The sequence below is a fragment of the Chrysoperla carnea genome, chromosome 1 (genome assembly GCF_905475395.1).
Source record: "Chrysoperla carnea chromosome 1, inChrCarn1.1, whole genome shotgun sequence".
In the NCBI taxonomy this organism is placed as follows: Eukaryota; Metazoa; Arthropoda; class Insecta; order Neuroptera; family Chrysopidae; genus Chrysoperla; species Chrysoperla carnea.
In genome coordinates, this window is record NC_058337.1 from 95,782,849 (window position 1) to 95,927,027 (window position 144,179).

Consider the following 144,179-nt stretch of genomic DNA (forward strand, 5'->3'; position numbering starts at 1 on the left):
AAAATTTATCTGTTTGGTTTCGGAAAATAATTTTCTAAAAACAAGAAAAATTGATTCAAGCCATTGTTTTCCTTGTGAAAATAAATTCAAGAATAAACTTTGAATCGAGACTGGCCATTTATTTGTCAACTTAATTTAATTAGTATTTATAGACTTAAATTTACATATCAAGTAATTGTTTTTAACCTGCTTTTATAACAGCTTATTATAATCTATGTAAAATCTTTGAATATCATTTTCACCCACTTCAAAACGTCGAACTGAATTGAAACTTCATACACTTATAAAGGACTAATGATACTGATCAATAAATTAATAAGTTTATCCGATTATTCTATTCAGAATATTCAGGATTAACGGTTAATTATAAAGTCTGTGATGGTGGAAGCGCAAATAACATTCCATAACTTTTTAGTTTAGAGTTACAAAAGCGTGCTTTTGTAGTTTTTTAAGCTATTATGAAAATAAATTGAAGTATAAATTTCGAATCGGGACTGACCATTTATTTTTCAACTTAATTTAATTATTTATAGACTGAAATCTACATATTACATATTGACTGATTATATTATGTTATCTATACAAATGTTATTATAATTTTCAAGAAGTTCATGAATCAATAATTATACATTTAAATATAATAAAATAATATATATATTTTGTATATATGAACGTAATATATACAAAATGTATATAATAATTATTATGATATACATATACAATATTACCTAACGCCCTTCTCCATCTGAAGAAGGCTGGACTTACTAGTATATAATACTATGGAATAGCTCCACCTTAAATAGTATACTTTCTTATACAATTTTTATAACACTACACACAACCACAAAAGTATGGGTATATGTTATCATTATTATCATCAGGAGTGTATAGCGTTGAGTTATAGAATTTTCTTTATTGTTATCTCTCTTGTTTTTCCCCTTAACAATTTTAACTGCTTATATATGTTCTTTTTTTCTCCACTTTTTACATATGGTGTGTGTATTTTATGTATATACACTTACACTTAAACGATTTACCCCTTGTATATGAAAATGTTTACACACGACTAAAAAACATTCGAAATTTCATTGTACAAATATAATTTGTTGATTTGTGAATTGTATAGAGTTTTTTTTCTTAGATATGTGTTTCAGTTTTCCATACTAAAATAAAGATACCTATTAGAATTGTAGAATTGGATTTGAAATTCTATTTTTTATATAGGATACCGTGACAATTTCATTCCAGTAATTATTCTTTGGCTCAATTCTTGTTCTTCGAATGACTACAGTGTAGTTGAAATACCACTTTATAATACAAAAATTGATTTTGGCATTGGAGCAGATTTGAAATAAGTAAAGAAGAGAAAAGAGAAGATACTCTAGTAAATAAATGCTTGGTATAATCTGCGAGACAGCACCCTTTCTCTTAAATAATTATTACAAATATGAACTTTCTTTAGTGGCTTAATTTAAGCGAATCTAATAAATTTTCCTTCTACGACTTTTATTGAATGTGTTGCGTTTTCAAATGAGCATGATAACGTCATATTTAAGCTTTCGGTCTGCAAAAAAGCAGAAGACAAATGGTCGGACACATATGTATAACCACTTGATAATATTACCTAATAGCCACAAAATAATTTGTCCGACAAAAATACTGCACAGATGAGCTTATTAATGTTATCATACTGACATATTCCCTGATACGTATTTCAGACTTTCGGAAAATGTGGTAGAAAGAGAGTTTGGTAGACTCAACAAAAGGAAGTCTATCACGAAGTTTCAAGTATTGATCATTTAACAAAAAGGGTGCTGTCTCGCGGACTGTTATCAGAAACATTCTTTCTTTCTAGCAGATTTTTGTGATGAGGTTAATAATGTTTTTTTGCAGTTAATTTCTAGCCTTTATTCATAATAACTAACCCCAAGCTTGTGGATAAAACATTAAAGCCTTATTAACATTTTGTTTTGATAGATTATTATTATTATTATTTTATACTAATTTTTATATTAATCTAAATTGATGAGGTATAATTCTCAAGGATTAGTTACCTACGATATATGAAAACACAACCGAAGCATATAAATATTTCATATAGTGTTAATACTAATTAAATTTATGAAAAGCTCACAGAAAATTAGAGCTCCACAAATCTGGCAAGTCTTATATCTTCTTATTAACTTAAAACGACACTTTAATATGAATTAATTATTCAGTCCGGGCTTTTTGTAATGAATTTAAATAGATTTTATAAATTATATTCAATTTTGTATGATACGTGTATAGTTTGCAACCAGCAAAAATGATATTTGCTACCTTTTTCACCGCAATCTCTATCGCTTTTAAATGCCAAAGTTTTGTTAGACTATTCTTACAGATTTTCATGCACAACGTATATGTGTAAATACTTTTTTGAGTATTTCAAATGAATCTCTCTAACTCGAGAAGTAGGATAAAAAATTTCTTATTTGCAATAAGATAGTTTTTTTTGAAAGAAGCTCCTACTTTTTTTTTTTTTTTTTTGAAAATAACAGTTTATTTATATTAAAATAATTCTATAAAGAGTATGAAAACATAAGAAGGACACAACTATAATTTCCATATTAATTTTGTTGTAAGCCCAAACACGAGAAAATTTTTTCTGTTTAGATGTGGGTTAATCAAATATAAATCAACCATTCTTTAAAATGCTGTGAAAAATTGATATAATTTATTTCTAATGCAAAATACCTTAAATGATATTTTCTTTCTATGGCTACTTTCTATGGCTACTTTCTATGGCACGGGAACTATGTAGGGATTAAAATTTTACCATTCAAACCCAATAACTAATCCGAGTACTTGTCTTTTACCTTGGTGTATGTACGTATTGGGAGATACAGGTGAGGAGATGCGAAAATATGTCTATAATTTATAAATAAAGTTTAATGATAAAATCTCACGATAACTCTTTTTAATGGACATCAAGCACCCTACGTACAATTTGATATGGAATTTAAAACAAAAGTTAAAATATTTTTTAACTTTTAAATCAAGGATCAATGACAATAGAATAATATAATAAGTTTGTCCTGATGAGAATCTTCTGGATTAACGATTAACTTAAAAATCATTGGTGGTGGAAGCGCAAATAACATTCCACAATATTAATAAATAATAGTTTAAATAATTGTAAAACAAGATAATTGAAGAAATTGTATTCTACTTTTGAGTTATGCTACTTACAAAAGCGCTTTTCCATATTTCTTCAAAACTATTTCTTATTAGTGTCATTATGATAAAAGTATGGAGTTTTTAGTTATTTTAAACTATAAGGTATTAAGTCAATACTATATAAATAGTCATGTTCTTGAAAAGCACAATTTATGTTTGTTGAAAATTATAGGTACTCTATATTTGGCAATAGAACATATTTGAAGTCACCTAGAAATATAAAAATGATAAAAATCCATAACACCCTGACATTTAATACTATAGTCTACTTTATAATACATATCATAGATAACAAGTACCTTTCAATGCCCCGTTGTTGTCTGTCAGTCTATCGTCCACCACTGTTTGTAGTATTATTGTATGAATATGTATAATAAGGTTGTGTGCGCATTAAAGCAACAAATATGAATCGTGAAAGCGCTTAAGTCACGCCCAGGTACACCGCACAATCAAGATCAAATAATAATAATAATACCCCTCTTTTTCATAACAACAATTTTAACCTCTATCTATAATATTATTCTATTTTATTACAACTATCTTCGTTTATAATATACAATTGTATATAAATCTATTTCATTTCATTTGTTGGTTATAGAGACAAATATCTCAGGTACAATATTTTATAATACGAACTAAAGGCTCGTTGAAAATTTAACGTGAAATAACGCGCAGAACAAATAACTTACTGAAAGTAATTGGCCTCTCTACTGAACATCTCCATTTGATAATTTACGTCAAGGATATGTAAGGTCATATGTGTACGCCGAGAGCCAATTGAGCACTTGAAAGTGCATTAGGTCGATGCATTATTGCAGAAATACAACCAAACTTACTGCAAAGTGCAAACTTCTTCACTTTCGTTACTGGTGCGAAAAAGAAGACAACTTAAAATTAGGTTTGAATTTCAAAAATCTATCTAGACATCAAAATGTTTCAATAATCAACCATAGAGAATCAACCAGACCTGTGGAAGTTGTTTATAGCTATATAGTAAATGGTATTTATGAAATGAAAATACTAATATTTGAATATTAATTTGATCGAGAGTTTTCGCTATGTTTTAAGAAAATCTGCGCAGCTATTTTATGATCATCACAGCGGCGTATTTATATGTGTACCCCGGTTTCAAATGTGTCAATTTAAGAACTCAAAACCCAGCAATTCCTGTGTATAATAAATTTACAAGTTATAGATGAAATAACTCTATAATGGAGAGAAATGGATCCATTTTTGTGACTACAGTAAAAATTACGTATTAAAAATTTATCAATTAGAAATTTGTAGATAAGCACGTTTTGTTATTAGGTAGCTTACAAATTGCTTCGCAAATTTTGTATTATAGTTAGATTCATGTTAATTTACTTTATAAGTACTTTATTGGTAAGGATTTTTAGCCCTTAAATATTTGACTTCTCAGTTGAATTGATAATAAGTAATACATTGAAATTTAAATTATATTGGTTTCATATTTAAAAATGAATTTTTTTAATTTTATTTTATCACATATGTGTTGAACTGAGTAAATTGTTTAATTTAATTTATATAATTTACAGTCAAAAGTTCTATGTATTTCATCAAAGTACTATTCGCAATCTACATCCTTAACCAAATTACTCTGCAACTGATACCCAGGAAGCATTTGATCTGCAGTATTAGGTGCCGTCTATCCTGCTTATGGTTTCCAATGGTTTGTCTTTAGGTTTACACAAAGGTAATACCGGAATAGTTCTCACAAAGCCAGCCGTACCTTCATATCTCCTCTTTCTTTTCATTTCCTAATCGCTGTTTTATGTTTTATGTTTTTCTTTAGGAACGTTAAAATTGAATTGAATTGAACAGATATGTTATAAAATTTACATGCCTGTGTGTCGGTGGCATGGTAACTTCTAAACGGATGAGGCTGTTTTGATTTGTTTTTAAAGTGCGAGTTGAGGGCTCCGTAACGATTGTGTGTCGAGGATTTCGAAGTTTCAAATTTACAGTGTACTTGCCAAATGCTTCGGACAGTGAACAATGAAGAAAGTTTTCAATACTGATGGTTCCTACAGTGAGGTTTAAACTCATATGTGTGTATGATAGATACTTAATGTAACCGGAATGTGTATAACTTTGTGTCATATCATGTATTTGTAGATATCCTTCTTTAGTTTGTGCAGTTCATGTTTGTTCTATCTTTTTTCAAATGAATAAAGTTGAATCATCATTTGTTAAAGTAACTTCTATAAAACTGATATAATCTATATTGGTGGTAATCTTGGATTTTATAGTTCATTCAAATATAATACAAAGTGTGTGTATATATAATTTACGTGTTATTATTTATACCTACAGTTTTATAGTTATGAAATGAATGTACCTGGTTTTGAGTTAGTTTAAAGCTAATCGTGAGCGATCGTTATTAAATTTCTACAAAACGAATTACGAGCAAAATGGACAATTGCTATCGACATCTCAACGAAGTCAATATAATCTTTTGTGCGACCGATATCGACGACGCACATATATACTTCTTCTCCAAATTTATGTTAATGTCCTGTCCTAACCATGAAACGTAAAGACATTTTGAAAATCGGACCCATTACAATAACTTTCTATACTGGGAAATTAAAAAAATCAAAATCGGTTCATACGTTTATTACTTACGATGCCACAAACGAATCGATCAGACCTGGTTTTATATCTCGGAATACTTCACATTTTTAATTTAATATTATTCTCTCATTTGCAGGTACACCACCTACACATGCTACTGCATATATTGTATTTTATCATTATTTTCTTTAATTTATAAATTTAAAGTATTTATTTATTTAAGATGCATCGATTATTAGAAGCGATTAGCATCATAATCCTCAAAAATGACAGATTTTGTTTATAAGAATTTGCATTGCTTTAAATTTTTTCATAAGTTTATAGCAATGTTAAATGAGATTAATTGGTGGAGGCGACGGGAAGTATGAATACTTTAGGATTGATAACAATGACAGAGCTCCAAAATCTAATGACCATTGAATTTTGGCCATTTGACCATTCAATGTTTATTAAATTTAATGTTTTTCCTAAACGAAATATGTGACTCTCAAATTTGAATTGACTAATTTGTTCTTATATATGGAGAGATATAGGTGATCCAAGTTATAACATCAGGGGTTAATACAATGACAGATAACATTAAAATAATGACAATTTTTCAATACAGTTTCAATATAGTGTCCCTTTCTTGAAAGGGAGTGTAATTTTTGGAAACGTCAGCCTAGAAAAATTGAAAACTTGACAGTATGAGGTAAGGTTCCTTCATAATTTAAGACTTATGGTGATAAATTAATAACACCAACGGTAGATATATATAGATGTGAAATGTGTCAGTCCGTTTCGAGAAATAAATCTCTGAATTGATTTCAAGTTCAATAATGCCCTATACAATTTTCTATGCTAGAGGTATTTTGACAACAAATTCCAATTTAACCAAGCAGCCGTTTTGGTAATATTGACAATAATATCAAATTTTTTACATGTATTCAGAAAGAAAAAATTATTTTAACAATCTATCATTTAATGAAGTTATTCTGGTATAGGAAAAGCGTTTTTATCATTACAACAAAGGTACTACCAATAGTTAGTAAAGTTTACCTTGGAGTGATAAAATGATAGAACTTATAACTTTAATTAATGTTGTTCTTTCTCTAAGAGTGTTATCAGGAAATTTTAAATTTTTTTAAATACTTATTAAGGATATTATAATACAATAATTATCATAAAATTTGATGCTGATTGACCGTCTATAACTCGAGATTAAACCGTGGGATAGAAACGGTGCTTTGTTAAATGATTAATACTTCAAACTTCGTGAGAGGCTTCTTTTTCGCGAGTATACCAAACTGCTGCAAATGAGCAAGATAATGTAATATTTAAGGTATCGGTCTTAAAAAAACACAACAGAAATCGGTCGGACACTATGAACAGGAAATTTTAAATTTTTTTAAATACTTATTAAGGATATTATAATACAATAATTATCATAAAAATTTGATACTGATTGACCGTCTCTAACTCTAGATTAAACCGTGGGATAGAAACGGTGCTTTGTTAAATGATTAATACTTCAAACTTCGTGAGAGGCTTCTTTTTCGCGAGTATACCAAACTGCTGCAAATGAGCAAGATAATGTAATATTTAAGGTATCGGTCTTAAAGAAACACAACAGAAATTGGTCGGACCCTATGAACACTTGTAACATTAATAGTTACTAAACAATAAAATATTTTGAGAAAAATACTGCACCGATGAACTTGTCTACCATCTCGAACATGCCATATTTTCGTACTTTTGTTTTTGAATATATACGTGGTTCACTTTGGCTGAATTGTTAATTATTATTCATGTTTTCCAAGTGGTCAAAGTGGCTGATAAATTCCATGCCTTTATGAAAAAATCGTAAAGACTTGCCAAAAAGAAATCACTCATGAAGTTTCAAGTATGTATTAATCATTTAAAAAAGTACCTTTTCTGTCCCACGGTTTCCGAATCATCCTTGATATTTTAAATTGATGCAGCATAAAAATAAAAAAAATTATTATTTTCTTTTTAATACAATAAAAGTTTTTCTGTAAATTTTTTTATACTTTTTGTATTAAATGTTTCTCATGGCAACAAATTCATGCGTTTGATCGGTGTGCATTAAGACCCATGATCATGATAATGGGGTCTCACATATATTGAGCATGAAATCTATACGAACTCTTCTACACCGAGTGTTTTACGAATTATTTCTCAGCTAACTAACATAAATTAATTATTTCACTTTCATTCAATTTTGCAACCACGAACCTATTGTAACCCATGCAAAAATACTCCATTAGGAAGAAGTTACCCGGGAAGCATTATTTCATGCTCAAAGAATAAAAATGAAAAAATAATTCAACTTAGTTTGGTAAATTCCCATTGCCTCCACCATATTCACCACCTAAACTCTAAAGTATCTTGTTGTGCGATACCTAAGCTGTAGACAAACATTATTTCAGAATACGATGGTATAGAATCAGCTTTCTATACATACAGCGGCATATGATAGAGTAAATCAGAAGTACCAAAGTATACGAATAAACAAAGACGACAATATTAACAATTATGTATTTGTCATCTTATTTTATTTCATGCACTACATTCCACAATAAAACCGTATTGCTGAGCTGTCAACAAAAGCTTGACTTGAGAGAGTTGATATAAGCGTATATATAAGCGATGGAAGATACCTACCCCCTTCAATCCTTCCCACCAGAAAAACACATACATAGAAACAAATATTAACGGATGCGCGGCGATATATACATATATAGTCGAAGCGATTATTCGTTTCTTTTCGTCTCCGAACCATACTATTCTATAGGAAAAGATAGTATATTATATATATATTAAAATGAGATAGATTCGTTGAATTTAAAGGATAAAAAATCATTTTCTTGTTTGTGGCTCGACCGACGCTGATGATAATAATGCCTGCTGCCTGTTGTTGTTGTTGTTGTTGTTATATTGCTTACCTTCTTTCGCCAAAAGAGATGTTCTATTTGGACATTGTATTTTGACTGAACTGTCAGATAATCGTGTGTCGTTTTGTCGAACAACAAATTGGTTTGTAGAAGAATCGACAATGCACATATTACTACTATCACGGTGACATCAGTTCTGTTATTATAGAAAGAATACGTGAATTTCGTTGTAGTCGTTTCGTTGAACATTTTATAGACAGTATCTATTACACTTACTTACAAGTCTCGATTTCTACATTATTAACTAACATTTTTCGAACAATATTAACATCACGTTCCGAAATAATGTTCCAATGTTTTAACACTGTTAGTATATTTTTAAAATATTATATTCCATTTTCTTTTAACAATGGTCAATGTTTTTTACATTTTAAAAGTGATTTTTATTCAAGCGTATTTTCATTTGGATTTTAAGCATTTTAGTTGAATCACGTTACTATCCATATATGTGAATTATTTTTTATTTAACTTCAAAAGAATGCGAAAGAGTTGATGTTCCAATTTGTTGAAAAGTCACGGAAAATAATTTTGTGTTTCTTTTCTCTAAGACAACATTATATAGTAGTTTGGGGCACAATCGAAGTATCGTAGAAGAGTTGATGTTCCAATTTGTTGAAGAATCACGGAAAATAATTTTGTGTTTCTTAACTCTAAGACAACGTTATAAAGTATCATAACATTATAAAGTAAAAATCGAAGTATCGTAGATTTTGATAGCGTCACTTAAATTTAGTTTTTGAGAAAAATTAATTATATTTTATTAAAAAGCGTAAATAGTTTTTAGTCAAGATTTTAAAAAGAAACGTGATTACCAATATATTGATAAATAAATAAGTGCAATTGTCAACACGTGTAAAATGTTTGAGTTAAAATTTCACATTTCGAAGCTTTTTCTTTAGTACAATAGTAAAAGAAATGTTGCCAATTATTTAATTTTTGATATATCTAAAATCAATCACGCTTTAAAATATTTTCTATATGGTAATTGTCGCATTTCCGTCATAAAGACATTAAAACTAAGTGATATTCATATGATTCATAATTTTAAAAAATAAATTATTTATATATAAACGTGAATTTTCGACGAATCTACAAATCTTTTTTCTAAACTAAACGTCAGAATACTTTATCAGGCTGTAATTTACGAAAGTTAGTCAATGAATCTGTAAGTTTTTTTAAATTATTCATCTAAAGCCCTTTTTTTAAGAAGTGCTTTCTTAGTTTCTTATTAAATTTAGTTGAATTAAAAAAGTGTGCTTAAATATTAAATTAACAAGTGAAAACAAACAATTGACTGAGTTAATTGTTGAATACCCTGTATAGAAAGTGTTGAATATCAGTGCCTGGATTATTTTTTTTATAAATTAGAAGTTTTTCGAAAGTATTTAGTAGAATGTTCTTCAAGAATGTTTTACAAATCCACTTGTTGAAGCTACCTGCAAATTTTCAACTCTCTATTCTTTATAGTTTTTGAGAAAACGGACACCAAAGTTTTGTCTTTATTTCCCCCCTAACGGGTTAATAGTGATGTTTACGAAAAAATGTTTCGAACAAAAGTTGTTTATTTCATAAAGAACATTTTTTATATTTAAACTTTTGTTCTATCTCTAACGATTTACAAGATCCAATTGACCTATCTTGCTCATTTAAGAACTTAGCCTCACTTGTTACATTCCGAGCACGCTATAAGAATTTCCGTTTTTGTTTTTGAGTTATCCTGTCCACAGACAGACTGACAGACGGACAGATGGACAACCGAAAACGAACTAATAAGATGATTTTATGAACACCTATGCCAAAGTTTTGTTCGTAGCATCAATATTTTTAAGCGTAACAAACTTGGGATTAAACTTTGTATACCTTGTAGCATATCTCATGTTAATTTTCAGTCTTGTTAAATGAAAAACTAACGTTAGGTGTTACTCATAAATGTTATTTGTAATTAAGATCGATTAATTACATATTAAAAATGCAATTCATTATCTTGACTTAATGAGCGAATAACCTTATAATTTATAAATTGATTTTTCTTAATGAGTTATAATGTTTAACTATGCATTTCTATAAGTGATATTTGTCAAAGGCGTGCTCTTTTTTCCCTAAATTAATTTATAATAAAAAAAAAAACTTGATTATTTTTCAGATAAAAACAGAAGACCATCAACATGTCAGCATAATAAATACCAGTAGTATGTAGATATATATTATATACACAACTAAAATAACCAGAAGTTGTCAAAAGTGGGCACACATATGAAGCATATAGAATCTCTAGATTGTATGGTGTTAAAATTAAAAATATCTACAGTATGTTTTTAATGTGAGTATTAAGTAGGAGGTAATGAAATAAAAATAAAAAAACAAGAAGAAGAAAGAAATGAATGTGTTGAATATAGCAGAATATATTTGAGGGTGATGTTTTAAAAAACACCCCGCCCCAGAACCACCACACAATCAACTAACACGCCTTCATCAACACACATATCATCAACATAATAAACAAGTGAGTGAGTTAAGTTTATATGAACTAACCAATCTGAAGAATGAGAGACTTGTATAGTTTTTGTATAATATTTAATAAATATTTTTAATATTATAATCTAAACTCCAAGGCTGGAAACATACGATTGGTCATACGATTCACAAAAGCTAAGCGAACTAAAAAGTATGTGCATGTGTGCGTACGGTATATGTGTGTGACTCTACAGTACACTAAACATATGAATAACAGCAAAGTCATTCTGTCAGATTTAATCAACATCAATTTACAACAACAAAAAAAACTTCGTATACCTTGAATGAAGTGTAAAAGTAACTTTAGTGGATGATACGATGAATCAACGAGACTCGACTACTCCACATACACCACATAACTAACTAACCAGAATTCGATATATGACAACACACACTTACTATACTCGGCTACTCGAATTATTTATGACTTGTTGAGACGTTTGTGGGTAGTGAAATTTTTATTTTTGATGTGAAAACATTTTTTTTTTTTATTGAAGTGAAAACTTTTCTCTCGTGATACAGTGACATTTGACTATTTTTTTTTGAAGTGTTTAAGTTATTATGTTTTAAGTGATATTTTTGGATTTTGAAAAGAGATTTTCGTGCCGATGTTGTTAGAACCTGACGAAAGTATTGAATCTTCATCGTCTATGGATGAAAATTTAACAATGCGACCGTGTGCGACGGATTTTTCAATTGCAGCGATTATGTCACGGCATAATCGTGATGAAAATCGTGGTGGTAATGTGGCTACAACAACAATAACCACATCGACATCAACAATAACGGGGAATACAGCTACGGATTTACAACAGCAACATCATCGTTTATCGTCTCGTGGTGGTGTCGCATCTATTCGATGTCGTTCTGAACGTAATTTAATTGGACCAATTACGCCACCGTTGACTGTTAATAGTCCTGATACAATTACACCGTTAGGTAAGTTTATACATGCTATTTTGAATACGCTTTTATTAGCTTGGTATGTCTTTATGTAACGGAATCTTTGAACGTGATTTTCACCCACTTTAAAACTTCACACACTTATCAAGTACCGATGAAAATACAATAATTTGATAGGTTTATCTGATTATTCTGATCAGGATCTCTAGGATTAACATTTTTATAATATAAATAATTCAAATAATTTTGGTGGAAGCGCAGATAACATTTCATATTATTAATAAATTATAGTACAAAATACTAAAAAACACGCTTTTGAAACAAGCTGAACTAAAAAGTAAAAAATAATTTCTGTACGTGAAAAATGGAGAGATTAAGAAAAAAATAATTAGGGTGCTTTTCAAGATATTTTATAATGACTTTACTTTTACCAATATCTGCCAATTAAATATTTACAATAACTATAATCTAGCACTCCACGCTTTAAACTCTTTTTCTTTTATTTTACATATAAAAACTATTTACTACTTTTTAGTGCAGGTTGTATCAAAAGCGTATTGTTTATTTAAATAGATTTTAGCAATTTTTGATCCTTGATTCATTAAATATATCATGAAAATTTGATATATATTTTACATTCATAAACCACTCAAGATTTATGGTTCTTAAATGATTGGAGCGATTTTGAATACCACACATACTCAGATAAAATTTGGCGGATTATTTTTAACATTTAAAAGTTTATAATTTTTCTTGTGGCTTTCTTTGTTTTCTATCTGTTTGCATATCTATTTATTTTTCCTGTAATCAAATGTAGTATCCTGTATCCATATTTTGATTTCTTATAATTGAGCTACTGTTATGAAAGATTATGGTGGAGGCGTCGTGAAAAATATAAATTATAGAAGCGGAAAATTGATATTTATTACTTATTAGCGCAAAATATATATTATCTATGCACGATAAATAAAAAGATTAATGTCTCAAGAAACTTGATAATTTTGAGTGTCTCTCACAGGAATTAATAAACATATTGTAATAACATTACTTACTTAGTTTAATTTCCAATTAATCGTTTAATATTATTTTAAATGTGTGGAAAATTTATCAGTTATTAAGAGATTCCTCTGGAAAAAAAAGGTTGTTTAACATGTATGTGGAAAAAACTCTTGTTAAAATTTTCCTTCAAATTTTATAACAACTAACAGCATTTCCCATCATCTCAATCATGACAAAAAAATTGTGTCGTTTTAGTTTGCTTTCCAATTTCTTTACGATATCAGACAGATAAAAAAGAATATTATGAAAATGTAAAATTGAACATCAAACAGGGTGGGGTGCTCATAAGAGTGGGTAATTTTTTGACAACAAATGTCGAAAGAACGGGTTTTTGTACTAGGTTTTACATTGTATTTAAAACTGTTTAATCTATACGATTTATTTTTGAGACATAACTTAAATATCATTTATAAGCGATTTTCACCAAATTACTCACATGTTAATAACATTCAGTTCTCTCCTAAATTCGTTTTGTTGTCATCAGAATTACACATAATGTAACATTGTCAATTAAATACAATCGAAATTAATAATAAAATTGTATTAATGTGATAAATTTATTCGAGAAAAAAAAAATACAGCCTGTAAATTTCCATTAAATTGTAGACACTAAGTGTTTATTGTTATAAAAATACAATTTAATAAACTCACATGTTTATTTTGTACTCTTTTTTTTTTTGGTTATGTAGTGTTTGTCTATTGATTTTCCATTTAACACAGACGAATACATTGGCTGATGGAGCCCCATACATATAGGCGTTAAATCATATTTGAGTATTCGAAATATATCGTTTGATAAATTGATGTCAATGTATCGTAGCTATGTGTATATACTAGCTATACCTATTTACATGTATAGGTAGATATACCTATGTATCACCTAATGGTTTTATTACAAATACCGAGTGTTTACTTAAGATCAAGAGATGTCGTGGGACACCCGGTAGGAAATATATTCCTTTCGTACATGGGTACATTATAAATGTAGCGATTATTTTTTTTATTTACCTACAAGATATTTTTCTGAAAACTTACAGTATTAATTTAGACGTCAAATACTTGTTTGATTCATTAAATAATTTAATTTTATAGAAACTGTTAGTTTTTTCTGTATGAAATAATTATGGTATTAGTTTGGAAAAACATCCTTCTGATTTTGTTGTGAAATCAATATGTGAGTACATTACGTTTGGTTTGATCAGGATATTTATTGTGGCATAACATAAAAATTGCATTGTACTTACTTTAAATTTTCTCTTAGATCAATAATTTTGTTAAGAACTTTTCTATACTGGGACTGAAACTGTTCTACTGGGACACCCTGAAAATATTAAACCTAGTGGTAATTACAATCATTCGATTGATTCGTTTGTAGCAACTCTCGTAACCCCTAAACTGATGAACCGTTTTTGAAATTTCTTTGAAGTATAAGTAGATAGTTGCTGGTAATATTTTAACAAAAAAAAAACAAGAAAAGGCATTTGGGTTCAAAATTGTTATTTACTAGTTTCGAAAATAAAGTTGTCGAATACCAAACATACATACGTTCCCAAGATAAGATTAAATATTTTATTGGGGTATGCCTGCTTTAAAAAGTCATACATCAATATCGGAAAACTTTCAAATATTTTTAACAAAAGAAAAAACAAATTAATAAAAATACGAATTTTCTGCCTTTCATATTTTTAAAATGAATAACTCGTATAAACTTGAGAAATCGTTACTTTTTTTAAATTAGTTTATATTTTACTTGAAAATACAATGCTTTCGAAACAAAAAATGTATTGTTTGGTTAAAGCAAACAAGTTCAACACTAAGAAATTGTTGAAGAAACTTTTAACAGATGGCATTAGAATACATAAAATTCGAAAACACTTTTATAATAAGATTGTAAGTATTTGGTGTTGTTTCAAAAAATACTATGCTTTTTTAACATAAAAGTTCAATAAAAATAACATTTGAACAATAATTAATTTTAAAAAAATTTGGAAAACTAATATTTTTAATTTGATATAAAATATACTTGCCTAATGAAAAAAAAAAAAAAAAAACAATTTTAGCAAGTGTAACTTAGTTGTTCCATAAATTTTATTTAACGCAATTCTTTGTAAACGTCTCTTAAAAAGAAGAAAGTTTAGGTTTTTAAAAAACTACGTTTTTTGTAACGTCAGAAAAAGTACCAATCCCATGCACCAAATTTGTGCTCTTTTGTAGTAGGTAACTAATTAAGACATATAATAAAAGGAATTATAAATGATTTGGGTATTCATTCTCAAGTAATAGAAATAATATTCATTCGATCGATACGTTTGAAACTTAAGAAAAAAATATTATTTAATTATTTAACTCTGAAATTAAATTTGAGCTACCCGAACGGAACCTTTATAATAAGAAAAAAAGTAGGGGGCGTTACTTCAATATTTGTAAATTATGTTTAATGTGTTACATGCATATAACTAATTTGCACTCTTATTTTAATTAAAATTATTAATAACTCAATCAAAATAATAATATCAGTTAAGTTTTAATAATTATTATGGAAACACACTTGAAATGCCAACATGCTATACAAGAATCGAATTTGTATTTTACTTACAAAAAATAACATCGAAGCAAATTTTTTAATTGAATAGACACACATTTTCGGGTATTAAACTTTTCGTTTCTGTATTACATGTACAAAATTTGTCATTTTTTTGTAATATTCTAAACAAAGTACAAGTTAATGTGAGCAAAGTTCGTCGTTTATTAAACCTACCAAGCTTACCAAGATACGATAACAGATAGTCAAACTTATAGCTTTTTTTCGTAGTATGTGCACATATACAGAAAATTTAACATCGAGAAAGTAAAAAAAAAAATTAAATTAAGTGTAAAAAAAATCATTACCGACAAATGTCTAATTACGAAAACGAAAAAAAAGAATACATTGAAAAAATACTGATAAATTAAAACAATAAATAAAAAAGAAATTTATATAAATATAAATATACAAATAAATGAAAAACAAAAGCAATAAGTAAAATGACATAACAAAAGAATAAAATAATAGAAACAATATTCTATTAAAATAAATTAATAAATTAAAAACACATTAAGTGAAATACAAAACAAAAAACAGATTCAAATTAAATATCTTACACAGCATTCATTTACTTAAAAAAAAAGGGCTATTAAATAATAATAAAATATGTAACAAAATAATTATCGTATAATTTTTCCTAAATGATTATTATTGTTTGTTTTAAAGAAATCTGGTGTGAGATCCTCATGGAACTTCTGTAAATATACAATTACATATAGAACTTCCAGTAAATATGTATTTACACCAAAAAGCTCGCTGTACAAAAGATATCCCAGAATAACCGTACATGGATATAATATTACATAGTATCAAATCCTACTTAGAATTAAAGGATGATATTTCAGTCTCTTTTATTTCCAATAGGAATAGAAACATATGTCAATTAATTATTGAAAAAATTTCCTCATCAATTTTGAGCTATTTAAATTTAAAAAAAATTTAAAAATAGTTGTTTTTTAACAATTATACGTTCTAAATCATTGAAACTTCAAAAGTATTTTTAACTAATTCAACTAAAGTGGATAAATTGGAAGTTGCTTTAGCTTCATTTTCAATTCTAGCGTTGATTTCCGTGTGAAATTTTTCAATGTTTGTTAAAGACGTTTACCTTGGGTGGATCTTTCGTTGGACTCTTTACGTACTTTAATTTTTTACCAAATAATTTTCTTTATGCCATTGAAATATGAATGCTTCGAGTTCCGTATTCGGCGAATAAAGCTCTACGTGGAATGATACAAAGTTCGATAATTAATGCTTTCAGCGCCAATAAATCCGTTTAGGATCTTATGACCTTTATTTTGACTGATTCGATCCTTTTCCATAAAATGTACGGATTTAATGTCATTTACGGATTCAATGTCATTTATTTAATAGAAAATCCACATTTTCCTTTGTAAAGAACTCAAAAAATATGGACAAAGGGACAATTTTTATTGAGAATTCATTGTTTACTATCGATTTTTGGATCTTTTTATTATCAAAATTTTGGGTGGCCCACAATATATATAAATATACAAAAAATCAATTTTTATTTACACAATCAAATGTGTGTTTTAGTTTCTGACGCCAGGATTATTAATCTAATTTTAATATGGAGATAAAAGCAGGGATGAGTTCATAAATTAAAATTACAATTGTGTTCATAAATTCAATACCTACATTATTCTTGTCTTTAATACAAAATGATAAATTGTATTAAAATAAAAGACTTTTAAAAAATACAATAACTAAATTACACGGGGTTTGGTTCTTGTTAAATATATGAATTGTTACAGTTTTATTTATTTACTCAAGAGCCAACCATAACAATAGGTTTAGTTTATGGACTAAATTATAACACTGTAGGTGTATTGTTACCACTGTAAGAACTGTGTGAACATGAAATAAATAAAGGTATTTTTAGCACAACGAAAAATGTGACTCTCAAATATTTGAGATCAAATCATCAGTTCCAATCAGAAGAACCATTGATGTGCTCAGCTAAATAAAACTTATATTGACGTTGGTTAATCAGTCCTAAACTTAGTGGGGGGGGAGAATCGGGACAGTTGTCTCAGAAATCATAATATAGTGTCTTTGAAAAAAAGATGGTAAAACGTCTAGTTGGTTTTCAAAACATTCTCAGTTGATTTATGAACGTATTCCATGTTGAATAGATCAGACTATAAATGGAGCCGATCTAATACAAAAATAATCTCTAATGTAGTTGATTTTTGCCAAAAACTTAAGCAGTATTTAAGGAGCTTATCATGGAAATGAATGAAAAATTAAGTGCATTCATCCTGTTACAACATTTATGCAAAACTTAATGTTAGTAAAGCTATAAGAATGGACTGCACATTACCAACTCTCTCTTAAACCTTTCTTTAATTTTCTTTTCTGTATATAGATATGTATGTTTTTATCAGTCTGTAGGGGTCGCAATTTACGATCGATTTGAATAAAATTTGCTATTAAGAAGGTTTTTGGAATTTGAAAGGTCAAGTTCGTTCATGAGATAAATCGACATACAAACAAGGTGTGGGAATGCGTAAAGTACAAAATTTTGAATATTTTCAAAAAAAAAATAAGTTTCAGACAAAAAATTACTCTTTCTGATTATGTCTTTCAGCGTTTAGTTTTCGAAATAAAATTTTTTGAAAAATTGTAAGTGCAGTATTCGAAATTTTTTTTTTCATCTCGGAGGGATTTGCTTAGCTAACGCAGCTCCTGCGTTATGAATTTTTTTAGATTGATCCCGACGGCACAGTTTTTTGTGATAATAGTTTCAGTATAATAAGCAGAGAATGTTCTTCTTATATTTGGGACAAGTTCTTTGTCCTCCTGATATCATTCTTCGGCCAGGAGGTATGCACAATATCACAATTATCTTGATTAACTCATTGCTTTTATCGTTCTTTTTGTAATTTCATCGAAGTTAAATGACGAAGTAACATAGTACATAAATTAAGAAAATCAATTTAAATTTTTGTTGTTTTTTTAAAAAAGAGAGCCCGTTTTTAACTTCCAGCCTTGGACGCCGAAAAAGCTAAGTCGTCTCCCCTACTTTGACCATTCGAAAACAGTGGTTTGAAACACGCATCAATGAGTATATAATAGATTCCAGTTGTTTTAAAAATTGATCAATTTAACTATTACTTTAGGACATTTTATGACTTTTTATAAACCATCAATTAAAACTTGAAATGAATCCATCAATTTCATTAATTCATTAATTACTCTTTGAAATGAAAAGTTAATTTTACTTTTTCTACTAAGTTAAGGGAATTACACCAAAATCTCACCATCGCCTCATTTGATTGGTATGGTTGAGAGGGGACAGAAGTGAAATCATATATGAAGGAAACATAAAGTTAATAACATTATGTAAACATATTTCCCATTATACTAATTATTATTGTTGTAAACGATTATATTGTTATTATTATTATTATTATTATTATGATTTTTTTTTGTTATATTTGTATATTTTATTTGTCATTACCTAATTTTATGATTTTATATTTTGATAGCACGTTCATACATACACACATACATACATAATAGAACGGCTGTATTATAAAAAATAATTGATAAAAATCTGCTTTCTATGTTCATAAATTCATAAATATAACAAAATAAAATAATGGTTGAGCTTACAGGGTGCTATTTAAAAAACAAACTACACCTTTTGGAACTATATTCCTTACCGCACGTTATGATTTGTTTGCTGGTTTTGAGGTAAAACCACAAAAAGTACAACAGACCTCAAAATCTGACATGTAGGTTACCTAGGACACTAAAACTTTTTTAATCGATTTAGTTTGCACATCAGTTTTGAGAATATGCTAAAACCTTTCTACAATCTGTTAATTGTATTTTTTGTCCAAAGTTTATGTTTTCCATTGAAATATCCTGATCAATTATATCATATTAAATATCTAGATCAATTATACATTGTGGGTAATGTACCTCATGCATGGACAAACGTGGCTTAGAGAAGTCCCTCAGACTTATGTATCTAAAATACGAGTAAGACAGTGACTACCTAACCAGTGACAATCAAAAATACGAGTAAGACAGAGAGACTAAATTTTTTTTTCTAATCATTACTATAATAGAAACTGAGATAGGTAGAAGAGTTGTATGCCCGTCTCGCTTCCTCCTCTATGAGCAATGCGGGCTTGGATAAAAAGACACACAATAAAGTTATAACAATGGTGACTTCGACTTAAAATAACTCGCCCATGCCTGATGTAGGTACCCACATATTGGGTTGACTACTAAATCAGAAGTATGTCTTTTTTAAATTTATATTACATTTAATTCATAAACTAAAGAGTTAAAGTACCTATAGTATTTAATTCTTTACACAATAAAACAAGTATTTTACTTCGTACACGTTAAGAAATGCATGGCGCTTACTAAAATGCTGGTATGGTATAGAGACAGATACTATAGCATCTATGTAAGCATAAATAATATTATATTATTGAATAGGACTATCCACGAGAAGTATTGTGACTGACTCCCATGCTGCATTGACTTGTCCGCCATAACTATTGCTAATGAAGAAATAATTTTTTTACTTCCCTGTTACTTGAAATTACTAAAAGGAAAGCAAAGTTCGATGTAATTACATATATTTGAAGAGAAGCAATGTGAACCGTTTTGGTCGATTCGAAAGCCTAGTGATCACTCTGTATTTATAATATTTATAAATAATATATTAATATTATATCACAAAATATTATTGTTATAGATTGTTATCGAAAAATTTGTTATTGTTGTATTGAATATTATTGGATACAACAATATAGTTTTCATACAAAATTTATTTCCTCTATTGTGGTTGGTCGACAAATTATTACATTAAAAAAAAAAAGTTAATTTGTGTGTTGTGTATATTTTTATTAATAATCGTTAGCGTTAAAATATATAACTTACCTACTCCATTGGTTGATAAAACACTATGTCCAGTCACTCGTAAACATGGTCATAAATTTTTATTTCTCTCACGTGAATTATATAGAGTGTCCTACATAATTTGCGTGAGAAACTTAATATTCAAACTTAAGGCAGCATTCTTTAAGTACCTAATTTTAATTTTAAAATACCTACCATACTTTTTCTCAAAGCACAACAGTTCATAGAGATAATACCATAGAAATTTCATAGAGATAATGCCACAGAGCTGTATAAACATAGTATTAACGTATTAATTGAATTCTTGATGCAGTGAGAGATGTAGAAAGACACAAAAATTGTAGGCATATAAGAGAGACGAAGACAGCTATTATCCCTGGCATTATCTCTATGGTTAAAGTTCTAGTTGGCTTTGCCTGGTTTAAAAATACTCCCCTCTCAATGCGAGATATTTTCGAATACAGAAGACAAAAATGAGTCTATAAAAAGGAACAAACTTTGGGTAATTACATTTTTGCTACAAATAAAATAATTGATTATAAATGAAATTAGTCGAAAAATTTGTTGATTCATTAAATTTAATAAAATTCACGAAGGCACAAGGTCATTTATTCAGAATATTGTTTGCTATATTTTCGACGATTTTTAAAGTTTTTTGGTATCCGTAGCTTCTGAGCTATTGGTTTTTGGCAAAAAATTGTAGGAAAATACTGTTATAGTTTGACCATTCATTCATGGGACGAAAAATAATTATTAACAAGGTTTTGTCTCGAATGTATATACATAACCGAGCTCAGAGCTGGTTTAATGAGGTTGAAGCACGAAATTTGAGACAACTCTTTATTCATCATACAGTTTTTGAGATTATCCTAATTTCATTCAAAAATCCAAATTAATAATAACCTCTCAATTCTCGGCGTGTCTTTGAAATCCTTTAAATGATGTAGCTTTGAACAAAGACTACTTACAATAACGCGAGAGTTATAATTTGGAAAATTATACAACTATAACCGACATTTTGATGATTTATGAAAGAAAGTTTCAGAAACCTTTGAGGAGCATAATCGGTTACTTTGTTCCTATCTTTGCCACGACATATCTGGCTCGTTAGTCGTAAAAAGCAAACAATGGTTGCTAGAATTAAAGACCGAAATCTGTTACTTCTATTGATTTGCCGAATTGCTCTATCATATAAGTTACCCATGCTTGAGTGACTTGCTTAGCTGAGAAATACAATGTAATACTTTGAAGGATTATAAAATAATAAACGACATCCTTGTAATTTCTTGGTGTTAAGCCTAATAAAATTAAATATATTCTGAGTTACAGTCTTGAAAAATATCAAACAAGATAACCTGAGGAAAAAATTATCATCTAATTTATTAAACAAGGTGATATTACAAATAATATTCACTTTAACCTAAAATTATTGTAAAGAAATTAGAAAAAATATAGTTTCAAAAAATAATAATTATATTTTACACGAAATATTACAATTCTTAATTGAAAATAAATTTTTTTTCTATACAAATCAAATATACGTATTCTAAAAACATTTCTATTGAATTTAAAAATAAATAAAAAATATTAAAAAACTTGGTTCGTAAATATAAAAAAAATAAAAAAAGTTCATTTAAAAATGAATTTTTTGTCAATTTCTCACTATATAATAATAATAAAACTTTTACCTAACAAATAATAATTTATAAATGTATTTATTGAGTAAATTACTATTATTACATAATATTTAATTTTATAAGATCACGAATAGGTTGGTAATACCTTGAGTTCTATGTTTATATTATGTACGTATAATATGTACGTCTATATTAATGGTAAAGTTTGAAAATAGTTTATGTTCGAATTGTCTTAGGCCGTATTGTGATTCTTTGAAGTGAAAACTTGCAAAGCCGTGTTAGATCAAATGTAAGAAGGGTGATAAAATCTTATGGTTTCGCGTCATCAACATGCTATGAAATAACTACAGATAGCACCGTAACCTAGCAAACTAAAACTGTATAACAAACTATTAACTAAGTGATTCTGATCTTTGGTTTCTTTTTATTACTGTTCATAGATGGCATCGTTTTAAATTATTTATAATAGTTTTGTATGCACACGTTAATCAATTCAGAAATTATGAAATTTTAAGTATTCATACTATAATTAATTAAAAAAATTACAGTTATTCATTTTTCATTTCTTTCAACAGTTCCCATGACTGACTATATCTTTTTTTTTCATATTTTGTATACAATGTCTGATGCACATATAAAGTGACTGAGCAGTATTAAATATTAGAGGTTCGTAGAACTAATATATACAGACAGTGAGACTTTCCCGAGTTATATATTTATAGCACCTATATTAAAGTACAAATAAAATAAATGAAAGACAATCGTAAATGAATGATAATATCGATTTTGATTTACGACAATCGTTGTGTAATAACTTTAAGATTCCAAAAACTATTGGCTTTAGGTGGCGAGCAGAAAAATTTAAATTTGAAAATTTTGCTGTTAATATTAAAAATTTGGAAATTTTTTAATTTCAGTTAAATTGTAGTAAAATCAGTCAAACTAATTTCATAATTTGTTCTATCAAACTAATATTTACGAAATTTTAACGAAAAATATTTTCCCAGTGCCCGAAATTGATCTCAGTAAATCTTTCATAGAAAACTCGTTGACCTCTGTTTATATATCTTACATATATCAGTTCGAATACAATAATTATTTCAAAGGTTTTATTATATATAAGTTACTGTTTGGACAAAATATTCTAAAATATAATACCAGAAATCTAGACAAAATAGTAATGAACCAATTTCGTACTATCAGCATCTTCAAACAGAATAGAGTGTTTGTTGTTTTTGTGATTTGTTGTATATTTTATGATATATAAGGCATTAGATTACCTTCTTTTATAAAATAAAATACAACAAAATTGTAATAATACTAATTGTGTGTTACATGAATGGATAAAAGTTAAATGACATGACACTAAATTTACTAAAATCACGATATATACTTACTTGTACCTACCAAATCTATGTATAATAATATTAAATTATTATTAATTCATAAATTTACCCAAAAATTTTATGTAGTTTTTAAGTATACAGTGTGACAAATAAAATAAACATTTACTAACAAAAACATTAAATTAAAAAAGGAATATTTGGGGATGGTACTATCTGTATAAATACAGTATAATTTCGAATAGTTAAACCTCGATAACGTAAAAATGTATATAATAATAATGGAGTTTAACTTCCGTTTCTCTGACATATACGTTTATAAAAAAGGCCACCCACATCATTATTTTTTTAATCTTTATTTATTTAAATTACATATGGCTGGAGTCGCTGCCTGGATTCGAACCGGCAACGAAAGTCTAAGTAAACAAACGGTTAAAGTCGATTACGTCTTAGTCTGCTCGGCTACTTAGCCTCTATACAACTCTAAATTAATTAATTAATATTTTTGTGCCCTTCCCCTCAGTACCTAACATACAAAGCCTTTATGACTTAAATGAATGACTTTAATAACTTAAATCTATATTTTGATTTATAATTTAACCTAGTCCTTGTGTGTATGACAAATAAACAAGGGACTTAAATAAACTTCAAGAAATAAAAACATGAACCATTAAACACTCTTCAACTTAACCACCCTCCGTATGTTTAAAACTCAAATTATTTAACATTTTCCTTGATATTTAACTGATCGAAATTCTACTGTAATAATATGCAAACTTCGTGGGGTAGATCACTGGTGCTACTTTCGTTATATGCGAAGGTTATATGCTCCTTTCGAAATCTAGTTGAAGGTTTCACTCGCAAAAAACGCTGTACATAGCGAGGATAGCACCAGTCATCAGCCCATGATAACAAGTTTCAATAATCAATATCCTTTTAAACAATAACAAGTTTTAATTTTAAAGTTAGAAGTCTCTACTAGAAATTGTAAGCATTTCAAACTCTCTTTTTTCTTTTTCGTTTCCTTTTTTAAACTCAACAAATATCTTGGTTATAATTAATTTCATCGCTGAACACACTTATTTTCCAAGCTAGGCAGCGTCAAGGATAAATATACTAAGTATATAAAACCTCTTCTCGTGTGTTTATGTTATTCATATTAATCTTTGAGATAAACAAAATTCGAAAACGAAGCCTTTTTGTGAATTAATCCTTTCTTTACTAATATTATTGGACTACTTCTTGATTTGTTGAAATAACTGCATATTTTTGGTGTTAATGCAGAGAACATTTACGCCAAAATATAAAAATTTCATTTAATTTCCGTAAATTTCATTCCATTTATAAATTTTGTTAATTCCAATTGCGGACGAATATATACATAAAAACCAGATTGGTACCAAATTGACACTACATTATCAAACATGATGATTAGTTTTTTAATAAAAATAAAATATTTATAATTTAACCAAATGTGTCTTATATTTATTTAGGTAATTATTCTAAATAATAAATATTAAACTGATGGAAAACCTTGAATTATTAATAATAATATAATTTGTTTATTTTTAAATTATTTTATTAGATATTAAACAAATATCATGACAAAATTCCAAATTGATATTTAATTGATTTTCATTTTAATAATATAAAATACCTACCTACAATGATGCGTCACAAGTATTACGATAATTTTGGCAAATAATTAGGAAAATTTTACCAACCAAAATACTGAAATATATTTTCATGTTCATCTAGTATTGAAAAGTAGGAAAATAAATTTTGAATAAATTATTTAAAAGTTTGTGATGTGGAAAATCTGGCTTAAGATCGTTTGAGACAGTTCATTCAAGCATTTGAAAACAACTAATTAGAAAATTTGAAAACAAGTGTTTTTGTTTCTAAAATAAAAGCTAGTTTCTTACTAATAGACTTATTAAAGCGATTAAGGAGAGTAGGGTTGTTGAATAAGAAATGATAACGAATTTTTGTATTATTTTGATTTTTTATCATAAATAATATTAAACTTTGCCAAGAAAACTTTCTTAAGTGCTATGAATCATATAAAGTTAATTAAATTATTAAAAGTTAGTTAAAAGTAGTAAATGTTAAAATGTAAAAGTCGATACAAAAATAAACTTTAAAATGGATGTTAATTAATTTTCTCTTAGACACAGAGCTACTGTTACTTCATCTACTTTATTTTATATTAAAATGTATTTATAATTTTAAAAATTCTTTTATTTACCTTTCGGTAATACATTAAAGTAAAATTTAGAAAAAATTGACAATAATTTGGTTTTCTTCAAAAATCTAAATGTTTCTGGCACAAAACTCACCGTTTTACTGTAACTCTATCTGCTGAATGATGAAGTAAACTGTTAATTTTAAGTAAATGGACGAAATATTACAACCTAATCTTTGCTGCACTAAAAACATTTAAAATATTGCATTTCTGTATGCAATTCCTAATTAAAGTTATAACGTCACAGGATGTGTTACGAAAAATATTTTAGATTAAAATTCAGTTATAGTATTCTACAGAACATATATTAAACAAATGAAAATTATCTTTTATAAACTCAGAGAAAAAGTCGTAAAGTGCTGAATGTAAAAACTATTTTCGATCAATTACCTGATTATTTTGTTTTATTTAGGAAATATGATTTTTTAAATATAGAAATAGAATGCATGTGTAGATTCCACTCCGAAATTAGTTAAAATAGATTCAGTGATGATTTAAATTGACTATTGTCGTTGTAATTTCAACACAGAATTACATTATTACGCTAAGATTTTCTAATACTTGCTCTTCTCTTTACATGACAATAAAAAATTGTTTATAAATATATATATATATATTTTATTCTACTTTTTTGCTGTTATACAGTGAGGTTTTATAGGCTTAAATTTTAAGTCATTAATAAATACATCGTCACATGTTTTTATTTTTCATTAGTACATAAAAGACGGCTTAATTCACAAGAACATTTCATAAAAATTAAATAAATAATTTTTATATTTCTAAAGTAAGACATAGGATGGCCTTTCCAATTATGACAAATATTAAATTATATAAGAATTGCATGTCAAATTATTAAGTTTTTTGCTTCAAGATTTTTAGGAAAAATATTTATATTCATTCACACACAAAGTAACATTTTTGAAGATTAATTTTATAAGAATATAATTACTAAATGTATGTTATTATATGAGGTTTTTTTTAAAACTTAATGTTAATAATTGTCACGAAATGTCAATTTGTTGATGACTATGTAAAAATCAAATTTAATTATTTAAAATACATGTTAGATAATTGATAATTAGGTACAAACAGGCAAAATATAAATTTTATATTTGAGTAAAAAATGTAGATATTTATGATTCATAAAAAATTAAAACCTTGTAGTTAATTATTCCTTAAGACTACAATTTCTGGGTTTAACCACAGAATAGATCCGACATATAGACATAAAATAATCACATTAATTATTTTTTCTTCTGCAAAATTTTCTCACTGAAATTACTGAACAAAAACTTGCTTCAAAATTTGTCTACTCTAAAATAATTTTACTCTCAAAGAACCTTAATAACTTCTGCTTTCAAACATTTATACATTTTAATAACTCAGCGATAGATCAGCGACAACAATAGGATTTATAACAGAATCCTATCGCTATAACTGAAATTGTTTATTATTTGTTTTCATGAGCGTTTAGAGTGTTTAAAAGATGGAAGTTGCTAAAATATTCTATCTCGGAGAGGATATGATTTTCAATATTTAGTGTGTCCCGTTAAAATTTTAGTCTAAAAAACTAAAATTGTGTGCTGAACTGCGCTCGTCCAAAATATTTGAACACGTTAGGCTTTTGAGACACTTTATAAAATTAAATCATAAAACAGAATTATTTAATGGTATAAATCTTTCAGAGAAGAATTACTTTGAAGTAAACAAAAAGGGCAAGAAATACTCTCCAAATTGGTGAAATAACCGCTGCTTTAATATCTTATAACATTGATATGTCTGGTAATCAACCCTACAGTTTCAGTTGATTTGAATTTAAAATGATTGCCGACATCAGACATTCCCAAAACTCCTTAAAGAGTGTTCTAAGGTTGACAAAATGGATAGATACACAAAAATGTTTTGTTAAGCATCGTGTTAACATCACTGTCTCTCAGGCTAAAACCTCCGCCTGTTTTTGTACCTTAGTATAAGGGAAAAAAAAATTTTTTTGTACCTTATAATCGTCCAATTTCGTATCGTACTTATTTGGTTTCCATTATCGTAATTATATGCTTATATGCGGAAGCAGTAGTCGATGTAAGGCAGGCAATTAATCATTTTGCTATATTGTTTTAAAATTGCATGTGTCAGTGAAATATTATTTTAATCTTTTTATTATGCTTGTTTTTTTTTTTTACAGAAAAATTTGTGGAAACAACGACGACATCGTCCGTAACATCATCTCCATCAACACCAATAGCGCCATCGATAACACCTGGTGTAGAAGGTGATGATATTGGTCGTGATTCACCTGTCGATGTGTCATCTACCTCAGAAGCTAGCCAATCTGGTAGCAATAACAATAACAATAATAATAATTCAAATTCCTCAACACCAAAAAATCCATTATTACAAGAACGATGGACATGTGAAGAGCTACGGCATGTTACGTGTCATTTAGAAACAAAAGATTTATGGGATCAGTTTAATGAATTGGGCACGGAAATGATCATTACAAAAACAGGACGGTAAGTCTATTTTTACTAATCGATCTTTAAATATATTAAAACTACTTTAAACATGCGTAAAAGTTACGTATCACAATCAATGGTGGATTGAAAAATTTTCTCACATGTTGCAAAAAATATAATATGGCTCTCAACCCAGCAACGAAACACCAACAAGTAAAATTTACAAAATTAAAAAAATCTTCCAAAAATGCGGACTTTTCCTTGTAGCTCTATCCAGATAAAACCAATTTTAATAGAATATAAGTAATAACATTCTCGATCCAATTACGTTTCGAACTAAAAAAATTAAATAAAATCGGTTCATTCGTTTGTGGAACTACGGTGCCACAGACAGACACGTTTGCGTCGGGAGTTAAAATATTTTTGAATTTTGAAAAATATTTGATAAGGTTGTTATTAAACACGCAAAAAGAAATAGGGAGCCAAAATTTTCGTAATATGTTTAAACAGGACATTAATTTTAAGCAAAAAACTCCTAGGCCTCTAAGAAATGGAATTGAATACTTTTTGTTTTATGTTAAAATTGTTTCTATTTAAACAGATTCCTTTTTTAAAACAATTTTTTGGATTTTGATTCTTACTTTATCTTATATATATTTTTGAAACTTACGAACCGTGAATTCAATTAAAAAAAGGGTTTTATTAATAATTGCCAACAGCGGGAATTAAATAATATGCATTTTTTTTTTTTGTTCAATATAATTAATATGAAGCTTAAATTACCTTCGACCGAGGTTATTAAAAGTAATAAATTTTAATGTTTAAAAAAGATTTTTATTGCATTTAAACAGAATTTATGATCCAAAACAATCCGAAATAAGACAGTATCTAATACTTGAAATTTACATCATGTCCTTACTCCAGATTATTTTTACGAATTTTTTTATTGAGGACATTTGTAGATTGTGCAACAAATGCAAGTAATTGTTGAAGGCTCTGAACAGCGAAGTTGTAATTGTGAACAAGTGAAATTTACGAAATTTAAAAAAATCCCGATAAATTTTTCGAGAACGGAACTCTTAACTCGCACTTGAAACATATTTTAGAACACTCTCCATTTGATAATCTTTTTCCATAAAGCCTTTTCCAATTTTCGATTTTTCGATTTTGGACAAAAACCCTTTTAATTTATAATAAACAAGTGAAAACAAACAATTGACTGAGTTAATTGTTGAAATGCCATGTATAGACAGTGTTGATTACTCACATTACACATATATACATGTCACACACATACATATAACTGATATACCCATATACTACTACAATTTGTGCATAATATGCGCCCTCACGGGTAAGCAGTGGAAAAAGGTATCAAACAAAAGTTGTTTATTTTTTATAGGAAACATTTTTTACATTTAAACTTTTGTTCTATCTCTAACGGTTTACAAGATGGGTCCTACGGACCCAAGACCCAATTCACCCATGTTGCTCATTTACGAAAACAACCTCACTATTTACGTCCTAAGCACGCTATAAAAATTTCAGCTTGATATTTCTTTTCGTTTTTGAGTAATCATGATGACAGACGGACAGACAGACAGACAGACAATCGAAAATGAACTAATTAGGTGATTTTATGAACACTTATACCAAAATTTTGTTCATAGTATCAATATTTTTAAGCGTTACAAACTTGGGACTAAACTTAGTATACCTTGCATATTTCATATACATGGCAATTAAATAATTAAGTTGGCACTAATAAACGGAGAATTTGAATTGAATAATTTTTTTGGCCTTGCCAATAGAAAATTATTATTTTTGTTCCCATTTACAATAAATATACACACGTTTGTGAAAATTTTTTCATGTTGATATCAAATCAGCAAAATAATATTATCAAGAAATTTACTTATTTTGAAATGAAAATGAAAATTATTTGTTTTTATGTATAAAATAACCCTTAGAAAGAAAACACATCAATTAACACGGTGTTGGTTACATCTAAGATGACATTTCTTTCGTTTAAATCTGTCAATGCGATCTAGTAAAATTGACAAAAAAATATCAATCACACTTCTTCGTCTACTAGGTTATTACCGAACAACACATCATTTAAACATCTGTATACATTATATATTCTTATAATTTGACATGAGACAGATAAATAATAAGATGTTTAGCAAGGATAAAGATAAAGATATAGCAGAAAAAAGGGCCACACACATCAAAAAAATAATTTTATTTTACTGTTAAAATGTTACACCCTAATTTTGTAATACATTTTCTATGTATTCTGTGGGTACCGACCCGTCCTAGTCATTTGAAATATTAGAAGGCTGTTTAAAATAACGATAATTCATTTTAAATGATGACGATGAATTTATTATCCTCTTCTGAATCGGATATACCTATGAAAAACGTCTCAATATTATGGATGTTTCACATTTTTTGAATTTTATTTTTGTGGTTTAAATATGATTTTGCCTTGGTAATTTTTATGACTTTCCTGTTGCAAAATATTGAACGCAATTAGTAGATAGATAAAATACACATTGGATATGCAGATATTCCTTTACAGCTTGAAATTGTGGGTAGACAGTAGCAATAGGTTTATTTCAGTTTCCCCGGTAAAGAACTCTAAGAGTAAATTAATAAACCATTATTATCCCCACATATCAAATCCATTTGTATATCCACACAACCAAGATATTTAGATTTTTTAACTTAAAAAATGTCTATTTCTTACACCATAGACCCAGTAAAAGCGTCCACGTGGAGGTAAAAAAGAACTTGTGTATTTTAGCATTCTGTCTATTAATTGGGTTCGATATTTTGTGATAGGAAAGATATCATATTGCTTCTATAAAAAGCAGTATGAATTAGTATGACTGAATTTTTTGTGACACAGATTATCGAAAAAGACAAATAATGGTCGGGTAAATTCCATAGAAATGTATTTTCTCACTTGAAATTTTAAGCAGGGGTTATGAATTCTATTCTATAAAGCTAGTTGTTATAGAATTTAAAAACTGTACCAACAAGCGCATACAATTAGTAAATAATTTTTGCAAATGTCAGAAAAATGTTCCATTTGAATAACACACTATGAATAAATTTAAAACATATAGAAGAACTGTTTTTCGATTCAAAGTCATTTTTCTTTGATCTAGAGTAAATAATAGTGTTTTTATAGTTAAAAAAAAAAACTAAAAAAGAACGCTTTTGTAACTAGTTTAATTAAAAGTAGAAAATAATTTTAGTTAAAAAATAATTGAGTGAAAAAACAATCATTTTATCGTAAAAAAGCGTTGAATATTTACTCATATTATCGAATGTTATCTGCGCTTCCACCAGAATTATATGAATAATTTAAAGTCGTAAATCCTGATGATCCTGATCAAGATAATCGGACAAAGTGATTAAGTCATTCTATTTCAATGGTTCTTGATAATTGTACGAGGATTCAATTACATTCGACGTTTTGAAGTGGGTGAAAATCACGTGAAAAAATTCCGATACATAGCAATCTAATATATACCAAGCTAATAAAAGCGTGTTGAAATACCTAATCATCAATACTGAAGACCTGTTTTTCCTTCCCCTTTTAAATTTTATAAAATGAATGAATTTATATAATTTCATTTCCAGTAAGACAAAATTTTTTTAATTGGGTAAATTTTTCGAATTGTTTTAAATTAAATGAAAATTTTTGATCATAAAGTCATAAAAATAAACAAAGTTTAATTTTATGTAAATTCTTGTTCAATTCAGTTCCGCGTCAATTCATAATCCAACAAAAACATACTTAAGTATTACTAATTTATTTTTGTTTTGTTTCGAAATGAAATTGCTATTGTTTGAAAAATTTATAAACAATAATAAATAATGTTTTGCAATAATTTAATATTTTTTTTTCATATTTTGATTGACTAATATTTTTATATTGAAAAATCAACAAGATTTTCGTAATAAATTATTGAATTTTTTTAATTGGATTAGGTACCAATTGAAAACTGAGAGAATATTAATATTGTTGCACACATTTTATTGCACACATGTTACCCAGAAAAAAAAATTTACTACTTTGGAGCTGTGTATGTGTTCTAAAGCACAGAGTATAGTAAATGAGTATGTTAACCTTTTTTTACGTAAAAAAGTTTGTCGTGAACGCCACATAATCTCTATGTACAGATTATGAACAAAAAGGTTCACCTTTAAATCAACAAATATATATCTTTCAAACAAACAAACAAAAATTACTTTCGAGATTAAACCCGAGATTTTAGGTTTATTTAGTTGATCTTAATATGATTCATTACGAATATGAGATGGACGAAGAGTTTAACTGAGATATTTTTGCTTAGAGAAGAAAAATTTTTTCTTGGAATACTTTTTCGAAAACCGCAAAGCTTTCACAGAAATCGAATGCCCAATCTTATTGTAAATCTTACAAATATGTTGGATTTTTAGTAAGTATCAATTTTGAAATCATTTATAGACTTGAATGGATCTGAAAGCCTATATCGAATTTAAAAACGTGTAATTTTTGAATGTAATAATTAGAGTTTGAAACATGTGTCTCGATAAAAATTATATCTGAAGGTATTAAAATCACAATGTACATCAAATGTATAGGTTTTAAATAGAAGAATCGAAAACAATAAATTAACGTAGCAAGAATTCTTTCTAACTAAAGGTTATTTTTGAAATAGTAAAAGTTGCAGACAGAAAAAAATAAGTTTTTGGTAAACAACCGTTGTTTGAAATTTTTAAGTTCTAACACTGTTAAGAGCCACAAAATTTCATGGAGAAACATTGATTTCGGAAAATTTTTAACCGAAGTACCTATATCAAAACATAATGACAGGTTAGACCTGATCTCTATTTTTACACTAAATTGATGGCCTGTACATAGAGGTAAACATTCTGCCCCCATACAAAAGAAATAATATATACTAAAAACGGAAACGGGCGGCATATCATTGAAAAAATTTTATTGCCTTACATAAACTCTGCACACACTCACACAATGTGTAATAATGAATAATATTTTTAAACCGATTTTGGAAAATATAAAAAATATTACTGTACAGGGGGTCACATGTTTCCAAGGATATAGAATACCGATTGTATCATTTTTTCTTATTGTAAGAACTAAAAAATCGACTACAACAAAAAAAAAAAAAAAAAAAAAAAAAAAAAAAAAAAAAAAACAGATAAAAAAAAAAAAATTTTTATGGTAACATGTTTTTATAACGGACTAAAAAGTATAAAATAATAAATAGCTATTAAAATACTTGAGATAAAAGATTGGAAAAGAAAATCATGGAGACCATGCGACAGACACTACACTCTTTGTAGCTATATATTGTATGCGCCCCATGCTTTTCTTTTCCAATCTTAAAAGTATTTTAATAGCTATTTATTATTTAATACTTTTTAATAATTTATAAAATCATGGTAAATTTTTTTTTCTGATTTGTAGGGTTATGTGAGTACATTGTCCTCCAATTCTGTGTTATGGTCTCATAGATCCACTTCTGAGCTATCCAAATTTCAAGTATTTAGCGCATTGGAAAGTCAGTTCAAAATCAATTACAAAATTCTTCCTGGACATACAAAAGGGGAGTTAATAAAAAAGCATGTTAAAAATTGAAATTAATCAGTTGAGTTCTATGGACGGACACACAGTAAACATAAAATTATTAAGACTTTATTTTCTCTATTATACATATTTGATTTTTATATGTATGAACTGTGGATTGGTGGTAGTATCATACATTTGCCCTTTTCACCATGTTCATAGCGGAATGACTACACATGACTGGCTGACTGATTCACATGTAGAATGAGTGTTTTTATTTTTGCCGACGTAATCATAAAAAATTAGGTGACATACAGTAAAATTTGTTTTTATTAAGGCAAAAACACATAAAATTGATTCATTTTTTTCGATAGTTATAAATTTTTTAATATTTTTTGTTCTTTTATTGACGATACATGTTAGATTTAGGGTACTCCATCTTACCGATGATTTTATCGTAAATTTTGATAACGTTAACAAAAATTTATTGTTTACATAAACGTATTTCTTTTGGGTGTGTGAGAAAGATGATATTTTGTAATGTAGTAGAAACACATACGTATTTTATGTGTTACTGAGCAGTATTTTGGTGGAAGCGCAGTGTAACTAATGGAAATATGATTAGTCACTCTAAGAAGTTGTCTGTGATGATTATGCGATTTAGACGGATTATAAACGTATATGAAATTAATTTTGATAATTTATTTTTACAAGGTATACTAAGTTTAGTCCCAGGTTTGTAACACTTAGAAATATTGATGATACGAACAAAATTTTGGAATAGCTGTTCATAAAATAGCCTTAGTAGTCCATTTCCATTGGTCCGCCCGCATGTCCGTTTGTTCGTTAGAGATCACGAAAACTAAAAAATGAAAAGAGATATCAAGCTGAAATTAATTAATATCTAATAGCGTGTTCAGGACGTAAAGTTCGTAAATGAGATAAGTCAATTGCGTTTTGAGTCCGTAGGACCAATCTCTTAAACGGTTATAAATAGAACAAAAGTTCAAATGTTCCTTACTAAAAAAAAAAACAATTTTTGTTTGAAATATTTTTGTGTAAGCATCATTGTTTTTCCGCGAGGGAGCAAATTAGGATAAAACTTTGGTGTTCAATTTCTCTAAAACTATAAAAGATGTATATATGAAAATTAGAATATCTTCTACTATTGAACGCCTTATGGTAGATTTAAAAAAAGGAAAGGAAGGTTTCTTAGAAAAACTAAAAAATAATTTGGATATACGGCATAAGATTCGTTTTGGTTTACTTAAAAAAATCGCGATGGCATGGATTTGAAGTTCAGAATGTAAGTTATATAAAAATAGGATAATTTCCTCCTTTAAGAGGATTATGCGGAGGTAGAGCTTCTAACAATTTATGTTATTAATCACGAATTTCTTAATCAATGACCAATAACATAAAAATGTACCTCCTGGATATGATTTCCCCAGCTTAGATGGAATTTTTTCGATTCTCGCTTGTAATAAAATTGTTCCAAATGAATATTAATTTTAAGGATTTATTTCTTGTTATTCTAGTATCCGCGCAACAAATAATTACCGAGTTCCGGATTGCTTGATTTATTTTAAGCCAATTAAAAATTTTGTTTTATTATAAAAAGATAATAAAATTATAAAATTCTATATTCAGGTAATTAATTTAATTTTTTTAACAAAAAATTTATGTTCCACATTAAAAAAATTGTTCCGAATTTTAAATTTCATCAATATTATCAACCTTGGTGTAATATGGTTTTATGTCTGAAAAACTATGTCTGAGCGTAGAAACTTTAAGGAAAAATCTTAGCTTAATCAGAATGAAGCATATTTTTATAAAAGAGTAGCTTAACCAGATAAAGGTAAACTTGACAATCGCAAATTTTTTTGAAACAGAAGATTGTATATCAAAACTCATTACTTTGATTATTCAACGTGTTTTTTGTCTTATTTATATGGTAGTTGTTGTTACGATATTTTCTAATGATTGTGAAACGTTAATTAAAACAGAACTTTGAAAAATTTGAATTTTGTCAAGCATCTAATTAGTATATCACATGCTCGAACAGATTTTGATAAAAAAAATGCATAAGTGAATAGGTATATTCGTTTCTTATTACCAAAGCAACAAAACCATCAAAGGGAAATAAAAATATCGAAATTATTTGGATTAATGAATAGAATTTAAGATAATTTATAATAAGGTTCAAATTTGCAGTTTTTTAATTTTTTTATTGGGAAAACTATATTTTCCAATTGTATGTCGAAATCAAATAATATTTCTCGTCTATTCATGACGATAAAGCGATATAAGCTACGAAAGTAATTAATGCTAAGTATCTATTCTAAAAATATAATTTTTGCTAAGCAATTTAGTTTCATTTTAATTCAACACCTTCATCACCATCAGTTTTGACTATTAGAACAATAAAACAAAATATGAAAAATTTCCCATTTTGCAAATGTGTGTTATATCCAATCTTTCAACATGAATACAGCAACAACAAACACTATGCTAATGTAATTTCAGAAATGTTTCATTAAAATACATTAGGCCGCCTATTTTTAACACAAATTTGACAGCACCAAGTTTCACAAGCTGTATTTATTTTAACAGATGTTTGAAATAGGTAAAATTATAATAAATCATTAAGAATATCAATAATTTACACATTCACAAATTACGTTGCGCATAATACGTTACTTTCTCGATACATAAAATATGATAAAAATCTTCAAATAAAAATGGAAATTTTTTTCAAATTTTTCTTTTACAATTTTCAGTTAAATTATAGTCTTGTTACGATTACTTTTTCTAATCATTAGGTACCAACGAAGAACTATATATGGTTTCATAATTGTAAATATTTGAATCTATTCAAAGAAGAATCAAAAAATACAGAATGACACTAAGTACCTAGAAATACAGTTGTATTAAGTATTGGATTGTGAATCTAAAATATTTTGTAGGTATTCTAAATATTATCATAAATGTAATAAATGAGAGCTTTTGGGTATTTCGAAATAAATTTTGATTTTTGCCCCAATTTCCTAGATCAATTTTATAACTATGTTCCTTATCGCACGTTATCGATATGATTTGTCTGTAGGTTGGGAGGTAAACCAAAAAAAGTGGGACAAAAAAAAAACGAAACCAAAAACCGACTATTTATATCAAGGTTACCAAGGAAACTAAAACTTATTCAATCGATTCAGCTTGCCTTGAAATTCGAGAAAATACTAAAAAATATTATTATAATTACCAACTTGTATTTTTTGTCAAAATTTCAATTTAAAGTTTTGTCATTTAAAAAATTTGAGTTGTGAAAGTTATCAAAAGTTTAAAATAACAGCAAAGCTATAAAATTAAATTCTTTAAAGAATAAAACAAGTATTTGACTTCTAAAATTAAAAGCTTTAATTTTCAGAAAAATAACTTGTAATTAAAAAAGTAAGCGCTTCATTTATGATGTACCACGGTACGAAAGAAATGTAGTTCCCACCGGGTGCCCCACGAAACCCCTCGTTCTTTTTGTATTATATAAATACGTATTTCGACTACCAACTATTCTTCATCGGTATGAATTAGCTAAACTTAATAACTCTTTTTGAGTTTGTTACTCGTTGCTAATTTGGTTACGGTCTGCACATGCTGAGTAATTACAATTTACTTATTCATACTGATGATGACTGCTTGGTAGCCAAAATTGGGGCAAAAATCGAAATCGAGCGTTTTCAGTTATGACAATGGTATGTGCCATATGACTGTGGTAACAGGTAATATTTTTTTAATTTTCTGTTTTTTCTTCGTTTGGTTTCGTTACTCTTTTAACTTTCCCAAAACTCTTTGTACTGTTAATTTTTATGGAAAAGAAACAAAAAAAAGACGTATGGGTGATTTTTTTCATTTTTGAATAAAAAAATTTTTGTCTATCAACTTATTTCGAAGAGTCTCGCAAAGCCTGAAGATGTAGTAAGAGTCTTGATCTTGGTCTTGCTGATGTTGCACTATACCAACCGTAGTTGAAATACGACGACTGATTTTGTCCATCACTATGATATGGACCCTTAAGGTGTTTGTTTCCCTACAGTATTGTAAAAACCTGTTGATTTATTGCACGTTACACACATATAAACCAAATACATGCTTTGTATGCAAATAATGTGTTATCTTTAGCTTTAAAATACCACGCAACTACAAAAATATATAATATATTGTGTGCAAGTGCTGCTTATAAATTTGATAATATAGATATCGCTCTCCAATCATCAATATTCCAACTATAGTCGTCTATCAAGTGATGGATCTTCGATGAACTCATAAATAAATTAAAATTTTGTTTTTAAATCGTCGACAAACTTTTTTATCAAACTCTCAAGATTTTTTCATATAGAAGTATCCAATTGAAATGGATAACCTATATGATTCATCATTTTTTCAGCCAACTTTGAACGATAAAATAACTATAAAAAGCCCAATGACCTAGAAATTTTTTGTGATTTTTGGAATCTTTGTTAATCAAAAAATGTATTTATAAAGTTTTATTGAAACCTATAGTATTATTCAATCCTTGCATATCTCTTTACAATTATAAATTTATGAATACAAATATCAAGTTATGAATACTATATGTATATAGGTATATATTTCAATTTTCGTATAATAATAATGTGTGTCACTTATCAGTAAAACATTATATCTCACACATACAAATGTTTTTCATGTTGATTTTTTAATATGAAAATTCATAAACAATTTGTATTTACCATAAAATTATATTCATATAATATGTAGTTGATATGAGTTGAAACTGTAAGTATGTATCACATACGTATATATGTATAGGATGATAATTTGACAGTTGGTATATAAATGTCAACATGTCAACGTAACGCCCCATTTCAAAGCTAAAAAATGAAATGTTGTAACATAATTGTAATATAATACTGAAAATAATTCTCTCATATTTTTGCTAACTATTTTATTATTTATTGCTTATATGTATAGTAGGTATACAGTGTCTTCCAAAAATGATTTACGAAAATTAAATATTTTATATTGGTAAATATCAGTAGAAAATAGTAAATAATTTAAAATATTTCTTTTGTTATATTTTTTTCCACCAGATTATCTAGTGGATTACAAATTTTTATTACTTTAATTTTGCGCCACAAGATAGCGTAATGCCAACAACCACTTTTCAATATTCCAAATACGAGAGATATTTCTAAAATCAATTGATATATTTATGGGTGTATATCCCCAAAAATAACCATCCTCTCTTTGTTTGGATAACTGACACATATATAACTGGTAAAGCGCCTAGTCTGAGATTTAAAGTGTTAAATTCGAGATACTTGAAGAGAGTGCTTTAAACCAGCAAAGTAAACAAGCATTGAAAAATAAATTTAAACAAAACTAACTTCGCTCATTAATTTAGGCTTAGTGTGCCAAAAAACACTGGCATTGCGTATTCCGGGAACTAGACATAGACTAAGCGTACTAACTGAAAAAGTAGTCAATTTATGAAACATGTCAACATATTTTAAGTTATTAAAATATGAAAAAATAGTGGACTAAGAAAAGTAAATTAGAAGTTTTATTTCTTCAAAATTATAATTAAGGTATTTCCAGCATGGTATTTGCAGTTTCTATGTTAAAGCAATGGTACAATTTTTTTTTCGACAGAATTTAACGAAAAATTAAATTTAAGAATTTAATAATGCTTACTATTAATTCCCAAAGTTTCAGAAATTTTGACCGTTTAAAATGGGAAATAATTATGCCAACGTCCCAATTTCGATCAATTTACGTCAAAATTAATATCTCGAAAGTGAAAATTAATTTCTAAATTTTTTTTTTAGAATTTTATTGTATAAACATTTTTTTCTACTTTTTCTTCAATATACAGGGCGTTCTGTTATTAACTGCAGATCGTTGGCCTACAGAATAAGCTCATAAAGACGAAGGAAAAAGTCATTTACCAATTTTGGATCTGAGCCCTAATTTGGGCGCTACAGGACGTTATTTGTTTTTTTACTAAGAATCTAATGTTTTCTTGCAAAAATATAATAATAAAAAAAGTGGGAATTGATCAAACCAATGAAATAATAAAATAGGTATTTTTAAATGTTTTTTTCAAAATAATATAAACCAATTGAAATCAGTTCATACCCCTTCTTTAGTTGAATATTATCAAATGACATTTATTAATATCTACTGATTTTCATTGGTTACTGGTTATCGAATGATAGCCAGTGAATTTACCAATTTATCAATTTTTGTCATACCTGTAGCGCCCAAATTAGGGCTCAGATCCAAAATTGGTAAATGACTTTTTCCCTCGTCTTTATGAGCTTATTCTGTAGGCCAACGATCTGCAGTCAATAACAGAACGCCCTGTATAATAATATCATAAAAAATAGTTGGAGAGACCGGACATTTTACATGCTTTAAATGGGACATGACCCTCAAAATCGCGAACTTTGTCTTTAAATATCTCGCGATCTAAACGGTCAAAAATTATGAAATTTTAGGAATTCATAAATAAAGCTATTATAAACCCGAGAAAAAAAATTCGGCCAAATCTGTCGAAAAGTGATTTCATGCTGGTACTACCTTAAAGATTGAATTGATTTGACAATTGTGGGTAAATAGATCGGCATAAAAAGTAACAGAATACTTATATTTATACATGCTTTGTTTACAAGCAATAAATTTTCGTGTTGGAAAATATGCCTGTTGTAATTGTGAATGAGCCATTTAATATTAATGCCATTTTCATATCAACTATAATGTTTGTGAGTTGTCATAGTTAGCATAATCATAAAGTAGGTAAGTTCATAGATAGGAACGAATTTTCGATTGATATCTTTTTTAGAAGATATGAGATAAACCTTCTTGACTACGTAAAAATAAATTCTAAATTTAAAGAATTTTTAAAATTTTAGAAGTAAAAAAAACTAGTTGGGAGTTATTCACCACACTACTTCGTATCTAACCACAAATAAAGAAGCTACTCCGCAAACTCCCAATGATGTTAATTTTTGAGACATGTGAAATTTATAAAATTTAAAATACCCTCGACAAATGCGAGTTATTTTTTGTAAGCCTATTTTTGGAAACTTAGCTATAAAATGTTCTCAATCAAGTCGGTTCGACCGTTTAAGGGCTACGATGTCACTGAGAAACACACGGACGCTCAGATAAACACTTTAAACTTATAACAATCCTTCTTTAATCAATATCAAAGTGATGGTCAAGGACATCAGATAAGATGAAAAGGATACTTAGAGAGCTATCATTCTGAAATTGAAATATTTGAGTTGACTTTGTTCTTTTGAATTATTGTTTTGAATTAACATTTGACATTTCGAAATAAATTGAGAGCCATGTTTATTTGATTATTCATTTTCATACTAATTATTTATATACGTTAAAATTTTATGTCATGTCTTTTCCAAACTGAAGCGATTTTGAAGATCATCGCCAATTTTTTAGTTTTTTTGTGTGTACAAAACTCTAAGCTCGCACATGAAACATAGCTAAGATCACTCTCCGTTAAATTACCTTTCAAATGAAACCAAAAAAATTAAAGTCGGTTCATCCGTGTAGGCGGTACGATGCCACAGACAGACACATAGCGGTCAAACATATAACACCCCTTATTTTAGTTCGGGGGTTAAAAACAAAGAACTATTAATTTATCAGTCTTAGACAAACGAATATTAACTAAGTTAAGTAATAGATGATTTTTGATGGTTTTTCTACATAGATATTCCTCTCTATGTGTGTACGTAATAAACGCTAAAACATAATACATTCACTATACCATCAAACGTCTGCATGGTTTTAAACTGTTTTATACATATTATTATACCTACCCATGTATATATTGTTACATCAACCCATATAAAACCATAATAATTTTCCCCATGAACCAAACGGGATATAAATATATGTGAGAAAGTACTATATAGAACAATGATGATGGTCCGTAGCGCACAATTAACTCGTGCATAGTGTTTTCACGCCTTAACATTAATGCGGAGCATGGTATCATCATTGTTATATTGTTTTGTTTGTTCATGTCACCAACTTTGTTCACTGAGTTCACATCCATACACCAGCAAACTAAAATTGTCGTTGTTATATCACACATAATATTTTTAGGTGTATAAAAATAAAAATTTGAAAGTTAGTGATAAATTTCGAGATTGTGTTTTTATCTAAAAATTTTTCAAAATTTAACAATAGATATAATTCTTTTTTATAGCACTGTTATTTCGACTCATTAAGTTTGTATGTGAATTCAAATAGCTATCAACGGAGACTATTACTTTACTCTAGTACCATACAGTGCATTGCATTTAAGATGAAGACACCCTTGTATTTTCGTTATTTATAGCAATAATGATTTAAATTTTTGGACAGTCCTACGGTATAATGAGTTATATTTTTTAAGATAATTAACCAAAATCTAAACTGTAACTCAGCCTACTACAAATTGACAAATAGGACAAGATTCTAAACAGTTTGCCTAGCGACAGAGATTGATAGGAATGTTGAAAAAGATCTTTTAGAAAAATAAGCTTTCAATATTTTTTATACATACCCATCCATGTATCGATTTTCACGAAAAAATTCGTATTTTAATTTTTTCATTATTTTGGTCCACACTCATACCTAATTATTACAAGTTTATTGAAAAATTTGACGCTAGGCAAAGTACTAATTATCGGTCCTACTTGACAGATTAGTAGGATTAGTTTTAAATTCTGATTTCGCGTATCTTAAAAAATGCGACTTATCACTCTGTATGCCTGAGCAAAACTTCCAATCGATAATCCTATAACTAACGAAAATATGACAGTGTCTTCATCTTAAATGCGACACGTTGTATAATCCATGGTACAATAACATAATGGATCTTGAATATTCAAACTATAACTAAGAGAACCGCATTTAACGATGTATGATATTAAAACCTGGAAGGAAAACCTTACAAGTTTCTCTTTTAGGTCCTCTCGTCTTAACGTCCAGTCTCGTCTTAACTGCGCCGACCGCTAGTTTCAATGCCTCAAGGTGCATGGTATATTGTCCCGTTGTCCAAAGTGCATGACGATATGTATTTTCAAAATTGTTAGTATCTAGACTGTGTTTCAAATTGAAACATGAAATAACAAAATGCCCGCCAACAATATGTGATATGGGTAAAATATGATTTATAACACAAACTAGGCAAGGTTTGTAAAAATAATTAGTAAAAACCAAACTATTATTTTTCGCCCCGAAATTCTTTTTGAATTTTACTTGAAAACATTATTTCAGTTGCTTTATCTCTGGTATATAAACTTTGCCTTCACGTAACTGTTATCTCGTAAAAATCAACATCTTAGTGAATGATGTTGTAAATCAATAATCAAAAATCCACCACGAAACAAATTTTTTGTCTAGAAATCTTATAATAGTGTGAATTTTAATCTTATAAATCGTCAAAAATAAATTGGTCAGCTTACAATAAATGAAATATTTATGAAAATTATGTGTTTTTTGGTATTTTGCAGGTATAAACATTTATTAAATAAAATTTGATTTGAATAAATTTTTTGAACCCTAATTTAAATAATATAAAATGACCGTACACTTCCAATAAGCAGAATACGTCATATTTTATGAATACGTCTCAGTAAATTTTAAACTTAATCAAATAAACTTTTTACTATAATAATTTATTCGGAAATAAAGTTACATTAGAGAACCGTCATAATAATGTTGACTCCTTGTGGGCCTCATGTCGGCAGAAATATTTTATTTCATACAACAAGTATGTGCAGTTAATATACGTAAAATGATTACCCTCTTCGTATTTATTTCTTGTAGAGGGTGTGAGATCAGGTTATGATGATGATATTTCATAGTTCACGTAACAAACCTACCGATTTTAATTTTATTGCATAATTTATGCCGACAAAATAATTTGATATACTACTAAGGTGCTTCGTGTACAACATATTTTCACTTCGCATCCAATACTTGCCATTCATTTGAATGTGAAATTTCTGTCTACGCCATTAGTAGTACCTATTGAATTTTAAAATTTTGTTAATAAGAATAACTATTATCTACAAATATAGGCTTTGTGAGTCTGAGAAGGTAGGAATAATAATTTTAATTTTTAACCCCGATAAAGAGAGGGTTACTATAAGTTTAACGTGTCTGTTTATTTGTGTGCCTGCTTGTAGAATCGTAGCTCCTAATCAGGTGAACCGATTTTGAAAATTATTAGATCAAGAGTGTTTTTAGCTTATGTTCAAATACGAGTTCAGGGTTCCATACCCAATAACAACTAGCAAAAGACGTGATGATCTTGTAACGGAGGAAAAGTTTTCTTGAAACAAAACTAAAAACACTCTCGCTAAAATAACTTTTGAAAAAAACAAAATCAAATTTGATCCACAAACCGATAAACCAATTTTGATTTTTTGTTTGTTTGAAAGGTAGCAATTTGATCAAAACTGCTTTTGGATAACGAGTTTTGGTTAAAAACCATACAGGAAAGCTTTAATCAACAAATTATAAAATATTCGTAATGAGTTCAAGCAAGTAACCACTCACTGCCCGTTCTTAGCTTTTCGTTCTCTTTTTCTTAAAAGTAGAGGACATTTAAAGTCTCATTTTGGAAAAAGAATCAAATTTTGGTACAACTATTTCTTCGTTCTAAATTCTCGATTTTGAGCAAAAAAATGCATACTTTTTTAATTAAAAAAGCCGTTTATTTAAATGCGAATCTTATAATCCAGATATGAGAGCAAATCTTATATTCCCAGAACCAAGAATAGGTATGCAAAAAAAAGGAAGATGAACCCGCGCTTCTTTAGAAAGTGTACTGAGATGAATATGCGACACTTGCAAAATTATTTTTTCAATATTATATTATACAAATTCATAAAATCAATTGTCGTAAATATTTCTGTAAATATTAAATTTACAACTTATTTTTCTGCAACTATACCATCAATAAACATTTTCAGTTTTTTAATATTAACAGAAAAATTTCAAGCTTTATTTTTCAAACAGACATGCGCAAATACACACAGAAATCTAAAACTAATGTTAATACATCGTCGTGACTGTGAAACATAACTATGTGTCGCAAAATCCGACTTGGATTTTAGTAATAAATTGCAATAAAATTATTTCGAATTTCTAGGCATTATTTTATATAAATACTGATACCATTAATTCTATTGTACACATTTTCAAATTATGTCTATTACAACAAAAATAATGATAAACACACAAACAAATTGACATTGTAGTTACATTATTTTAACAAACAGTTTTACACGACCCCTTCTTAATATGTAAACTTCAAAATTACACTACCATCAAAATAAAGATGGAAAGTTAGAAAAAACAAAATATTAAATAAAGATAAAGTATATTATGTTGAAACAGCCACCCACATTATTTGAACATAGTAATTGTTGATGTAGAAAGGAAAATAATGGAAAATTTCTATATTAAAACGAGATCGAAATACTTCCATGCGTGGTATAGCACGTATAGGGTGATCAAAAAATATTAAAAAAAAATCATTTGAACTCACGAAAACTAATATACAAAACTAATTAAAAAGAGTGCACAATTTTGAAAATTATTTGTAGAGCTAAACATTTGATAGTAGGGACTGTAAAATTGGTTAATCAACAAAATTATCTCTCAATAGATTTAGTTACAGACAGGATGTGGTACAATTGGTTATATTAGTGTCTACGTCTAATGGTTTTGGATGAAAAATAGATATAGTTGGAGGCACAATTAATATAAAGGAGAGTAGGCTTTTGATTGTTTGTAATTCAACACCTTTAAAATATTTCTGTATATTTTATGCAAGCTTTTACTTTTATTTTTCTAATAACGCAAATCGTCAACGGTTTGGGGACACTCTATATCTATAAAAAGAAAACACAAAAAGCAGAGTGAGAAAATAATAAATTATTATAAAGGATAAATTTGTTCTAGATACTCTGTGTGAGGAAGGTGTCATGTGTGACATTATAGAAAATGTCTTCGAGGGCAGCACTATGCACGTATTTGTATATGTATATAATACAGACATTTTAATAGTATATAAATTATTTAAGTTTTTTGGATGACTTTGTCATATTTGATTTATTATTATGACATTTATAGACATAATAAATTTATTTTGTTATTTATTTTAATATATATTTATTATTTATTTATAAATAAACAATTTTTCAATAATTTATTTTATTTGTCAAAAAAAAAAATAATAATAATGTAATGTTTCTTTACTTATTTTTGTATCTTCTGTATTTTTTTCTTTTCAATTGATATAATATTTTAAATTATACATTTGACTTTGTTTTTAATTCTTTTGGTTAATGCGGTTAGCAATAGCTATTAAGCTCGTAGTTTCAATACACGACGAAGCCGCCACTTGAGATCCAAGACAATACATCCTCGACAAATGATCAGGAACGAAATAATTGAGTGACAAAAAATATTTGGAAATTTATGAAATTTTTCAATAGCTCTAAAGTTTTGGAAATTTTAATACAATTTAACCTCATTCTTGTTTCCTTTGAAAAATTATTCAAATTGTTAAAACCACCCTCCGATATACTCCTCTTCTCAGATTTGGAATAAATAAAATATATTGAAACATTTTTTTTTCTCACCCACAAACATTTCGAAGTATTTTAGTAAGTAAACATAATTCCTTAGCTTCCCGTCGGTTCCAGCATCTAAAATAAAATATTTTCGCCACCCACACGAAGGTATTTCCAACAAACACTCTTATCACCAAGGGTGGATAAATTGCTGTATTGCAAGAACAATAATCCGGGACAGTTTTTTTATACAGAAAAATTGGTGTCTAGAACTCGAACAGCCTAATTGGTAGGGCGCTTGACATGAATCCAAGAAGTCCGGGTTCGAGTATATTTTTTTCCAATTCTCTTTAATTAAGAAAAATTGGTGTTTATTCACTTTTATAATATGTTCAAACACTTTTATAATAAATATTTGCGACTCCAAGAAACTATAGGTGGCGGTTGAAGAGGGTATAAACATCTACCTCCATGGTGTAAACAAAAAAAAAAAAGACAAGAGACTTAGACAAAATAATCTTTATATCATTCACAACTATAATACGTTAGTCAATTGGTAGAAATTTCCATTTTATGCCATTATATGTTCTAAGATAATGTTTACACCTTTCTCTACATTTCATATTTAAATCAATAGAGATCAGCTCAGTATTTTGAAATCGCGAATGTTATTTGAGAAAATAATTACTGATTTCTGTATAGTGGGAAATTTGTTTGGTTGTTTGTCATTCTACTAATAATAACTGTTTAGTGATTAAGTGCTGGATGAAGCGCTTTTGTCGAATGTCGAACAAAACATTTTTGCAGTGAACATCGTCTTCAAGATCTGCTTTATAACACCTTAAGAATTCACTTAGCAAAATCATAAAGCGAAAAGCAAGCATTCAAAATTTAATTTTCTTAAATTTGTTCAATTCCGATGCGTTTTGTTACTTTGTAAAATTCGATTTTTTTAAAATTGTAACTTGAAAATATCGAATTCATCAAATTACATTCCATGATAGCTCCAATATTGTATGATTTACCTTATTTTTTGTTTTTTTGTTCTTTGGGAATATAAAAATTTGACATAGGTAATAACAACCATAAACTCGATTTGGCTCATTAATTTTTGAACATCTACGCGTGTACATGTTATAGGTGTAAGCATAGGTATAATGGTGCTATATTTATTAGTTTGTTCTTCATTTATGGCTTTTATGGTCTAAATGTATGTTATTAGCAAGTACTTTATTAAAACAAAAAATTTTAATATTTTTTCTTAATTTGTATATATCCCTTTTAAACCATAGTTCCATGTGTAATACTATCGTTAAGTGTAAAAATGTAAAGTCACAATTACATATATAACATACATTTCTTACGTTATGCCAATATTCTATGGAGTTTGGATTTCTATTTTAGAAAATATACAAAAAGGACAAACATAAAATACAAAAAAATTTATTTTCTACAACTTTTATCATACAAATTTTAATTGTACTAAGATTAAAATTCAAAATTAATATCAAAATTTCCAGCGACATCTAACGAATTTTTATCTCGTTAACAGTACATAAGATCTATAAATTACCAAGGAATTTTCTTTTAATAATCTTATTCTTTCTGTAACTCTTCTTTACCAGTAAAATAGGTTTGGGACACCTTGCATTTAAAAAAAAAGCGTGTTTGAGTATTTGGTACGATTCGATGATAGGGTTAATTTACATAGTAAAAGTTAATAGATAATCGATTATCTGTGGACTGTTTGGAACAAGCTAGAAAGTAAGTTTGCAGGATATTGCCCCATTTCTTCATGATTTGCCAGTATCGAATCTTCCAATACCTTATACTTAGCCTGATATTTTCCCTTTTATCTCTGCATGAGTGTCATTTTGTCTCAGTTTGTGACGCTCAGACGTAGATTGAATAAAAATTTTGTTATAGATGTTCATACGAGTAAAATCACATGATTAGCTATTTCCGCTTGTCCATTTTTTCTAACTGTTCATCTACCAATTGACTCTATAATACAGGAATGTAAATATAATACAGGAGCTGAAATTTTAATAGTAACCTAAAGGATACTTAGAGTTCGTAATACTTAATTATGGATCCCATAAGAGACAGAAGAAAAGTCGAAATATTTACGAAGTATGTTTCTTTTGAAACAAAGAAACTTATGTTTAAAACATTTTCGCTTAAAGTCAATACAATAATGGCTACAATTTCCCCTCAATGATATTTATAAGCCATGTATATAATGCTTAGGTTATATACAAACTCAGTTACTTACTCTATGAATATATCTTCTGTAATTTTTCAATCGTATATTTTTTCTCAGCTATATAAAAGAGGCTTTAGCTTTGAAAAGAAAACAACACGATTGTAAAATTGTAATAATAAAATACATCATAATAATTACTGTAGAGAAGGTAGTAATTTTGAGTGACGAATTAAATTCACAGTAACTTAATAAATAATGAATTATTTCATAGCTAACACCTTATGTTACCAACTATTTGTCACCCTCACTGGTTCCCTTCCTTTTTAACAAACAACCACACCTAAAAACAAATGACACAAATGTGTAGGTAAGTACATACGTCAATATATTACATCAAATTTTGGGTGGTTTATTTCCTTTCCAAATAACCAAACAAAACATACATATATAATAATGTTCCCATTCATATAATCAAACTTATTGTAATTGTTTACCAAGGAGTTTTTATCCTTAAGGATAAAGAGTTTTCGAAATATCGAGGGATGTATTTTTATCGTAGTTTATGGTTTTCAAGAAATCGTCACGAACAATGCATTTAAATGAAAATCATGTAATTAAAAACGCTAAATAAGATAAAAAAAGTGTAAAATTATTATTTGAGAGTCATTTGGCCATAAGAAATTATTTTCTCTAAAATCTTTTTTGTAATTTTTGTGGAATATGTGCCTCCCCCCCCCTAATGAATAAAGGAATTCTGTAAATCTTGTCAGAATTGTTTACTGAAAATACAAATGGCACGCTTGTATTAGTTTTCACAAAATTTTATTTAATGTGTCGCTAGCAACGAGTTGAATTTCTGCCATGAGGCCTTGAATGATTTTCTAGTGAATAGCGTAGATCTCGGGTTCGACAGAAGCTAATGCATAAAAATATTTCTAAATATCATTATTCTGTTTTGTTAAACGTTAAGGAGATAATTATTATACAATTAAATCCATAATTCACTTATTTTAAGAATTCGATAAAATAAATTTAATTTGATTTGTAAGTAACTTTAGAATGGTGGTAATTCTACTTCCAATATTTTGTGTACTATCTGTATTTATTTACAGTAGGTATACATTTAACCACTTAAATCTATCATTTCAATTCGATATGTCATGTTTGGTTTGGTAATGGTGACGTAATGTCATTAACAAACGCAGAGCTGCCAACTCGATTCATTTTCTAACAGATACTAGTGGCTATACTAGCAAACACTATTTGTAGTTGTACAGTGTTAGTATCCATTGGGGATTTGAATTACTATGTCAATATATTATTTTATAACGTGTACGGTTGTTATAATACATCTCAATTCTTGATATTTTCTGACCACTTAACCAATGGTTATCGAATAATAATTATTTCAGCTTAAATTATACACGGTGGACCAAAAGGCGTGAACCATATAGGCCTTACATTCAATTAGATATTGGCTAGTGACTATTGATATAACTTTTGGCTCACCAGGCTTTGACTTTGGCTTTTATTGCCACTGATTATAGTAATAATTTTAACGATTTTGGCTGGAAACATTGAAGTAAATTATTGTAAATAATTGTACATAATCATAAATTATAGTAAAATTTTTGTGTATAATCAATTTTCTTTGTGATTATATTAGTTTAGATTTGATTTATCAATCCTTATATTGTTTGTTCTGAGATCAATTTGATTCGAGGTGTCTCTATAGTCTTGATAAACATTCGTACCTCTCGACGACACTTCATTGACTTCCGATTCCATATCCGTCCATTTCAATTGGTAATTTTTTCTGAGAGAGAAAAGACTTTTGTAGTGATACAGTATACTCTCATTGCCCCCCATTTTCTACGTTTAAATTCTCAAAAATTACTGTCTTTTAAAATTAATTTAATCATACTCTACTAGTTAGAAAGTTGCTTGTTTTCAATCACTACTCTCTTTATCTAAAGTGCTCCATCACTAATCAAAATTTCAAATTAATAGCACAGTTTGTTCAGGAATTATGGCACGGTATAAATTTATTACTGAACCAAGCAAGTCTAGTTAAATTTCTTGCGAATTTTGTAAAAAGATGATACCCAAAAACAAAATACAATTTTTTTATTTGGCATTCTGGGTGGAGAGATAGAAGACTTTTTTAAAATTAAAAAATCTACATATTTAAGTTTAATTGCAATAAATATATCATCCAATATAAACAGCTGGTAAAACAAAAAATAAAAAATTATACAAATGAAAAAGACGAAATATTCACTATCAAAGCAGACGAAGACATGTTTTCTTCAATTTAATTAAGCAGTCAATAATTTGCCAACATGAACTCTCCTCGGTTCGAGGTGAATAACGTCGTGAAATTATCTTTGTTCTATTAACATCGCAGTATCGTATTTGTATACAGGCAGTTGCATAAATCCGCTTACAATACAATAAATAGGTAATAAGGTTTTTAAAATTGCTAAAAATTATTTAATATAGAATACAAAACAATACCAAAGATATACTATACAATTGTTAGTAATATTATTTGACTCTTTGTACGCAAAGAGAAGAATGATTGCAACTGTATTAACATTTAACTTACTACGAGAGAATTTTACTATACAAGAAGGAAATAAAAACTTCCTTCTTCCCACACCAACGATCATAATTTTACCCAACCCAGAAAAACTCAGTTATTATGTAATTTTATAAATATAAAACTTTTAGTTTGCAGATCATGAAAAATATTTTCCATTCAGAACCTTTTTACTCAGATACATAGTTTACAAATCGATGGAGATATGAATCTCTATCAGACTCATTCTAAACTAATTATTTTTTTACCCTTTCGAAAGTTACATTATAGTTTAAGAGATGGTAAAAGGTCAAACTTTATCCATCTGATAACCAGATGAGAAATATTTTTTATGAAATTCTATTGATTTTCAAACACTCCTGTCCTAGTTTTTCTATCGAAAAGTGTTCATGACTAATTTCAATTAAATTAAATTTCATCAACTTTTTCCATGAACGGTTTTATGCAGGCAAGCTTATACCATTATTATACCTATTTAATTTCAATAAGTTATCAGATCGGTGCAGATTTGTTCATACCATAAGAACAGATCAACCAATATAGGTAACTTGTTAACCAATCGAAATTTGTATCAGAAGAAAGATAATATTTTATTACGAAAATGACTTGCTTGCAAAAACCCTTTCATGGAAAAAATTGATTCAAATTAATTTAATTAAAAATAGTTATGAAAACTTTTCGATAGAAAAACTTTGAAAAGTATGTTTAAAAATCAATAATTACATAAAAAATATGGATCTTCTGGTTATCAAATGGATGAAGTTCGATTTTATACCGTCTCTTAGGCTATTAATAGCTTATAAAAATAATGCTGCAATTAAAGCTCTTTAGAGGCATTTTATTGTTTACAAGTTTTTGTATCGCATAAATTAGTTACTTGGAGGTTTCTTAGCTCAATTATTAGTTCTCAAACATGTTTCTAAGATTCAGAAATATGAGTACCAAACATAAAATCGAAGTTTCTTTTTTTAAATATAACATCCTGGTATAGACTAAGAAGTTTGTAAGTTTTTCAAAATTTCCCGAAAAACAAAGTTTTAAATTATACTTATGAATTGATTATAAATCACACACATATTGATAATAAATTGAAGAAAAAAGCATTTTGAATTTTTTAAATATTATTTATTTATTTATTGATGCTTTTATAAGTAGAACATTTTATGCTTTTTATTAGGCAAACATAGCCAAATAAAATTTTTACATCAATAAAATAATCTTCATAGAGCTGTCTAAATCTGTAAAAGTATTTTCACACATGAATTCAAATGAAATTCAACTGATGAAAAAAATAAAATAAAAAATAAAACTATACGAAGTAGGTACTTCCACTTGTCTATCTTGGTGTATGGTGTATGGTGTATTTGTATGCATAAAACTATATTCAGACCATCGCCATTAAAATGTGTAAAAGTTAATTGGGACTGAAACATTGAACGAACAAACACATCGTATTCAACTCGTCGAGATCAAAGTGTTAAATTTTTCAATGTTTTTTACTATTTATTTATACAGTACATCAATTTATTACCTATTAAGAATAAATTTCAGAAAATTATTTTCACTTACTTAGCTGGTAGGTGTGATATTTCAGGTTTTCTTACTGATAGCATGTTAAAAAGTATATATATATATATATATATATATATATATATATATATATATTATTTTACTTGACTGTGTTTAGTTTATATACAATCAAATCTTTTAATGACAATCAAGCGAAATAAGTTCTCAAATAAATGTCACATACTGATACTGCGTATATGACCATAGTAGTTAAACACGCAGTATAATATTTAAAAAAAAAAAAAAAATGTCACATACGATCAATTCATCACCCTAAAATGTGGATGAAGGCTAAATTTTTAAGCACTCGAATTTAAAGTTATAATTATCTATAACGCAATATTTTGTAACAATTTTGATTATAATTTCTACTAGATTAAAATATTTTCAATAATTTTTTTGGTATTCAAATATTCTATTTTCAGTTCTTAAGTAAACTCCAATTCTTTGCGCGCTGTGGGTATTTCGAGACTACGGTGAAAATTCACCAGTTGATCGTAAAACTTTCAATTGAATCCGTTGAAAAATTTTGATGATACTGTTGCTAGCAGTTTTCAATAGTTGTTTCACATTAGTTCAAAAAGTTAACTTAAGAATGATTTTTTGAAAAAGAAAGCTCGAGACTTCCATTAAAATAATATAAATATTTGATCCTGTGAATTCCTTTTTGCGTTTCTCAACACCAATTTTAATAACTGAGTTGGAATAAATTTCGACGAACTACCAATCTGAGCCTGATGCCATTTCCAAAAAAGTATCACCATATAACTTATACGTACAATTTTAATTGGATAAAATGTCGGCGTTTGTAATTAGGTTAGGTTAGGTTTGGTTATATTAGCTGTCCACGAAGGACACACTTAGGCCATAGAGTCCATTGTGATACCATATATGTGTTTTACCACCTTTCCGTTGATAATTTTCCTCAATTTCAGAGGCTGAGTGCACCTCCTTCATGCATAAACCATGCACTACACCAGTCCATCACAACTATTAATTAAATTAATTTTGTTGCGACGGCGGGCATCGAACCCGCTACCCTAAGCATAACGCTGACGGAATCTGTTACGCCTTCACCAATTTTGCTAATAGGGCATTTGTAATTAGTTGTTAGTTTTATCTCTGAGGAGTATGTGTGGGGAATGATTTCTGCATGGTCAGTAAATCATATGCTGTGTTGTTTTTGTATGTTTTTGTATAAGATGCCTTAAATACCTGTAATTAGTGAGAATACCTTGTTAATTTGAGGCACTTAAGTAATTTGTGTGAACATGGATTTAAGGAACATCTAGGAACATCAACTCAGTGAGTTTTGAACTGGTATCAGATGAGTGCAATTTTCAGATCGAAGGTGAAAATAACAGCTTGGCTAAATTTACTAGTGAATCTGTTTTATGTAGCATTGAGGTGCCAGCCATTTTCAAAGCATTTCGGTAATTTTGTGTTAAAGAAATTTCTTTCTTAATGCACCAATGTCAAAAAAATAACATCCCTTGTTCGATAACATGAAAATTATAAATTGGAATGTAAAAGGTTCTCGGAAACAGAACTACCACATATTGACACACTGTATAATGAATGTTATTTAATGCTGTGTTGACTTTTTAACTATTTAATTACGTTTTGTATTCTTATTAAAAATGCCAAATTTTTATTCATAGATAATTAAATATGAAACATTACTAATTTTGTAACTAATTAGTTTTAATAAATACAGAATCATAATAAAAAATTGTTTCTTCTTTTACCTATTTTTATACATATTATATACATACTTTTGTCGATCTCTTATACACAAGGTATGTGAATTGCGTTTTGTAAATTTTTATTTTATTTTTTATTACCATACAGTTTTTTAATCAATTTCCATACAATTAAAAATAATTAACTTCATTTACTAAATTTGTTTCTGGATTTTTATTAGATAATAAATTATTAGAAAGTTTTATGATATAGTTTTGATGAATTCATATACATATATAGTTTTAGATGCGATAGTCCACCCACGCCACGATAAATGCGATTCTCGTGTGGAATTTAACGAATAAATTTTATAGGTTCTGTTATACCAAACTATCACAGTATAGCTCAGCAAATTTATACTTATGGATAGAAAATAACACCCGTAGTGGCAATAATAACCGACTACATATTGGTTCAACCTGAACAGGGGATTGGTGAGCATTGGTCCAAGATCAGAAGCTAAGAGTGACCAAGTATTGTTTAGCCTCGAATTATAATATCATTTCATGGTTGGGTGTCAGATATTGGTATAAGTTTGATTTTGACCTGGGTATAAGTAAAGAAAAATAATATAGATCTAAAATAGATTGATCCCAATGACGTGATAGTTTCGTGTACTGCTCTATTTTTATATTAATGCATATTAGGTAGTTATTTAATGAAAAGGTTCGCCACAGCCAAGAGTTTAAACAGTATATGTACTTGCTGTTAGTTAAAAAGTCGGTGCCTACACAGCCATTCTCCCTACTACTTTAAAAGCAAAATCATAAATATGAATTAACAATAAACTTGGTTCATTAGACTCAGTTAAGGATTGGAAAACCAATATTGGCCCAATCTTGGTCAAGTTTTGATCCAAAATTGGAAATTGTAAGGTTGATTTATAGGTCTTGGGTAAAACTTGGGCAAGGGCTATCAAACAATTTGACAAGTACTGGCTCAACCGCTGATATTTCATACCTTCGGCAAGCATGATATTTCCTATTTGAGCTGTAAGAAGACTTGCAATAATAATTATTCAAGGCCTCAATTTGCGGAATTATAAAATCTTGCGTTACCTTGCAGTTAAAATTTTCGATGGCGTTTATCCACTATACTATTGTATGTATAATAACGAAGATACTGGTTTTGTGTGCGCTCACTTAAGAACTAAATCAATCTGTCAATCAATCATGTGATTAAACCATCAACTTACTCGGATACTAAAAAGAAAGAGAAAAATACAATTCAGGATGTGGAGTTGGTTTTAAATTAGATATCATAGAATGATTCCTAAATTTATGTATGTGAGAGCATCCGTGTGCCTGTATAGCTCCAAAATATCTTGTATCCATTAATAATTTGTTCGTTTCAATTTGTATTGGTCAAATATTTTTTCTATATAAGTATTGATGCGTGATTTTACATGATATTTAAGCTACTAAAAACGGATTAAAATTCGACGGGGGCTTTATTCAATATATTATAAAAAAATTTACAAACGATACTGTGATTTTTTAAAACAGTTTTTGACTAAAATTCTGTATAAATATCATAGTGATATTTGTAAAATCATGTCAAATGATATACACATATTAATCATTTTTTTCCAAAAATGTACACCAAAGACAAAAAAATATGTACGAAAAAATTCAGATATTTTGTTGTTTGTCGATGTGTAACGCCCAATTGTTTCGGTGAATGTCTTCAACTACAGCTATATAATTTATCGTTCTACTAAAGAAGTAACAAAACTTTAGAGGCGGAAGAAATATACCATTCTCCTTTAATATATCTCTATAATATACTATATTTTCTAGTATACCCACAAATACAATGATACAGTGAAGTAAAGTGAGCTGCTGATGATGATTATGATGACTGTGTGAGGTCTTTTGTACATCGCCATCAAACATCTTTCTAACACAACACATGTTTTTATATTATAGTAATCATTATCCAAATATCGTATGTACAAAAATCATTTCAAATTATTTCAGCATAATCCAAGAGCTTTTCCAAGTTCAATTAAATGAAAATGTGTATTTTATCTAAGTGTTATATTTCTGAAATACTTCATGATATTTCCAGTTTTATCAGCAAGGGTCGTAGAGTTTTTGAAAGAAACATTTACATTTTGTGGGTATTTTTTAAGTCTCCAAATTTTTTTAGGTCTAAGATTTATTGCTTGTGTCAAACTATCATTACTTTTACATACATCAATCCTGTTTTGGTATTTATTTGCAGTTTAGTGTAAAAGAAACCATAAAATTTGAATATGAGCAAAGTTAGTAGTTTATAAATTTTTCTAGATTTGATATTTTCCACTGTTTAAACTTACATTTACGCTAGTACTATTAATTTATAATACTGTAGATGCCTGATATCAAATACCCGCATTAATAAATACTACGCATAAAAATGTAAAACTAGACTTGATACCACGACACAATTTTGAAGTGAAATTAAAATTGATTAAAAACAAAAAAGTTATAAGCATTCAAAGATTGTTTTCCAATCTCCTTTTAGCAAAACAAAGTTTTATATCTATTTTATATGTATCTCTATGGTGATATCGGACAATGACATCACTAACTTATATCTTCTTCTTTGTTAAATTAGGAATTTTAAACGTTCATATTTTCCGTTTTCTAAAGATTTTCAAAAACCAACTTCACTTTTCTGTCCGTGCAGTAAGAATTCTTCATCTGAGGTCATAAAAAGATTTTAGTCAACATGCCTATTATAATTATGCGCATATGGGTATTCCTGAATTATGAGGTTTTTGTTTTAATGACATAAGAAAGGATCAGTGGAGTCATGCGAAGTATCATTGTCACGTAACAATTTTCTCGTAAGATTCTAAACACTTAACAGTATCTACGACAGACACCCAAAGTATCTATGTCTGCATAAGTAATATTATAGTATTGTATCCACCAGAAGTATTGTGGCTATCACCAACCAGTATGGGCGTGGCGCCAATACAGCATTAACACCCGTACAGTATGGCGTTCACACCGCTACTGACATAGTGATAGAAACAAAAATTTTTTTTAAGAATTTGAATTATGCAATTTCCTTGTTGATATTAATATGGAAAATTATGTAACTGTGGGGAGGAGGAGGTCAAGCTGGATATTTGCATACTCTTACCTAGGAGGTGGGGAGAAATTCTAAAAAATATTCCTTAGAAATTTTACGTGGATGATGGGTGAGCCCTATAAACTTAAATGTACAAGTTATTGAATGCTTAAATCATTAATTTGAGATTGATTTGAGTTAAGTGTAATTTCTAGAATTTTACTGTAGTTTATCAATGAATAGAGTAATTGATTTAATCAGAAAGTGTCAAGTGTGTCTTGACACTCAACTGAGTATACGCAAAGTATTTACGCAATTATATCTGTTTGTTGTTATAATATTCTTTTAATTGAAAATATTAAAATAGAAGATTTTGAAGAAACAATTTTTTTGTTTCGTTGTTTTTAAGTAATAGACATCTTAATTCAAATTTCAAAATAAATAATAATCATATGGGTAAGTAATAATATTAAAAAATGTGTATATAATTCGTTATGACAATTATTTTGTAAATAAACATGAAATATTATTTATAAATAATAACATTTTAACAAGCGTTAGTGAAAATATTATATATTTGTTTTATAAACAAAATTTTAAATGTAAGTAGTAGTAACTAAAATATAAAGACATTTGTAAATTATCTTCAAAAATAATAATAAATATGATAAATTACACATCTGTGTTTGTAGCGATGCGTTTGTTGTTTCTTATTTACTTATTTATTTACAGTTGCTGGTTTTTTACACTGTATAATATGTCATATTTCTAGTTAGGAAGGGAAATAGAGAACAAAATTAGCTCTTAGGTCAAAAATTATACGGACTAGTTGAAAATTTGTTTATAAGTATAGTTGAGAGCGTGTTAAATTGCACGTCAAAATTACTGTTGTTTGGATCTTATGAAAAATATATACTTACTTGAAAAAACTTAAATATAAAAGTTTGAGTTGTACTCACGCTAATATAATATGATTAGTTAACATTAACTTTTAACCGATTTTGTGAATAACTCAAAAACCGAACAAAACCGAACATTCGACGCACAAAAACACTCAAAAAGCTTCCCCGAAAAAGCAAAAAAAAAAAAAATCGTTTCCATTTCCGTTCTGTTAAAATGATTTTTGTTTTGTCATACTATTATTATTTTGTCCCCAAAATAGTCAGTTAGTATTTTAATATCGCTTCAAATCTGTGAATTAATGACACTTATGAGCTAATACAACGGAGAATGATTCGACTTTTCATTTTCGACCAACAAAAGGTTAGGCGTTCCGATGATCTTATATCATTTCCAAGGGCCTATGTTAGCAAAGTTGTTGCGGCTATTACAGGACATTGGTTGGGCGGCATGTCTGCTGAATGCCACAGCGGTGAGGAGAAGAGATGTCTCGTCTTCTCTGTCATTGCCCAGCTCTTGCCATGAGGAGATGGGCTTTCTTTAGCCAGCCTATTTTCGGCGAACTCTTCGACCTAATGTTCGTGTACGTCAAAGCATTCCTGCTGTTCTTAAATAGCTCCAAATGGTTCAAGGAGTAGTGGCCGGAGATCGGCCAACCCTTTTTCTGCATTGCAACGGACCCTATGGTCTATGGAAGTGTATCCCAGTCCAGGAGAGCCACTCTAACCTTACTTAACCTAACAAAAGGCTTCATTCAATGACGTCAGTAAGTACTAGAACTAAAACCAATCCAATCTCTTTGCTGTTTATGAGCTTGATTATTGAAGTATACTTTTACGACAGGTATAACTTTATCAGTGTGTTTAGTAACTCGATAAAAATACGTGCAGTACAATGACTATTTGAAAATATCTAAGGGCTATTAAGTATGTAATCCTTTAAAAATACAATAAACGCATCAAATAGCCATTCCGTGAGAAATGTTATCTAAATTACAGAAGTAAGAACATGTTTTTTTTTCCAACGAAAATTTACTTTCAGGAAAAACTTCCTTAAGTCATTACCTCTTAAAAAATGTATAAATGCTAAAAGAATGACTGTTAAGTATAAGGTATTTTAATTTTTGTAAAAGAAGTGCGTTGAATTTGAAAAAAGATTAAAAATTCGCTAGGCCGACTAAGATAAATTTAAGACCACTTACTCATATGGTCAAATTTGTTGTAAATAGTATTTCAAATTGGCCTTACAAAAAATTCTAGCTTAAAATCTCTATTTCCTGCACTAATATGTAAGATATATATTTTATTTCTTGTTTTCATATTTAATAGTAATCTAACAACAACGCATCTAATGAAAAAAAAAAAACGTAAAAAACGTCTACTTTACGTCCATCTGTGGAATAATCAATGTGATTAAAATTAAATAGTCTGGTTTGAGAGTTGCATATGCTAAAATAGAAAATCCAAGATAATCGGTAAGTTTAAGAATAGTTTAAATCAACTCTTCCAACTGATTGTTAGGCAACTTTTTTCCTACCGATTTTTAGACAGATCCAATCGGGGATCATTTTCACTGATCTGGTTTCATTGTTCTATAATCCTAATTTTTTTGCACCATGAATAAAATATTACGTAAAGAATATACAATTTTAAGAAGAAATAAACTTTGGTAAATAAAAAGACACACGTCTCCTGTAGTCCCTAATACTTAATGTAATTTATTAAGGGTTACGAATGTTTATATTGTTAATTGTTGAATCGAATAACTTTTACATTGTACCGGGTTTAATTTATATTACTTTTCAAAATCGCTAAAACAATACCAAATACTATGCATTTAAAACATTAGTTTGATACATTTATCAATGTTTCAATATTTCGGCTGATAGTTGAGAGAAAAAGACCGATTCATAAATAGTCATCGTTGACACAAAAATATATTATAAAATTAGCATAATTAAAGCAATGAGCTATAATGAATGTAAATAACAATCATTTTGGAGCTAAAGGTAAGTTTAATCTTATGTAAAATCTTATGTAAAAGTGCAATCGCTTACTAGTCCCCGATTTTATTTTGTTTTTTGTCCGCTTTCTCTCATTTAGAGGAACAAGCTCTGAATTCTATAATCCCATCTAAAACGATACATCATGAACCACTAGACAATATGTTATCGTAATCGGATTAACAGAGTGCTCGCGCCTTAGGTACGAATGAATACCCAATAATTATATTAAATTAAAAATATAATAAAAATAATTTATTTATTAAAGAAATTTTATCAGCTCCAAAAATAATATTATATAAAAAAAAATTATTGTATTAAATAAAGTCATTAAAAGGCGTTCAAATGTTTCAATTTTTATAATTTATTATTTCCCTGTTAATTTCTTTATGTATTACTACAACAGTAGGTATACAGTAGGGTAAGATGTAGTATCTAGAATTAGTCATACTTTCTAAGCAAATATTGTTATAATGTACTTGGCAGCACTATTGAAAATAGAGAATTTAATTAAAATGAAGGTAGGCTGGAGACTGATTGTCAATTAGTGTACACTAAAGACAAAAAAGTGTTAAATTTTGATTCTTCTCAATGTCTTTTAACAATTAAGTGCTAATCACATATATATTTCTTTTATAAATCACACTCAACGAACTTCACTGGTTACTGGTGAATAAGTTATTTACCCTACTCTAGTTTTTAGCAAAACGTTAAAGTTTGAAAAGATAAAGTTTCAAATACGCAAAGCGAAATCTAACAATTCATACATGGATGTAAGAAATAATACGGTTGTAAGTTTGTAAGCACAGTTTAAGTAGGTAAATAAGTCTCATTCACGCCGAGTCATTAAAAATACGAATTGAAGTTGTTTGTGGACGCTGTATGATCAGTGGATCCTGTACAACATACATGTAAGGTTTTCGATGTTTCAATCATATTATACTATTATGATCCTTAGAATGAACTGTAACTATTACATGTCAAAGATAGCGCCTACAGGTAAAATCAATGGAGATGATTCTAGGTATATGAAAATGATGTGAGCTATGGTACATTATGGTGCTGTACCATGGTTCACATGTTTTTTTCGATAGTTGCTTAGTACTTAAATTCTTTTAACAAATGTAAATACTCTAGGTACTACACCTTCCCTTATACAAGTTAAAATTATATTTGACACTGTTAGATGTATCAAAATGATGTGTACACAGTTTTTTCTTCATTTTCTTAGAATAAATAATTAAGAAAAAAATATAAAAAAGATAGTTTCATTCGACAGAGATTACCGACACAGAAACTACACACAAGCTGATTTTTATATAATAAGTAGTGGTATCGTTATTTGCTTTGTTATTATATTATATGTGCGTATAGTATACAAAGTGTTTCTTGTAAAATCAGATTTAACAGTCTGATTGTAATCACTTACGTCGACAGCAAATAAAACAAAAAGGCCTACTAAACCATTAAACGGTTTTTGGAAAATACAAATTCGTGGTAACCTTGATAAAAATGATGTTTATAAAAAGTAACCCTGAGCAAAGTTTTTAAAATCACCAGTAACCTAGTAAGCACTTTAAATACGGCATTAGTTAATAGCTAAATATTCATGCATTAGTTTAAAATTAAATTTTGGAACTGAAGAGGAGAAATTTCATATAAAACTGGAAATCGACACAACGGTTTCCGAATAAAAGGAGCGTTACTTACTTAAGCGGACCAAACTACCTGAATCGAAACAAAACCACTTAAAAGTAATTCCATTGCTATTGAAACCCTTTTCCATATCAATGGCTTACTTTTGATAATTTTATTTCAATTAGTAATGAAATGTAAAAGCCTGGACGACTACAATGTAATCATCCTGTAAACATTGACAGTATTGAATTTTATTTTTAAAATCATTATAAAATCTAAATTCGTTCCTTCTAATTTTGACACTCACAAAACACGACAATTCTTAAAGTAATGATCCATTAGGTTTTGTAACGGCTCATTACTAGAATGTCCATCCGTCGCTATCTATTACTACAGTACATAATAACTTTAACATGTATATATATTAAAATGTATATTTATAATCTTCAGTAGCGTGTTGCATTGTTGATACGCTTCTACGCTCATTAGTCAAGCATTATTTTACTAAACTAACATATATTAATTACTTACAAATTATGAATTATTATTATTACAATAAAACAATTAGAAAATCTTACTTGTTTTTTTGATTTTTTTTTTGTCTATGTTGTTAGTATTTGTTTGTAAATTGCCGATGTAACATAGAATGTCCCGATATAAACTGCGAGCAGTGTTAAAGTACTATTGCGGAATCTTCATAAATAACCACCATTTTTGTATTACGAGTACTGGCGTAAAGGTTTAGAGACTTAAAGGTACTTTTAGTGCTTTAATCACGTGATAAAACCAAACAGCACCAGTTTTCAAACATAATAGGTAGATCGACCACGATTTGCTGGGATTTTGTCTGATATTTATTGTTAGGGGAATAAACAAGTGAAATTAACAAAATTTAAAAATCCCTCGACAAATTTTGTCGTGTACGGGACCTTAAACACGCATTTGAAACATGTCTTAAACTGCCTTTTTCCTTAAAGCCTTTTCCAAACTGAGCCGATTTGGAAGATCATTGTCAAGTTTTAGTTTTTTCGGGTACAAAACCCTAAATTTGCACTTAAAACATAGCAAAGATCACTCTCCATGAAATTACCTTTCAAACAAAACCAAAAATGAAAATCGTTTCCTATGTTTAGGCGCTACGATGTCACAGGCAGACACACACACTTAGCGTTTAAGCTTATAACACCCCTTTTTTTAGTTTTTGGGTTAATAAAAATAGTCTAGACACATATTTGACATTTATACGACTTTCCTCCCTTTTTACCCGACTGTGAAGGAGTGGCTATGTTTTATCTATTATTTTTATATTAGTTCCCCTGAACAAGATAGTAAGCATGCATAAACTCTTTGGTAAGCTTAATTAACAAAGTTTGGCTGTTAAAAATTGTGTTGAGCTGGTAAAAGGCCAAATTTAAATAAAATACATTTAAAGTGATGAAATCTTACACTTTTTAATTTAATTTTGTCTCATTGGCTAAAATAAATTTTTATACAAATGATATTCGAAATACAATATTATTATTATTATTTTTTATTTTCTTTATCATGATTGATTCCGATTCATGAAATTAATATTTTAGATGAAATTTTATTAAATATTTATTTCTGTATTGTTGCAGGCGAATGTTTCCGACATTACGTGTATCATTCACTGGTATCCGACCAGAACAACGTTATGCCGTGTTGTTAGATATCGTACCTGTCGATAATAAACGATATCGATATGCATATCATCGTTCATCGTGGCTGGTGGCAGGTAAAGCAGATCCTCCAGCACCATGTCGTTTATACGCACATCCAGATTCACCATTCACCGGAGAACAATTACGTAAACAAGTTGTATCATTTGAGAAAGTGAAATTGACAAATAATGAAATGGACAAGCATGGGCATGTACGTAAGAATTTTGGATTTTATTACTTTATCAAAGCACTAGTTTTTAACAATACGTCAGCTGTATAGCTACAATTATTCTGCTCTAAGCATGTCGGCGTGCGCACAGTATGTTGGTGACGCAAATCCATAACATTTTTTCCTACCAAAAAGTGCCCAACGTCTAAAGAAGTTTTCACTTCAAAAATTTTCTCGGAGGATATTTTGAACAATAGAAAGTACACAATAATAAGAAGCTATGCTATACTGCTTGCATACTTCAAACATAGACAGACAGACCGACACACACACTTAGCGACTAACTTATCACACCCCATGCTTTAGTTTGGGGGTTAAAAATAAACAAATTTTTAGCAAAGCTTGACAATTTATCTATTCAGCCTGCATTACAAAAGTTTGTTATATCAAATAAAAAATGATAATAAATCAAAATCTACTATAAAAATTATATTTTAAATAATAAATCATTACTTTCCACGATTCCCTTAAAACTCATTAAAACCATTTTGTTATTTTTAATATTTGAATTTATTAATTCAATGATTTATGATCATAAAAACATAAAGTAATTATTATTGTATAAAAAAAATGTATTAATAATCACACAAGCGCATTGTAATACATACGCATACATTGGTACCCACTAGCTAGCAATCTACGTTTAAAAAATAAAAAAACTTTCAAAAAACAAAAAGTTTTGCTATAAAATTTATTGGTTTTTATTATTATTATTTTAGTTTATATTATAACGGAAACAATAAATTTCTTCATTAATAGTAATTTATTTTTAAATTTTAATTCTTTCCATTAGAATGATTTTATTCTTATATATAAAATGTTTTATACGTTTGCGGAAGTTTTATTATTTTTGAATTTATTTTGGCCACTTGGAAAATCATAAGTTTGTTCAAAAACCTGTCCAGAGTCAATTTTCCATAATTCTATAGCCATAGATTAGACACGCCAATTTTATAATTTCATCTTTATTAATATGTGGCCTTCAGAAACAATTTGGTTATTTGCTTATATCAGAGATTGTAAAAATTATTTATTTTTTATAATTATTGTTCAATTTTCTACTCGTATTTTTAAATTTAATTTTATTCAGTGAAAATTTTCTCATAATCTTATTTTTAAAATTTTATTTTATACAATTAAATCGTAAATAATTATTATGCATATTTTATATATGAAATATAATTACTATTCATGAAAAAAAAATTCTTTCTCTAATTAATAATAACATATAAATGGGCCAAAAGATATTACGAATCATTAATGATATTTTAATAGTATAATTAACAAAAATTATGTTGCCAAAATTTATTATTATTATATATTATATTTATTTTGTATGTATAATGTATCTTTGTGGAGTTGTATATTTATTATACCACGTTGCAGGTATCTAGTAAATTAATCAAATAATTGATTAATGAGTCTACTGAGTGAGCTAAAAATTTTATATATGATGTGAAACAATTATTTTATATAAATACTTAAATTATTTTCTAAATTATAATGCCATTTATGGAAGGATACATTTTCCATGCCAAAAAAACGTATCATTCTACAAATACTCATGATTAAATAGAATATTGTCCTAAAAACGCTTTATTAAGTACGTACAAAGATATTTTTTAAATAATATTAAACTCGTATTGTTTTGCCCCATGCTTTTCAACATTGAACATTACGTTCTCTAAAAATCTTTTTTGTACTTTTAAGTTATATGTTAATTAATAACCATATTATTCTTCCAAAATATATCATAAATCTAAGACTATAAATGTTTGCTCAGTATACGTATACACCATTCAAATTTATATTTCACTTTCGTATAAAGTAGCTATAAAGTGAAAAGTACTTTTCTTAATTTTTATTTCACAAAGTGATTATATATGGTCGCGAAAAAATTGTGCACAGCATGAATAATAATGGTGAACAGAAACATTATTTCTCAGATCGAAAAGCATTCTGGTGTTTTTTTTTATCTGGCGCGCAGTATCGAGATAGAATGTAATATTAAGAAAACCAACATTTTTAATAAGCAAAATTTTAGGAAATAAAATCTACTACAATTTATAACCAGGCAATATTATATTTATTTACAGCTTAGTATCTAAAGTGTGCTCAACAAAAATTCAATAGTTTGGAAAAAAAAATTGTATTTTAAATTTCATAGCTTTGATCTTAAATTTCTCTCTTAAACTTAGCGAAAGTGGTCTGGTAATAAATTGTAATAAATTTTAAGTCTTACAATTTTGCTTATATACAAACAGTTTTCCTAATATATCTTAGTGGAGAAAATCTTAAAGTTAAAAGACAGAAAACATTACATAATTCATCATTTAAGGACGTTCATGCGTCAACAATATTAGTAGAGAAATAAAAAACAATATGATAATGCGATAATTTAAATGATTTTCTATGATTTAAGACAGGAAAAATAACCTGTTATCGAATTAATTTAAATTTTTTTAAAGTTTAAAAAATGACTAAAAGTAAGTTTTAACATGGGACTAAATGAAAAATATAAATCGATATTTTTCAAAATTTATATCGATAACCATACTTGAAACTTTTACCAGTTAATAATTATTTATACTTTTAATAGAATTTCAAAAAAATTTTCTATTTTCTATTAATTTAAAATTCTTTAAAATTTACATACTGTTTTCCTATGAACGCACATAGCAAAACAGGTTGACGCATGAACGTCCTTAAAAATTTTTAGATATTTTAGTGGGGCACCCGATCTGTCATTATTTAATTGTCTATAATATTAAACCATTACGTTATTAATAATTTTTTTAAATATTTTGTTGCAGTTGGTGTTAAATTCAATGCATAAATATCAACCACGTATACATTTAGTAAAACGTAATAATAACGACCATCACCATAGTAGTCAATCAAATAATCAAATTGTGGATTTAGAAAATGCTGAATATAAAACATTTATATTCCCTGAATCTGTTTTTACGGCTGTAACAGCATATCAAAATCAATTGGTAAGTTATTTCCAGCAATTTGTTTGTTTTTAATTCAATTCAAATACACTTCAATATTTAATAATGTTTAGATATTTTTACTGAAGGACAAAATTTGCTTTGTTCAAACAGATTTTCGATTTTTCATAGTATTTTTCTAACATAAATCAGCACTATCCGTTATAATCCTGCAGGTTAAATTTTTAATACACTATTTGCAGTACCTACGTACCTTAATATCAAGTCACCGAAAAATAAAAAAGTATTATTAAATATTTGTATTCAATTCGCACCTCCAAAAAACTATAGATAGCAGTACAATGGCGGTTGGAGAGGGTGTAAACACCTATTTCTATGACTTAAACAAGCAAATAAACCATAGAATATATCATCTTTTTTTTGACATTTTTGTTTGTAAGTCAATTGAGAAGTTACATTAGTTTTCTTTTATGCCGCAAATTCTTATATAATTGAAATAATAATTCATCTTAAGCGTATTTAAGTAATTTTATTAAAATTAATTATATTTTAGTTATATATATAAAAAAAAATCTCTATTTCCCTTGGCCATTGCATCACGCGTGAACGGATGGAACAATTTCGCTAATTCTTCTTTTGTTGTGTTAATTATTGTCAGGTGAAGGTTTTTATGAAAGAAAAAAATGAAGGATGTTGAGTGAAACGTTAGTTTAAGACAAAATATTAAATGCAATAAATGGTGGAAACGCTTAAAATTATGGATTATATTACTTTACTATGTAGGTATGTATTTATTTGCGCTCCCACCGTATTTATCAGAATTGTAAATAGGTATTTAAATATTATTGAGGTATTATTTATTATTATTCAGGAATTATCAAAAGGTATTTAATAGGGCTATATGCGAGCGTAGCGCGCTCCACTGCCGAAAGCTTGTCCAAGATAAAATATTAAATTTTTTGTTTAGCAGGCGGGCTTGCAGATTGGTTTAACGGGATTATCGTCTAAGTTTATGTTTACATCCTCCTATCCATTTCATATTTAAATCAGAAGAGGTCAGCTCATTTTTTTGGAATCATTGGAATAACTATACGGTTTTTTCAATCTCTTCGTTTCTAGAAATCTCAGTATATGGAATGTCCGCCAACTAAAAATAGTCTATGTAAATTTAAAGCGTTGTGTCCAAATCGACGTATACTAGATTATCAGCTTGCTGTTTGACTTTATTACCTATAATATAATAACCAGGCTATAATATTGTTATAGCCGTATAGCACGTAAAACGAGTTCGTTTTTGCAATAGTAGTAGTAGTAAAATAGTTGGATAGTATCGAGACAGTGATGACGTTACCACATGATTTGTGTATGTGAAGCACACTTAATGGTAGTTCATACATGTATATAGTGTTGAATACTCCCGCGGGAGGTGGCGTTGACCACCGACACGTCATCATTATGTCGACAAGCATTCAACATCACAGAATGGTTATATAGGTACTCCACGTTCACTCCATGTTTGTATAGTTAGCTCTTCCATGTATGTACCTACGTACTAGGTAGGTACATAACATCACATATAGGTAGTAAATATTGATATCATACTATCGCATTCTAACTAATGCCTAAGTATATTCTAATAGCCAATAATATATGATCTCTGTCAATAATGAATTGTAAATATTAACAACAATAATTATTATTAATTAGTGTGGTTTTTATTGAGTTTTACCACGTAATAAAGACCACCCACATCATAAAAATATATCTATACACGTTCATGATATTGGTATGTTTTTGTAATAATATATGCACGCATTGGATGCGTGTGCATTTATGTGATTCTGGAAGATATTTCTTAAACTAAAAGTATAAAACTATAAAATTTCATAGTTGAATTTTCTTGTAAAGTTAATAAAGTTAATTTAAAGTCCTGGGGAGTCCCATGACTCGATGGACAAAGCTTAACAGCGGATTTTTTGAACAATTATAAGTTGAAGTGCTCTCTTATACTTTTTTCCAAAACCCAATTTTGAAGGAGTAGTGTGCTCTATTGAATTTAACAAGCAAAGTAAAGACATGTTAAGTAAAGTTGTTTAATTGTTTATTAAATGCAAATTTTTCTTCGTACCCTACCATATACAGAATAGCTTCTCCATCAGTTAGTTTTTGCTGTATGGGACGTTCTCCATAATTTTTAAGAAAACACATTCAAGATCATTTGTTTTTTTATTAGGAGTTCTTCGATCAGGAAATCGTCGAACATTTTCTCGCACTGACACTTTTGCCTTTCCGATTTAATTTGCTTATCAGTAAACAAAATGAATATCGGGATACGCTTGATTTGTAAACGTAGACATTAAATTAATCTTACAACTTAAAAATCTAAACACAAGCATAGAGAATCAAATACCTCCATAACTGCCATAATTTTGCCTTAAAATTTTCCAAAGAATACGCTCTTTAGCTATGTCTGCCAAGTCACGTGACATCCTGTAAGTTGCAAATTTTTATATTATATGTTTGAAAAAATATTTTTTAGTGGGTACTAATGATTAACACAAACCTTTTGGATCAAGTGAAAAGACTAATAAACAGAATTTGAATTTTTTATCCAATTATTATTGCATTTTTGCAAGCACTGAACTATAGGTATTATTATTTGAACTGAAAATAAATCAACTTTTTCTGGATTAAAAACGTAAGAAACTAACTCCATTTAAAAATTTCTCTTCTAGGCAAATGAGTCGTTGCTAAAATAATCAGTGAATATTTGTGAATTTTGAAGCAAAGCAGAAGTGATATTAAGTATTTAAACTATGTCATAATATACTTGATTGGCAAGAAATCGAAAAGTTACTAGCCGATCATGGTAATATTCATTGTTTAAGAATTAGTACTTGTTTTAGAAAATTGTAAATTCCTAAAGGAGTGTAGTTGGTGTCAAATCGGACATAAGGCATGATAGAAAGAGGTCGGACTTGTCTAACTAATTCTAGTAAAATTAATTCCTTCAAACTTAGATATTCTATATTAATGAATTTTTTATGCGTATCGATTCAACATACTAAAATGAATTCAAAACATTCAGAGTTATTTAAAATTTTTAATTTATCGATTACAATTTGGTACAAAAGCGAGAGAAATTCACTCGATATAAAATATAATTTTTCAAATAATAAATAAATTTGCAGAATAATTAAAAAATTCACAAATATGAAAATCACTTTTCTATTTATGTAATCACATTATTATTTCAATTAATAATTGAATTTGTAATATTGATTAACAGGCATGTTGCCAAAAAAAAGTATTATTGGTTATAGTAGCCGAGTCGCATATAGAACGTATAATAGTACAGTCATAATATATGTAAATATTGATATTTTTTTAACGATTGAGAGAAGTTTGCAATTATGCCAGAAATGAATTGCATTAAAATAATTATTTTAATTAATGAAAATTTGAATCGTATATGTTCTTCCGGGAAAAGTAAAAAAATTGGATTTCGATCTACTTTGTTCGTATTGTAGAATTTTCATAACTTAATATTCTGATGAAAACTCCATACAATCGTTTTTTTTTTTAAAAACTTTCCATTCTTTTATTTCGAAATCAGAATGGAAAAAAAATAATAAGCGGAAAAACAAATATCAACTTTTAAATGAAATTACATTTTTTTGTAGCATTTTCTGATTTTTTGCAGCAAAAAAAAAGAAGAAATTTTACTTGAAAATTTTCTCCTTCATTTCAACTTTTGGTTTCTGGTATTTTCAGATTAAAAAGTTTCTGCCAAGAAAATTTAATACTGGAAAATTCTCAAAATAATCATTTTAGTACACGATTATATAAAAAGTGAATTTAATATTAAGCTTTTTTTTCTTTGGCTATTAATTCAGTTTTTATCATTAAAAAACCGATAGATCAGATACCTCAAATTGTAAATTAGGAAAACAAAAAAGCTACAAATTGCTAATACATATTTACATATGATGACTGTACTAATATTATAGTTAACTAACTATATCAAACGTGTATTATTCACCGTGTAATCGTAATTAGTATTGCGAAATATTTACGATTATTAAATTCTAAAATCAAATTAAAATGTTTTTATTGATGTTTTATATTATGAATCATAAATGGTGTTTGGTACTCACTCCAATCTTTTTTTTAAATCAATTTTATTAGAACGATGACTAATAATCACTTAGTCAATGTCGGCAATATCAAACATCTTATAAATTCGTTTAATATTTCTACAAAAGTTTGATTACTTTGAATTTATACTCGAGATAAAAATTAAACTTGAGAGTCAAAACATTTATTGTTGCATATACATTTTGCAGCTTAATTTTTTTAAGGCAAACCTTCAGTTAGTACAAGAAACGTTATAATGCCGATCTTCACCCATTTGATAACCAGATGAGACATATTTTTTATGGAATTTTATTGATTATTAAACACTCTTATGATAGTTTTTCTATCAACAAGTGTTATTGGCTATTTTTAAATTAATTAATTTTTTTCAATTTTTTCCACGATCGGTTTTTTTCAGGAAAACCTATAGCATTATTTTCTTAATTAAATTGCCACTCTTTTGATACCAATTTCGATTGGTTAACAGAAAGATTTAAGTCTTTTCATACCCAATGAACAGGTATGTCAGTATCGGTAAATACATCGACCGATCTGTCAACCAACCGAAATTGGTATCAGAAGAATGATAATTTATTTACGTAAATAAAGGTATAGACTGCCTGGAAAAACCATTAATGGAAAAACTTGATTAAAATAATTTAATTAAAACTAAATATGAACTAATTCTTTGGTATAGAAGAAGAGAGAACGCTAGACTGACAAAAAGAAAATAAGTGACTTGGGTGAACCGAAGGAAAATATTAACCAAAAACAAAAAAATTACAAAATGGTTGTAATTTTTGTTTAGGTTTGCTAAATTAAACTTGATATTTTATAGAAAAATACCTTATTGATTGATATCAATTAACAATCTATTTTAATCAGTATTTTTTTTAAGAACATGAAATATGCTAAAAAATTTTGAACAATTTAATCATAATTATAATTTAACACCTCGAATATTTTTGAAATAAAATAAAACAATTTTGGCATAATTTTATTTATTTTAGAATTGTCAGAAGTAAGCAAGCACAGTTTGATGTCATTAAAAATATTTGGCAATTCAACACGCTAACTTTTCAAAAAGATTTATTTTTCAACATATTTTAATATAAACACCATTTTTTTCTTCATTAAATTATGTTTTTGTTAAAATAGTTTTTTGTTTATTTTCATTCTTGATAAATTACTTAAATATTTAATTAGGTGCATTGGTTAGCTCACAATAATTTTGATCAAACAAGTTTTTTTTTCTGTTTCATAAAGAGTTTCCTTACACTAGTGAATAGTGTACTGAAAGATTTTTTGTAGCAAAACTAATACTACAATAAGCATAGTGTACCGGTATTCTTGTTGTATTTTCCGACAATTGGATGTTTCTTTAGTATCTATTTGATTATATATTAGTCGCATCAATGAGTGCTTTTACTCGATCCTCTATAGCTGCTACGATTGTGTTTTAAATGAATCTTTTTCATTTGATTTAAAATTGGTAACCTTTCCAAGGGAGGGAATAATCAGATCAGGGAAAAAGCAATGTCCGACTGATTTCAACATTAAGCCTAAATCACTTATGAGAGAAGTTTGAAATTTCGAGAAAGTATTGAGTTTTTAATGTAGATGTCATTTAAGAAATTAATCCCCTAAAGAAGTGAAGTGGGGGATGAAAGTTTGTATGAAAGTATACAAACAATCATTTTTAGTTCATTGATTAACCAATTTTAAAAATAATTCTACATTATCGGCAAGTAACACGGGCTGTATTTTATTTTCAAAAAGCTTCGAAAGCTTTTTAATTTCAGAAGATTAGTTTAGTTTTCGATTAGTTTAAAATGACCAAAATGAACATATAATTCTAAACTGAGAAGAACGGTCTCACAGCTTCGTAATAAATTCATTCTATAGTAACGTATATTGTTAAAAATAAAAATTTTGAAAAATATATTGAAAGAGATTAATGAAATCTTTGTATATTTTAAGTTAACAGAGGCAACTACCAACATTAAATCGGCTCGTTAAGCATTCACAGTAATTCGTCAGTCAACGCAAACATTACATTTAATAACATTTTACAACATTAACAAATAAATAAAGCAAACATACGAAATTGTTTTTTCCGTTTATTTATTTAGCTTTTTTTTCAGTTTTTTGTGCGTTTCTTTACTTTGTCATCATTTATCATTCGTTTCAATCATTTCACAGGAAATTAAAAATAGTTTATATACTTCTTATTCGGGAACTTCCTTATATCGATGAGAATATTTTTGCAAGAAAGAAGTTACACAACGCTACTCTAGTGCTGTACTTGTTAAATCAGGGACCTACGAATTGGGCATAGGTTTTAGACATATGGGACTTTGTTATGTCGAGCCTTTTTTAAATGAGAAAATTAAGCATTTTTAGTTTTATTTAATTCTAGAGAGCACAATATTAGCGAGACTAAAAATAAGAAAATAAATAATAGTTTAAACAAAACTAAAAACGCATCATTGCACTGAAAAGTGGATAATTATTTTTATTGTAGTTTAAAATTAAAAGCGTAGAGTGCTCGATATCTGTCTAATCAGCAAATTTAAAGAATATAATGTAGTGAGCACCCCACGATTTGAATTTTACATTACAATTCAAAATCCCCACAATTTTAATTTTACATTAAAATTCAAATTTAAAATAATTTTCCATTTTTCAGTGCAATAGCAATATCATAATACTGGCAGACATAACTCTCCCTTCAATTTCCCCCAAAACCACCCCAAAAAGGATAGAAGTGGATCATTTACTAGTGGGGAAGGAAGGAGGAAATGTCGGTCAGTATTGTGCAGTTTTTATTTGCCATGTTTTACAGCAGTTTTCGTAAGTTCTTCCACGCTTATTTTTCCATTAAAGTACATGTTGTAACAAGAAAATTGAACTTGAGTAATCCGGTTAGGATTCATTCCAAATGGTTAGGGTTCATTTTTCCCCAGATTTCTATAAACCCCCCTATCTCGAAAACGACCATTCTGCCATATATTTGTCCTAAGAGAGAAATACTCCATATCGACTCAAGAGCTTATTAACTACGCCGCAGAAAGTTAAGGTTCATTAATTTTTTTACGTGCCATATTCTAGAATATTGTATTTCAGGCTTAGAAAACGTGTATTTATATGTGAAAAACTTATGCTATTACTAGAACCCATAAATAGGTAATATCTTCTTGAACACATGGTAAATAAACTGTGGTTCCTAGATATATCTAAAATTCTTGAATTAGAAATTTAAACAAACCATTATACCAAACACATTAGTTAATCTCATCAAAATCAAAGCACGTTCCATAATAATAATTGAAATCTTCATGATTTTTATGATACCACAAACTTTAAATCGTTTCACCTCAAAAGAAATATTTCAACCAGGTGGTAACTTACTAATATTTATGCCCTAAATTCTGTAAAATAAACAAACATAATAATATATTAAATAAAAGAGACAAAATAAAATTTGTGAATGTTTATTTGAATTCTTATCGTTTATTATATACTTTTTTTTTTGTATTTTGTTTTGAATTCTAAAAATAAAGCGCCATCACTAAATTCTTTTTTTTTGACTTGGTGTTATGTTAAATGTGTTTTGAAAATAATGTGTTTTTGTTCATCACACTACTGGCATCATATGTAAACTTGTTACACTGTTAATGATGATACAGAAGTTAAGTTTTTGTTGAGGTAATAAAATTGACGAGAACACTGTTTTGTTTTTATAAACAATGTGGTGTTCAAAAAGTACTATTTGGTTGAGATTAATTGAAAGAGTATCAACTGACCGTGAATCCAAGCTCAAGCAAAGTTTTCTTAATTGTTTATTGTTCCCTACGCTTTTGAGTTGGTATTGAGGAAGAATATTGACGTTTAACCCGTGATGTCGAATTTTTGGAAACCGTGCTTATCAATTTTCGTTTACTTTTGCCTGGCGTATAATGTTTAAAAAATGCTAGGCAGTTTGCAACTGTCAAAAAAGTGCTTTCGATTTTTTACTTTCGATAGTTTAAAACTTTGAAATTTAAAAAACAGGAATCAGTTTTAACAACAAATTAATTAATAAAAATAATAATGTCAAATTTCGTTTAATTGTTTCAAATCGTTAATGGAGTTTTAGAACCGAAATGTTTCTTACTTTAAAACACTTATACTAATTATTTGGTGGTTTTTCAACCACGTATATGAAATATATCAAGGTATACTAAGTTTAGTCCCAAGTTTGTAAAAATATTGATGCTATGAACAAAATTTTGATATAGGTGTTCATAAAATCACCTAAATAGTCCATTTCCGGTTTTCTATCTGTCCGTCTGACAACACGATAACTCGAAAACGAAAAAAACAAGTTGAAAATTTTACAATGTGCTCAAGACGTAAAAAGTGAGGTCGAGATCGTTAATAAGCAACATAGGCCAATTGGGTCTTGGGTACCGTAGGATCAATCTTGTAAACTGTTATAGATAGAACCAAAGTTTAAATTTAAGAAATGTTTCTTATAAAAAAATATACAACTTTTGTTTGAAACATTTCTTCGAAAACATCACTGTTTACCCGCGAGGGGTGAGATTAGGCTCGAACAATGTATAATATGTATTATATGGGAATATAAGTCATATGTGTGTGACATGTATGTATGGCTAGCTATCTCACTTTGCTTACATGACGTGAAAAAACAAATGATTTCGAACTTTTCGATTTCGAAAAACCTTTTGAACTATCTCCGTTAAATTGACCACACTGTAAATTACTTACTATATACATACATTTGTCTTTGTTGTTCTCCAATATAAACATAAATAATAGTTTTTAAATGAGACAGGACAGGGTGACATCAAAACACGACAGCAAAACACTGTGTGTGGTTCTTGAAGTCTATCTGCTACTAACTAACTAACTAACATACAAGATGTTCATATATTACATACTAGATAGTTTTAGATAGATAGATAGTATTGTAAGTACATATACTTCATTCCTACAGAACCCTCATCTTCAACAAAGAAATATATGTTTGTAGTGAAAATTCTATAGATCGTGAGCCCATTATATAGTTCTTTTTGTTTGCCATCTGTTGGATTGGATGGTAAAAGTAAATTTGTTAGTAAGAAAAATGAGACTTAAACAGTGATCGTGTGTTCAATATTAGGAAATCAAGTTGTAGATTTTTGAGGATTTTCTTTTCCTGCCATTCATTTTGCTAAGATAAGGTTATATTGGCTGTCCCCGAGAGACACACTTAGGACATGGGGCCCATTGTGATACCATATATGCGTTTTAATATATAAAACATGACAGCTCCTCAATTATTGGAGAGGATGAGTACCATACCCACCTCCTTCAAGCCTATACCATACCCATCACGACCATGAAAAAATGATGTTTTATTATGACGGCGGGAATCGAACCCTCTACCCTAAGCATTCCGCTGCAATTCATGTTAAAATAAAGGCATTTACAACACAATACATTTACCACCAATGGGGGATAATCCTGATGTGGAATTGGGCTATATTACGCATAAAAATGTAAAACTAGACTTGGTATCGTAACTAAATTTGAAAATGAAATTAAAATTGATTAAAAAGCGAAGAAGCTATAAGCAAATCAAAAAATTTCATTCAGAGATTGCCCATCAAAACAAAGCTTTTATCAAAACAAAGTTTTATATGTAATCGCTATGGCGATACTCACCTATGCCGTCACTTGTGGGTATCTTCCTCTTTGTTTAATTAGGAATTTTAAACGTTCATATTTTGCATACTAGTAAAGGTTTTTAAAAACCAACTTCACTTTTCTATCCGTTAAGTGAGATATCTTCATTTGGAGAGATAAAAAATATTTGTCCGATCGCCTATGGTTTGCGCCTTATACGTTGCCAATGACAATTGATTTTGACTTCAGATATTAAATATTCATGGAAATAAGAAAGCCGAATGATAAAAAACGTTAAGTCTAAAAATTTGAATTTCGGGGTACGGTTTAAAATCTCATTTCCTTCTATAACCAAACTTATCTCTCTAACATATCTCCAAATGGCAGATAAAAATAATCATAGAAATTTCAACTCATAATGGTCACACGGTCTAGAAGGTATAAGTGATATATAACTCACTAACTCAAAATGTTAATTTGATATATTTTTACAACTAAACAAAATAAAAATAGTGTCTTAATTATCATTATAATGAATCATTAATATTTATGTAACTAAATATTTTGAGACTCATTTTGATTTGATGGACTTTTTTTTTTTGCTTGAAAGTATTTCATCTTTTTATATAATAATTTATTTCTTATACATCTGTATTTTTGAAATATGAAAAATTCTGAAATATTCCAAGACTTACATCAAGGGAAAAGAAGAAATATGTATACATACATATCAGTTACAGCAAACATGGTCCTAGAAGTCACTTCGAAAATATTGAATCATCACTTAACATCATCTTAACGAATCGTGATAGAAGGAAGCTGGTGGTTGGTAACGGGTAATCGAACGATTGTAAAGCGTTTTCAGTGGATAAGTTCGAAATATTTGATCATTTTCATGATGGAAAACTATAAAGTTATTTTATAGTATGGCTGTGGAAAAACTATTTCAATCGTAAATATTTATCGAACGGTGGGTGATCAAACGAAAATTGAGGTTGGTTAAAAGTGGTCATACGATGAGGGTGGATACGTTTATGAGGGTGGCAACTTGACTAACCTAATATGAAACTAGACGAATATTAGAATTAGGATTTAAAATTAATATTTCTTAGTTAGATGTCTGATTGATTGATCTGAGAAAATATTTCTTGGGTAAAATATGACTAACAGAATTTTACTGTACGGTATTATCAAATATTAAAATATGCAACTCTTTTACATTTTAAATTGTATGCAAAGCATACAAATTCTTGAAGGGTGAGATATTGTTATTAGTTCAAATATAGGTATTTATTATGATTATTACACTGTTATTCCGTTTACATATTTTCGCTAGATATGAAATTTAATATTTATATGTAGCATTTAACACGATTTACGTATAATATACGAATAACATACTTAAACGGAAAATTTTAACAACTAACAAATGAAGCTGCTTAAATACTTGGTGTGCACTAGGTAACGCAGTACCAATGAATGTTTACAATTAATATTGTTCGAACACAGTCTAAATGTACGCTTTACGAGTTATCCATAGACACGCGAAATTTACAAAACTGTCTAAGAACACTCTCAATTATATTCCCTTTCAAACGAAATAAAAAAACATCAAAATCGGTTCATCCGTTTAGGCGTTACGATGTCACAGACAGACAGACAGACTGACAGACACACACACATAGCGGTTAAACTTATAACACCCTTTTTATTAGTTCCGGGGTTAAAAACCTGTGAAATAGTTTTTTTTTTATTTCATGAGTAGACCGGGCGTTTGATTCACACTTTCGCTTACTGCATCCCACAAGTATGAGTATATGAAAGACACAGCTAGAAGCAAGCATACAGACACACAGCAGAGTACCGAACTGTTACACAACTCAAAGTGGACCAAACTACCTTTCGTACCGAAGCTACAACACATGTAATAAACCGTACCTATAAAAATGTCCTTTTTTTATACACATTCTTAGTTTTGCTTTCTTTGGTGTTCAGAGATTCTTCTCTCGACAATTCTTCTGCTCAATACTTACTTCGTTACGAAAACTCAGACTCACTGAAGTTTTCAGTTGAGCCTCTATCAGCAACAGCTTTGAATATGGAAAATACGTTTTCTTGTATTTTGTTATAACCGTACAAATGTCTAGGGATTTGATCATCTAAGATTTCGTTATTTCCCCAGATGAGGCAGTGGAAAAACAACACATATATTTCATTATTGGCCACAAATTAATAGTTCTGAAGTTAAAGCAAGCTATTTATTCTGGCAGAAATTATCAATTCGTATGGCATATTTGAAATATTTTAAACTCTGCATATCAAACTGTACCATTTATAACCGTGTTATAATCGGATACGGACTACAAATATTGATACTGTAAAGTTGATTTTTGAATGGTAAGTTGTATATAAATGTATGTATGTATAGGTTGTATTATTATAGGAAACAAAAACGGCAGCACACAGGTTTAATATGCCCCGCTGGGCACTAACAAGCAGAATAAACAGTCAAGATGACTGACAGCGGGGGCAGAGCACCCAGGGTGGGCCAATTATCCCCAACTGAGGAGGCCCCAATATATACATACTATATACATACGTTCTTCAACCATTATATTATTTGTACATGTATTTAATATTCCATAGTATTATTATTGTATGAATGGAAGAATTTTATATCTTTCAAATAAAAATAAAATAAAAAATTATTTTGAATAGATAAAACACTTTATTGATTTTTTTTACGATTAGTAATAACATGCCTGATCTACATATACAGCCCAAACCTAGTTGGCTATACTTTTTACTAGAAATTAAGCAAAAAGGGAAAAAATATATGCACGTTGTGTGTGAGAGCGAGAAGGTGAATGATTCAGTTGAGCGTTGAGTGAAAAAATTTAAAGTAGCGGTAGAAAAGTTGTGGGACTATGCCGACCTCAGCTGAACCCAAAGGGAAGTCGTTCACCATCACGACCGCCTCAGGCGCTGGTAAATGTTAAAGGAGTCCGCCTTTTGTATCGAAAACTCCAACATATAGTATATTTCTTACTACAATTGGACACTTCCTTGATATGGATTACAATGTTTCTTTCTACAAATTGTGAAAAAGTGCAAGAATAAATGACAAAATCTGAAATAAAAATTGTAATCGATTGATAAACACGAAAGTTTAAGCAAATAATCTTATCTATCTATTGCTTGCAAAAAGATTTGGTATATAGTCTTCATGGTGTTCGCATGTAAGACTCCCTCTAGTCTAACGTCTCTCTCTTTTTATTTTTATATTTAAATCCTCCATATTTTCGTAGTTTTTGAAGTTATCCAAAAATTAATATCATATGAAGTCTCGGCTTGATAACGAACGTTGACAAAACCAACTACGCTAATGCCTAAACAATAGTCGAATAATATCAATAATTATAATTTATTTGTGTATTTTGTTTAAAAAAAATTATATGATTTTCGAAGAGGAAAACGATATTGAGAAAATTCAAAGTGCATTTTGAAAGACGAGAAAAGGAAGACTTTAAATTTCCATATAGACAACAGATATCTGATGTGTTACAACGTAAAGTGATTGACAATTTCAAATAAAATCGAAAAACGAATTTTTCTCTTATTTAGGATAAAATATTTCGAAAATCTTTCATTTAGCATGTATGTTACAAAGCAAAAATCTAACTTAGTTGGCGAGTGAACAAAAACATGATCAAAATCTTTCGAAAATATTACGTATCTATTACTAGGCAACGAGTATAAAATAAAAGAGAAGATACAGGAACGAATGCTTATCTGTTATTTGGGGTCTGTAAATACTACTGTATAACAGAATCAGTACTTGTTATTACAATATAAATACCAGAGCTGAGTGGTGCAGTGGAAGCGTGTTAAGCTTATAACCAAGAGGTCCTTAGATCGACCTCTACGCTTTAGTAACATAATTTTTTTTAACAAAATTATGGAGGAGTAGTGCGTTTATGACTAGACTCAATCACTAGAGGCGTTGAAAATCGTATACTCTTTTTAAACATTATCAGTAACGGTAGCCTTCCCCTCTATTTTATACTTTTAGATACTAGGTATAAATATAATTTTTTTTATACCGTGTAGAGCAGGCATGAAACAGTTTAGACATTTATTTTTATAATTTTATAAAATGCATTCAATCATTTGTCAAAAATATTTGCTTATTATAATTTTATTTTTCTTTATTTACAGATTACAAAATTGAAAATTAATAGTAATCCATTTGCAAAAGGATTTCGAGATTCATCACGTTTGACAGAATTTGAAAGGTATGTTTCAGAAAGGTAAATGATTCAACAATTTTTTTTTAAGTTTTAATTTGTATTCTCTTTAATTGGGTGAATTAATTCTGAAGTATGAACTCTTTAATCTCACAAAAAGAAATGAAAATTTCTTTGAGATCTTTGAGATGATACAGTCACGATAACTTAAAATGTTGCTTGTTATTACTTAAAAAGATTTTACTTCTTCAAAATCTCTTTATAAAGTGACGAGCGGTCAAGGTAAAAACACATTTTTTTTTAATCGAATATTATTGCATTTTTAATTTTTCAAAAATTTTTATTTCGAAACCTATAGAGAAAAAATCACAAAAGTACTTTTTTGCTTAAAACTAATAAAAAAAGTTTTTTTTGAAAAAATTCAAAATTTTAACTTTTTGCGATACTTTTCCTAACACCAATTGGTGAAATTCATTAAGCACTGCCCTCAAAAATTTGTAAATTTCGTATATAATCGTTAATTTTTCTAATTCTAATTTTTATTTTATTCTTTTGTTACAGAGAAACAATGGAATCAATGTTAGCTGAACAGCATTATTTGCGATCACCATTACGGCCATTTGATTTAGAAGCGCATAACAACAATCTAACTCTAGAAGAAAAAGCACTATTAGCAGCTAGATCACAATTATTTTTACGTGCAGCAGCGGCGGCTGCTGGTCCCTATGGTCCATTGATGAATCCAATGACCACACTATATGGAGCATCAACTCCCACCAGTAGTGCAAGTAATCCAGCCGGAATTCCAGGTGGTGTCCCGCCTGGTGTATTATGGGGTCAATGGGCCTGTTTAGGACCATCATTATTAGCGGCTCACCAGCACCAGCTAGCTACAGCTGCAGCATTACAAAATAGTGCTGGCCCACCACCGGGTGGTATACCAAGACCAATGTATCCATCGCCCACCACAACACCATTGTCACATCATAGATTTGCTCCATATATTTTAGGTAATCATAGTCGAAGTAATAGCCGGGCATCACCCGCATCACCTGACAGTGTTAATCGTGATAGTGCTACTGATTTGTCACCGCGTAGCCCTACGTAAAATTTTTAAAAAGCTTATAAACTTTGTTATATGTGTTTAAAAAAAATTTTTACAAAATAAAAACATATCAAAAATTTATTATGCACTATCATTGTATTAACGAAATTATATTTTGCCATAAATTTTGTGCTTTTTATCATTGTAAATAGCAAATTTTTTTCATAGGACCGTACTTAGAAATTTTCACCAAACCAGGAAAATATGTTGTTGTTAATTTTTTTTTTATTAAAAGAAATTATTGTTATTTATTGTTTTCGGCTGTTAAATTATTTTTTTTTGAAAATGTCTACAAGATACATGAAAAATTATAACTATAATGCAACAAAATTTCTTGCAATGTATGTGATAATTATTGTTACAAGTAAGAACTTGTTTTAGAAGATAACTTATATGACAATGTCCCATTGATGCACCTTATCTCTTAAAGAAAGCAAGGTTACTGTTTTGACACACCTTGTAAAATGTTACGTTATTGTGTGCTTGTCTTACTTAAAACATACGTATTTCGTATTTCAAAATTTCCTTTAAAAGTGTTTCCTAAAAACTAAACAAAAACTTTTATTTTATTATTTTTTATTTTAATTTAGTCGTTTAATCAGTCCATTTATTTAGGATCTTGATTGTTTTCAAAGCTTTCAATGCATTTCTCCAGATATAAGACCTGTTTCTCCTGCTCCGTATGAGTTAAATCAAAGTCATTGTTATAATTCAACTTAATTTGGCCAGAGGCTACATAAATGACTTAGGTACTATTAAGAACAAATTTTAATATGGCGAGTAATTGTTGAAACCAAACCAAGGAATCCTGATTAGTGAGAGTCCATTAATTGTTGAGTAAATATTGTTTTCTCATAAAAATCAGAATTATAATAATTAAATGGAAAATTTTTTCAAAATTTATTTTTTTACTTGATTTGTAATGAAAACTCACAATGACGTAATATTTGTAGATTATTTTCTAAATGAACAATTTCGAAAGATTATGAACATTTATAATTTTAAAGTAATGATTTTTAATTTAAGAAAAATTTTTTGGGGGATTGGCAATCTTTTTTGTTGTAAATATTTAGCGAAAAAAAAGCTATTACTTAATTTTTAAGTAATTAATAATTTATTTTATCATAGAGAAATTACCAAGAAAAGTATTCACTGAAATTTTTTTTTTGTTTAAATTAAGCTTATAAACTAAATTTAAACCAAAAAAAATTTAATTGTTCCTACATTAATCGAAGAATATTATTCGTTCCTTTTTTTTGTAAATATTGAAATAATTTATTAGAATGAATTTTTTTAGGCGACATGTGCAGCTACTAATCGTGCAATTAAAATATTATTATTACAATTGTCTAAGACCGTAATGAATAATTATTTCAACTGTTTGTGACCGTTTGTGACGAACTCAAGTGGCATAACTTATTCAATCCAAAATTTCAATATACCCTGACAATTTATATCAATACCATTTACAGAAATTTAATGTGAATTTCCTTCCAACAAACTTGCCGATCAGAAAACATAATCAATGAGATGAGATAAGATTTCATGTACTTAATATGTTGGATAATTTTTTAAGCATGCTTCCTAAAAGTTTTACGATTTATTTTATAAAGGAAAAACTTTTTCTTTATCCACGGCCGAAAGAACGAACCAAAATAAAGCATAAATGCTGGACTTTCGATCTCCCAACAGAAGCAGCAAGTACGCACTTTCGCCCAAAAATAAAGAAAAATAGTATACGGACAGAAGTTTTGAGAGTCCTAGCCTGCGCGCCTTGATGTCCAATATTGGGCAGTGAAGGAATCTCAAACTTTCTGCCCTTGTAGTGTAGTATTTTTGCTACTTTTGCGAATAAAAATGCACTGGAAATCTAAAAAAAATTTATTCTAAACAAAATAAGACAATTTATTATAAATAGTGTAAAAAATTATTGTTAATTTAAAAACAAAATCAAAAACAATATTTATGTATTATATTTAAAAAATATTAAATTTAAATGAAAAAAAATATGCGAACAATTATTGTAATTATTAAAAATTGAAAATAAAAAGAAAATTCAATATATTATACGTCTTAAAAAAATATGATTTTTTTATTTTTACGTAACTTTTTTTTTTTCAGAGATTTGAAGTTAGCAACATCAGATGTGAATTTTTCAAAAATATTTCTGATGATTTTCTTCGTACAAATTACGACCGAGCTTGCAGTTGTCTCTACAGTTTCACCATAAATTAGAGAACACTAACGAAGAATGAATTAATGATTAATTAATTTGTTTTCAAAATACACATTTACAATGCAGCTAGTGTTCTATTCAAATATCAACTTTAACTCTTGGTTAACGTGTAAGATAAGGAAACTAATATACTGACTTATTAACTCCCACATAAGACGTAGTGTGTAACTAAAGGCTTTGCATCTACAAAACCAAACTTAGCTACAATGTATATGTCGCAGCCAACTTGTAAAATTAGCTGTTCAGTTAACAGTCTAGCATGTTTCAACTAGCGGCCTGAACGACATTCAGCCAATCAATCAAACTGCGAGGTATGATTTGGATCAATAACGTTTAACTACTTGTGTAACCTAGTCATTTAAAATTAGTTCCACTTTTTGCCACTTGGCGCTGAGGCCCACACGCTGTCAATATGGCGTCGATATAGAACAAAATTATAGGTATTTCTCAAGGTTGCATATTGAATTCACGCAATAAAAGATAATGAAATAGCACAGTAACAAGAAATGGAAACAAAATGTGGTACTATTAAAATCAGTTTTTCACTTTATGAGTTTCAATACTCGGATACAAACTATGGTGACGAAATTTCAGGAAGTTTATTTGAGAGAGAAATTTATTTGATTCGGCGAATATTACGATCGAAATCACGCACGTCTTGAAATCTTCATTCCAGTGTTTCAATGATAATGGTTTAAAATTAAACTTAGATAAAACCCAGGCAAAGCCCTTTAAATCCGACACATTGAATTACATCTCCATTGGTAGAGTTTTACTTAACTATCCTGGATAATACAGTTAAATTTCTAGGAATCTATCTTGAATCTAAGCTGAATTGTAAGCATAATGAAGACTTTGAAACAAGCTCAACACTTTAGGCTTTTTTTTACGTCAATTAAGAGAAAAGTTTGTCATTAAAAGTTTTACTTGTGGCATATCATGCTTACATTGAATCCCATCTAAGGTACGGAATTTTATTTTGGGGAAATTCCACTTATGGCCAAAAAGCATTTATGCAACAAAACGATGCATTCGAAACATACTGAGCTTGAAATACAGATACTCGTGCAGAGAACATTTTAGTGCACTAGAATATCTTACCCTACCTAGTCTTTATATTAATGAAGTAAGATGTTTTATAAAACGTCATTATCACTTGTAAACTCCTTAAACGAAAAAAAATAAAAATAAAAAAACCTAATAGAGCACCTCAAAGAAAACATTCTGCCTGTCTGCCAGACTACCGTAGTTAAAAATTTCTTTGATTTGAGCCAAATGAAAATTGGCAAAATGCTCATATAGTAGTGCTTACTTCACACAGTCTATTCAATGATTTTTATACGTTTAAATACATACGTTTTTTTTTTTATTATAAAATTCTTTTACTGTAAATAAAATCTCTCATCTCCTGCGTTATTAACGAGATATGAACTTTTTAACCTTATGTCATCCATCATTTATATTTATCCTTTAGTATTTATTATATTATCTGTATTCGATTGTTGTTAATAAAACGTTTATCGTCATTTTATGCTGACACAAAAAAATAAAACAACATAAAGATTGATTACCTTGGTTTTGACATTACGAGGCGATATAAATGTGAGGATAGTTATTCATACATGTAACGAGCGTCATTTATTTTTGCTAAATTTTCCTCAAGAAATGTTGGGATCCATCGACTTTTTCATTTAAAAAACGATACTATTATTTTAAAACAAAGGATAGTTAACAATAAATAAATAGGCTTTATATCCGTTTTAACATATAGATGTTTATTTATTCTACTGAATCTATTAACTATTCTCATGCTAGGGGAGAAAAGACCCCGGTGAAAAACAGGAATTAGGTAGGTGGTATAAATGCAGGCTTTACAATGAACATTTTTCGAGTAAATTTGTGAAGAGATACTAGAAAGAAAGTGAACACTTTTTGAATTTGTTGAATTTTCAAAATGTTCCATGAAGAAAAAAAATTCCCAAACAACACTTGGGCAATTTCGGCTTGAATATGGTATCCTTTTTCTTTTGAATAAATTCTGGTATTGAATGAAAAGTCATCTTTTTTTTAATAATCGATATCTACTGAACTTATGATTGTACGACGAACGGAACGTGTTTTTTTGGCAACTTTAATCAATCCTCTACTTTATTATCGATGAAAAATTTCCGAAAATGACTTTTGGAAAATAGTTCGTACCTTTTTAATTGAATATCATTATCTTCGTCTTATTTGGCAATTTTTAGAAGAAAATCCGCAATATCATTCAGAGTGTCAAAATTGAATACTATAAAATTGAATAGATAATTATTGTCAAACATGGACAATAATTATCTATTAATTTCACCGGTGAGTACAAATTTTCCCTTACAAAAAATTGGGCAGCAAAAAATCAAGATTAGTTTATCCGTTTAGAAGCTACCATGCCACAGGCAGGCAGATGAACATGCGCAAACTTTGAACACTCGTTTTTTTTTGTTCGGAAGTTAAAAAGAATGTGAAAAATCCAATATTGAAAAAAATGCATAATATATCCATCCACATATACAACGAGTGCGTACATATACTATAATACAATTTTTATATATTTTAAATTAATTGTATCAGATAAATATACAATTTAATGTTTATAATGGCGACGTCTAGTTGTAAAATTAGCTTCTGTTTTTAATTTTTATATATATTTTTTATGATTTTTAATTATCAAATAATGATTTTTCTAGCGCCATATAATATAAACTTTTAGGCCTGTTATTATAAACATATTTTATATTGGCTCCGCATACTTCATAACATGCATATATAGAATATTTTAAGCAGACCATAAATGTTCAATATTTTTGTCACTACTTCATAAAGAACTTCATACGCATAAAACCAAACTATCTCATTCTCATCTCATTATCTCATTTGGCTAAAAAAGTATTTCAAAGGAAACCATAATTTTAATATGTAAACTAGGTTTCATTTAAAATTTAGAACTATTTTATTTAGATTCTAACAGTTTTTAATACCTAAATAAAAATTCTCCATGGACAAGTAAGATTTTTGAATTATGGTAAGCCAAAGTTCAATTTGGCGATAATATTCACCTAAAGGGAAAAATTTCGGGAGACTTCTATTCTATTTTTAAAGACTTAGCCAAAAAAACCCTAGATGAAAGGTTGAGTAAGGAAAAAATTTCACCCCTCAGTTTGATTTAGATACAAGACAATAATCTTTACATGGACAATGAATGGAGCCGTTGATTGGTACTCAAAAACTGAATAGATGGCTTATTCCCAATATATTACTTTTTCCAGCAGCTTTTCCTTTCAAATGAATATTACACATACGCCTTCAAATAAGTGTAAGAATTTGTTCTTGTCTATGTTTAAACTTTGACCCTCCGCATTTCAAAAATTCGTGCTATTAGTACTTATTTCCATCCATAAATTTTTAACCCACTACTTAAAACTCACAGTTAAAAATATAGAAATACAGTTATATTGCGCTCTCGCGGGTAAACAGTGATTTTTTACATTTAAACTTTTGTTCTGTCTCTAACGGTTAACAAAATGAGTTCTACGGACCCAAGACCCAATTGACCTATGTTGCTCATTTACGAACTCGGCCTCACTTTTTATGTCCTGAGCACGCTATAAAATTTCAGCTTCATATCTTTTTACGTTTTTGAGCTATCGTGTTGACAGACAGATGGACAAACATACGGGCAAACAGACGGGCAGACAGACGGACAGACAGGCGGGCAGCAAACCGAAAATGGACTAATTAGGTGACTTTATGAACACCTATACCGAAATTTTGTTCGTAGCATAAATATTTTAAAGCGTTACAAACTTGGGACTTAACTTAGTTAGCCTTGATATATTTCATATATATGGTAAAATAAAACTCGTCAACTGTTTCAAACCCCTCATTATTTCACAGAAGTTTAAGTATCGTCTAACATGAGATAGGAGTGTTTTCATTTTCTAGACGAAACATCAATCTTCAGGAAGTAATCAATTTTTATATAAGAATAAAAATATTGAACGTGTATGAATGACTGTACAGCATGTATAAAATACATTCAATATTATTAGTTTCAAAAGTAATTACTACATTTTATTAGGTAATTAAAAAAAATTCATATACCCAAAAATTTAGAGCGCAATTTTTTTAATCATATGTTGGTATTATTCAAGTGATTTGTTTTTGGTAAGATAGTTCAGGTTTTAATGAAATTTGATCACATTTTATTCAATTTAATCTCAAATAGAATATTTATACAATAAAAAACTTAAAAAACCCTAAATACAAATTTTCTGTGTACGGAACCCTGAACTCGCATTGAAAACATATCAAAGAACACTGTCCATTAAATTATTTTTTACCTTAAACCCTTTTCAAAACAAAGCGAATTTTAATAATCATCGACAAGTTACTGGTTTTACATTTGCATTTGCATGTTACGGAACCCTAAACTCACACTTGAAGCATAGCTAAGACCATTCTCCATTAAATTACCTTGATTACCTATGAGCAGGTACCTTATATATTTTCTGGATTTTTTTTGTCAATATTTTTGATGCGACAATTTTTATTACGTTAATTTTAAATGGTAATTGGTGAAAAAAAATCGAAAACAAAAAGGTTGGCAACATACGTAAACATAAAATTATATTTGCCTACTACGGTAACCGTTAACGATCTTTTTGAATGATTTTATATTCAATTGATCAAAAAACACCTGCATACATACAAGAATTTTTTAAATTAATTTTTGAATCGTATTAAAATTGGCAATAAATTAAAAATTTTTCATATAATAAAATCAAGAACAATAAAATAAATCAAATTAGTAAAATTAGTAAAGTAGTAGAGTACCTTACATTCACTCATCAGCATGGACAATTAAACGAACTTCTTTTAAGCGAATTACCTCCAAATAAACTAACGTTATTGCTTTGGTAACGAAAATATAAGTTTGAAGTTTTTTTGCATAAAATTTTAATTTTTACAATTTGCTCGAAAAAATTTCAACGTAAATTTAGACCAAACGTAAGCTTAGACCAAAAATGGTCTGAGAAAAGTCATCCTGTATAGATCTACTGAATATTTCAAATAAGGTCCGAGGAAAATAGACAAACAGGTGCAGGGGAAGTTAACATCTGAAAAGGCATTACAGATTTTTTATTTACGATAAAATGATTATTTTCTTTATAACTCAATTGTTTTTGTTTTGACTTTATAGAAAATATTTACTACTTTTTAGTTCAGCCAGCTAAGAAAGCGTGTTTTCTAGGTTCATAAACAATTATTTATTGATATTGTAGAATATTATCTACGCTTCCACCAGCAAAGTAAAAGTGAAAATACTGACGTGATTAGAACTTCTTATTAATATCTACTTCTTCTGTGTTAACTATTCGTCTATCAAAAAATCTGGTAACGATTGTAGTAATTTATCACATCGTTATCTTACTTTGTGTTAGTATGGCGACTGTATCGCAGCATCAATTTTAGGAGACTAACACTGATGCAAAGATCTGTAAAAATTTAAAAATTATTATTAAGCATTGATCTTTTATCACTAAAGCTTATCACTAAGTTATGTACGGATTTTTACATATGTCGCATACATAAACTTCATTAAACTTCGTCTGAAGAATTTTTTTTTTCCAATTTTTAAAAGCAAATATGTACTTCATTATCATAAAATAATAATAATAATAAAATTAAATCCCTCTCTTTTAAATTACCTACACATGAAATTTGAGTTAAATCAATCTATAAATTGATTGCGTAATTTGATCTAACAGTGAGAGACCTCTGGTGGTGTGTTGTTTATAGTAACTAGAAACACCTCACCATGTAGGTAGGTAAACTGTATTATAAATGATTATTAATAATATAAACTCGTTTATAATAAAAAAATTTAGTTCAAGTGTATTTCAGTTGTGTAGAGACAACTACCTTTCCATTATTTACTTGATCCACTAGACTTCATCAAATAGGTCTATTAGGATAACTGAACCATTTTATGCAAACTCACTGTAATAGAGGAGTTTCATGCTACTTTTTGCTACAAAAAATGCTTTTGCTTGAGCCGTTTCCGAGATACATTTGTCTAGTAGACTTAATCTGTCTAGTCAATTGAGTTTCATTGCTATAATATATCAGAATTTATTCAGCATACCAATGAGAAAGCTATTGTGGCGGAGGTCCTGGTTGAAAAAAGTAAGAGCATGTACTTACATATGAAGATAAAAAGTGGAGAAATAAATAAAACAGTCAAATTCTTTTGTTCATGACCATATTCTGGTTGGTAATGGTTATTATCGTAGTATTATCGTAGTTGATACATGCGAGATGGTAGCCGTAAATCCAATTGATCTTGTACAATTGTTACCTAGGCTTAAAGATTGTTGCTACGTAAAGCACTCTTCTAAAAGTTTAAATTTACCAAGTCTATATGTCTTAGGGTAATATGATGAAAATAAATTAATTGCAGGCTGTGGTATATTGAGTATTTTGGTCTAGATTTTGTATTGTATTTGTTATTTGGTTATCTTATTAAATCTTAACTTGACGTAGGTTAACTCCAAAATCAAGATATTCACTGTGCCTATGTTTCCTAAACACCGTATAAATAATTTCTGGGAATACTCTTTCCCAATTTCTGAAGTTTTTATAATAATTTATAAAGAAATTAAGGCAGAGAAATTTGCGATTTTAAAAATTCTGTAAAACAAAAACTCATCATTTTTTAAAGTTTCAGATTTTCTTAAAATATAGCTTATAACACTCTCCATTAACTTACATTTCAAAAACAAATAAATAAATAAAAATCGGTTCATCCGCTTAAAAATCACAGATATACAGACAAAACGCATAAAAGAAACCAAATTATTTGTTACATACGAATTCAAAAGGAAGGGTTTGATCATCTGCAGTCCACTCTATTTGAATTTTGACAATCGCTTAATCCGAAGGTACCGAAAATTCGTTATTAAATTTTCGAGGACCTCATAACTATCTAGTAGCTCGTGAAGGTAACAATTCCTCACCTGACAGATGAAACCAATACTAAATAAAGACGTTATTGCGACATTTAAAATAGGAAGATATTTTTACGAAGTCAAAAACATTTAAGGCGTATTCTCAATTTTTTTACGAAATGGTTAGAACACTAACCATAAGGTAATTCTTAACTATACAATACGGAGTCACGTTTTTTCTTTATATTTTCTCGAAAAATTCGAAAAATTGTTTTACCGTCGTGAGATTGCTAGGTACATGACCAAATTATAACAAATCATATAAGTTGTTCAGAATACAGAGACAAACATACAGTCATGATAAATGAATTATAGTTGATTCTTTGAATAATGATTTTAATAATAAAATATAATAATATTGCAATATAGAGGGCGTCCTATCGTCTGTATTATACCCCGCTCTACTCTTTTATACATTTTATAATCATAACATTAATAAAGTTAAATTATAAAATACACATTAAAATACCTCAATAATATTCATACCATTCCATATACGTACTTATAAAGAAGTAGTATAAGTATATGACAAAGATACTACCAATATATGTAGTATATTGGGTGTCCCGTTATTAAACTCTCAAACCTTAGTGTTAGCATTCTTTGAGTAATTTTAAGACAACAAAAATTTCTCAAAACACAATAGTTAACAAGCAATAAATTTAAGAGGTAATTGAGAATAATACAAACAATATTCTGAACAAGTGAAAACAAACAATATTCTCAACAAGTGAAAACAAACAATATTCTCAACAAGTGAGTTAATTATTGAAATACCATGTATGGACAGTGTTGATTACGGGATCGTTTGTTTATTCACGTCATGTAAGTAAAGAGAGATAACCAGCCATACATATATGTCACACACACATGACTGATATTTCCATATAATACATACTATACAATATTCGAACCTAATTTGCGCCCTCACGGGTAAACAGTGATGTTTTCGACAAACTGTTTCAAACGAAAGTTGTCTATTTTTTATAAAAAAACATTTTTTACATTTTAACTTTAGTTCTATCTCTAACGGTTTGTAAGACGGGTCCTACGGACCCAACACCCAATTGGCCTATGTTGCTCATTTACGAGCTTGACCTCTCTTTTTATTACCAGAGCATGCATTAAAAATTTCAACTTGATATATTTTTCCGTTTTTGAATTATCGTGATGACAGACGAACAACCGGAAATGGACTAATTAGATGATTTTATGAACACTTATACCAAAATTTTGTTTATAGCATCAATATTTCTAAGCTTTACAAACTTGTGACTAAACCTAGTGTACCTTGATGTATTTCATATACATGGTATAATAAAGAGTGCACCTTGTGCCTTTTGATTGTAATAACTTTTCAACAAATTTCATTTATTATCAACTCTTTCAACTTTTTTTATCAGCACCAAAAAAATTCAATTTAATATTGGCTAAAATTATCCCTTCCTTAAAGTTTGGTCATTAATTCTCAGGACACCCTATATAAGTAGTATATATGACAAAGATGTATTAATATTAGAAACAGCATGCTTCATATACATATTATTATAAATAAATAAATATGTATATACAAATTATAAAAAATATTCTATAATATTATTATTGTTTTAATGGTAAGGTAATTATAAAACTTGGTGTAAATCTACCCATAGAATACATTGATTAAAGTAAGGATTTAGATGTGTTCCACTGAGAAAAACGGGCACCTCTCTTCTATTTGCCCCCCCCCCCTATCAGTGTTACAACAAGGAAAAATCTTTTTTATTTACCTATGCAATGGATATTTTTCCGATCTTTGTAAATTGAAAAAAAGAAATAAGAAATTTTCTACCTCATAGAAGCTTTGAGTCCATAATACAGAGCCATATTTGAACGTAATTTATTATAAATTGATCACGCAAGGTTTGTTTTTGGACCCTCTGCTTCGGCTTAAGAATATCAAACTAAATCACTGAAACACTTGATTTTTTATTGTCCATGATAACTGTTTATACAAGGGATTTTAGGGCGTACGCATGAATTGGTACCGTTTTATATTGTTTAAGATACAAAGGCTATGTTTTTTGTCGTGTTGTGACTTATGCTATCTATTTGCTTTATGCTAAATATTTATCAATTCTGCGTACCACGAATTTTATGAATGCAAACGTAATCCATAAATAAAAGATTCAATACAGAAGAAGAACGTAACGATATTGAAAACGAGTTTGAAAAAATAACACATTTTTTTAAAAATCGAATATTGCATTTTTAGTCTTCCAATAATTTTGTTTTCAAAAACCAAGCGTCAAGAAAAAAAATCACAATAGTTTTTTTTTTTTGCTTACTGATAATATAAAATTCCATCATCAGTACAAAAGCAAAAGCTACATTTTTTTACGGCTCTTCGCAATAAAATCGTTTTGCTAAATGGACTGAATTTTTAAAAATGTTCGTAAAATTTTTTTATACGGTTACCTCAAACAGGCGATAATTTACTTGAATTATTTTTTGTTTACCAAAATCCATGTATCATACCTAAATACAATTTATGAAATTTTCTAAAATTTTTTTTAAGGTGGTAAAAATAAAATTGGCGAGTTTTGTTTAGCACACTTCTCTGAATAATTTTAGTTTTTTATCTGTAATACTAGTAATTTATTCTATCTATATATACTAGTTTTATACAAACATCGGTATAAACTCATTTTTCTTCTCTGCATAATTTTTGCGACGTTTATCCAGTCCGACGTGGGCACATATCACAAAATATTCCCAAAAACAAATATCGAGCTGAGAAGTTTACAGTTACAGTCTTTTTTGGCCTCTTTATAACTTTGATCAAGTATATTTTATGTTTGTGAAAAAGTTCATAAAAATTTTCTCAGGTCCAGCTATGAACCTTTTAGATTCTGTATATAATATATACCGTTAATATTATTTGATTTACCTGTGGTCGCATCAGATCGTACATTCAAACTAAAAATCACATATAGAACAAAGATGAACAACTTTATCGATTTTATCATTAAAATAATTAATGTGATTCGCGCATCATTTGATTTTTGCTTATAGTTTTTTATCCCATACTACACACAAATATAATAAACCGCAGTGAGTATGATCTTTAGAGGTCAGACAAATCATCATGCCTACTAATTGGCACCATACAAAGTGTAATATGTACAGTACAGTCATTTACTTGAAGTTATTTTTAACAGTTGATTACCAAAAAATAATAATTCGTAGGAATCTGAAAGAATAACTGCAAAAAATAAATCTAAAGAGGTTCTGATAACGTCAGCAATATCACTTTATAGCTTTTGAAATTATAAACGATTAAGGATATTCGAAACATTTATATATTGTCAGAGAAACGATATTTTATTGTTTTTATAGACTTAGAAGGTTGAAAACCATACAAAATTTATTATGAAGTATATACTAATTAAAAAGGCACTAGTAGCTATTACCTGCTTCGTGAACGTCAATGGCACGATAGTGGTACCGCCACTATAGTTATTGTCGCATTCGTAACAAAACTTTCCATTCGATAACGCGCATCCATGTCTCATTCATAAAGAGTATATCACGCCGACAATCGCGTACATATTATGAATCTTGGGTGATTTTTTTCTTTCTATGCGATTTAGGTCAATAAAAGATTGTTTCTCTAAAAATATCACAAATTGTTCGAAAAATATGAACTCGAAAAGTTATAAATTGGTAATGGTGATGTGATCAGAAATTTTATATGTTCACCATTCCAAAGTACTATTGAATTTTTTGGACTTTGAACGTCAATTTCAGGTAAACAAATATACTCTTTATTCCGAATTAAAAAATTTCAGAGTTGCTTCTGCAAAAAAAAGCGCTATACAGATACAAGGGAAAATGTAAAGCCGTTTTTTTTTTTTTAAATAAATTATTCCTACCGCAAAGATTCCACACTGCCTTAACTGCGAGTTCTCAAAATCTTGTTTATTATGCTGTTTAGATAATTTACTAGTAATAAGTATGCGTTTTAATGAGTCTTTCATTTAGGACATGTAATGAATTGAATACAAAACGAGTTAAAACTTTTATTGATCAAATGTTTTACATTAAAATACCAACAGCTTTTGTTCGAAATATCTCTGAAGAGGACCGTTTGCGAACCCATAAATTCATTGAAATTAAAGAGTATAAATACAAACGAAATGCATTTTTTTCCGTTTTTATTGCAAATGTAATGAAATGAATGCCTCTTAAAGTCTAACAACTATTTAAGTTTCAAAGAGAATTTAGCTTTTATTTTCGGGAAAAATCACCCTATAAAAATTGGTTCATAACGTTTTGTGGTCGAAATCGTTGTGTTAACTATTTTTTAATTTCGTGGTGAAAATAGTAGCTCTTTACCAGAAAGACAAGAATAATAAAATAAGCGTTCATCCATCCATGATGCACCACGCATTCATTTGTTTATGTTACGTCTAATATAAATTTATAGGATATGTTCGCGCCTGAATAATACACTTAACACACGGAGAAAACAACTTTTTGTAGATCGAGCACCGATCACACACAATTTTTTTTTTGTACATTAAATTTATCGTTTGTACAAAATCTCCGCATAATAGTAAAGGTGTATTATAAGCTATTATTACTCAGTTGTTTAATATTTATAAAGTTTTTTAGTTTTTAAGCTGTTACATCAATAACCACCTCCTTATTGGTGAAACGACAAATTACGAAAAAAATGCTAGTGAAATTTATGTAAATTGCACATATTCATATTCAGGTTAATACTTCTGCGAGTTCAACAGAGGCAAAACTATAGAAAATAACGTTATGCTTAAATTCTCAAGGGATTAGCTTAGCTGTACCTTCTCTTTTGTGATCAAAGTTTGGCAGGTATCTGGACAGTGGTTAATATATACTCCTGTTATTAAAGACGTTTCAATTACAACGTTCAAATTCTCAAATCTTGATAAGTAATCAGTGTCGAGATTTGTGCCTGTGAGACCCTAAGCTCGTATACGTATTTCCAAAAAATCGTTCAGTTAAGTAGTTTCAATCTTTAGCTAATGAATTGTCACAAATTAACACTTTCTACAATAAATATTTTAAAACCTCTGAAATTTGGTATTTCTTTGCTTGTACATTTTTTAAGGGTTTAGATTATTTGATGTAATATTCTGTTAAAATTGAATGGACTAAAAGCTGAAATTGGTAAACTTATGTTAGCATGTCAAAAAGTGTTGCAACCATCTGATGGAAACCCTAGAGATTTCATACTTTTTATGTGCGCATGGTCTTGAAATAGTAGCTAAAAGGAAAATTTCGACACGATCTAAGCAAGAGATATTATTTGTCCACTAATTTTAACAAAATTAGAAAGTCAGCATTAAATTATTCCTTAATATCCTCACCGTTACCGTATTGAATGTGTGTTGTCTTTATCCTGTTGGACAACAACTAACCAGGCGTTCTTTTCACGTTAACTTTTGAATGTACCCACGAGTACAAACTGATGGATTTGCGCATTCTTCTTATTCTAGCCGGATAAAAAAGCGAATTTCAAATAATAAAATCATTGTACCCAATACTCGATACAACGAGGTGTGTGTTGATCGATAGGTACCCAATATTTTTCAAGAAGCTAGATCCCGTTTTTATCAATTTTTCAACTTTCATTCAAGGTGTTTTCTTATAAAAACAATAAAAAACAAATATCTATTATTGCAAGGTTTAAGGCGATATAATAAATTTTCCGTTGCCTCGTTGAGAGCACATGTTCAAAATCTTGACGTGAGTGAATGACATGCTTTTTTAGATATACGCCTTAGGTTTACACGCTATCAGAGCCCTAAAAATAGTTTGCAGTAGGGCGTCTAAGCACTATAAAATTCTTCTGTCAAGAAAAGTTCAGATATTTCCTTTTTTTGTTTTATAAGTTTTGAACGAAGTGGTGAAATATTACCAAATTTATGTCTACCCTCTTTACAGTTAATATATCATCAACACTAATCGTGTTCTGTCGATACGTAATTACTTAATGTTTGAACATCATTGTAGGTAATAATTATTTCATTTTTTCATGTTAATTTCTTCCTATGTTTTAAATTATGATTATGGGCGTAAATTTTATAAATATTTAGTATTTAATATATAATTTGTATCCATGTGTTTTTAAATAACTTGAATATACTATTAATTCTAATAACACTATGAGTTTACCAGATATAAAGAGTAATTCAGGTGAATAAAGCATTAGTTAAGACATTTCCGAATTGCTCTCCGAAAATGCGTTAAATTTCATTATTCAAAGAACACAGTTGTAGCATAGTAAGTGTTATAGAAAATAGTCTGTTAAGGTCTTGCCAATGTTTATCTTGGTCTGAATCTTGGTTTGATTTTTAATCAATGAGAATGCAACATTTCTAATTAAGGATTAAGGAACTTTTAAAACCTTTTTCAAGTCCAAGACCACGGTTTTAAACATTCAAATTTGTTTTATTAAATTTTTTACAAATTTCCATTTATCCTGTGCATGGAGTTTTGTAAAAGGGATCAGACCGTTATAAGGTGATTACAGTCACTTTAAATTTAAAACTTTTAATAAAAATTTCTCTATTAATTGTAAAAAATAATTCAAAATTGCTTGGACGCGATTATGAAAGCAACAAATGATACTGACTTACACGTCTAAATGTCTGTCTGTCATTTCTGAAAAGTAATAACTCTCAATCAGATATTTTATCTGTAACAAAATGAAATCATTTCGGATTTATTTATTTAAGATTAAAATTCCAATCACACAATAAATTTTAAAAGAAAATGACACACCAGCGTAGACATCAGTTGTACAAAAATTCAATATCGGGTGTACGATAATTTGCGTTTGGAAAGTGTTTTAAAATATACATATGTAGGTGTTTTATAACTTTTGTTTGTAATATTTGTTTGCAAGCTAGCTCTCAATCAAAGTACAGAGACCTAAGTGATAAGATAGCAGCTAATGAAAAGTTTTACAACCTGTTACAAATAGCAGTAAAATTAAAACTGCTTGTAAGATTTTTAACGAAGGAATCCGAGTGCAGATTTTATTCCTGCGTTTCGTTCTTATTGAGTATAAAATGATAAAATAATAAAATAAATATGGTTTAACCTCCTTATTTTATTATACCATGTATATATGAAATATACATAGTATATTAAGTTTAGTCCCAAGTTTGTAACGCTTAAAAATAATGATGCTAAGAAAAAAATTTTGTCATAGGTGTTCATAAAATCATCTAATTAGTCCATTTCCGGATGTCCGTCCGTCCGTCTGTGGACACGATAACTCAAAAACTAAAAAAGATATCGAGCTGAAATTTTTACAGCGTACTCAGGACGTAAAAAGTGAGGTCAAGTTCGTAAATGAGCATCATAGATCAATTGGGTCTTGGGTCCGTAGGACCCATCTTGTAAACCGTTAGAGGTAGAACAAAAGTTTAAATTTAAAAAATGTTTCTTATCAAAAATTAAACAACTTTTGTTTGAAACATTTTTTCGTAAACATCACTGTTTATCCGTGAGGGCGCCCATTAGAAGGAAATTTTATAATATGTACTATACTTGATTAACAGTTATGTATGTGTCACATGTTTGTATGTGTTTTGTGATAAAGAAATCAACACTGACTATGCATGGTATTTCAACAATTAACTCAGTCAATTGTTTGTTTTCACTTGTTTTAAACTACATCCAATATACAATTAAATTATTATGATGTGGGTGGAATCGGTTACTTCGTTCTCATGCAAGCAAGGACTGATTCGAATCCGTAACCTCACTCAGTAACCGAACGCTTTAAAGACGGTTTAGATCGCACGACTACTGAGCCGGTTCGTTCTTATTGTAGAAGTAAATTTATCGAATTACTTACCATTCATTTCAGACTGATCTGTGTAACAAAGAGCAATAAAATATAATTTTGAATTCATAAATACTAAACAAAAACTGGGAGTTCTGTGAATAATATTAGCACTTAGAATTTTCATACTTTTCTACAGAGAAACGGATGTTTAAGAACTATGTTTTGATTTTTTTATTACTCGAAAAATTCTTATGGTTTAAAAGACTCGTAAATGTAAATTGTGATATACCTTATTGATTTGCATTAAAATTTGTATTATTTAATAATTGCAATCAAAACTAAATTTCTATTTTCTATTACTTTGCTTGTGTCGAATAGCTCAATTTTAGCAACATTAATTGGGAATTTTTAGACACTCAATACCGATTTGATATGATTTTGTATATCAAACAATCGAATAAAATATCGATATAAAACTATTCAATAATTTCAATTCTCTCAAACAAGCAACCAAGAACCAAACGTTGATGATATAAAGTAGTAAAGTAGTTATATATTGTATTGATAAAAAAGAAGCCAATCAATTAAGCTTAAATCTTTATCAATATTCAACAATCTTATTATAACAAAAATGCTCTTTTCGATAGATTTGATGTGTGGTTAACTGCTTTGTAGCTATCATATTATAATTTAGCTTATTGTTTGGGTATTTAAATGACGTGATATGGTCACACATCTTACACCTCAACAGAAGGTTCTATATATTGGTTTAAACGTAAGAAGAGAAGATGGATAGACACATTACGGAATATCAAAATGTTTTATGCATCAGTAACAAAACCGACAGTTCTTGTATTTTCATTTACTTGTTACAATAAAATTTCAAAAGTTGTTCAAGCAAAGAGTTGATCTGATTGTAAAAGTATTTAATAAATAAGAAATATTCTTTGATGGGAGAGTTAACATTGCACATTAACTGATAGACTAATTCACAAATCACTAAAAGACTCCAGACCAATTAGTCTCATCGTATGTGCTATCACTTTAAATATAGCACAAATAATCCTAAGAACTCTTAAAATGAAAATTGGTCCATCAGTTTTGGACCTACGATGCCACAGATAGACTAGTGCGTTATTACATTGAATATTGTCATTCCAACGTCTCTAACTCAAAAGCGTTAGCATTTCTATCGTCGTGTCTATTAGACTTAAACGGATGCCAAAATCCACAAAATCTTGCAATATGAACAAATTCGACGAACGATTCGGTCCTTGGATTAGTTCAAGGACTGAAAATATTGACTAATTTAAACAACGATACAAATTCATAAGCAGGATCAAAATCACGTTGCATTTGCTTAAGTTGCCAAACAACAAACTCATCTATACAAATTCTCAGAGCCAAGGACTTCTCGTTCAGGGGACGGGAATATCAGTAACTGTATCGCAAGTTTTAGAGTAGGTATTGAATATCCTTTGAAGATAATATTCAAATAAATCGAACAAACAATGCAATAAAATAATTGAATAACAAACGCAATAATATTTTTGTCTAACAATCTACACGACAGCTCCGACGCCGTCCTACCCCTTAAAATTTCAATTTTTAAGCATTTTTGTACTTTTGTGACCCCTGAAAGATTAATATATGAGAGTTTTGTAAAACAAAAAGTTCTTAGGCGCAACTTGATTATTTTGACAAAACTAAAAAATTTGTATTAAATTATTCCTTAATATCCTCATCGTCGTGTACTCTTTATCCTATTGGACAACAACTAGCAAGGCGTTCTTTTCTCGGTAATTTTGGAATGTATCCAGAAGTTACAATGCGATGGATTTTCGCTTTCTTGTTTTTCTAGCCGGATAATCAGCGAATTGCAAATGATAAAATCATTGTTCCCAATACTCGATTAAACTAGCTTTATGTTGATCGATAGACACTCAATACTTTTCAAGATGCCAGATCCCGTTTTTTTCAATTTTTCAACTTTCATTCACGGTTTTTCCTCTTAAAATAATAAAAAAACTGATATCTATTAATTGCAAGGTTTAAGGCGATATTACAAATTTTCCGAGCCTCGTTAAGAACACGTGTTCAAAATCTCGACGTTGAGATAATTACATGCTTTTTTAGATATAGCCCAACCCTGGCTCTAGACATATGTTACAAAATATATGAAACGAATAATAAAATGAATCTAAATATATTTCTATTTTAACTAAGTTTTTAATTTCAGTGTATTCGGATGATTTCATTTGTTTAACGATAAATAGGCTAAGACTCTACTTGTCATTCAATTATTTAAAAAAATAAAGTCGACAGGATGAATTTGTTTGATTTTTATTGATATTTCTGAAGTAGTATGTTATTATTCTTTAAAACAATCATGCAAGTTTAAAATAACAATTGAATTGTATTTGTATGTCATCTTAAACAATAGTACCATTGTTTATTATTTCTTCCGAACAAAAGTGTAAAGTACGAAATTAATTTTATTTGCAAAATCCAAAATTAAATGAAATCTCCGGCATAGAATTAGGTCCGATCGATTTGTTTGTGTCATCGTATCTCTTAAGCGGTTGAACCAATTTTGATATTTTTTTTTGAAAGGTAATTTGATTAAGCTTGTTCTTACCCGTTAAAAGATTATATCACCTCTTTTCTGGTTGTTCATAAGTACGGAGTCTTAAACTCACACGTGAATTGTAGCTAAAAAACAATCCAGGTCAAATTGCTTTAAAAAAATCAAAATCGGTTCTTTCATAGATACACAGATACACTGACATGTTAAACTTATAAAACATCCTTCTTTTTAGTCGGGGATTAAAAATGATATATCTAAATGGTATATCTACTTTTTTGAACTTCTTCAACTGCGTTTAGATACATATTCATAGCGCAGTATTCAGAGATTAAAATATAACATATTATTCTGAAAATCGAATGTTGCATTTTTAATTTTTCAAGAATTTTTATTTCAAAAACTAATTTTGCTTAAAACTGATCAAAAATTACGCAAATATTTTTCATTTTGAAAAAATTAAAAATTTTGTACTTTGTGAACAACCAGCCCCCCTCGCACTTCTTTATCTGTCGATTGTTCTCCTTAATAAACTTGTCAAATACCAAAACTCTTCTTGATAACTAATTTTATTCAAATCGAACTTAAATTGCAACCGCATCAATACAAAAGCAATAGCTCCATTTCCTTCGGCAATTCGCTAAAAATACCTATTTGTGCGATTCAAGAAGAAGAAAATTATGTCCGTTGTAAGGCGTAAATGATTTTCCAGAGGTTTTCCCCGAAACAATAAGAGATAAAATTGAAAATACAAAGTTTGCATATGGATTTAAGTTGTTGGTCAGTAGGTTCTATCTTTATACCATCTATATAACTATTATAAATGCATAAAAAAGAATAATAGTAATTATTATACAACATTTTTATTAATTTATATAACAAAGTGCAGGTACTATAATTAATCAAAGCCCTTAAATAGTCATCCACGAATCAGTCATTCATCCATCTGTTATAATAATATATTTTATTTATTAAGCTTAAGTTACATTAGGTAAATAAGTACCTACTCTCAAATTCTATTTGATATGGTGAGTTAAGTTATTTGAATGTCAAGATTGATATCGCCCTTAAAATGCATGCATTACTATCATGATAACACTTCATAAAAATGCATAAATATTTTATTTAATGATTACAATTTGTTATAGGTTTAACTTCCATGTACAATGTGCATGGTGTTTACATGTGTTTTTAGAAGTTCGAACTATACTTACTGCATAATAATCAGGGAATGAAAAATTTGGCAGGTAGCCATAGGAACTGCCTACACAAGTGCAAATTTAAAACTTTGGATTACCTGTGTCTTTTCGGAATTTTTTTATTTAATTTAATTTATAGTCACAATTTTAAGCAAATTGAAATTGTTAACATACTTGTGGAATCTGGCCACGTTTTGGTGTGCCTTTGTCTAATATTAATTATTACAGGAGTAAAAAAGTAGTCTAGAAACACATCAAATCGACTACTTTACTAAGAGTTTTGTGGCCATAAACATACGGAAGCTAAATATTTATACATATGATATGCCACGCTTTCCTGGCTATAACAAATTTTTTTGATAAAATTTAAGTGGCACTGCGAAAGTGATAAATATGTATATGTGCACTCATATCTACACTATCTTTTGCTCAGTGTCACTTTGTTTTGATAGAACTTTACTGCCGCCATTTCTTTGAAAGTTTTTATCTATAGGATACAGCTTGTGTATGGTGGTTGTGGAGGTTTTGGAGTAAACCAGGCTTGAATATTTAAATTAATAAAAATATTTTGGCCAAGATTAATAATATTATATTCAGTAATTTTGTTGGAGTTTTTAAACAATGGTTAATAATTTTTTGTCTCTCTTTGGTTTGTGAAATAATTGGCCTAAAAAAATAAAAATTAACTTCATTTTATCAGAATTAATATATCCTGAAGCTTTACAGTATTTTGAATATGTATAGTTTGATGCCATTACACAGATGACTAAATATTGTAGGTACAAACTGTTATTGGACGATTTTTATGAATTTCTTTCAAATTAATGGAAATTTTCTAGTATAATCCCGGTTTTACACTAAACGAACCGTTAGTTGAATTTTTGAAGAATTTTTGTTGAAAAACAAAAACAAAACTGAATTTGTAATGGCCATTATATTGCTAGTATTCAATAAGTTTGTAAAAATATGCAGTTTTGTTTTTTTTTCAACTCGAGTTTCGAGTTTCAGTTTTGTTTTTGATTTTCCGTTTAGTGGAAAACCGACTTTATGTTTATGAATTCTGAAAATCAGTCAAATTAAAAAAAGACTCCAATTTTAGTTTGTCTCTTTTCACCAATTACATTTGTTATTGCTGTTTAATATGTTCTTAAAAGAACCACGGGCAATTTCTAGTAATCCAGACTCAAATCTCAAAAATATTTTTGTATAATTTCAATTTTGCATAATCCAATATATTTTGTATATTTTACTTTTTGCCTTTTTACCCTCGTGATCTACGAATTTAACAAGTAGATTTATTTAGTCGATATTGTGAACAAAAATGTAGGAAACTCTCTGGAGGAGTATAGCAAAAGAAAATTTTTCTCAATTATTAATATTTTTATCGGAGGTTTATTAAATCAAAAATATTCTTGAAATAAGTTTCTATAAAATCATTTTTAGACATAAAAAAAGTTGAAATATTTAAGATATTTGAATACAGGTATTTTATAGACAAGCTGCTATAAAACTTTACCATAGTATATAATGGCTACAAAATATCTACATGTGTTCTACCAAAAAATGTCTGTTAACTTTGACAATAGAACACAATGTTTTTATAAAAGATTTTAATCAGCGTGTTGATCTCTTGAATGCTTTTAAAGTAACACTTTATACATTTATAGTTTTACTATATTAAGGTACCACCATCACTATAACAAGATAGATTACCAGATATATATTAGTTGATAGTCTTAATATTTGTAAAGTTAAGGTTATTCAACGAACTCAAAATCTTTACATACCAATATACAAAGAAAAAATGTGTGGAATATTATTTATTGATATACCATCCAACCAGGATAGTATTGTATGGTTTGTTTTAAAACTTTAAGAAGCTTGGAGGAGATGAATCTCCTTTAACATTTTCCTTGGCTATGAGTTCTAACTCGAACTTTCAGTTCAAACACGTATACAAAGCATTGGTAAATTATTTTGTAGCCATTATACAATTTTTAATGTCAAACTTCCCTTTTATGAATTAACTTACTATATGAATAATATTTTTTTTTTTTCGATTTAGTAAATTTTCTAAATTTTGTAAATTATCAAACGTATAAAATCAAACATACTTTCTCTAATGAAAAAACTCAAAAACACTAAGAAGATAAGTTTCTACGTAAGTAAATTGCATCTTCAAAGACACATAACTTTGCTCATGTTGAAAAAGGCATACAAAATTCACATAATTGCATTATATAAGTTAGTTTCGATTTTCTTTGTGAGGAGTACAGAAGTTGTACTAAAGATGGTATTTTGCCAAATTTTGTCAACAAAAATATGTCTAAAGTGCATCGTGTATTCGACAAGTTGACCTTTTATTGAGACAGCTGGTGCTTACTTTAAAGGTATGTATGTAGTGTGGAACATCTCTCTTATCTGGTCCAATCTTCCATATTCCTCCTGCATTTGAATTTTGTTTCTGTTGTTACATTAAAAAAAATATATCTACTCCAGTGAGATAAGAAGTACTTTTCTCCCTCAGTATGCTTGGAAAAAGTAGTTAATTATCACACTAGGGTGGTAATAAATTCATTACCGCACTAGTATCGTAATGAATTAATTATCACTCTCCAAACTACTGCCAAAATGTAAACTAATAACAAGTTATTATAGTAACTTTTTAATTTTCTATTTTTCTCAATAAGCCATTTTCTCATAAGCTATTATATATTTGGTCTCGCGCAGGTAGTGTTATCGATGTGCATCAACGTAGCTTCGCCCCCTCATCATTTACCTTCTGAACACGATTTTTTCTATAAAGCAATTTCGATTTGAATGTTCAAAAACCTTTTTCTCTTTTAATATAATTAAATTGAAACTTAGTAAAATTCAAAACCTGCATTTTTAGAAATGATAATATTTTAACCAATAAGTATTATCAAATTAATGTTCTCAAATCGAAATAAAAGAAAAATTGATGAAACTATAAGAAAAATTCTAGCGATCTTTGTCATTCTAATGACACCTTATTGGAACTTGTGAATAACCTAAATTTATTTCCATAGAAAGTTCCTTACAGTATCTAATCAGTTTATTTATGTTTGTGACAGTGATTGAATAACCTTAATATGTATGATGCTTGTAATATTCGTTAGATTTAAAGACTCTCTGCGAGTGTGTTGATCTTGATCATCAACAAAGACGGACCACACGGATACAACAAGCCAATCGATCAAATTGGATAATCTTCTTTCTGTGTTTTCTGTATATGTAAGTGACATGACTATATGATGTCCAACAAAACTATTACAAGTTTTTTTATAATGCATCAAATTTTTTATTCCATTTTTTTTGTTTTGTTTATTTGTTTTTTGGTTTTCTTTTAAAAAATGGTTTAGATGATACATTAGTGTCACAAATTTTGGTATACATTTAGTTTTTTGTTTTGTTTTTGGACAGCCGCTTTATAATTTCCAGAGTGTATATGGAATGTATAGGTAGATTTGACTTTAATGCATTAAGGGATAAAATTAAATGTTGATGTACAGTTTTGATTGTTATAAAATAACACAATTTGAAAATAATAGTCGGAGAAAAATTTGCTAAAGCTTATTCTGGAAAATTCGATTGTCTGCTGCCTATGTCGGTCCACTGTAATATTTTAATTTTCGGTAAACTATAATGGAAATTTTTTTTTTCTAGTGTTCATTTTTTTCATGAGTCTTATCTAAAAACTTAAATGAAAACTCCAGGTTTTTATTACAAATATAGATTCTCCAGTTTAAATGTTAGTATTAACCTTCTTTTCGATTCATATTAGTTTACTCTATATTCGAAAAAAAATTAGTTCGTCGTAATTTTTGATGAACTCAGAGATTCTTAAAAATAGTTATTATTAGTTCATTCTTATTTATAAAAGAAAGTGGCGCATGTCGACTTGGATATCTTAAATGGAAAGTCCCGCATAATATTACAGATTAAAAATATCTTTACATAATCACATCGAACGTTTGTTTAGCATTTACTTTTAGTAGCGCAATAATGAAAAAAAAAGGGTTTCACATAATTACTAGTTGACATACTTGATAAAACCATTAAATAATGCTAAATTTGGGACCATCTCGGTTCTATTAAGAGGAGAGTGGAGTCAGTTTCGTTATATTTAATGGGAACTCTCATTTTTTATTTCAGAAAAACGTTTACAGAATACAACTTTTTCGAATACATTAATTGTTAATAATCTCAATAAATAAGAATTGGTAATATTATTATTAATACTAGACAAATTTCATATTACAGTTTTTTTGCGAATAAAAACAGAGGATGCTATTATTTTCATTTAAAATTTTGTCACCATACAAATAAATTTTTGACTTAATAGTGTTACCTAACATGAGTGAAAATCAAAATTTTCGAAAGAAAACTGACTGGATTATATGCCTAAAAACTCAGGGTTTCAATTTTAAAGTTCGCATGCCTCACTCCAGGAGATGATCATGGAAGTTCAATTTTCATATGATTAAATTAATTTTTTTAAATATTGCAGATAAATATTTTTCTAGTTTCCGAAGTTCTATACTCGAAGTTGTATATTTAAAAATTAGCCACTCCATAAAATAAGTGAAAACAAAGTATTATACATTTTTTTTGTATGATATTTGATAATAAATTGTAAGAAAACATTTCATTCATAATAATGAAATTATATTTAATGAAATGTGCCTACATGTAGATTGTAGGTAAGTATATAATTTTTGAACCAAAAACACTGAATGAATTAAGAAATAAATAAAAATAATTAAGGGTAACAAAAACTAGTTATACATTTTTCCTACGTTAAATTTCTATTTTATTTAAAGTCTTATGCAATTCAACCAAAAAACATATTATATAAGTATTAATTATTGTTTAAAATTATGGCATTGAAGATTTATTTGATGTAAACATGAAATTTAAACAGTTTTTTTTTTGTTAAATATATACAAAATAAAAAACACAAATAAATAATATAAATTTGTAACATCACTATCAAACACAGAAACATTCGAAATTTTGGTTTTATGACATTTATGTCCCAAAAAAAATTACCCAACGGGAAAATATGTGGGTATTCAAAAAGTATGGGAACAGTCGAGTAACTTAAAAAACGCACATTATTTTCAAAAACGAAAAAACACGTGTCAAATAAAAAAAAAAAAAAAATCTATTTAAAGAAAGGGAAATCCACCTATCCTCGTCCGCTACTTCCCTGGGCTAAACGTGAATTTAAAATAAAATCCTCATCTTTATAAGAGATTCAGGTTTTCCATTTGTTCATTAACCCCCGAACTAAAAAAAGGGGTGTTATAAGTTTGACCGCTATGTGTGTGTGTGTCTGTATATTTGCCTATTTGTGGCATCGTAGCACCTAAACGGATGAACCGATTTTAATTTTTTTGGTTTCATTTGAAAGGTTATTTAACGGAAAGTGTTCACAGCTATTTTGTGAGTTACAAGTGCGAGATTAGTGTTTCGTACCCAAAAAAACTAAAAAATTGGCGATGATGTTTAAAATCGATTCAGTTTGGAAAAGGCATGACATATAATTTAAACATATAAATAATTACTATAGAAATGAATGGTCAAAAAAATCATTGTGAAATGGAGAAATGGTAACATAATTAAGTAATTCAAAACATAAATTCAAAAGAACAACGTCAACTCAAATATTTCAATTTCCATTAAAATATTTCTAAAAATTTGTCCCAAAAAATGATAGCTCTCTAAGTATCCTTTTCATCTCATCCGATGTCTTTTACTTTGATATTGATTTAAGAAGAAGTGTAGTTATAAGTTTAAGGTAATTATCTGTGCGTCTGTGTGTTTTTCAGTGGCATCGTAGCCCCTAAACGGTCGAACCCGATTAAGAACATTTTATAGCTATGTTTCCAAAAAATCGGTTTACAAGGAATCAAATTTGTCGGAGGTTTTTTAAATTTTGTAAATTTTACTTGTTTGTATGTAATTATCATGTAGAGAGCTTAAATGGCCGAGCGGTCTAAGGCGTTTGTCTTTGTCTGTTTGTCCATTTAGACTTAGGTTGCGGGTTCGAATCCAGGCAGCGGCAGTGTGAACAATTTATAATTAATGGGAGTGCAGAAATTATCACATTGTCGTCGCTTGGATAAGATCGAAGTAACCGACTTCACCCACATCAAAATGTAATTGTAAATATGTTTTAAAATAAATAAAGATTAACAAATAATGATGTGGGTCGCCTCTGTTATAGGCGTATATGTCAGAGAAACGGAGGTTAAACCCCATTATTATTATGTAGATGATCATTTGTAATAATTTTCACGAATTAAATATTAATATTAAGTTTAAGTTAAGTTAACCACGAGTCAATTTTTAGACGATTTTTAAAGTCTATAAAAGGGCATTTAAAGAAATTGGTATGCAATACAATCAGTAAATTATAAATTTAAAATTTCTGACTTTGGATATAAATATCGAATTATAACATTAACATACTTTATAAAATTATTTTCGTTTTCTATATAAATAAATACAATTATTGTTGTTTTTGTTACAAATTTTTATTTATACAATTTAAAAAAATTCCAAAAAAGTTTGTATTAAAATAAAAATAAAAAAATTAAAATATATGTAATAATAGAACAAATAAATTAAATTATAAGTAATAAAACTGTATGCAAGCTTAACTAATAACAACACAACAAACCTACCTCTTTCAAATTATTTATAATAACAATAATAATAACTGAAAATTATGTTAAAAAATCATAAATTATAAAAATTAGAAATGTGTTGGATATGTTTTAGTTGTTCTTATACAATATGTATAGGTATATATATATATATATATTGTATAATCAGGAGGGATAATAAATTTTAGACTTATCCATATATAGGGGAAAGTTAAGTGCTTAGGATCGAAGTAAACATTCATTTAAAAAAAATCCATTTCCTATATCAAGGTTATGAAAATGTGTCTTCTTATAACAGTATCATCCTTACACATTATGTACCATTTTTAATAATTTAACTACAAAACAGCTACCGATAAAACAGATTAATAGCACAATAAAATATCTTGTTTCCCATCAATACTGTACCATCACTACATAGTATAAAACAAAGTCGCTTTCTCTGTTCCTATGTCCCTTTGTATGCTTAAATCTTTGAAACTACGCAACGGATTTTGATGCGATTTTTTTTAATAGATAGAGTGATTCAAGAGGAAGGTTTATATGTATAATAACATCCATTAAATAGTGGAGAAGTACTGCTATTTTTGAGGTTTCTGATGTGATGTCGTAAATAATTACAATAAGTAAATAAGTAAAAATGTAGTGTATGAATTTAGATATTCCAAAGATAGCAGGAAATCTTCATGGTATAGGGAAAGGGGGATTGTTTTACTCCAAATTTAACGCGTGCGGGCCACGGGCAGTAATGAATAAATCGAAACTACTAGATCGATTTTAATCACATAGGCTATATATTTTATACCCGTGCGAAGCCAGAACGGGCCGCTATGTTTTTATATACAACATTCACAGTTTTTCTGTAGTGTATTTAGTATCAGCATTGCACCCGTGTGAAGCCGGGGCGGGTCGCTAGTAGTCTATAAAATGGAATTTATAACAATCTTGAAAATGATTATGTGTGCGTAATTATTATTGATCGACAGTAAAAGTTAATTGCTTGGTGGTCCAAGAAATATGACAGTCCGTATTTACTTTACTATATGTATAATAACATTTTACTACATGTTATGACAAATCTGAAATGAAGCATATCAAAGGAAGCGATAATCAACAGTGATTTAGGTAGAATATCATTTAGACTACAAAACACAAAATGCAACAATGGAAAATAAGTTAACAGAGGAAGTAAACAAAGTATGTATTTTAGTACTTTAAAACACTAAAAATTTTATTTCTATTTCTTTGAACATGATTTTGACCCCCTCTAAAACGTCGGATTAACTCGAAATTTGGAATAATTATCAAGCACCGATGAAAATACAATAATTTAATATATGTTTATTTGATTATCAGGATTGACGATTTCAATATATGAATATATATACATTTATTTGCGCCTCCACCATATTTGTACAGAATTTTTGATAATTAAATAATAGTCTTAAAAACTATAAAACACAAAATAAATAATAGTTTAGATAGATTAAAAATATGCTATTATTACTAGCTGAACTAAAAGGTATCTGTAATCTGTAAATATAAAATATAGCACCCCACGCTTTTTTAAGATAAAATGATTTTTTTGAATTTAAAGAAATTATTTTGTCCCTTTTAATTCAGCTTGTTACACAAGCGTGTTTTTTAGTTTTTTGAAATTATTATTAATTAATGTAAACAAATACATATTTTCAATCATTTTCTAGGTAAATTGGAGTCTGTTTAGTACATTTTGTCCGTATATACTTGCTGTATCATAGTTGCTGGTAAGGACTTTCAAGAAAGTATGAACAATCGAGGCAGGGTTTAGAAATAACTATGCCTGTGGTAACAATCATACGGGATTCCCAAATCCGTAAGTAAAATTAGTCCCACTTCAAAGATTATTCATTAGGAAAATTCATCTCTAATTAATTAGACATACTTTGATATTTTGCTTTACATTTACTTTTCTTATATTTGCTTTAATAATTCCAATTATCAATTTATATGATTTAGTAGATATTCGTTAACTTATTTTAATAGTCGATCATTTATTTGGCCAAAAGAACCACCGGTAGAATCCATGGTAATGGGTTCTCTCAGGGCTAGCTACGCCATTGAATTAAAGGTATAAACGATATGGGTTTTTACATATTACCCTAATAAATATATTTTTCATATTATTGTATCCTATATAATAGAACTTACAATAAATGTCTTAATAAATTAGCTAGATAAAACTCATTGAAATAGTTATGTTATACGATAACTTAATTATGTAAAACAAAGTAGCGGCAATGGGCGCTGATCTAATTTCTTCCCCATAAAAGGCAAAACTTTACTTAACAAATTGTACAAATATTATTTTCTAAATTATTAGCCGTGCGTAAAATCGTACATCGCTTTATTTATCGAAAATTTCTCAAGAGAAAAATTTTACTAGTGACTGCATTTGGCGTACAATAAACAGAAAACGACTGTTGATTGTACGCTTGTACAAGCTGTTTTGGAAAAATTTGTGACTCTAAAATCTAATTAGTTGCAATCTTTGCAAAAAATTATCAAACTTGGCTTTATTTGAATTTTTTTAAAGGATTAATTACACTTACATTAAACTATATATTTCAATTTATTTAAAATATCAGATCATCATCTGTCCCGCTCATGCTAATTTTATGCTACTTGAAATTTTTTTGCTATAAGTATCACGTTTAAATATCTTAAACTATCTAATAAAAAATACTTCAAGTCTAACAATGACAAAAATATCTAATCCCAAAATTTATTAAAAAAAGAAATTAAAAAACAGAATATACGATACACAACATTTATCGCCAAAAAACTATCAAATGACAAAAATATCTAGTGTCAAGTAGAATTGAAAAGTAATATGAAAATAACGTTGTTACATAATAAGTCGAGTTATAGGTATCATTTTAACATACAATTTTAATAGTTAATTTCAATTGCCTCGAAAGTCGATTTCACCATTTCACCAGTTATTCCAATTTAAATAAACATACAAATATTTATGTTATATGGATTGGTAACGTCTGTAATTGGATCAATTAAACACAGGGTTAATTCTCTGCTTGAAAAAATCAGGCCTTACATGGGCTGGCAATGCGTTTGATAGAGTTATGCTGATAATATTCACCTTGTGATCCACGGGTTGGTAATGCTTTAAATGAGAATTAGTTATCCTGGGCTGGCGGAATGTCACCTTCACGTTAAACCCTTTGCTAGATGTTTTTTGCATTTATAATTCTGTCGTTAAACATTTTTGCATTAGCAATCTTATCGTTAATTATTTAGACGTTAGATACTTGGACCTGGAAACTTGTGAAAATAAGTGTGCAATAGAATACGGCGTACAAGTGTGTGCAATATAATACCTGGTTTCCACAGACAGACGGAAAAACGGGCGTACAACCGGAAATGGACTAATTTGGTAATTTTATAAACACCTATCCAAAAATTTGTTCGTAGCATCAACACTTTTAGGCGTGACGAACTTGGGTCTAAACTAAATATACCTTGATATATATATATTACGTATATACAGGTTATAAAATTATTTAATTTTAAACGATATCTGTAGAATACACTCATCAGACCCAAATATAAACGTCATGGCTATCTGCGTTTTTTTAACCATAAATTAAATTTAAAAAAAAAAAACAAATGGCATTAATTAGTTAACAAAAATAAATATTAAATATTATTTATGAATATTTTATGATAATAATTCGAAAAATATTAATTTTTATAACTTCATAGCCCTATTACGTATATTTGGATACCTATATATTTTTGAAATTTTATCGCATCGAGTGTTCGTTCTCTTTCAAAAACAGTTATTAAAATTGATATGAATCTAAAAATTGAAACACTTTGAAATCAAAATGAATAATATTTCTTCAGGTGTACGCTCTCTAATCATTTTTATGTCGTAGGTAATCATTAAATATTTAAAGTTGTTCCATAAACTGTTGTGTTATTGAATATTAATTATCTATGAAATTCAAAGTGCTTCTTAAAAAGTCTTCGATATATAATTTATTTGTTTTGCACTAAATTAAAGAATATTGATTCCATTTTGAAACTTTCCTTTTCAAGTACGAGATATCGATCTTAATACTTTTCCATAATTTTGACTTTTTTTTTTTAAAGATATAATGTAAATAAAATACTCCAAATAACTTTTCATGGACTAAAATTTTATATTATGTCGGTACTTACATTAATTGAACATTGTTTTTAGGTATTTTGGCTATACTTAATGTGTATTGAAGTTGAAACTTTGCTACAAGTTGATCTGAACAAAATCATCGATACATTTGCTGTTGAAAAAGTCTGGCGTAAAAATGTACATTGAAATAATTGAAAAATGAGTTGTTTTTTTGTTTTGTAAACCTTACTTATGATCAAAAAGTTATTTGATTTATTATATTAAATATTTTTCAATTTCCAAATAAATAAAACAGATTATTGTTTGAAAAAAGGCGGCACTTTGATGCCTGCCTATGGGCGACAAATTCGTAAATCCACCCCTGGGTTAACCAAATAGTTATGACATGTATATATCACATGTTATATTTTAAAGAAAAATTATGACACATTTTTTTTTACATTTGCACAGTGCAGATTTAGTGACGCAGAGAATACATATCATTGTGGTAATGAAAATGAGCCACTTGAATAAATATAATATATTCCACTGTAATTGAAAAACAGCAAAATTAAAATAATAAACAGTTAATTGATTCAAAATTATTCATAAAATTCTTCATTATTTATTCAACTGATCATCAATTATCATTTAAAGCATAACATATATACTGGCTATCCTATGTATGATTATAATATATTAAGTAATAGTACTTTTTTTTAACAATTTTAATTATTGTATTATTAATTGCTGTTAATATATTACAATAATTTTTTGCATTTAATTTTAATTACTTTTGAATAAACAGACCAAAATACCTTAAGTACAGAGAGTAATAACGTTGTTTTTAATATAATTATTTTAATTAATTTATAAAAAAAAAAAGAAAAAAAAGTATGGTATGTTATATGGTCGCTCAGAAGTTGTATGTTTATAAAAGCGGTAATGTTTTATTATAAACGTTTGTATAAAGTTCGCAGTTTTATTATTAAAACGGCTTTAGTTCAAAAATACTAGTAAAATTATACATTGTCGATATTCGGAATTCAGAACTATTGAACAGAAGTTAAACTTACCGTTCTCTAAAATAGATTGCTCTTATAACATTGGGATGGGAAAATGAAGTGAAGAAAAAAGAAGATGAATACGAGAAGCCATCCGAAAAACTAATTTTAATCCGACAGGAATATTTAAAAATTAAGATTTGAATAGAATCAGTTGTAATGGTCGCTACATGACATGAAATATCTTTTTCTGAAGCACAACTTACCAGAGTCGAATCTTAAACCGCAATTTTTGGTGGTATTTTGAGATGTTTTCGCAAAATATACAGCATATCTTAATCTAACCCAACTTTCTAACAAAACTTGATTCCATAGGATGCTTGGTTTGATGTTTTATTTTGCTTTTTTTTTTATTTTAAATAATTTTTTACTTTTATAAATTTTTTGGGTTTCTTGTGCAACCGCTATAGGGATGCAAACTATAGTACCTTTTAAAGGATGTTTCAATTTACACGACCCTATTTTTGGTTTCTGAGTAGCATCAGAAAATTACTGGACATGAAAGTTAATTTAGAATTTTTTCGATTCCTGTTTATGAGAAAATTCCTGATATCTAATAATAATAATAACAATAAAATAATTAATAATAAAAATAATAGTATCAGGATTACTGCGTGCTATATAGTCCCTTGTTCCTAGACCTAGGTTCTATGGGCTCCTGTGTGTCTTCCTTAATTCAGTAGCTGATACAGGATTTGAAAACAAAATATCGAGGGCCTGACACATGACAAGTTCATAAGTTAAAGGTTCAAAACAATTTTTCGTGCTGTCAAAGAAAGAAAAATTAAATATTTGTTATTTTAATTGAATTAAAGTTTAAGATTTTGTGATTGGGAAATCATTTGCTTTTGAAATAATTTGGTCAGTAGCAGAACTCATACAAAAAACTGATTACACAATCTCAACCTTTATTGTCAAGGCCCTTAAACGTATTAAATGTACTTTCAGGTACACCTTAAAACTGGACAGATCGTTGTTTTAAATAAAGGTGTTGGTTTAGAATAATTATGATAAAACGACTTTAACCATACATTCGTAATAAGTGTGTATAAATATGTTATATATGATTTTGTTGTATGTTCTGAACAATAACAATTATATATAATAAAAGAAACACATTGCAAATTCATTACACTTATTATTATTATAAAGCAAAAATTTAAATGAAATAATTCTGTTTTAAAATATAGTGAAAAAAGGTTGGTTAACATGTCAAGGTATTTACACCTGTAAAAAATTGAGTTATTAATTTTATAATTTCTTATACTTAATTATTTAAATAAATTTATATTTATATATATATTGTATATTTTTGATTATGGTAATTCGGAGCTAGGTGCAAATAGGTTTCCAAGAAGAGATTAAAAAGAATGTTTTCAGGTAATTGTTTAAAAAAATATATAATTATCTTACTTGTATGTTTTTGAAGCTTAAATCTACCAACATTCTTACCGTACAAAACTGTTAGAGTTGTAAATTTTATTGATAAAATAAGTTTCTTAGCGAGATTGATTGCAGTCAAAAAGTTTCTAAAAGAAAAAACGAAAAAAAATTGTTTTTGAAATGTTCTTGTTTTGAAATAAGTTTTGGCATGTATTTCCTCATAGACCAAAAACGAATTCTGTAGGTATGTATATAAGTTTTATAGAAATATACACTTAAAGAAATTCTTATGACTTATCACTGTGCCCATTCTATAAATTTATTGAATAAAAGCGTCAAAAACTTAGTTGTGTTTAATATTTATTATTATTATTATTTTTTTTTTTTGTAGTTATTCAAACCGAAGTTCCCTTTGTTTCCTTCTTGACATACTTTGGTTTAATATTTTGTAAGCACGTGAATGAAAGTCTAGCGCATGGAAGCTTTTTTTTAAAGCCAACAAAAATTAGGCCACTCAAGAATTTCTATATGTGTATTTATCGGGCTCACATTGTAAAAATCTAAAAACTTTCTATATAATGAACCATAAACTAATAGAATGCGCTATTTTACAATTATGTTGGATCACAAAATAATCAAACAAAAAAGTATTGTCTGAATGCGATCAATAATCACACACCCTAAAAAAATAATAATTGACACATACATTTACAATATTATTAAAATTCAGATCGACACACGGCCTGTTAAAACTTTAAATATTAATAAAAAAAATTGTTATATTAATAAATTTATGATTTACTTCCGTGAATATAATTTGATTTATTCTTGCATAAATCATAAACATAACACTAGACAAATGGTATTTTAAATGCAGTAAGGTTATAATTTTATGCCTTCCTGGTTTCAAACTTTTAATTGTAGCGATGTAGTTATGAGTGTTAATCATAAATCTGCTTTCTAGATTGAAATACAAATGTTAACGGAGACTTCACTGAAATATTGACCGTTTTATATTCACGTGTACGATATGTGTGTACATTAGCCACACAAGTTTATCAATACTAATTTTTGATATCTGTAGGTACTCTTTTAAAACAATTTCAGTTAACAGATATGACAAAATAATCTCTACTCGAATGCTTTGGCAATCCAATAATCTTTCGTAAGACAGGCGTTTTTTTTTAACGATTTTTTTCTTTGAGGAATATTTGTAAACTCAGGTCTAATCTAATAATCATATAACCATAGATGATTTGAAAAGAAACATAATAATTGTGTTGACATCTAGCATTTTGATAATTAGATGTCATTTTTAGTTAACAAATTAAAAGAATGCCCTAATAAAACCGTTCATACACGTTCATCTAGGGAATCATTCGCTATTATCACAAGTTCATGACATTCCAGCTCAAAATACCAAAATGACGACACTTTCAAATATTACATTCTCAATGGATCCTAGCTTCATCAAGAAGATTTTGATTCAACACAAGACGAAGTAATAGAAGAGGGGAGACCTTAGGTTACTAATAGTTTTACTCCAAGTCTTTTCTACTGGAATTGCGACATTAATTTTCGATTATATTTTAGGGTATTGTTTTTAGATTCTCAGCTGAATTTATTTCTTAACTTTGTTCTTAAATTAAAAATTAAATTTGTTCTTTTACCATTAATTTGTTCTTTATGATATTTGTTCTTTTACCTTGAATAGTAGAAATTATGGGAGACAAAGCAAGAGATGGTAGAGGATGTTAGAAAATACGGTGCAAACACATGGCCCAGAATGGCTACTGATAAACAAACGTGGAGGGACGTATTAGACATTCTGTCCTTATTGTGACTACATTCTAAAAAGTGGATTATTTGTCCGTTGTGCTACAATTATGTTGGATGCTTTACGTTTTCTTTTATGAAACGAGAAGCCGCTGCCTATTTATTGAGATTACGGCTTTTATTATTACCTAGAAGACTATTGATTGTATTACCTTAAATTGTTTTATACGAAATGTAAATATTTTTTATTTTCCACAAAATATGAACACGTTTTGAAACCTTGTATATCATAGTTGATATCATTAAAAAGAAACAGAAAATTTAAGGAAATTATGTTCATACTTATTTCCATACAGTTTTTACGACTACAAAAACTATAAAAAACGAAACACATATCTTGTACCGAAAAAAACGTAATATTTTAAATTTAAACATATAAATGTTCAAATAAATTTTACATTATATTAAAGTCTTTTTCACACAAAATATATACATACTAGCTTTTAAATATGTGTATATAAAAACGTATTTATGTATTATTGTATTGTGTATAGGGTGCTATGAAATTGTATCTAAAACCAGAGAGATTCACGAGAAACTAAAAAAACTATATTGAAAGATAAGGAAGGATAACTAATCTATATCAAAATATGATCCTCAAATTGTATTGAATTCACTTGAAATTACTGTTTCAAAAATGTAAATATTACTAAAACAGCAACATTAATTAGGTTCTTCTCACATAACCACACGAAGATGACAAAACCGCATGTTTGATACTAATGAACACTATTGAATCTTAATAAAGGCTTTCCCGAAATTGATCATAATCTGCTCATTTTAAATAAAAACCAAAGTAGGTTAAAACAATTATAAAACTTATTTGCCTTAAATCATTGACTCTAAGGGGTGTCCTTTGATTCAAATAATAAAAATATTGAACTTTTTGTCTTTTGCTGAATTTTTGGGACAAAATGTTTACGAGTTGAACGAGAAAAAACATTTATTCAAAATTAAAATTTTGGGTTGTCCATAGTACTTAAGAAACTTTTGATTTAATGATGTGCGCCAACACCAAAACAAGTCTAATTTGACTTTCTTTATCTTACACAATTAGACATGTACTTTGCTCTGTGTCTTACACATTGGTCTTGGTGCTTTTGCATAGGTACTTGGTGTTGTACTTTGATCTTGCTATTACGCATATGCAATACCAAACAAAACTTGCAAGACCAAGACCAATGAGTAAGACAAAAATGCTAAACTCATTACACTAAATTTGCTAAACAAAGATAGACAAATATTGTTATCTGAAAAATTTTTCGTGAAGGCCTCGATTTTTCAAAATAAGAAGTTGGGCTAATATTTTTTAAGCATGTAATTTTTATTAATATATAGGCATATGCATTTATGATTAACAAAAGTATTCGCTTTCGAACCTTATTCTTATCAATTAATTTTAGATATTAAGAGTTAAATTGTGATTTCATGCAATACCTTTTAAACCTTCAAAAATTTACCAAAAACGAGAATTTTTACGCCTTTTTCGGAATAAAATATTATGTAAATGAATGAGAAAAAGTTTTTGTCAATTTTTTAAAGTATGAAGCCTCTGCCAATATTCCATTCCGGGAAGTAAGGCTCTTGAATTAAATTTGAATACACCCAATAATGGAATACAGTTGGTAGCAATGCTGGTAATAAGTAGTATACGTATCTTTTTTCTCTCTATGTATAGTATACCAACTTAATAATATATAAAACTAAAAGTAACGAAATGTTGTTCTAAATATACAGTTTACTAGCTCGTCGTAACTGTGAGATAGAGTGTAAAGTTGAAACCATTAACGTCTTATCGCTCTACGAGTATATAGGTAATACATACATTTAAGTGTTATATATGTTTGTATATGTATGTAGTTATCTTTTTGATGTAGTCTGTATATGATTGGATGTACACCATACAGTACCATTTATGTATACCGAGCATCAATTTAATATGTGAAAAATTTCATAGTTAACAAGTTCTGCTCATTTAATAAAATTTTTATGGATTAGTCGCCAAAAGCACGTTGAATCTTATTTTTTTATTTACAATTGCCGTTAAGATTGCATGGGGTCATTTTTGTCAGACGGTGATATATAATCATTTTATATAATTTTTCCCTACTATATCTGTTAGGGAAACTCTTAAAAATACGTACGTAATCTTTTCTAGCATTCTAATCTAGTGCAATAGGCAGGACCCGTGAAAAATTATAAAATGGTACTGTATAAACTGGTAATAGTTAAATAAATTTGTGCATATTCTGATTCTAAAACTAGAATCTTCAAGTTTTGGAACGAGTTGTAGATGATTTCTATTCAACTATTCTCGGAGATACTGGCTGTTATTTGATTTCGTAAAAATTCGATCAAAAACGGCGATGTTTTGTTAGCAAGTATGTTAAAATCAGATTTTGTGAGTGTCAATATATATTTTTTTTTTAACAGGCATTGGCACAGGGTAATTATGTTATGTGTTACAAAAAAGAAATTTAACGAAAAGGTTGAAGGGTTGGTGGTAGTATATTAGAAACAAAGAAGAAGTGTGAGTTATAAAAATGAATGTAGCTGGTTGGTCATAGAAGAAGCACTAACCAAAATTACAGTCGTATTTCTTCACATATATAGGCAACATAAACATACTGAAGGGTATTCAGATAAATTTTTATACAGTTTGTTTCATGTATATATAATACAAGCAGTTCCTCGCCAGCTGCTTTGTACCATGCTATTTTTAAAAGGAAAAATTATCACATTATAGACTTCAACTCCCTAAGCCTCACTTATCCGCGCCGCCGCACTCGAAATATATGTTACTTTGTATTATGAAACTATATTATTTAGTCTTTGCTTTGGAAATTGAATTAGTCCAGTGGGCGGGAAAGTACTTCTTATTCCTTATAACATCAGCTATCTGCCTGTGAAAGTCCCGTAAAACTAGCTCAGCCGTTTTGTATATTAGCCCAACAATACAAACAGACAGGTAGATAAATATTTTAAAAAATGGTTTTTGTTATGTACCATAAGTACCATGTAAATCATTCACATGCATTAAGTAAAAAACTGTTATTTTGACATTACAAACAGACAATTCCATTTTCTTTTTCCCTATAGATAGTTGTAAGGTACCTTATTCATGGACAAGAAAGTATTACAAAGACCTAAACTCTTTGCTTCACCTAAAAGAGCCGACTGTGCGTATGACCTCAATTGTTAAACGTGCAGCTTAAATACAAACTTTTTTTAATAACTACTTTGGGAACGCTTTATTTGATGTATATCTATATGAGTAATATAAAAATTTTCATATATTTTATCGTTAAGGCTATAATAGCCATTTGCGAATAATAGCCAAGCGAAGTGAGTTCTGAGGGCTGACATGAAAAGCTACTTCAAAGTTCGTTTGATTTTCCTTTAAGCGTGGAAGCTTAAATATTTATACGATACCATATATATTACTCTATATTCCAGGCGAAATTATCTGAGATCCTATAGATCGAATTCAGGTTGATTATCTACGTTCGCAAACTTGAAATAATGGTTCTCTTTTTATTTTTAGTTATCGTGATGATGTACCCATCGGACAGACAGGCAGATGGGTAGAATGGAGGACAGAAATGTTCCATTAAGGTGAACACCATATTGTTTCGAAATTTTGTTTCCACAATTAATATCTTCACGTTAAATGTCGGGTTTTTTTTTTTTTTAAATCGAAAGTACATTTATTGAAAGCATATAGTTGAAAGTGAAACGGACTGTACATTTTGTAAATGCCCTAAGCCGAACATCATTTCCACAGTATATTATATTCCCGGAGATGATATCCCCAATAATGTATCGTCGCGAAGCAAGTGGATATAAATTTATACAACATCTCTGCATAGATGTGTAACTACTACCATTGAATATTTTATGACAACCATAGAGTTCTATATTTCTTTAAAATTACTTTTCTAAATTCCCCATGGTCACATTGAAAATGTATGTGAGAAATAATCTTAAATTCACATACAATTGTTAATATTTAAATCGACTAAATATCAATGGTGCTCAACAGTTCTACGCCAAATTTCAATGCAATATCCGACTAATTCTATTTCTGAAGCGGATCGAATTGAGACTCTTTTAAGGGAGGATAACATAGACCAATTTCAGACCGATTTCTTGCCTCTTATGCTACTGTCGATTAGGACTTTAACTGTTAGAATTCCTTCAAACAACAATTATTACCTTGTTCAATAATCTTTCATTTCACTTTACTTTTAGACATAATTTAGATGGTTATTTATATCCATAAAAACGGAAAATGACAGCTTGCAAGAGAGAAGAAATCTATGATATTTTTAGAGGATAACCTTTTAGAATATTAATAAGGGTAAGTAAAGTAACATTGAAAAACCTTTTTTGTCTGATTTTTGTTAAAATAAATTCGTAGTCAATCCAATAACTGCCAATGCCTTTATACAGAGTTTTTCAAATTGCACAGCGGTATTTAAGGTACATGTTTTCCAGCTTAAAATAAGCACAAAAATTCATTTCCACGTGGGTATGTCCGGAAATAATTTAGTTCCGAGAAAAAGAAGATTGTACTTTTATTTTTCTTAAGTCGGATGATAATGTAATGATGATGTCATTTAATTGGAGATTAAAAATCTGCCAATTTGCAATAACTGTAAATTCTTTTCAAGTATTTGTTGGTTAATGCTGTGGTTTCAATATTTTATGTACATTATTTAAACGATATTGTAACTATGAGCCGGTACAAATAATTGCTGCAGCTCTTTGTCCCATTTATCATACGTACTGTGCAGATCCAACAAAAATTTAAAAAATTGTATCATGAAAGCCGGAACAACTACCAAGAATCGCCCTGATGCTTTACGAATTTCCAAAGACGGATAATTTCGCCATGCTGTATACTTCAACAAAGCGGTGACTGCTTTGAGATGTATTCAGTAATTATTTTCAATAAGTACAGTTAATCCAGTTATTGCGTCGGAGAAACGGGGAAGAAAAGCATATGAATCTAAAAAGCGAAATTTTTGATATTTCGTGGAGGACACCTAGAAAAGCTTAACTTCGAATTGTCGACCGAAATTCCCTTGTGGATTTTCCACCGTCTTGAAAAAAGGGTTAAATTCAGTTTTTTCATAATAACGCGGTGCTCCGTTGAGATACGAAAATTTTTATGCAAGCTTTTTTGTTGTTTTTCTGACGATCTACAATTAAAGTCATTTACATTTTTGACCTATCGTTATTGAGATATCAATCCAAAAAACTTCAAATTGGTCTTTTTTTTTCTCGAGTCTTTTTTAGCGAGCGTACGTGCTTGAAAATTCGATGAGACCTTCGCGGATTTCTGGAGACAATTGCGACATTGAGAAAGTGGACATATGGCTCGTAGGTTGCCACATTATAAATCGCAGGTTGCAATATTATAAAAAGGTAAAGGTCTGCATGGGAACTTTACGAGTTACTGCTACGCAGGCGAACGACGGCCAGTTATAAATATTATTGTCATTTTATTTATTTTTTATTTATAACTGTTAGAAATTTAACGAAATTAAACTATAAGGCGATCCAAATTGAAAATCACGGTTAAACTTTAATTGATAAAAACTGACTCACATGTTTTAACCTGGTGTTGCCTTGATGTCGTCTTTGCTAGTACGGTTGATTATAAGCTCATTTTTAAACCTCTAACAATTTCGACGGGTGGAGGTTTCACGTAGGTTTTCCAAGCGAAGATATCAGATGAACCAATTTATAACTTAATTCATAATCGATAATTTACAACTTAATTGATATTTATTTATTTCTCAAAACCTTTATTCACTACTAAGTCGAAAACGGTTTAACTTTTACAGAAACGGTTATAAAAAAACTAGGCCGGTATCCGATCTAAGCGAATGCTAAACTATTACTACTTAAATAAATGGGCGCGCGTCTACCCGTGTTTACAGTTGTTTATTATTTTTTACTAAATTTCGCACATTGGCGCCAACAATAACATTTTCAAATTCATAGATGTCGCTAGTAACGCGCTCCTAAAATATTTGTAGAAACATAGCTTAGTATCTGAAGGCAATATCTACCATGCTTTGTTTATATTATTATAGCTCGGATATGATTCTAGTATTTATCTAAGAAACTAAAGTAGAACTTTATTGTAAAACAGTTCCATAAAATATTTGTTTGTTGGAATACACATTCATACAGTCGTACACACTCATTTTTGCTATTTCACATAATATCTATGTTTTCTATTCAAGTGAATGGCATTAGATAAATTGTGAAATGTGTATAGTAGTTTTGTGATGGCAGCTAACACCTTTATCCGATTGGTGACGTTAAAACTTTTTTCCAAGGGAACGAATAAGGATGCTGTATACATTGAGAGGTTAAAGGAAATTCCTGCTGGATATATATTTATTCTTTCCTGTAGACATTTATATGTGTTGCGTACGTATATAGTGTGTGGGGATTTTGATAGTATACTACTGTAAGAATACCTTCGAGAATTAATGATACTCACCAAGAACTATCATCTCTTAGTAAAACAATATACCTTTGCACTTATTTCTATTTCTCTTCATGTGTAAACGATTATGTTTTTATGTAAAATTAACATCAAAAATAATTATTATCTAAAAATTTACTTTTAATTGTTTTATCTGAATTTCATGACAGTATCTAATTCAAATTTTTTTGCAATAATTTAACGATCCTCTAAGTCCAAAACTTTTAACAAAAACTCAGGATCAGGGTTCTACTTGACTATATCAACAGCGAAAACCCATAAACGGAAAATTGGCTGGCAATATATTTCGGTTTGGTTGGATTTATATTGCCCACTAATATTTGGTGTATGAAAATATACTAATCTTATTTTTACTATCCATATTTCAATCTTCATTTATATGTAGAAAAAAGAATTTGGTTGTGTCTCGACTTTTTTTTCGTAAAAGGTTTCAATCTATAAATAATCCGTCGTATGTTATTTTCGTTTGTCGACACAGAACTTTCTATTAACGAAAATGTTTTAACCCTTTTACTGATAAGGAAGTGATAGCTTAAATATTATTAACAATAACCATTCTGCAAAATTTTGGTCGTCTGTTTCACTTTGTTTTGATAGATAGCGACGTATTAATACCTTGCCATGCCCTGAGACACAAACAACACAAAACAAAGAAATCTGTTTCCAAACAGTTTGTTTAGAAACTTTTTTAATTTTGGCATATGTATGAAAAATATTTAATGATAATTTCATATAAATTTGGAAATGAAAAAAATATGAAAAATTTAGGAAAAAAAAAAGATATAGTACCATAAAAAGTTAGTTCGGGCTTCAATACTGATAATTTCTTACTGATAATTACTGATAACTAACTGGTATTAAATAAATAATCTTTAGGAAAGTAAGTTATTGTTTTATTTTCAATAACTAAGCAAAATTCTCCCTAACCATTTAACTATTGTGACAGATCGCAATTTTTATACCGGATTATTTTGTAGCATAAAAAGATTCTCCAATTTGTACTTGGACAAAAATTAGTCAGGTGGATTATACTTACTCTATTCCAGATGAAAATAAAAATAATAATATTTTTCTAAACAGCAATGCAATCCAAATTAATTTCGATCGATTCTTTGCCGAATACTTTTTATTACATGATATTCGAATAAATATAATTGCAAACTTCTTAGATATAAAAATTGGTACTTAGTCTACAACTTTCATGATCTGGCATTAAAAGGCATTTAAATGACATTATTAAATATTATTACCAGAAAAAAATGTGTACAATTAAAACTTAATAACTAAATAATAATGTGGAATAAACGTTTATTAACAAAATGATAGGTTTGCAGAATAAAACATCTGCGAATAATAATTTTATACTGAAACATTTAATTTCTACAGAAGGAACAGAAATAGTTTTGCAAATAATTAATAAAAATATTCAACCATAAAATTTTATATTATATTATTACTAAAGGTTCCACGATAATCATGAAAATTATGAGTACAGACAAAGCATTCTTCACAACAATTTTGGTTGTTGACGTGTTTATGACGACAATATTATTCGTCTCTTAATATCCGAGTAAGAAGACATTTTAGCATCTGTCGAAACATTCTTGTTTTTAATTTAAAAATATCATTCAAAGTTTTTTTGCATTTCAATCGAATCACGCGAAATTATACTTTGTTTTATTATTTATTTAATTTTGTCTTGATTTCTTATGAAATATTTATGGATTTAGTAACGATTCTCCTCTTACGGTCGGAAATATAGACGTTTTCATTGCTGATACGATTCAAAATTATTTGGCGTTGGGCCGTAGGCAGAAACTAAAAGCTAGAAAATTTCATTAAATTCAAAAAAATAATTTTATCGTAAAAAAGCGTGGGGTACTTTTTAAGATATTATATAATGACTTTGCTTTTACCAATATCTGTCTATAAAATATTTTCAATAATTGAAATTTAGTACCCCACGCTTTTGTACGATAAAATGATTTTTTTGAATTTAAAGAAATTATTTTCTACCTTTTAGTTCAGCTAGTTACAAAAGCGTGTTTTTTAGTTTTTTTCAACTGTTATTTTTATTTTGTTCTTTAGTGCAATACCCAAGTAGGAAATTTCAAGCTTGACGGTGGAAAGGAGGTTTGATCAAAGTTGGTTTGCCAAGCCTGGGTTTGTTAACCAAGTCTGTAAACCAAGCCTTAGTTTGTTAACGCTTGTCCAAATCTTGACCAACGCGTTCAAATCAGGTAATAAATCAAACCATGTTTTGCTAATCTTTGCCAAAGCCTTGGTCAATGCTAATAAATCAAGTTTTAGTTTGTATTGGGAATTGTTGATTTAAATTCATATTTTTAGATGCCATGGTAGTAGAGATGATGGCCCTGCGAGTAAAGACGTTTAATTTGCAAGTATATGTTGTGTATATAAACATGGGATCTCTCCCGTATTAGGAAACAGTTGTCTTATCGACTAAGGAATTCTGATTTTCCAGATTGAATAATCATTCAAAAAGAGTTAATTTTTATTTCTGTAGCAGCAAGATTCTTTGTTTGTTGGAATCCATTTTTGCATGAAAATAATCTTAATGGATAAGAATGTTTCATTTATGAAGATCTTTACTATATTTTACATTATGTTATGAGCCTTTCTGGTATCAAATTCATAACCTTAAAACGAGAAAGTAGTATATTTACTCATACACTTAATATAAATATTTAACGTATGAGAAGAAGTATTTGGTTTTATTTCACAAGTATCGACAATCTTATATATCGAAAGTGATAAAAGTGTACTCTCACACGTTTCACGCCTTTTTTTAGTAATTCCCTACCACATCTCACACATATAATGTTTATATTGAAACAGTAAATTATGGCTCTTTATATGAACTTACCTATTTACAACATACATAATTTAAAAACTATTTACTTTTTTACCGTATTTACTGATTGAGTGTAAACTGGACATCGAATTACCTAAACAACTGTACAAGCTGTTTTAATTGCATCAACACGGGCTTATTTTTGAACTTGTTTGCTTACTGTATATTATTTTTGTATCGGTACTATGAGTCTTACAAAATGTAAAAACACGGAAAATACCTCGTGAACTACACGTTAAATCAAACTGACATTTATTTTGGGAAACTTGGATGTGTCTTAATGAACATCTTCGGATAATACAGGAAGATAGAATGTATTAATTCAAAGGAGAAAAATCTTAGAGGATTCTTAATTTTAATACATTAACAGGATGGAGTGCGATGTAGTATCTACCTCGGAAACAACTCACGTTGAATCTCTCTACAAGTTTACCACAGATATAGCACAGATATAAACTTCCTATCTATGAGATAGGAAGTTTATAAAGACGAAGTTTACTTGCTTAAATTGAAGCAAATGAGTAATAATTATATCCGCTGTAATCGAATAATTGGAAAGAATTGAAAAGATCTCTCTCTTCAAGCGGATCAGGTTACCAGGAAATTCATTAAACGCATGTGATGCTGTATAAGAATTTTCATTCAAATCGTATACTTTTTTCATTTTTGAAACTTGTGTACTCTGAACGTAGGGCACCAGGCGACTTATAAGTTGATTATATGAGGGGAGTTATAATTATTTTATCCTTACTCGATTACATTAACTTTTATTGATTATTTCTTTGGCACAAATAGGGATCGAAATTAATAAATAATAGGATCTAGTTTTACGTTGAAAAATTTCTGCACTATATGGCAGCATCAAACTATGTAGTTTAGCTGGAAGTATACACAATATTATAATTTTGTAAATGGCACTATAGTGTATACTCTTTTCATAAACCATTGAAAGTGAAACTAGAAATATTTTTGTACGACAAACCATGTCAAACTGATTGGACATGATTACAGTTTTATTTATAGCTACAGTTTTTATTTATAGCTACAGTTTTTATAGCTTACAGTTTTTACTTATAACTATCAGAAGTAGCTTAATCAGATTCGCTCTAATGACTAAGAGACAGAGAGAAACTTATTATTAGAAAATTATTTTTTATAACATAACTAAGTATAAAAGTGCCCACTTTACTTACACATATTATTTCTATACGTAGGTACTTCTACATTATCATTAAATAAAACTTTTCTTTGAGTAAAATCTTATTTATCTGCAACGAAATTGCCTGGTTTTACAAAACTGATTAATTAACCATTTGAATAATTGAAAATTCTAGTTTTGGTAGAATAATTTTTTTAATTAACTAAAAAGCCTTACTATTTGCGTTTAAGAAGAATTGAAGTACACTTTAATAAATAATATTATTAAAACCTTCCCGCATAACCAATTCAAGTAGTTGTTACCTTCACTTATATTAAAAAATTAATATTGACCGTCATCAAGTAATTAATATTCATATATTAATGATGCTATTAAGAAAATACCTACATGGGTATTCCCGTCGGGTTTAACCGCTTCAATACAGTCGGATGGGAGAAAAAGTTTCAATAAACTAATATCTCGAAGGTCTTTTATAATTTATAGAGTACTTTGTTATAGTTTGGATCTGCTGTGAGAAGAATTGCTGATTGTTCAGTCAGTTCAAATACAAAAGTATTGAACGCAATTTCGGTTTTTATCTATTTTACATTCTTTTATCTTTTATTCACATTAATTTTTCAGGAAATTTAATTTCTGCCATAATTTAACCAAGCAAACTCTTGGTTGAATCAAAAATCTTGGAATGGTCTTTAAAAGAAGTGTACACCACGGATAAAAAAAAAATATTTAAAAATAACATAATCATGTCAAACAAACAATTTTTCTATCTGTGTATCAGTCAGAAGTCACTTCAACTTATGATTATTATTTCAAAAACTTTAAAAAGAGAATTGGTATTTTGTTCATTAAATATCAGATAACTGAATTTATAATATTTAATATACAATAAAATTATAACTATTTTATTAGCTGAAATATCAAATTACAAATTAATATATGTATATTTATACAGAATGGTTCATTCCAAACAGAACTACGAATTTATGGCACAGAGTTGTTGAACAATTTCTATGAGAACTTTCTCGGAGACGAAAACACAACGCATATTTATAAATAGAGTTTTGAAAAACAAAATTAAATACTTAGATAGAGTTTAAGTAAAGTAAAGTCAATCTTAGTTGTTCATTTGGTCAAATCAAATCAGCGCGATATCCCTAAGACAGCGGGACGATTTCCAGCGTCTCTTCAAAAATTAATTTTAAGAGAGGCGATGTGCTGGCACATGAAGGAGATGAACTTCATCGCACAAAATAAATGACTAGTCGAAATAATGAACGTAAAAAGTTTTATTCCTCAGAGGGTAACATAATGCTTTCTGGCTTGCGAGAGAATATAAGCAAAGCCGAACATATCATTCATCCTAACCAATATTTGCAAAATTGGTACTTGAATCAAGTATGGAAAATTCAAACTGTTTTTCTTAAATATTTACTTCAAATAGTCTGCAACACGCACAACATGTCAACCGTCCAACATTCTGCAAATTGAGTATAAGACAACGGACATTTTCTTGGTTGGCTAAATAATTTGGGTATAGTTTAAGAAAATGATAAGCAAAACGAAAATTCATCAATTTTAAACATTTTCAGTTCAAAATTAATTCAGTTCAAAAGTTACCTGCCCGTACTTACATGTAACATGTTTCTTGCCAAGAAGGACTACTCATTTTGCCACAAATTTTCTACTTTTTACATAATTTGAAAAGTACGAGTTCGCATAAAAAGATAGAGGATTTTTTTGACCCTATAGACTTGAAAATTCCAAATCGAATTTTCGTATGGAAAATAATAAAGTACCGAACACTTCAGTACATTTAAATTTTTTGCATTTTGAAGTCAAAAGCTTGTGTGAACGTAGTTCTTAAGTAGTACAACAACAGTGGATAAAGACGCTATTGAGAGCGGCGCGGTTTTTATGACGGGCAACAGAAATTTTTTAATTGTGTTCTCAGAGTATTGCGAACTTAATAGCTTTCATAGTTAATGATTGTTGAGGGATATATAGGGACATAGGGACATAGGGAAAATGTTAACACAAATTTTTGACTTGTTGCTATTCATTCTAAATAAATGTATGCTACCGTTATCTTCTATATAAAAAATGGATTTAATTTTTGTTGGGTCATTCTGTATAGATACTGTATCTGAATTAAAAGATACAACGTTATAATGTAACATCTTAATTTTGATAATACAACCATTTTTTAAATTTATTTTGGCGCCAACAATGTTGAACATTTAATAATACGTGTGGGAGATTTGTATTGTTTTTTTTTTTAATACATACAAAAATGTATTTATTTTTTCAAATTATTTTCTGTTTTATGTTCTTTTGTAACAAAAAAAAAAAAAAAAAATGAATTGTAAATTTAATATTTCATTGGTAGTTTTAATTTTGTTAACTATTGTGTAAGCATATTACACTTTTCTGTGTATATTACAGAAAAGTTTTATAATCAAGAAAAATTCGACAAAATTTGACATTTGTTCCCACTAAATACTCTTGAATTTTCATAATAAGAAACATTCAGTATAAATTAAAGTATAAAAAGATTATGTCCCTACAAACTGCAGATTATGTCGAAAATTTCATTTTAGCTTTACACAAAATCATATGGAAGATGGAAACAGTTTTATAATTATTTTTTCAGGGTAAAGTCTGTTACCAATTCCTAGTCTAATAATTCAACAGTCTTGAAAGATTGTTGGAAACATTTTATCGTCTCTAACTATTAATAGCTAAATCTATGATCACATTGAATTTCTGTCTTAACTACAAACTTGATTCTCGGAAAGTGTTTAAAACAAAAGGTGCTTATAGAAGAAACTACTATCTTATTTAAGGCGTTCTTTTTCTTGTTCTTGCAAATGTTTCAAGACCGAAATCCAAAGACCAAGACCAAGATACAATGGTCAAGATCAAGAAAACTATGGTCTTTTTGTTGAAAACTATTGTTTTTGGTCTCGCTCATTACTACCTTCCATATCATATCAATAACGTTTACAAGGTAACTTTAAAATAATTTGTTTATGGCCAAGTTCGAATTCTTCAAAGGTGTTTTAAAGGCTCTTTTAAAATCGAATATTATCCGTTTTGTAAAATTTTTCAGTATTTTAGTTATTAACCGACTTCAAACTTTTGACAACGGCATCCATGAGAAAATCACAAAAGTCTTAAATTTGAATTAAGTATGCACGACAAGAGGACGAATAACTCAATATCACTTCGATGATTCTTTTTTTAGTGAAAAATTAGTTAGTGTACTTCAGATTCACTAAAAATCACAAAATAAAAAAAAAACTTTTAACAAAAAGAAACCGACTTCAAAAGATAAACTTTTCCAAAATAAATTTAAATGCACTAAAAAGTAAAGAAATAACGATAATATAATGTAGTAAAAATTATTGTTATTTTTGGAGTCGGTGTCAGCCAAGGAAACAACTCTGACAAGAACAGTTTTCTACATTAGCTTGGCTGACACCGACTCCAAAAATAACAATAACTTTAACTATATTATATTATCGTTATTTTTTTACTTTTTAGTGCATTTTAATTTATTTTGGAAAAGTTTATCTTTTGAAGTCGGTTTTCTTTTTGTTAAAAGTTTGTTTTATCCTATAAAGTATTTAAACTTATCGTTTGTGATGGTCCACCCATTATATAAAATAAAATTTTTATTAATTTTATTAATTAAAATAAAATGTTGTAGAATTTAAAATATATCTATTATAATTTTAAAATGAACAAATAAAAAGTTTATAAAATAAAATAATATAATAATGTATATTATTATAAACTTAAAATAATGAACACATATTATATGTATACATTTCTATATAGGTATAATATGTAATATTGTTATATTTTAGAATAGTTATTTGGTTAGAATATTTATCCCAAGGGACCTATATACACATGTGTGGTCTATTTAGTAACAAATGTTCCTGTAATGTTCCTGTCAAGTCGGCAGGTTGTACCCACATTTCGACCAAAAACCATCTCTTTGTAACAGAATTTATTTATGTACCCCACCTTTAGCATCATATACACATAACCTATATATGTAAAACATTTATATTTTACGTATAATATAAATGTGGTTATAAAGCCGCAGCTAATTGGCTTTCTGTATCCGCCTACTACATTCTGTTCATAATAATATTATACAAAACTATATAATATGTGCTGCTTCAGAACCAAAAATTATATTTTGATTTTTATTATCTGAGAGATGTAAAACCTATTGAAAATCTACTACAATGAAGATTATAATGCGTCTAATCTAGTGGCAGCTATATAAGTAGTACCACGTCTATTTTTAATACGCTTTTATTAGCTTGGTATGTGTCTATGAATCTATGTAACGGAATCTTAGCTCGATTATCCTGGTCATCTTCAGGATTAACGATTAAACAAGAAATCTTTGATGGTGGAAGCGCAGATAACATTCCATAATCTAAATAGTAATAAATACTAATTTAAAAACATGTTTTTGTAGCTAGCTGAACTAAAAAGTAGAAAATAATTCTTAAGTTCAAAAAAAAGAAAAAAATATAGTGATTACGGTCCAGTGCACTTGCGTAAATCGTAGAGGGATGACCCAAAAGTTTTTACACTAGGTTTTTTTATTCATTAATTCAAAAAATGGTTGATTGAAAATCTTATATTTGATTTTGCGTATTTGGAAAATTAATCTTTTCTCTGCCATCTTGGAAATGACTTTTTTACGTTTTGAACCATATCTTGCGTTCTATTCATTCAAATTTGATGATTTGGATGTCTTTGGACTGACCCGCGTTTTATATTCAAACCCATTTATGTTAAAGTACACGCTACGCTTGGTAGAAAAAAGTTATTTGTGCTCAAAGTCAAAAATTTTTTCTTGAGTTTCTTTTTGTAATTTGTGCTTCTAACATAATTTGCACCCTCACGGAGAACCAGCGATGTATATGAAAAAATGTTTGAAACAAAAGTTGTTTGTTTTTTAACATAAATTTGTTTTTAATGAATTTTGAAGTGTAGAGGACATTGGACACTACATAAAAATATACAAAATACACGATGTACTAGCTTACTTCCATTATTTTGATATCAATGTAATTTGAATGAAGTTAAAGCATGTTAGTGGGGTATAAATTTTGTTTAAAGTTTTTTGTAAAGTTTGGCCCACTACATAAAACCAATTTTCAACGTGAAATGTTTTAAAATTTTCTTGTCTATTAAAATATGTACCCCTGTCTGATTTTAATTACTGTTTCATCATGTGTCGTTTTTTTTATTTGAATTTCAAAGAAAGTTCTAAAATTTACAAACGGATAACATCCCAGTATAATAAACAGTAAAAAACTCGCCGATTTGACCAAATGTTATGAAATACTTTTCATATCATATTGCCGTTAATACAATCTTTGTATTTCACAGTAGTTTTGAGCACCAAGACCAAAATAAGGCTTGTTTTATACATTGTTCTTGGTCCTTGTAATTAACTGTTTCTGTCTAGCATACTTGATGTAGTACTTTGATCTTTTTCTTACACATATGCAAGACCAAACATATGGCAGTGAAAGTTGGACCCTTACACAAGAAGACCAGGATAAAATAAGATGATTTGAAGAAAAGGTCATAAGAAGGATATATGGTGCAATCCGAGTAAGCGAGGAAGAATGGCGCATCCGAACTAACAAAGAAATCCAAGAAATCCTGAAGGGAGAAGATATTGTGAAGTTCATCGAATCACAATGGCTTAGGTGGTTCAGACATGTGCAAAGAATGGAGAATGGAAGCGTGTCCAAGAAAATATTACATGCCAAAGTGTACCCCACACGAAGAAGATGCAGGCCTCGACTGAGATGGTTGGGCTAAGTTATCGACTACCTGAAGGTAATGCGAATCACTGGATAGGGACCGACTGTCAAGGACCGAGCAATCTGGAGGAGAGTGTTCGAAGAGGCCAAAGCCAGCCCCAGGCTGTAGCGCCTTTTGAATGAATTGAATATGCAAGATCAAACAAGACTTGCTAGACCAAATAAAACTTGCAAGACCAAGACCAATGAGTAAGACAAACATTTTGAGCCCATTACACTAAATTCTTTAAACAAAGATAGTGAAATTCTAGTCTTGGTCTTGCTCATCATTATTTTACAGAAACAAATAATAAATACAAAAATGCTCCAATTAAAAGTGTTTAGAGTGATAAGGTTTCTTTTTAGGAGGATATAGCATATGCAAAGGTACACACGTCATAATATATGTTTACACTTTTTACCCGGAAGGTAAAATTTTTGATATAAATTATAATTATAATATTTGCATAATAATTAATTATTAAAATTATAATTTTAACATCTAATTATGAGTAATAAATTTTAGAAAAAAGTTTTAAAAGTACAAATAAAACATCTGTAAATGCAATAAATTTTATTTAAAAAAATTATTCAAATTATTTGATGATGAATAAAATATAATTCCAACTTATAAGAAAGTAAACTTTTACTTTAAATTGCTTCTTTGTAAAGAGTCCATGTAAATTGATAGAATTTTAAGCCACCTTTGAAAGAGATATCATGAATTTTTTAATTGTAAAGCTATACTTATAGCAAATGAAACCACAACTTCGATGAGAGGCACCGAACAAAAAGAAAAAAGAAAAACAAACTCTGCTGAAAAACAAACTAAAAAAGAGTTGTTAGTTTAAAAGAGTCGTTGATTTTTCCGAAATCCTCCTTTTTTCTGCCCATAGTAAAATTTTATTTTACAGGTAAAAAACCATTAACAATTGTCACTGTTACCTTCCAGATTTCCTTGAGTGTCACTTAATTTGATTGGAACATAGGTTGTTTTTTGTGTTTTTTTTTATGTTTTTAAGACGGACAAGAACCGTTTTCTTGGTACAAAAATTCATCCTCAATTAATGTTATTTAGTTGTTTTGGAAAAACCTGAAACTGAAAACTTTTAGAGGCGACCCTGTACAACGCAAATAAAAAGAATACCTTTCAAGAACCTAAAAAATGATATGAAATATATTCTTTCCAAGGTACAACATCTTCCTCTATCTATATATTTATTAATTTTCCGTGGCTCAAATATTAAAAGTGATTATTAAGTCATAGTAATCAATAAACTCATTTTACAATCAATTACAACTTTTTTTCACCATACAATTTTAACAATTACCGTATGAACAACAATTTCCAACCGTATAAATAATAATAAAAAAAAAAAAAACATAATTATCTGTGTATTAAACGATTCGTATCACAAATAATAACGACTGTGTTAAATTACAAAATGTATTTTTTTTTTGTAGCCTTATTTAAATGTTAGTTAAGAAAAGGCCTTCAGGCTTTAAATCAATTAAAATATAATATTAAGTAACCTTTTATATCAGTTAATATCATATGTTATTATTATTAAATATTAGTAAAAAATTAGTTTGTGTAGGTATGAGTTTAACCTCTATATGTAGGTGATAAATCATGCGTATCTGAAAACCTTATATTTAAACTTTTAGTTTTTTTTTTTTAATTTTCTCGAAAAACGTATAAAGAGGATTTTTAAAGCATCTCATACCGGTCAGTAAATACTTGCGTTATACAAATCACTTTCAACGAAACATTTCAAAGATTTTTTCCAATTTTTCTCAAATATGGCTCAAACAGTTCGTTGCATTAAAATAAGAAATAACTGTTGCCAACACAAACTTATTTTTACGAATAACTTTTCGTTGCTTAGGGGTTTTATTCTTGGCTTCAAAACATGAAAAAGATCTACATTAAAAGGCCTATACCGTTATCCGAATGAATGGTTCGATTGGTTTTTTTTTTTAAATTTCAGGATCAGTAGTTTTGGACGATGTAAGGAAAAGAAGGAAATGTCATTTTCCATATACTTTACTTGACATTTTCAAAAATATAATGCATTTATCATTGTCACCTATCGGAAAAGAATTTCGATATATATCGTCTAGATAGATTTATTTAAAAAACATAATTTTAGATACCAGTTACTCCGCGAAAAATTACTGGTTCTTAAAAATTTTGAAAAGTTCACGGAAATTCAAAGGGTGTGAAAATATTTCCCTTTTTTTAATGATCCTAAAATAATAACCGCTAAGTCAATTAAATTTTTTCTTTAAGAGGAAGAAAATTCCAAAAACCCCGCCATATCCAAAGACATTGAGCATTTAATCCAGGAATTATCTCCTCGTCAGTAGATTTTTATGGGAGCGGGTGGAATATAAAATCCAATAGTTTTTTTTAATGTTTAATAAGGATAATAAGGTGTCCGAGATAAAATGCACCAGCACTCATGTATACGACATTTTTGAGTACACTCAGACAAACTGTTTCCACCAAGTCCCATAAAAATCTACTGCCGAGGAGACAATTCCTCAATTAGACGGTTTTTTTTGTTTCATTACCTCGATTATGGGCCCGCAACTAAGTTGAGTCGCCCGTATTACTTATTCTTAATATTTAACATAAAACTTGATATGGAGGATTTATGGAGTTCACACTAGATTTCTTTTATGTATGTATGTTTGTATGGTGTGATTTGTAGCTGTGTAGTGTAGACACAGAGGTTGAGTGGCTTTGACTACCTTTTTAAAATCAAGAAGTTCTGAGCTACTGTTTTACATGCAGTTCATAATATAACAGTTAATGTTAAAATTACCATTTGTAATAAAGTTTCAAATTTTGTAATAATTTTCATAAAAAAAATTATAATGGATTTAAATTTAAAAGGTTTCAATGTCAACAACAAAATTTTCTCCGAATTTCACAAAAATATTATGGAGAGCCTCCACAAAATCTTGTATAATGGAGTATGCCGAAACACATTTAATGTACTTCCAATTTATCCATAAATATTCGTTTTCATCAATAAAACTGATTAACGTAAATTTTTTCCCATTTCTGCGAGGTGCTCGAATAATAGATTTAAAGTTTTATTAAAGATTTAAGATATTTGTTTGCAACAAATTTTTTCTCAAAATTGAACTCTTTAAGGAAGTTCCAGGGCGGTGACTGCTGTAAAACCTGCTTTTCGACAGAATTTAACCAATTTTTCACAGGCTTATAATACTGCTTACTATTAAATCTACAAAGATTCAAAGTTTTAGAAATTTTCAGATTTAGTTCTTAGCCTGTGAAAAAAACTAGTTCAATTCTGTCAAAAAGTAGGTTTTATAGTTGTCCCTATTTTTGAATGTTCCACCTACTTTTTGTTTGAAAAAATACGCTTTTATACCATTTACAATTTTATGACACTCAGCACCCACCCAAATAAAGCTCTTTTACAAAATTTATGCATAGTATAAATATTTCGGCAAACAAAAAACTAGTTTAAAACTATATTATCAACTTTTTAAAATAGAGTTCTTCTTTCCAATACATTTCAGTTTTTTATCTGGTTTGGCCAAGCTTAAATTCAAGGTCTCTTTAAGCTTAGCGTGAACAATCCTTTCCTTGTAACGATAGCTTTCTAGTTTACTTTACCAATCTATTTATTTACTTGTAGTTAGAAATAGTATAAAGAAGTAAAAAAATTATGAATCAATTTTGTGTGCAAATAACAATGAATTTTAATTCATTTATTTATAATTTTAAATTAAATAAAAATTATTTAATTTAGCAATTTAATAATCAATTTTGCAATTTTCTGCATATTATGAATTTACATTCACTTTAATATAATTATTAATATTTTAAATAAATAATCAATTTTTAACTACGTATTATTTCTTAAATCTAAATTTCTTAAATCTACATATTATTTCTTAAATCTTAAATCTTAAATCTAATCGTTAACGTTAAATAGTTTTATTTAAAAATCTGGTATAAATGCTACTTAGCCTACCAAAATGTATAAAAATATTATGGGTTTGATGCAGTACCTAGATGATAAGAATATACCTTAAAGCACTTTATAGTTGCGTAGATGGTAGTATTGTGATATCTACTGGGCAACAATCTTTGTATTAGCGTGAAGTCCAAAAAAGGTATGGACTTAGTTTTTTAAGATTTTCTAAACTTAATAGAAATCAGTGTTTCCTGGCACAAAAATGGCATCTTTTAAACTGTAGAAAAAAAAAACTCTGGTTAAAATTTAATCTTTCTCTACATTTTTTGCCTGTCTCCTGCACACATACTCTGGTTGATACACCAATTTGAAGCTTGCGTCTTTTTTTCATTTAAGGTAGTACGAGCGACAAAGGCAAGTTTAGACTTGTGGTTAAAACAAGAATAAAATTTTTCTAAATAATTAAACGAAATTCTTGAAAATAACTCTTCCAGATATGAAAAATTTTATTCTTACTTTTCGTCTTATATTACCAAGTTATAACACAATTCCCCATCAAAATTGAAAAAATATACTTTTTTAAATTTGTGTCCCCACTACCAGTTTTGGAGAAATCTATGAAAACACATCATCCATCTACCATTTTCCCATAAGACTAAGGTTAAATATGCCTACTTTTGAAGTCATTTATTTATTGAAATAATCGGGCAAGCCCCGATAAAATTTTCGGAATTGATTAAGATCTAGTCCTTGGCAGTCGAATAATGAAAGTTTTCTGCACTTAATGAAAATTTCCTGCATTTTTGAAGATCGAACGAATTTATATCTATACATAATCGATCACTAACTGTCAATTAATTACGATTAAATTGTCCATGATTATATATGGTCTAATATATGCGAGTCATTAACCTGTACCTTTCAAATAATTAAAATCACAAAGGATTTTCGAGACTCGAACCAAAACTGTCACATCTATTGGGCTGTGCATTATGAGCGGGAAATATTTTCTGGTACTTTTTTGTAAAAGTTTTATAGTCATCCAACCGTCAAAAAATTTTACGTAAGAACATCGAGCTATGAAAACATTGTACTTACTTACGACTGCAACCCCTTTATTTTTTTCAAATGTTTATTCTCTAATTTACTATTTTTATTGCTGAACAAAATTTAAATACCCCTCAGTAAATATGATTTTACACTGTTAAAAGAACTATATGTATGGTATATATAGTTTTTATTTTAATAGCATATATCCGTAGCAAATCGAATATTAGAGTAGATTAAAATTAACTTATAGAAGAATATAGTGTTTTGAATTAAATGAACCAGAAAATATATTCACTGACAAAAAAATTGTTTCCATTGTTGAAGTGTTTATTTAACGTGTGCCTATTTAACTGTTGCCATGTTTTTTTGTACTGCTAATCTTATTTAGTATTATCTTTGAATACGTAGTCATTCGCCTGTGTCCATGACTTTGACCTACAATTATCGTCAAACTTTAAGCGTATTTTGTTTCGATTAAATGCAAAAATGACATATTTTTAAGTCTCTATTTCTTCGAGGTATCGTTTTTCGAAAAAATGTTTTTAAACAAAATTTGTTACTTTTTATATGAGCATCAACTTTCGTATACTATCTCTGTTAAGCGTATATCTCTTACCGTTTAGAATCTAAATTGACTATTAAGGAAACTCAAAGAACTAAGTGCAATCAGGTGTCAAAACAAAACGAGATATTTAGGAGTATAGATTAAAATGGCCCACCCTGTATGTATGTTAATGAACACATTTATATTTTTATTCATATATTTCTATATCCGAAATTATTAATCGGATTGTAACCAGATTGTAACCATTCAGGGAACAGTGCAAGCATCATCAAAATCGGTTCTGTAGTTTTCAAGATACGGACTACTACGTGTGAGTTATTTGTTTTAATTTGAATATTATACTGTATTTTTAACAGATTGTCATATATTCACCGTATTTGAATACACTATACTTTGAAACTTTGTTCATAACGCTCTTGTGGTACTGGCAGACAGATATGGTCGGAACACAATCGTAGGCGTTTCTCTATAAGTAAAATCGTGGCGGCTGTTATTTTTGACAGGCACGCTGATCAAATGGGCCCAACATTGCATCACAGTTATTACAGGAGCTGCCACAGTAGGAAGAAGAAAAAAATGATCCGATGATGTATCATTTTCTCTGCCACTATCCACCTCTTACCATGAATAGGTGGCCTCATCAAAGTCCGCCTATTTTTGAAGGCCTCTTCGATCTGAAGTCCGTGGACATTAAAAACTCTTGCAGTTCCTAAACCGGTCCTAATGGTTCATGGAGTATTGGCAGCAGGCGGGGCTACAAACTTTTCAGAATCACAACGGACCCTATTATCTAAATGTGTCTCGCCTGGAGACTGCCACTCTAATTCATTTGTATTTTTTTTTGTTTGAGTCGGTTCTTATTTTTTTGTCAAATTTATTTATATTTATTTTTAAATCAATAAATTGTATTGCACAAATTTATTATATTACTGTAATCATGAAATGTCCGGTTTTGATATTTGTTTGTTTACATTATATGTTCATTTTATGAGTCGGGACCGGTGTACTTTCTGTATACCGTCACAGTTTTGAGTACAGATTTAAATTAGTTTCGGCGCGCACGGTCTTTGTATTCTCTATATTATTCTAACAATATTTGTATTGTATTAGTCCACTATAAACGTATACATAATACCATATAGTCAGATATATATAAAACTAATATACCAGTAGCACTCAAAGAGTAGCAAAACCAATAACACCTGATTAATGTTCTTATTGTTTAAAACGTATAAGAACCTGAAAGTACGAATACATGCGAAAATTATGAACAAAGTAATCAAAGGACTCTTACAGATGAATAATGGCGAATTTCTTCTTATTATAGGTGATCCTAGTTTTCTTTTAAATTTTACTCAAAAACTTTAAAACTGAAAAATTGCTTATTACTCAAAAACTGAAAAACTGAAAAGTTATGGTAAGCTATCATATCTTCAAATATTCAAGTAGTTAAGGAATCCTATATCCAAGATTACTTAAGAAGTTCTTGTTTTAGAATGCTATATGATAAAATTAAGTGTTTGACGTTTATATAATTACTAGCTTGATACCCGCCTGCTCGACTGGACTTAAAAGTAAAAATTACCGTTTCTTAGCCTCCAACTTTCCATTTTTTGAAGTGTAAAGTAGTCATTCATTGAGTATTTCAGAAAAGATGGGCATGAATTGTTTTATATTTATTATTTTAAATTCTAACAGAATTCATTAATTTATTGTTCAAAATGATGATCATAGATGGGGCAGTTAAATGTCTATATTTATAAATTATAGCTCATTTGTTATTCTGACGTACAAGCTATATTGTTGTATAGTTTCATTCAAGTCCATTCGTTAGTTTTCGTGTGAAAGTGAAACAAACAAAAAAACAAACAAATATCCTTACTTTTACATTCATAATATATAGGCATTATCATAATTTCACTTATAATTTTGACGTGTAATTTAATTCTTTATTTTGTTTGCAGGTATAATTGTAGGTATAGTTGTATAATTATAATTGTACTAATTTTTTAATTCTTTGAGAATAAAATCACTTATAAAAAAAAACTGGGATCCAAGTAACTTAAATATTATATCAACAAAAGCAGTTATACCAAACACAATGAATTCATCTAAAACATTTCATTTTTTTAACTTGGTTGAACATAGTCTAAATTCTAAAATAACAGTAATAATGAGTAATTTTTTTTTTTGAAAATTGGTCAAAGAATACCAAAATAGATTTTATTTTACAATAGAAAATCACTGTCCGGTTTTATGGAAAGTTTATCATTTGAATCTATTCAGAAACTTTCTGTCTAAAAATTTCATGTACAGAAGGTCAAAATAAATTTTAAAAAGGTCTAAAAAAAGTCTAAGAAATGAATTGGATAGATAGAAAGAAACCTGGTGAATCCAACAAAGTAATTTTCACCATTGAGAAATTAGTCGCTGGAAGATTTCAAATATTTTAATATCAACTTTTTAATACCACTGTTTGTACTTTTAAGGCGTCAGTGTAAAGTAGCGTCAGTATTGTGAACACAAATAGATGACGACACAACTTCAATAACCGGAAAATTGCATTGGCGGCCTCCTCCACGTTACTAAAACTTCTCTCATATTAAATTTCACTACGACTTTTATCAACAAATATATAACCAGACTAAAGTTTGAATATGTTTTCAACCTCATATATGTACAGAAGCGTTTATAAATAAATGTATTACCTTTATGATGCATTTTAAAGTATTAATTGTAGAACAACCACTTATATTTGAATAATCTTTTTAGTTTGTTAGGTAGCTATTCGAAAAAAAGACCCAACTACACATTTCTATTGAAAAAAATTGATCGAATCAGGTGAAAATTATAGTTCCAAGAAACTGTTTGTGAATTTACAGAACTGTACTTAAAAGTGTTGCGTACAGGTGCTTTTCGTCATAAATCAGGTAAAACAAATGTTCCCTTCCAAATTAAAAATCCAATAATATTAAAGCCCATGATTTGGGTAGTCAATTATGGTCATTGGTAACACGAAAATGGCAAGCTGTAGCTCCCAATCTTTCATTAATTAAACCTTATTTAACAGAGTAAACATGTAGTTTCTTCTAGTAGCATTCCATTTTTTCAGAACTTTCAACGGTTATCTATCACGCTTACAGGCTTTGTTTTTTTCATTTTTAATTTAATTTTATTTTCGAAATGGTGTGAATTTCAATAGCTTGGGGACTCTTTATAAAATAAAATAAAAAATTTTCCTAATTATTGCGAAGCAAAAATAGGAAGCAATAAAGAAGAAACAAACAAAAACTAAAGGAATTACATAATATAGGTAACATAGAAATATTTGATAAAAAAATTACATGATGCTTATATTTTTGAATCAAGTTGTACTATTTTTGAATGTATTCCTAACGTATTGGAGTATAAGTATACACTAAATGGCTTTGTAGATTAACCAACCATTTTTGCAAATAGCGACATAAGCAAGCGAAAAGATTTCCAAGTACATACATGTGAATTTCGAATATACAAATAATATACATTCGAAATATAAAAACACGTATATACAAAAATACAACAAAATTTTCTATCTATATGTAAAAAATATTTTATCACTTTGCAATTCATATCAGTAAAAATAAATATTCAAATTTTATACGAAAAAGTGTTGAATATTGTTTCGATATTTGTTCGATATGTCACAAAAACAAATGCATACAAGTAAAATAAATTTATAAAGGTTATATCACACTAGATAAGATAATAAAAGGTTTCTGTGTTAAATGCAAATTGTGTTTGAAATTGTATGTAAATATT

The 144,179-nt window shown here is 28.5% G+C and overlaps 1 protein-coding gene across 1 annotated transcript; it reads left to right on the forward strand.

Moving 5' to 3' along the window:
* The first annotated feature begins 11,881 nt into the window (after positions 1-11,881).
* LOC123305037 (T-box transcription factor TBX20-like) lies at positions 11,882-82,389 on the forward strand. Its single transcript, XM_044886640.1, has 6 exons — positions 11,882-12,218; positions 28,138-28,465; positions 63,979-64,252; positions 67,084-67,266; positions 81,253-81,329; positions 81,843-82,389. Exons 1-6 carry the CDS (start codon positions 11,888-11,890, stop codon positions 82,387-82,389), a joined length of 1,740 nt encoding a protein of 579 aa, XP_044742575.1. The 5' UTR covers positions 11,882-11,887.
* Positions 82,390-144,179: the final 61,790 nt, after the last annotated feature.

What these genes read in the sequence shown, in the direction of transcription:
- LOC123305037 (XM_044886640.1), top strand. Translation starts at nt 11,888, where the DNA reads ATGTTGTTAGAACCTGACGAAAGTATTGAATCTTCATCGTCTATGGAT. An exon ending in TGATACAATTACACCGTTAG is followed by an intron (nt 12,219 to 28,137) that starts GTAAGTTTATAC and finishes TTTTTTTTACAG; the next exon opens with AAAAATTTGTGGAAACAACG. An exon ending in ATCATTACAAAAACAGGACG is followed by an intron (nt 28,466 to 63,978) that starts GTAAGTCTATTT and finishes GTATTGTTGCAG; the next exon opens with GCGAATGTTTCCGACATTAC.